The 144,179-nt window shown below is 36.9% G+C and overlaps 1 protein-coding gene across 3 annotated transcripts; it reads right to left on the bottom strand.

Annotated features, from left to right (window-relative positions):
- Positions 1 to 27,519: 27,519 nt before the first annotated feature.
- Positions 27,520 to 133,685, bottom strand: LOC120418205 (protein cortex). Of its 3 annotated transcripts, none has more exons than XM_039580512.2 (6): positions 133,457 to 133,681; positions 38,447 to 38,578; positions 37,319 to 38,168; positions 36,984 to 37,133; positions 28,171 to 28,287; positions 27,520 to 28,091 (listed from the first exon to the last, which is right to left on the bottom strand). In XM_039580512.2, exons 1-6 carry the CDS (start codon positions 133,508 to 133,510, stop codon positions 27,835 to 27,837), a joined length of 1,560 nt encoding a protein of 519 aa, XP_039436446.1. In that variant the 5' UTR covers positions 133,511 to 133,681; the 3' UTR covers positions 27,520 to 27,834. The 3 variants fall into 3 exon arrangements, with proteins under 3 accessions (XP_039436446.1, XP_039436447.1, XP_039436448.1); XM_039580513.2 differs by having other exon boundaries at positions 37,319 to 38,165; XM_039580514.2 differs by lacking the exons at positions 27,520 to 28,091; positions 28,171 to 28,287 and adding an exon at positions 36,769 to 36,883 and having other exon boundaries at positions 133,457 to 133,685.
- Positions 133,686 to 144,179: the final 10,494 nt, after the last annotated feature.

Here is a 144,179-nt window from a genome sequence, read left to right as displayed (position 1 = left end):
GGGTCATCCAAGGACTCCCTGGAATTAAGATCTGTGGGTCTACCGCCGTAATAAGCCAGAGGTCGACGGATTTTGACCCCGGGACATACCCGCATAGCTTCAGTGAGTGTGGTAGACTACTTTGCTGATGTGTTGTGATGTCCTGGGTCATCCAAGGACTCCCTGGAGTTAAGATCTGTGGGTCTACCGCCGTAACGAGCAAGAGGTCAATGGATCTTGACCCCGGGACATACCCGCATAGCCTCAGTGAGTATGGTAGACTACTTTGCGGATGTGTTGGGATGTCCTGGGTCATCCAAGGACTCCCTGGAGTTAAGATCTGTGGGTCTACCGCCGTAACAAGCCAGAGGTCGACGGATTTTGACGCTGGGGCTTACCCGCATAGCTTCAGTGAGTATGGTAGATGTTCTGGGTCATCCAAGGACTCCCTGGAGTCAATATCTGTGAGTCTACCGCCGTAACAAGCAAGAGGTCGATGGATTTTGACCCCGGGGCATACCCGCATACCTTCAGTGAGTATGGTAGATTACTTTGCTGATGTGTTGGGCTGTCTTGGATCATCCAAGAACTCCCTGGAGTTAAGATCTGATGGTCTCTCTTATCTCCGGGGAGTCCTTGGATGACCCAGAACATCTCAACACAACCGCAAAGTAGTCTATCATACTCACTGAAGCTATGCTGGCAAGTCCCAGGGTCAAAATCCGTCGACATCTTGCTCGTTACGGCGGTAGCCCACAGATCTTAACTCCAGGGAGTCCTTGGATGACCCAGGACATCCCAACACATCAGAAAAGTACTCAATGAAGCTATGCGGGTATGTCCCGGGGTCAAAAACCGTCGACCTCTTGCTTGTTACGGCGGTAGACCCACAGATCTTAACACCAGGGAGTCCTTGGATGACCCAAGACAGCCCAACACATCAGCAAAAAAGTCTACCATACTCACTGAAGCTATGCGGGTATGTCCCGAGGTCAAAATCCGTCGACCTCTGGCTTGTTACGGCGGTAGACCCTCAGATATTGACTCCAGGGAGTCCTTGGATGACCCAGGACATCCTAAAAGATCGTCAAAGTAGTCTACCATACTCACTGAAGCTATGCGGGTATGTCCTGAGGTCAAAATCCGTCGACCTCTGGCTTGTTACGGCGGTAGACCCACAGATCTTAACTCCAGGGAGTCCTTGGATATCCCAGAACATCCCAACACATCAGCAAAGTAGTCTACCATACTTACTGAAGCTATGCGGGTATGTTCCGGGGTCAAAATCCGTCGACCTCTTGCTTGTTACGGCGGTACACCCACCGGTCTTGACTCCAGGGAGTCCTTGGATGACCCACATCATCCCAATAAGTTGTTACAACAATGCACTGTAGCCTACCGCACTCACTGAAGCTGTCTGGGTAGGATCCGTTGTCAAAATTTTGAAGCTTCGACTTGTTTCTTCGGTTATCCTGTTGCACAAAACTTCCGGAAGTGTCGGATGATCTAGAACATCCCAGGTGTTCCAAAACCATGCTAAAATGTTTAAATAACATTACTGAACAAAATACAATTGATACATTTTGGAAATTTTCCAACAAATTACGAAATCACAAAGATTCTTAATTTAAGTCATATTCTCAATTTAAGTCATGGACATTCTTTTTTTAAACGATTCTCGATTTAAACACCCCCATTTCGTTGTGTAAATCAAGAATATGGTGTACCAGTAAACCGGGGTGACATTGATGTTCGGGGTTACATTGATAAGTTGGTGTTTTTTTTTTTTGCAAAATGATAGTACAACATGATTTTGCAAAATCAGAGAATTTCAATAAGTAAAGTTGGATTCTGTTTTTAAGAATAATTGTAATTTTTATTTAATTAACCCAAAATTTACATACTTTTTTTAAAGTTGGTAAACAAGTCAAACAAATATGTAATTGTTATTTTATCAAAAAAAAAAAAAAAAAAATGGGTGCCCTAACCTTCATAATCGATTTGACATATAAAACCATTTTGCTTACATTTAGGCTGTAATTTGTAAGACACAAAGTAACTATCAAAGTCACCCTGTTATTAAAATAAACAGTTTACGTAACTATATTACAAAGCTCTTCTAAATTTATTTAAAAATACATAAATAGACATTTTGTGATCCAGCCCAGTACATGTTTTAAACATATAAGCCATGATAAAATTCTTACCAGTTGAATAATATTTGAAAAAAAATCAAGTTCTATCAAAGTTATCCCGGTTTATGGCATTTAAAAAGAAATATTTTATGGCCGAAAACAGCCATATTTTTAGATTTGTTCAACGATATTTGTAAGGTTTAACATTTTTGTAGAGAAATAGTTAACATTAAGAAAATCGATAAATTGAACATATTCAATGATGATTTCAAAATTTGTTGCAACTTATTTTTGATATTTTTTGTCAGTTTCAAATATTTACAACACGAACCTTTGTTTTTTTTTTTATATTTATATACAAAATGAGGATGATGAGTTCCAAGTAAAAGATTGATATTCGAGAAATTCTCGTATATTTGACAGGGTAAGCACTCGCTCCTAACTCCATCCAATTTGATGATTTTCACTATTTAAACAACTAATTTTGCAGAACTGTTGATAGAAACTTGTTTGCTCACATCCTTTTGAGCTATTTATCACTCGATTTCAATGTGCTGATATGGCAACATTGGACGAAATTAGATGCTGTTCCCCTAACAGTTGATAATTTGACGGTAAATTTTATCAATGTTATAAAAGCGTTATCATTTTAGTTAAGTACTGATAGTGATCCTTTGTTTTTGTGAAATTTGGTGAAATTTGAATTCAAAATTACTGCAAAAGGAGGGAGTCAAGCATCAACCAAATATTTAAAAAAAATAGTGTTCAACCAAAATTGTTTATAATTTTATGAGTTATGAAACTCCAAACATGGCTAAAAGAGAGGAAATCATTTACTGATCATGTTGAAATAACACAGTCCGAGCTATCCAATCAAATTGAAAATGCTTCAAAAACATAATGGCATCTGATAAATCTCTTTAACCAACACATAAATTAACTAAAAAAATCACTACGTGGTTTAAAAAAATAAGGTAGTTTTGTTAATTATATTGCATTATAACAAAAACTGAACAATAAAAAAGTTTATAAATTATATTGAATTTAAGATAACTCCGACTCCAGCTCCGCCTCCGGGTTTATCAGAAATTTTCAACTCCGGCTCCGACTCCGACTCCGGCTCCGACTCCGACTCCAGCTCATAAAATTTAGCTGACTCCGACTCCGACTCCAGCTATTCGAGTTTTGACGACTCCGACTCCGACTCCAACTCCAGGTCCCCAAAAAGACCCGACTCCACCGACTCCGGCTCTGACTCCGACTCCGACTCCACAGCCCTGCTATCACCAATCGATTCCTTGGAATTATTCACGTAAAAATAAGTTATGTCAAAGCATTGAACATTTCAAACATTTTTAAAACTAATAAAACAACATAAAAAGGTAAATTGGACTTTTCCACGGGTTCTCACTATCACCTATCGATTTCTGAGAATTCGCTTCAGAAAGGAATCAATTATGTCCGTTTTTTGCCTCAATTTTTCCCACTGTTGCATTGCTCCACCCATACAAGTATCCAAACAATGTTGGCTGTAAAAAGGGTACGTAAATAATTGTTAATCTTTATTGTTTGAAGGAATATTCTGTTCGAGTTCGTGTAATCGGCACTATTTTTAAACTTATACTAGTTTTCCAAAAAAATTTTTTTCCTGAAATCCATATTTTAAAATTTTGATTTTTGTATGTTTTAGGGGACAAAAAAAATGCAACTATTAAGTCATAGAATAATACGGACAAAACATTTGCAGCCGATTAATATTTTTTTGAAAATAAACTAAAAAAATTTAATGTCAAATTGAATTTGCAATCAAAAAAGATTTAACAAAAAATTTATACAGTATCAATTTTGGAGAAACGGAGTTATGATAGGTTTGAGATTCTTCCGCAAAATGAAAAGCGTCTCTGTTATGCCTTCCTCACCTTGCTGAGGAAAGGCTATAAAATCACTCAAAAAACGAAATTCTTACTTTGACATCCTAGACCCACCTTCACGTATACATATCGACTAAGAATCAAATTCCGAGCAAATGTCTGTGTGTGTGTGGTGGGATGTTGATAAAAAAATTTGCACTGGATTATCTCGACATTGGCTGAACCGATTTGGACCGATTTGGTCTCATTCAATCCGTCTTGGAGTCCCATAAGTCGCAATTTAAAATTAAAAGGTTTAGTTAAGTATTAAAGTAATGCTAAAAAAAACGATTTTAGCAAAAGTCTGGAAGATTGTAAAAAGGGTGGTTTTTGTAAGAAACTCCGTCATGTTATACATTTTTAGAAAGGTATTCAAAAGACCTTTCCAACGAGTTCAAAAGATTGAAGCTCTGACATCCCTATCAAAAGTTATACGCACTTAAGTGTTATTCATGAACGTTTTAGAGGCCGGATCTCAGATAATTCGATGAGAACGTTGTCCGGATCTATCAAGCGACCTGTCGTTGGATAGGTAATCAATAGAACTTTCCAACGAGTTCAAAAGATTAATGATCTGACAACTCTATCAAAGGTTATAAGCACTTAAGTGTTTTTCATGAACTTTTTAAAGGCCGGGTCCCAGATATTTTGATGAGAACGTTGTCCGGACCTATCATGCGACCTGTCGTTGGATAGATAATCAAAAGATTGAAGATCTGACAACCCTATCAAAAGTTATAAGCACATAACTGGAGATTTTTTTTTAAATGTCCGATAAACCAAATTTCCAGTTTTTGCTTTGTGGGTGTTTTTGAAACCGCCTTGAGTCAGGGGTTTTTAAAAAACACCCAAAAAGCAAAACAAAAAATTTGGTTTATTGGACCCTTTCAAAAAAAAAAATCCAGATATGAAGATCTGAAGAATTATGAAGATCTGACTACCAAATCTGATGTCATACCAATGAATCAAGTTGATAGACCACTGAAAGGTCCGCCCTTTTGTATCTATTTTGGATAGCATTCCCTCTAAATGTGAAGAAGGCACAAACCACCTAAGGGTGGATTAAGTGACGTTTTTTCAATGTGTTCAGAAAATTTTCCAGCAATTCATCTAGAAAACATTGAAGATTGGACCTCGGGTGCTGAGATAAAGAAAAAAAAACAGAAAAAATGAGTTTCCTAAGTTTAATCCAAACAGCCCGCCATTTTCCAATGCCAATATTTCAGTAACAATTCGTCCAATTTTCAATGTAAAAAATAACTTTAAGTTGTACTGATCTTCTCTAATAAAATATTTTCAAAATTTGTGAATCGTAGCTAACATTTCAAAAGGGCCAGTATTAAATTTCAATGATATAATTTCTATAATTTAAAAAAGCGTATTTTGGTAAAAGGTAATATATAAATCATCAAAAACTGTACTATTTTCAATAATAGCCGAAGACACTAACTCGATCAGAAAATTCCATCAAAAGCAACAGATTTTCGAATATTGACTGGGGTGACAAAAAACAAATCGATCTCAGAGACATCGACCCTCTAATTTGATTCTTTAAGCAAAAAGTCGTTAAAATTGACGAAAAAAAATGTTTATTCTTAAAATTGTTAAAAACTCGTCAGGGTAAACTCGGATCGTTTTGCGGAATTTTTGTCATAAAATTTACATAAGAATCTCACACTTGGCAATGATCCGGTACATTTAACGTGACATTTTGGCGTAATTTTGAAATTTTTGCTTTTCCCCATACATTTTTCAAATTTTTTTCTTACAAAGTTGAACGATTAAAAGCGACCTCTTAGACCAAATTCATTTGGAACCCCGATCGTACAGGACTTCAAGTTTAACGCGGGGTTCCAAATTACTGTGGGCTTAACCCTTGACCGATTTGGCTCAAAATTGAACGATTTTCCAAAATTTTCATTTTTTTGTTACCCATGGACGGCCCATGCAATACACTCAACCCCCGGTGGTTGGTCACTTTTTCGTTTGACACTTTTTTAGTTTGTACCCCGTTGGTTGGTCAAAGTCAAACTAAAAAGTGACGAACTGTCACTTTTTACTCGGCGTTTACGCGCACTATCAAAACAAACGTTTGGTAGTGTGGGTGAACTCCGTGTAAAAGAGGTGTCAAACTAAAAAGTGACCCCTTTCGTTTGACAACAGTGCCAAACCATCGGGGTTTGAGTGTATTGAATTAATAATAGCGTGGGACGAATACGTATTTAAAATAAAACATAAAATAAGAAACATTTAATTGTGCTTGTGCCCTGATAATCAAATGTTTCAAATTCAGGGTTGTTTTTATTTAACTTTTGTATTTTTCAATATGAATTGTTTCAAATTTAACTAAATCATTTTGATTTCCTTTCATTGTTTTCACTGGGGGATCACATTTCAGTTCAAGATTACACAAATAAAATCAATAACAAAATCAGCCTATTCTATTAATAAATATTATTAATCGGAATTCAATTATTTCATTGAAATCACATCAGAGAAAAGAATTGCCTTTTCTGCGTTTACTTAAAATTTAGGTGATTTTTTTTCATAGAGTATGATTGAATTGTATTTTTTAAATAAATAAGCAAGCAAAGATGCATTATTAAACACATTGTTTGGTTTTTTTACAGAATAACATTTTTAATTTTATGTGATTAGAAAATTATAATCGAATGCATCATTTTGAAATTATAGACCGTTGCAGAAATTAAAATTGTTAAACACACCGTGCCCTTATGCTGCTCAGTTCAACAAAGAGATGTATTACCAATTCAACATATCGCGATGGCTATTGGTTGTTCTTGGCGTGTACGATTTGTATGTACGAACTCGAAACTTGATCGGGCCCACGATCAGCCAATATCGCTGGTACTGTGCTACTCATGTTGTGATTGGGCACAAGGATTCGAAGGATCACTGTAATTAAATCCGGTTCGTGACGCGTTTCTCGATTATCGGTAAATCGAATCAATATCAATCAACTGGCGAACTTGCGGATTAAGCTCGCTTATTTCCATTTAGTCGCAATGTGTATCATTTGATGCAACTTTGTTAAAATGCAATCAGTTGACCAGTCACCAATTGTACCAATTATACTTTAAAAGCACTTTGTTGTATTATCCCCCACAAAACATACAAACAGCCCTGGTTTGTGGTCATACTTTGTGACTTGACCATTTCCATAAACACGGAACAATCTCTTCAGTGGAAAACTAACATGCACTTTATGTGCACACGTGGAAACTATCACACAACAAAAAACATGAGCTTATTTATTGTTTCCTGTGGCTGGCGCGGTTTTTCAACCCTCGATCCCGAACTCCACACTAGTGGTGGTGGGGCCATTGTGGCCAAAAGCAAACCCCGATGTAAGGCATCAAAACTGATAATATTTATGGCACATCCCGCAGCATGGAACATCCCGAGAGGCAAAATGGTGATGTTGTGTTGTTTGACTTAGGAGGTTAGGTTTGAGCGCTTTTTTTTTGTTCAACTATCTGGTGGGGTTGTTGTTGGTAAGCCGAGGCCAATGGGTCTGAACCTGTCCGAAACCTCCGAGTGCCTCCAAGATTGTGTGAATATAGGCACTTTCCTCGCGCGCGGATAGATGGAATTTTGTACGCCGGAGAGATTATGCCGGGGAACATGTTTCAATTTATTTGCTCTGGCCGACATTGACAGAGTTGTGATTTATGAATTTGTCGGGCGGTTTTATTACAGTCAGGGCAGATTCAACCCAGGTGGAATTTGTTTGGGCGTCTATGTTTGTAAGATTCAGATTCTCTTGGCCCGGATATAGTTAATTGAGTTTATGATAGTTATTTTTATTTTTATTTTCTGTAGAAATTGTTACGATTTCAATGGTTTTGAATATCAAAAATAATGCAAAGTTTTAACATTTTTTGTTCAATGGTCCTAAACAATAATCCGCCGGCCAACAGCGAAATTATGATAAAGTATAGTTTGTATTGAATTGGTCCGGCGATTTCGAGGTTTTTGGATTAATTCAATTCTAGAGGGAGCGGCCGTGGCTGACTGGTTACGGAGTTTGCTTTCTAAGCGAATGGTCCTGGGTTCGATTCCCATCTGCTCCCAACGAGAAAGTATAGGAAATATTAATCTTGAAACTCTGAACATGAACGAAAAATCAAAGTCGCCCGAGTCGGGGTTCGATCCCCCGTCCTTTGGATTGGTAAGCAAAAATGCTAACCACTAGGCCATCACGGCTTGGTGAGCGATGCCTGGAATTAGGAATACTGTTACTATCAAACTATATACGCGCTGGGTCCTTGTCCATAGGGGGATGGCGTCGCTATTTTTAGACCACGTTTTCCACTTTTTCTCATCGAAACCGACTACTTTATCGACTTAATTTTGCTGGGCGAGATAGGACGCCGTCTATTTTTAGACGATGACTCAGCACTTTTCCACTCTTGCACCTCAAAAAACCAGGTGGCAGCACGATGTAACGCCACGTCCCTATTTGACAAGGGTTCGGAAGTTCTAAATAACGTTTGAACCCGATTGGTGCAAACGTTCTTTCAGGGCGGGGCTTGTCGATAAAAGCTGAGGGACCTCGCGCTCGGCTAGCCAGCGTAGAAATGGGTCACCGAAGCTCGGCAGAGCTAACACCTTCCAAATGCCTATGCGAGTTATTTGCATGTATAGAATGAAGATCTAAAAATACATGGAAACAACTCAATTTGTAAGAAGTGACCGCGTGGTCCCGTTTGGTTGGTTGCACACACACACACACACATTGGATTAATTCAATTCTAGAGTCTGAACCTTCTAGTGAACGATTTCTTAGCGTCCTAGATCACCAATTCAATAAAATTTAGCATGTTTATGTTTGTCCTGTATAAAAAAATCGTTTTCAGTCAAGTAATTCATTAAGCAGTTGCATATACTCTACACCTTGTTGAGCAATTAAAATAGGTGTTTCCTCGTTAAACTATGACCTTCACAGTTGAGCATTGTCCCTCACATCATCCCTCGAGCTTTCAAGCTCCAACCATAACTTCACAGAACTGCCGCCCCAAGGGTGCCAAGTTGTGACCCCCGCCTCGTGCTCACGTTTTCCGGGTCCCCCGGTCGGAGGAATTGTTTGCTCGCGAGGAAAAACATGAAAACCAATAAATTATGCAAGGCAATTTAAATGGTCCAAATTCAATTATGCGACAGCGATGAAAATTTATTGCGGTCAACTCGCTCGAGCTCGCGGTGAGATCTATGACAGTTGGAGAATAAAAGGGACTTTGAAGTTCTTCCAAGCCCTGCGGGGGTAAATGAAAAATTACTGCACTTTAAAACCCAAGTCAGCAGTCCGTTGGCAAAAGGGCGCAAATGACATTCCACGGGAGGGCGGCCACATTTGACGCCCAACCGCCCGGGTGATCCTGATTGATTGGAAACGGGCCGTTTTCGAACGTGAACTGATCACCACCATAATTCATTCCTTGGTAATCGGTTCGATGCAATTAGTGCGCTCATAAATTCTCATCAGGAGCAATTAAAAGGGATCATTTTGAAAATTTATTCATTGGATCATACAACGGAGCTCCTGGATTGTAGCAGAGAACTGATTGAGTTTTGTTGGCTATTCAGTAAATTTCAACTAGAGTAAATAGTAATTTGCCTTTCTGATGGGGGACGTCCCGTTAATGACTGTGATAAGACACATTTTCTAAATTGATAATTTCAATGATTTACGTTTAATAATATGCAAAACTGTCGTTGAATATATATTTATTGATTATAAATCATCCGAGCCGTGCAATGAATATTACAATTTTCTTGCACCAATAAATTAAAATAAAAAAAAATGTTCTAATAAAAAAAAAATCAGTCGAATGCGTGTTCTTTTCCATTTAATTTACCTAAATTACCTAATTTCATCCACAAATTTAACCCATTCAGCATAAATGGAGTTTGTCACCCTCGGCTACCGACGATCAAAACGAATTTAATTAACCAGTCTGACGAACAACTTCATCCCGTGTGAACAGAGGGAGCAATCAGAGAGCTTTCCCCCCAAACACCCTCTAGAAGCAGCTTTATGTAGCGCTGTTGGTTTCCATGTGAACTGCACTATCGTACTGAACTAGCTGAACCAGTGGAGTTGAATGGTGCTAATCAAGCGTGAACTCCGGCTGTCAGTTTGTAAATTACCTGTACGTGTACGGTTTCGGGTCCCCTCGAGGGATAACGTCTGTTTCCTGTGCGCAGTGTCAAATGTTGTGATGGGGCCTGTTAGGGTGCTGAACATGATCTACAAACCTCTCATTTTTTTTTCGTTATGAATGGCGCTGGAGTCACGTGGGAACAACAATTGCCAGGGTGTCAAACAAAATCAGACCGCGTGCTTTATTGGCAGAGAGTGAATTGGGGCCGAACTTTGCGTGACACTTTGCTTTCAAATTATGTCGTGATAGGATGAATTGGAGCCTTTCACTTTATTTACAAAAGTATGTTTTACTCTATTATTGGTCTATAAGCTTGTAAACACCGAGTCGAATTATGATATTTTTGATCAGTCCTACGTCATTTATATTAAATTCTTTGCAGGCTGACAGCGTTAAAAAAGCAAAAATTAAAAAATACGAAAATACAAAAATATAAAAATACAAAAATACAAAAATACAAAAATACAAAAATACAAAAATACAAAAATACAAAAATACAAAAATACAAAAATACAAAAATACAAAAATACAAAAATACAAAAATACAAAAATACAAAAATACAAAAATACAAAAATACAAAAATACAAAAATACAAAAATACAAAAATACAAAAATACAAAAATACAAAAATACAAAAATACAAAAATTCAAAAATACAAAAATACAAAAATACAAAAATACAAAAATACAAAAATACAAAAATACAAAAATACAAAAATACAAAAATACAAAAATACAAAAATACAAAAATACAAAAATACAAAAATACAAAAATACAAAAATACAAAAATACAAAAATACAAAAATACAAAAATACAAAAATACAAAAATACAAAAATACAAAAATACAAAAATACAAAAATACAAAAATACAAAAATACAAAAATACAAAAATACAAAAATACAAAAATACAAAAATACAAAAATACAAAAATACAAAAATACAAAAATACAAAAATACAAAAATACAAAAATACAAAAATACAAAAATACAAAAATACAAAAATACAAAAATACAAAAATACAAAAATACAAAAATACAAAAATACAAAAATACAAAAATACAAAAATACAAAAATACAAAAATACAAAAATACAAAAATACAGAGATACAAAAATACAAAAATACAAAAATACAAAAATACAAAAATACAAAAATACAAAAATACAAAAATACAAAAATACAAAAATACAAAAATACAAAAATACAAAAATACAAAAATACAAAAATACAAAAATACAAAAATACAAAAATACAAAAATACAAAAATACAAAAATACAAAAATACAAAAATACAAAAATACAAACAAAATTGTTAGACTACTATGAAATGGTTTCAATTTAAGCGTCTAAATTGCATAATCCATGTCAACATCATTAGAAACTGAATTCTGGCATTAAATCAACAAAACCGTCCATAAAGTGTGGGTGAAACCGCCCCAGAACAATAACTCCGATGGTGTACCAACATCATAAAACCATTGACCACGTGCCACACGACCAGACCTCGAGGGAAGAATCTTGTGAACAACTCCTGCCACGGAAGGGAAAGACAAACTCCGACCGACGACGTGTCGTTTTCGTTGTACACCGACGCTGAAGCGCGCCCTGCAAAGCAGATAAAGTGCCGTCCCATAAAGTTTCGTAACTCCTCAATCGCCGTGGCCCCAACAGCAGCTCCGAACGAGGATCAGCTCTGGTTTTGCTTTGAGAAGACACACGATGGATTGCGGATTGGGCAGGGGCCATTCAAACGGACAGTGCAAGTGATTTGTACCACACCACAGTCAAGAGGAAAGGGCACCGGCTATCATAAGCTGGTGCTCTAAGAATTTGGTTTCGGTTAATGGGTTGAGGTCGTTTAATCGAAAGGTTGTTTCGCCGAATGACCGTTAAATCTTGTCATGTTCCAAAGATGTTTCAATCAACACGAAATGACCATCAAGGAACCTATTCGGTGAAACGACTTTTCTGTGAAACGACCTTTCGTTTAAGAAGACCCTACCCCTTTCTGCGGATAAGGCTTCGTTGCAGACTTCTCGGAAGGATCTCGCTTCGCTGCTACCCACGGAGCGTGGCCATTAGCCGAGTGCAATAGATGAATAATGAAGTGTAAAATGCAAATAATATCGTGAAATGTTCGATATTTATGGTTTTATGGTCCATTTGAGTCAATGAGTTGCACCATCACCGCGAGACGACGTGACGTCGAAGTTGCCGTTTTCTGCTGGCCCACGAGCCCTCCGGGAGGATTAATCTGTGAGTGCTGACACGTGCATCAATAGAGAGAGTGAGTCTGAGGGCGGCCACTTTTTCCTCCGCGGTACAATTCCAGGGCAATAATAAAGAAATTATGCGCGCTGATCAATCACTGTTTGCAGCACCTGGCCAGGGCAAATCACAACACATTATGTTGTATAAAAGGGCGGCGGCATATCAATTCGTCAGGTAGGAGACCTTAAAGGTGCCGTAAAAAGAGCTATTATTGCCCAAGGAGGATAACATGGGAATAAAACGGGGGTTGCAACACGTCTTGCGGATTAATTTTACGGTTCGTGATGTGCTGAGATATTCAGCAATAATTTGAACCAGCGCAGCTGCTATTTACCAATATGTAAATGAAGAGTAGTGAACATTTAAAATTCGGCCCAGTGGCCATTTTGTAATCCTACATCCTTTCAAAACAGTTGAACTTTTCAATTATTATAAGGCAGCCCATTCTTCAAAAACGCATTTTTATCACCAAAACTCCCAAGCTCGAGAAAAAGGGGGAATTTGTATGGAAATTATCCCTTTTTCTCGAGCTTGGGAGTTTAGGTGGTAATCGTGGTAAATCTTGTTTGAATTTGCCCTTTTTTCAAAAAAACTTTTTATTTTTCTACCAAAATCAATCGGTACACGGAGAATAAAGAGTTCCCAAAATCGTGAACAAGCTTTCATGACTTCATTTTAAATTTCATGGTACGTTTTTCAAAATCGTACCATGGGATTTGAACAATTTGTTCGAGGTTCTCATTTTCATTAAAGCTTGTTCTCGATTTTGGGAACTCTTTTTTCTCCGTGTAGTACTGCATTTTTTACGATTCATGACGATTTTACAAGTTATGAAGCATACTTTCATCATCTTAGTTTTAAAATTTATCAGAATTTACCAACATCTGAACAGGTTTCTTAATTATGATAAGCATGATATAACTTAATTCTAGTAAAGCACATTCCTATAAAAAATATAAAAATGAGATATCGTAAGCGGTAGATCGGGGTTCAAATCCCCACTCGAACCAACACAACTGGTGATCTTTTCCCTTCTAGATTCGATTGCTTAGTAAAGGGAAGGTAGTGTATCGTCACAAGAGCAATTCTCTGAGATTTCGGCCATTCGTTTTTTTTTGTATTTTTTAATCCGGCTGAAACTTTTTTGGTGCCTTCGGTATGCCCAAAGAAGCCATTTTGCATCATTAGTTTGTCCATATAATTTTCCATACAAATTTGGCAGCTGTCCATACAAAGATGATATGTGAAAATTCAAAAATCTGTATCTTTTGAAGGAATTTTTTGATCGATTTGGTGTCTTCGGCAAAGTTGTAGGTATGGATATGGACTACACTGAAAAAAATGATACACGGTCAAAAAAATGGTGATTTTAATTTAACTTTTTGTCACTAAAACTTGATTTGCAAAAAAACACTATTTTTATTTTTTTATTTTTTTTATTTTTTTATATGTTTTAGAGGACATAAAATGCCAACTTTTCAGATATTTCCAGAATGGGCAAAACATCTTTGACCGAGTTATGATATTTTGGATCAATACAGATTTTTTTCAAAAAATCGAATATTGGTCGCAAAAAAATTCAACTACATTTTTCTATGTAAAATCGAATTTGCAATCAAAAAGTACTCTAGTGAATTTTTGATAAAGTGCACCGTTTTCAAGTTATAACCCTTTTTAGGTAACATTTTTGAAAATAGTCGCAGTTTTTTTTTTGTCTGCCTGTGTGGATCAATCGGACCGCGCACTGGACTCACAATCCAGAGGTCGCCGGTTCGAATCCCGGGGCGGACGCAAAAAATTCTAAGTGTAAATATAGGTATTCGGTGCCCTCTCCCCGTGCCCATACCTTCACACTTAGGAGACCCGGGAGGCGGAGTCTTGTCGCAAAAAGAACGATACACGCCTGTAGATCCGTTGACGAAACCGCAAGGTTTAAGAGGGCCACATTATAAGGTGTTACGTCGATTCCGTCCGCAGTTTTTCATTTTTTTAAATTAGTGCCCCTGTTTGCCCACCCTTGAAAAAAATATTTTTGAAAAACTGAGAAAATTCTCTACATTTTGCACTTTTGAACTTTGTTGATACGACCCATAGTTGCTGAGATATTGCCATGCAAAGGTTAAAAAACAGGAAAATTGATGTTTTCTAAGTCTTACCCAAACAACCCACCAATTTTTTTTTTAACTTCAAATTCCGTGTTTTTTTTCTTAAAGCGGCTCTTTCTCAGGTCCAATCATCAATGTCTCTTAGACAATTTTATAGCAAATTTCCTGAACTTTTCAAAAAAAAAAAAAAATATCTTTAGAAACGGTCACTCATGGTCACTATTTAAAAAAATGAAAAACTGCAAATATTTCGCTAAAATCAAACTTTCGGTGGCTATATCTTGAAAACGGAGCCCATTATTAAAAAATCTGTAAAGTACTTTTTGATTGCAAATTCAATTTTGCATTAAAAAATAATGTCAAACTTGTTTTTGCATGTAACTTAGATTTTTCCAAAAATCACTATTTTTTCGAAAATTCATAACTCGGCGGCAGATTTCTTGACCATGTTTCTCTATGGCTCAAAAGTTGCGGATTTTTGTCCCCTAGAACATATCAAAAAATCTCGAAAATCAAAAAATACGCATTTTGGGAAATTGAGTTTTAGTGTAAAAAAAGTTGATTAAAAAATCTGCAATTTTTTTTCCGTGTACCTATTTTTTTTTCTCAAAAGTCCTCAACAATACCTACAACTTTGCCGAAGACACCAAAATGATCAGAAAATTCACTCAAAAGTTACAGCTGTTTGAATATTTACATACCATTTTTGTATGGACAGCATCCAAAATTGTATGGAGACTCGTATGGATGAACCAATCACACAAAATAGTTTATTTGTTCATAGGGAAGGCCCCCACAAAGTTTGAGCCAAATCAAAAAAATACAAATAAAATCCATTTCCGGTTTTGGTAGAGAATTGCTCATTTACAAAGGGATTCAACTTCTTAGTTGTCCTATTCCAGATTTGTATTGTTTACGGCCTTTAGGCTTATTGAGCCGACTCGGTCCAAACCTGGTTCCTGCACCAAAAAGTAACTTATAAAAATAAGTTAATGAATAAATAAACAATATCGGATACAGACATTTCCAGAAAACATGCAAACTCTCATTTGAAGCGATATGCGACTGAGCGTTTCGCATCAGGCGCGACTCTCGCACGTGAACAAAAAGACCCGGCTTTTTAAGGTTATGCAAAAAATCACCCTTTTTTGTATTTTCAAAAAAAAAATCAAAGCATAACTGAAAAAATACTTCACTAAACTTAATAATTGAGAATATGGGTTTATTGGACCCCAAAGCGGTCATAATAAAGCAAACCCGACCAAAATCGATTCAGCCAGTTTAGAGTTATGTGTGTGGAAAAAAAATCATGTCTACATTCATCCCCACAGACATTTGCTCAGAAAGTGATTCTGAGTCGATATCTATACATGGAGGTATATCTAAGAGGTATATTAAGGAAGTTCACATTTCAAGTGATTTTTTAGCCTTTCCTCAATGAGGAAAGCAAAACAAAAAATAACAAATCCAAAAAAAATTCAACCAATTTTTTTTTCTTTCAGGAGTTTAGTAATTCTTTCTGTGCAACAGTTTACACAATTTTTTTATTCTCTTGAAATGTGTTTTATTGTATTTTCATTTTAAGACTTTTGCAGCTTTCAGTTCAAATACAGAATTCATTATTTAGTTTGAGTTCATTTGAAAATACTGCCCAAACTGATAAAAAGTTGCTCATGATTTAAAGATTAAAAATCGCTAATCCATATATTCATATTTCAAAATATTCAAAATATTAAACACAAAATTATCCAAAGTTTTTGTATTATTATTGCAAAGAAACCACAAAAAAATCAAATGCAAAAATTTAAAGCCTTATTTTTTTTCCTTATACCTCCTTATATATAATTATTTATTTGTTGAAATTCGATAACGTGTTTAGTAATTCAACAATGTGATTGTTTTATTTTAGTTTCAAGTTTTTCGAAGCATTCAGCTTCCATTTATTATGTGTTTTTTGATGGCTGAAAATAAAGTGCAAACTGATTAAAAAAATTGGTCATTTTTTATGTAATTAAAGATCTCTAATACTTTCTTTTAAACACTTATTATAAGTTTTACACGATTATCGGCTAATTTCTTAAAGAATGAAAAAAGCAAAAAATATCAAAGAATCTTTTTTCCAAATTTCTACTCATGTTCTTTTGTAGCTATAACCTCATAGAATTTTTTTTTCATAAGGCCGTTGCAAATATTTTATGAAGTTTATGTCCCTCGGCTCTGACAAAGTCGAGAGAAGGGGGCAAAAAAAATATATAAAAATTGAAATAACAAGCCTAGGTTTTAACATTTGGATGTTGCTTTCCAATCATTAGTTTTCAAAATATCGATGTAACGACGGATTTTTTTTTTCGCGAAAAAAAAACTTTTTGTGAGACTGTACATTGGTATTTCATGAAAATTTAAAATGTCTTAAAAGGAGTTTTAACATGGTAAATATGATTGTAAACGCAAGAAAATGCGTTTTAACTTTAATTTTCATTTTTTTGCCCCCTGATTATTCAGACCGACTTTAAAGGGGTGGGGACATGAGCTTTGAAAAATATTTGCAACGGCCTAAAATACTCATAAAACAAACAACTTTTGCAAATTTTAATATCAATATTTAAAAAAAAATTATTTTTTCTCGGCTTATTGGGAAAAGAATATAAAAACTCAAATTAAAACAAATCATTATGCCGTTTCTAAAATACCTTTGATAATGGTTTTTCAGTGAAATTTTTATTTCCCTGCTTGAGTTTGGCCTCCTTGAATTTGGTCGATTCAAAACCAAAATAGTGTTAAGTAATTTGAAAACCCAATTATTAAATAAGGAGAGGAGGCAAAATCCCTAGAATAAAGGAATATTGTACTTTTTTGCCTTTCTTACTAAAGAAAGGTATAGGTTTTACTTTAAGGCTGGACGTCATTTCCAGCTTCGTAACTATGTCGATTCAGCATGAATTTTAATCCGAAAAATCGCTAAAAAATCACACTGCATCGATTTTCGACGCTCTATCGATACACCTTGACAGAACTCGTCTATCTCGAACCCTCGAATTTTTAGAAAATAAATTCCGTGGAGGTCGAGTGATATTCGTATGTGGTAAAATTTTGCAAAATTTTGTGTCGCGCCGTTCTCAGCTCCCATAAATCCGATTTCGATTCTTCTAAATGCAGATGAAAGCTAGTGTGCTGAACCTGGGCGAGTTGCCGCGCAAATTTCGAAATGTCCATCTGTTTTCGGATGTGGCCAGACTTTTCCAGAAAATACACAGTTTTCAAATGAAAATATGGTCCATTTTTTTCATTTTCATATCTTTTATTTATCTCAAATATTGCATTTTTCGAGCTCTACAACCTCCCAAATTTTCATCCAGTTTCATAATATGGTTCTGGAGTTAGAGCCGTTTGATTAACCTACCATAAGAAAAAAATCCCTTAAAAAGGTAAAAGCCCACCTGGTGACATTCGCCAACATTTTTCATTTCTGATTTTATCCAAAATTTCTTCCTACATTCATAGCACAGACCATGAGTGAGCATCTGAAACAAATTCGACATCGATCGGCAATTCCGATCAATTTTTAGAACGATTTACTTTTTGCCTTTCTTACTAAAGAAAGGTATAGGTTATACTTTAAGGCTGGACGTCATTTCGACGTCGTCGTGCTATCTTGTCGCACCCGCCATTTTGACGTTCCGAGAAAAACGCGTTTTAATGTTTGACCTTGAATATTCAAAAACGAGAGCATGCAATGTAAACAATAACAAACACGTTTTGTTTGGCTCACCATTCTGTGCATTGTCCCAAAGTTTGGTTGAAGTTGGTTGCTGGAGTCCCGAGTTATAATTACAAATGTTTACGGTAGTCTAGCTTGTACGTGCGACAAACGCATCCTGACTTTCCTGGCCTGAAATCCCTTTGGCCTTTTGTCGCACTTACATCAATTTTCATGGAGTGACAAGATAGCACGACAAGATTGAAACTACTTTCATATGTAAAGTGACAAAAATGCACGGAGTTTTTTCGTTTTTTTTTAATATCTCAGGATTGAAATCGAATTTTGGGGATCTGTGAAGGTCAAAAGGTGAGGCATTGTGAGCTGCACAAAATGGCGTTCTTAACTCAATTTGGCCCAAAATGCACGTACGACAAGTTAGCACGATGGCGACGATTTCCAGCTTCGTAAATATGTCGATTCTGCATGAAGTTGTCAAGTTGAGCTTCGAATACTGGCGCATTTATGTTTTGGCTCGACTTATTCTCGTTTGTAGTAGCTTGTCTACCGATGTTTCCTTTAACTTGTAAGATATCGTAGCTTTTCGGTTTCTTTTGCTCTGTCCGTTTTTGCATAACTGTCCAATGTTTATGCAAAAACTTTTTTGACATAGGACATTCATCCCGCTACAAACAATTTGTTTCCCGTGTGCTCCTTAAATCGCCTTTAAGTAGGCTTCTTTTGTCGTGTCGTTTTATTTAACAGAGTTCATTGGATTCCAATAGGAGCTTTCGAAGCCTCTAAGCTTTATATCGTTTTCAAAGTTTTCAATGCTCGCGACGCCAATGGCTATCTACCTAAGGTATTGCGATTGAGTGTGTAGTGGTGCGGTTGTAAAAATATCTATCGATGTTGTGAATTGAAAGAAGTTATATTCTTTAGTAAGAAAGGCTCTATCTCACCCCTGGTGGGATTAAATCGGGTTTTATTTCATTGTGGTGGGTCTCGTGGCGCAGGGGTAGCGGCTTCGGCTGCCGATCCCGATGATGCTATGAGACGCGGGTTCGATTCCCGCCTTATCCACTCAGCTTCTATCGGATGGTGAAGTAAAACGTCGGTCCCGGTTTCTCCTGTCTCGTCAGAGGCGCTGGAGCAGAAATCCCACGTTAGAGGAAGGCCATGCCCCGGGGGGCGTAGTGCCAATAGTTTCGTTTTTTTTTCATTGTAGGTAAAATGCCCTGCTCCTGGACTATGACCTACAGCTAATTCATTCCAAGATGCCTAGAAAATTAAAACAAAACCCTCGTTGATTATGGATTGCCCTCAACAGTGAAATTACGATATCTAAACCATACTCTTATTGACGAAATTTTGTTTTCATTTTGTCTAAACCAATGTAAAATAGGTCAACAGTTTGAATTCCTTAGTCTTACTAAAAAGCAAATTGCGGCGAAATCGTGATCCCGCACATGCCTAAAAGTGTCAAAACTACACAACCTACAATATTTCCCCTGGGGGATGATGGCAGTACTTAGTAACCACTTACAAGCGTGTCGTCGGAAAACTGCCGCACGATTTTGTGTTGACAGTTTTGCGCTCCTAAACATTCCGTCCCGCCGGACATCACCTGGGAGACTTAGTTTGCAGCTCTTGGAAGACGCGCGAAAGCAACAAAATAAAAATCCGTAACATGAGATTAGTATAAATTTTCAACACGCGATAGTTTCGGTTTGGTGGTCATGGGGGAAGGGTTCCGGAGCGGGGAAGGGGTCCCGGGATGCTGGTAATTGACTGCAACACATCTCTTATTGATATTGTTATATGCTGATGTGTCGATTGGTGGTAATTGCTATGGCGTACTCAGGCTCTCTTCGGTTGGGACTCCGGGACGACGATGGTCGAGATGTTCGTGGGCGCGAAACAGCCATTTCAATTAACGGTTATTAGACAGCGCTACAATGGAATCTGTTTTGTCAGTGCACGGCGGTGTTTGGAGTGGATTCAGGGAGAAGAAGTGACATGTAAGGTGCTGCAAGTGTTTTGTACATGTGAAAGAGATCTTACTAGGTGATAGGCTTTTCTAATGGCACATGAACTTTTCCAAATAGATGCAATCTTTCTTAATTACCAGACAAGACGACAACAATAATTTTAAAAGCAATTTTTGAGTTATTGATACAAATTAATTAATTAATACTTCATTCAAACCCGGATCTAGATTATTATTGAAATTCTGATAAAGCCAATTAACTCAGAGCGATATTTCATGTCCATCAGAAATAGTTCATTATAGATTACGAATAGCTCATGCATTGACAAAATCGATAAATATCAGCTCAACTTGAGTGTCAACAGGAAAGGAATTACAAAATCACTTTCCAACAAGCGCCAGCTTTCAGGTGTACCGCAATCCGAGACAACGTTTAGCCAAGGAGATGTCTGACAGACGCGCAGACACAAAAAAGAAGGTCCAGAAGGGGAACGAGGTAGCGCGTTCAGAGGTGTCGATTTGAGACTGACATGACAACATTAAGCCACATTTGGTGCGATTAAGGCGGCTAGGTACCAGCGCAGCAGTTCCAGCCAAAGTGATCCTTCTTCACCTCAACCTCAATCCGTGGCGGGGCTACTGCTGGCGCTGGTCTCCAGGCTAAGCCAAGTGAGAGAGATGCCGAACCTGCGATATGGCGTAATCTTTTTCGCAATCGCTCGCAGTTTAAGCTCCCCGACATGTCCGGATGAATGGATTGGATGGGGATTTGGACACCTGATGGTGTTGGAAGTGGCACATTTGAACGCACACACACACACACACACACACACACCTGTTGCATTTATGTATGAGAGACCAAATGACGCCGTATTCGATCTTAAATTGTGAGAAAAGTTGTGTTCAACACCTCTTTCCAGCAGAGATTTACTATCGCAAACGATTAGGACGATTGAATGTATTGTTGGGACGTCAAAGTCGGGTCATCAATGGTGGAAATTAATTGCGTCAATCGATGAACAAGTTGGTGTGTATAACTCGAGAACGCTATTACGTAAAAATTACACTAAAAATCCCATCCCAGCGCACGCTTCACCCTAAAACAAAAAGGAAGCCTAACGAATGATTTGTAGACAGGTGTTGTTCAATTAAACGCTCTGATATCGTGATGCTACCCCGGAAACCCCTACACCCCGATCTTCCAACAAACTTTGCAAGATGTTTAAGTTGAAAAAATAAGCAAAGAGGCCCCACCAAGATTGGCGTGCGGCGTGCATTTCGTTCCGAGGCTCGGCGATAGTGCACATTGTAGAAGAACAGGTGCTTATGGCCACCGTGGGGTCTGCGGGGTAAATTCCACCTGCGGCGGTGTGAAGTTGGGGCGAGGTCATAAAAACCATTTCATTGAGCTTTGTGCTTTGCACCGAGGGGGCATCTTCGGTGGGGTGAGCGGTGAAGGGATTCTGATGTGATTACAACTCTAAACATTAGGGTTAAATGGGCCCCAACTTAGAGTTTTTTTACTTGTGTAAAACTTTGTTTATACATTTTAACTTTGATTAGCTGACATCATTAGACAAAGTTGCAGTGAAATTTATTTTCCTAAAAGAATCTCACACATGGGCAAATTTGGGCGAGACATGTGTTACCTGCCATACAAACTCCATTGTTAAAAAGCGATCACCAAACCTTAACCGATTAGGCTCACAATTGTCACAAAAATTAAATTATGCTTAATTAACTACATCTGGTGACAGATTTTGTAACAAAAAAAAGTGTTATTTTGCATCAGGCTCTGGTTTCACATTGTTACGCATAATTTTACATGAATTACTTAAAAAAGAGGTAATATTGTACCAGCCCAAATAAACTTTTTTTTGCTGTGTCTTTTGGCCGTTACAAATATTTTTTAAAGATTTAGATATAAAAGCTTTTCTGAGTTATTGCGGAAGGAAATACAATAAATTTCATTTAAAACTACATGTCTTTCGATTTCTACAGCTAAGCAACATAAAATGGCAGAGGTTTTGAAACTAATTTCAATACCTTGTTGACGAAAAATACTTTTTTTCAAAACTTTGAGTACATTAAACTGTGTGATCATAATAGTCCCTTGAACAACAAATTTCTACACAGAATATAAAGAATGATGATGATGTCGCATGTGGGATTGGTGACAGATTTTTTGTCAAAAATGTGTAATTTTAGAACAAGAACTGGTGAAGCTTTTATAAGTTTCTGTTGAATTACCGTAAAATTACAAAAAAAGAGTAATATTCAACAAACTTCAACCTTGTTTCGCTGTGTATCTCTTCAAGATGTTGACCAAGAGATCATAGAAAAATGTGATTTAATAAAAATATCAAAAAATCAAGGGAAGGTTCAGCCCATCTCGAGATATTAAAAAATTAAACTCTTATTCGTGATCAGGGACCAAAATTACCCCTTAACTCAAAGATTAATGGCCATACAAAATGTAGAACAGTGGTCTGAGGAGTGAATCTAGGAGAAATATATAAACATATGAATAAGCAAAAATCGATCATTAAAAATTATTTTATATAACAAATTTGTAAAGAAATTTCTCATCTTTAAATCGCTTTAAGGGATTGTAAAACCTTTTTGATAGTCGAAAGATATTCCGCTTTAAGGACATCCGTCTTTTATGCGAACTTCAATTGACCTTGAACCACTGGGACCATGTCTGTCACTCAAAAATCAGCCAAAATATGGTTGACTTTAAATTGGAATATCTTTTGACAATCAAAACGGATTTACAAACCCTAAAAAGTGTTTTAAAGGTGAGAAATTTCTCTACAAATTTGTTATATATATATTTTTAAGTATCAATCCACCAATAAGGCAAGATCATTTAAAAATCAGCACCAAAAATCAAAAATCTTAAAAATTTTAAATACCGAAATTTTCAGCGATAGAATATTTTCTTATTATGTAATAGATTCTGATTCAGGTCGGTAAAACACAAATTTCTATGTACGAAACTATTGGCACTACGCCCCCCGGGGCATGGCCTTCCTCTAACGTGGGATTTCTGCTCCAGCGCCTCTGACGAGACAGGAGAAACCGGGACCGACGTTTTACTTCACCATCCGATAGAAGCTCAGTGGATAAGGCGGGAATCGAACCCGCGTCTCATAGCATCATCGGGATCGGCAGCCGAAGCCGCTACCCCTGCGCCACGAGACCCACAATTTCTATGTACAAATCTCCAATGGGGTATATCGGTGTATAATATTTTGTTCCAACCACGCTGTGAAGGTTTATCTTGTCACCTTTCATGGGACCATCCATAAACCACGTGGACACTTTAGGGGGGGGGGGGTATGGCAATAATCCACGATCCATACAAAAAAGTTTATTTTTGTATGGACAATTGTCCACGGGGGGGGGGGGGGAGGGGGTAACAGAATCCCAAAAAAGTGTCCACGTGGTTTATGGATGGTCCCCATCTTACAAAGTATGAAATTTTGATTTTTTCAAATACTTTTTTCAAAAAATCATAACTCGGCAGCCAACATTTTTGACCATAGTTCTCATATCAAATTTTTTTGAAAATCATAAAAAAACGGATTTTGGGAAATTGCATTTTTGTAAAAAAAAATCCAATGTTTCTATTTTTTCTGAATAGTTCTCATAAATAACTAAAAATTGCCTTGGTGTGTTCGGCTGATTGAAAAATTCCTTCAAAAGTTACAAAGTATGAGCCAAATCAAAAAATACAAATGAAATCCAGTTCCGGTTATGGTAGAGAATGGCTCAGATAGAAATTTGTTTTTGCCTTCCTCACTGAGGTGAGGCTATAATCCTGCTCTAAAAATGGACTTTTTATTCAAAGCTCGAAGACCCACCTTCATGTGTACATATCGACTCAGAATCGAAAACTGAACAAATGTCTTTGTGTGTGTGTATGTGTGTGTGTATGTGTGTGTGTACGTGTGTGTGTATGTATGTATGTGCCCAAAATTCTCACTGAGTTTTCTCAGCACTGGCTGAACCGATTTTGACCAAACCAGTTGCAAACGACTTGGTATAAAGTCCCATACATCACTATTGAATTGTTTGAAGTTTTGATAACTAGTTCAAAAGTTATGTATAAAAATGTGTTTTCACATATATCCGGATCTCATTTATATGCATGTAAACGATGTCCGGATCCATCATCCGACCCATCGTTGGTTAGGTAATTGAGAGACCTTTCCAACAAGCTTACAACATTGAAGATCTGGCAACCCTGTCTCGAGTTATGACCATTTAAGTGATATTTATGTACTTTTTTGAAGCCGGATCTCACTTAAATGTATGTAAACGATGTTCGGATCCATCACCCGACCCATTGTTGGTTAGGTAATTGAGGGACCTTTCCAACAAGCTTACAACATTGAAGATCTGGCAGCCCTGTCTCGAGTTATGACCACTTAAGTGATATTTATGTACTTTTTTGAAGCCGGATCTCAATTAAATGTATGCAAACGATGTCCGGATCCATCACCCGACCCATCGTTGGTTAGTTAATCGAAAACCCTTTCCAACGAGTCCACAACATTGATAATCTGGCAACCCTGTTTCGAGTTATGACCACTTAAGTTATATCTGTGTTCTTATTTTTCTGGATCTAAAAAATAGCTGTGTCCAAACCACTCATATTACCCATTGTTGGTAAAAAGTGAGGAAGGCATCAACCACATAGGTGGATTAAGTCAGTTTTTTTTTTCAGCAAAGTTGTTCAGAATGGTAAGGACTACAATACTGCTGAAGAAAGTATACAGCCATTCCACTTCAAACAGAAAGTCTCCAAATCAAAAGCGCTTCGATTTGGTTGAAATTTGGAGTGGAGGTTCTTTGACCCAAATAATTAGACCCATATTTTTTTCTGTTTGGCGATTATCTGAAATAGGGTGGTCCAAAAAATGTCAATTTTCGTCATTTTTCGCAAAAAGCACATTTTTCAAAAAATCATTTCTCCGGAACGGCAGAACCAATTTTAGAGCGCCACATTAAAAAAAAAGGTTATAAGTTGATCTTTTATGAAAAAATATGTGAAGGGTTTGAAAAAGCTAGCTGAATATTTGAAAAGGTCCACATAAAATTTCATTTGCTAATTTGAAGATCTCGGGACCACATAACTGAAAATATTTTTCCCTGATTCCTTGTAATATTTTACAGACCACATCCAAAAATAGCTTACATCCATTTACACGAATCGGAGATAAATTTTTTTTTAATATAGAAACTGGATTTTTCGACGCGCCACGCGCAAAAACGGGCAAATGACGAAAACGGGTAAAAATCTACTTTTTTCACTAAAACTGCGATAACTTTAAAATTTCATTGATTGCCTACACATGTATGGGTACCAAAATTTTCGTAATTGAAAGACGCAACTTTTGGACCATCCTATTTCGAATAGGAGCACCCTAATCGCAAAACTTAAAATATGGGTCTAAGAACCTCCACTCCAAATTTGAGTCAAATCGGAGAATTTTTCCTGTTTGACGTGGAATGACTTTCAAACGCCTTGAACATAAATCAAGACAAAGGTTTTTGAACATTGTTTTACCATTTTGACATACAGTTTTAAATTAAGTTATATCCAAATCAATTTTCAATTTTTACAATATTTTATTTCACCCCGTTTTCCCTCCCACAAAAACAGAGCACCAAAGAAGGCTTTTTACCCTCTCCTCTCAACCAGCATTAAAGCGAGGAAGGCATGAGCCGGAAAATGGCGCGCAGATAAACTGAATCGGTAGGTCAATATCGTGACCCGCGGAAGGCTGCAGGCGTCCAGTACGGGGTCCATCCTTTCGCGGTCCATCCCAGCCTTGGCAAAGAGGGGTGTTTCTGCCCGGTGAGCTGTGTAAAAACATGAAAACAATTCGAAATTTTACGCTCTATCAACGGGGTGTGCAATTTTGTATGGCCAGAAAGGGGCCTTTTGTTTGGATTGGAATGTTGCTTTGAAGTGCAACAATCTTGCATGAAATTTGGGTGGCATTTTGGGAATTTGATCAAATAAATACATCAAAAACAAACAACAATAAGCAATTTACACCACCTTCGTCAAACATGCAACATAAACACAAGTTATCATAGGAGAGTGCAACTAAACCGCCTGGAGGTGGACTATTTGCATAAATGAATGTGGTGGGCCAGCGGTTGCGGCTCCCATTAAAAGTCCGAGTTTCAGGCGCTGAACTGCAGCGTGCATGCCTGGCTGGCTGGTCAGTGACAGTAGATGATTTTGATATGATTAATTCCTTCAGCTAATTCCTCATGTTTAATGCATTTATGAATCCGATGGCGGTCGGTGACGTGGGGTTAAAATGTGAATATGCAGCATAAATTGCATGCGAAAGTTGTAATGCCATTACTCTGGCTGGATGGAAATGACTAGTCTTGTGCTGGGGTGGGCTGGATCAAGATTATATCGAGGGTAGAGCAGTGAATTCATTGTTGGCTAGATGATTAATAATAACACTTAAACATTAAAGCTCACTAAAAGGTGGAAAGCCGTGAAAAAAATTTCGAATTTGAGTTCTTTTTCAATGAAACATTTCACGACTTTACCTTTTCCATTTGTCTATGCCCGTGTCATCATTCTCATCAACGGACTCAACACGCCCTAGCTCGACCTGAAACTCCTCTAAACACACGGTACAGACTTCGATATCCAACTGCAGCAGCTACAAGAAGCTGGAAACGTTAATAAAGGAGTTTGATTTGTAGGTAAAAACTATATGCAATTGTGTAAAATCTGCAGCCTTTACATCATTTGCATGTAAATTATTTTTCCTCTTTCCACCATCCATGCTCAAAGCTGCTGAGAAGTACAACAACAGTCTCTTTAGTAAGATTCGAATCCACTGCATGGAGTGCAACATCCCTCTCCAGATCGCGCGAGTGAGCGCACGTGGGTGGCTTTCAATTAGAATTTATGCTTTTAATTTAATTACCCTCGTCTGTGTTTCACATCAAACTTTCGCCACCCTTCGTGGACGAGGCTAGTCTAGTTGTGGAAAAGTTTAGTCGTCTTGGGACTGCATATATTAGGGGACGATCCTGTCCGGATGTCTTCTGGGTGGGTGCCGTACGGAACGTGGCAAGATATTCAGCGATGATGGTGACCGTTTAGCGTCACTATAGGTTGGCAGTAGGGTGGTTCAAATTTGACAAGTCGCTTTCCCTGAAAGAGCTGAAATGAGCTCGCTTTCTAAAGTATAAAATGTTGAACTTTTTAATAATCATGATAAAATAAGCTCATTACAAATTTGAACATTTTTACATAATAACCAAGTAATAATGAACACCCAAATAAAAGATATTAAAATTGAACGTAAACTAGCCAGGAACTTCCAACGATCACACTGCCATGCTTCTGGGCGGGTCATAGCTTGTAGCGTGTCATATCTCACAGAGAGAAAGAGAACACCAAACAAACAACTGGACGAGCACCTTGCCAGCAAATGGATCCCATTCCAGTTGTTGCTGCTCCCCGATGATGCCCTTTCCCATACGAAGCTCCTTAATCAACAAAGTCTAACGCATCGGTTTGTAGAGGTAGGTGTAATCGAAGACTCCTATCGGGACCTTGTTGCGATTGCGCTGCGATTGCTGTTGCTGCTGTTGTTGCTGCTGCTGCTGCTGCTGCTGTTGGTGGTGCTGCAGCTGGTGGTAGGCAACGGTCGAGGCCGTGGCCTGCGACTTACCGCTAGTGCTGCCGGGCTTGCCGGGGTTGCTGGGCGGAGTCCCGAAGAAATTCCAAATGGTCAGCGCTTCGTCGTAGCCGGCACTTGCTGAAAGTGAATGCAAACAGCACGATAGGAATCTGCCAAATATCTGTGTGTAATGTGTGTGTGTGTGTGTGGAACTTACCGAGCTGCCGACCGTCCGGGCTCCAGAAGAGATGACCTACGACGTCCTCGTGACTCACCATTACGTCCACCACGCGGTCCATCGAGGCGAGCACCAGCATGTCCGGAGCCTTGCCGTCTGTCGGGGAAATGGAAGGAAGGAAAGCGGTTGTTACAAGTCCACGGTCGGTACATTTATGGCTACAAGTTGAGATAAATCATCCATTTCGTTCGGAACGAACGGGGGCTGCGTTGGTGATACATATTGGAAATGGACTAATGTGGTTTGTGCGTTTTTTGTAAATTTTGCTGGCTGCTGTTTGCATTTGCTGCTTTCTGGCATATCGGACAATGTTTTATCGGGTCAGCTTCCGATATTGGATACCGCGTTTGAGCATGTCAGGATGTTGTTGAGTCATTTGGAAAAATAACGGGATACCGATTCTTTGCATACAAGATTGAAGGAAGTTCATTTTCTGACTTTTTTTCAAACAGCTAGAACTTTTAAATGATAAAAAGTCAAAAGTCGTCCAAAAATGTCCTGAGAAAATTATGCGTAGATCTATAGCGTTAGTTTAGGACACGACAAAAATTCCCCTCTTTATCACTAAACGATTAGGTCCGGAAATATGATATTTTTATTATTCTTATTCATTATTTGACCGAGTCTTAGCGAAGCTACACCAAAATGTCACTTTTTTCAATTTTCAATGTGATTTTTTATATGAAAAATTTCATTTTCATTATGATCTAATAATTGCAATGTGCTTTAAATGCGTTTTCTTATCTGAAATGCCAAAAATATTGACCAAATAAGGTCTGCATTGAATTAGAGAGGAGTTTTTTCATAAATCTGCTCCTTTCGTTGTCCCGTCACGAAAAGAAATGGCTGGCAAAAACTCAAATCTCAACCAAATCTTTCAGTTCAAGGAGCAAAAGATTCGTTTTTCAATTTGTGATAATGTGTAGAAGAGCAAAAGTTTAAAAAAATCAATCTGGCAAAACTGTGTCGATTTTTTTGGTGTGCCTTTTAAAATTCCAGTTTTACGATGTTGTCCCGTCACGCTACATTTTCATTTCAGGAGAAGCACAGGTATAATATTGTTCATTATGCATGTCATTTCTGTGTTGGAAAATCAATTATCTTTTCAAATATGTAATAACATTGGGGGGTTTCTTCTTTAATTGTGCCACTACAGCCAAAACGCTGTAAAAAACTTGAGAATTTTTTGAGCCGAAGAATCGGTCATTTATGAGAAATGAATCATTGCGCTAGAATTTAACCCTCTACAACAGTGTTTCTCAACCTTTTTCGTCTCATTCCCCCCCTTGGCTAATTTTCATGAACTCCATTCCCCCCTTAAATTTGGAACAAATTTCATAATTTAAGATTAAATTATTATCATAAGACTGAAGATTCAATAAAAAAAAATCTTGCAAAAGATATAAATATGCAGTTTGTGAAATAAACTTCACAATGTAGTCCAAAATTAATAAAACTTTCATTCAGAGAGATTTTTTCACATATAGTTAAAATAATCTGGATGTGAAAGAAACGTTTGAAAAGTTTATAAAAAAAGTATAATTTGAGCAAACTTAAATTAACTGGTTATATTTATGATTTTGAAAAAATATTCCAATTTAAACCGATAAGTGCAGTTCAGTAATCTTCAACATTTGTATATTTTTCATAAACCAACTGTTCCTGATTGAATTTTTTGATTAAAATGCAAATGCTTCCTTGAAAAAAATCCGAGTTTGTTTTCGTGTATGAATCTATACATAACTGACAATAATCATAATACTTTAAAAAAAAAATCAAGATGAGAGCACTCACAAAAAATGTAAAATCTACTGTTCAAAATTCAATGCAAAAACTTTCAGAATTTCTAAATTCAATTTTATTCTTCAAAGAACTGTTAAATTTTACGAGAGTATAAAAACAATCTTTTATAAATAGAACAAAAACATGAAAAAATGTGTTTACAAATACTTCTATAAGTTTTTTTTTATTTTTCTTACTCTTGCTAGTGCCTTAGTTAAAGAAATAATTGTTCCAAAATGGATAATGATGCAACACACAGCTGAAAGGAACTCCAAAACTCTGTTATGCACTTCAAAATAACTCATTGTATCATGATTATTTACCAATAAAACCGAATTGAATTGAATTGAATGTGTTTACAAACCCATTCTATTTTGTAAAAACAGCTAATGTTTGAAAAGGTATAAAAACCCAAAGGATTTTTATTTTTAAAGTTCTAATATTCTTTCCAATTCGATAGATTTATTGAATGTTCTAGACATGGGTTATTTTTGCAAGCTCGTTGTTAAAAGGCATTCCATTTCTATTGCATCCCCATTCCCCCCCAAGAATGGCCAAATTCCCCCCCCCCCCCAGGGGGAAATTCCTCACCGGTTGAGAAACACTGCTCTACAACCCAACCCCGCCTTTAGGCGGGATTTGACCTTAAAATTCACCATAGTACAAATTGTCAACCAATTCAAAAAAATCAAACCATCCACATTAACGACCCCCGGGTCTTTTGTGGTCTCAATTGCAAGTTTCTGCTCGAACCTAGGAGTCCGAAGGCTTGAATGGGGAGAGCACCCAAACCCCTTTTACTCCAAGGAACCTTCCACCCCAGTGTTTGAACTGACGACCTTCGGATTGCGAGTCCAACCGCCGCCAGCGATTCCACCGGAGTAGGTTTGGTTTGGTGTGCTGTTTGTACTTATGGCATGGAGACGACTCCTACACCTGGAATAACTTAACGGCCTAACAACCAAGGCCGGGACCGACATTTTACTTCCTCATCCGATGGAAGGTTTTTTTTTTTTTTTTTGTTGCCCAATGGGCATTGGGTTAAGTTTACTGCGACCACCTGAGAAGGCTATCTTTTGTGATGTACCCTGGTTACTGTCCATACTACAAATTACTCGTATCCATTGGATCGGAAGACGAGGGGTTATTTTGCAGACATGGTTTATCCCAATCCGGCGCAATACAGTCGATGAACTGTATGACCTTCTTGGGATGGGTGTGGTGCCATACATCGTACGGCGTAAGAAGGTGCGATCCAAAGAACCGCAGCCTTCGAGACACAAGTGCTCCGCAGAAGCAGAGTAAATGTGCCGAGCTTTCCAGCTCAGTTAAACAAAAACGACAGAGGTTGTTAGGCCAACTGCCGATTTTGTGCAGGTGATATCTGGCAGGACAATGTCCTGTTAGAAGCCCTGCGAGTATTCGTAGTTCCCTACGGTTTAAGCCAAGAAGTTTCCTGGCAATTGAAGGACTTGGAGTGATAAAAGTTTTAGCTTGTCTCAATCCTCGCATCTCGCCCCAGATTGAAGCGATTTGCAATTGTCCCCAATTAGTTATTTCTTGCTTCACGGCACATTTTGAGATTCCAAGGAACGGCTCGGGACCCACGAAGATGTTTGATGAGCCTTGTCTGGCAAGTTCATCAGCCATTTCGTTGCCTTCAATGCCGCAGTGCCCTGGGACCCAAAACAGCATCACTCTGTTATGCCGAGAAGCAAGTTCCCTTAGGGAAGCGACGCACTCCCAAACAAGTTTGGATTCGCATTTAGAGGATTTTAATGCCAATAGTGCAGCTTGGCTATCCGAGAAAATACCGATTTTTGCGTGTCTATAATTTCTCATAATACACGTCCTCGCACAGATGTGTATGGCATACACTTCTGCTTGAAAAACGGTAGGCCACTTTCCCATAGATATGGTTTCTCTGGTTCGAGGACCGAAGACTCCAGCTCCAGTAGAAGTGCCCATTTTTGAACCATCCGTAAAGAAACGAATAGTTCCTTCTGGAAGTGTAGGTCCTCTATTACTCCACATTTGGCGATTTGTTTCAATCACCTCATATGGAATGTCCATGTTGGGCAGTGTTGCGTTCCTCACGCGCTCACGCGCTCGTGAGCGCTCACTTTTCGCTCATTCGTGAGGAGGAGCGCTGCGCGAGCTAGCTCACGTTTGCCCGCGCTCACGTTTGCTCCGATTTTTTCAGCTCGCGTTTGCCCCACGCTCGCGCTCGCGCTCATTTTTCGCTCACGGAGCGCTCACTTTGGAAGTATCGCGAATCGTTTTACTTTTTGAGACAGTTTTTTTGTTTTTCAATCTTAGTTAGATTTTGTACTTAAGGCGCAGCATGTCAGTGGAAACAAAGGAAGGGTATGAGCGCGTGAACAAAAAGGACTGTAATCCTTAGAAAAACTTAAAAAACAATGAAATAATTCAAGAAGATTTATGCTGGGGTAAGTTTGATTCTATGTTATATGCTTGGTTGATTAAAATATAAAATTAAACTTTTTATGTACCTAAACAGTTTGTTGGCTACCATTCCAGCGTGCGGATCAGAATGAGCAACCATTAAACAAAAGTCATACCATTTGATAAATCGTTCAGTGCTTGGAAACGGATGATCATTTTTATTAAGTTAATCTTTCTCATTCTAGAAAATAGGGTAAAATTGTTGAAACATTTATCTTTTTACAAAAAGCCTCCAAATTGCTAGTGTTTGAAATAACCCATTTGAATGAAATAATATAAATTGTCATTGTTACGTTTTAGCACATAAAGGGTGGTTACTCTTCCGTCAAGAAAATTATATCTAACACTTCCGCTACCAAGCCTCTGAAAATATTCAATTACAGATTCAATTAATGATTTTTTGAATGTGGACATTCTCTAAAATGATCCGAATATGAGGGATGATTATTACTTTTATAAAGCTCAGTGCTGTTTTTAATAAAGGTTCAATAAAACAAATTTTATTTTTTTGGTGTTTTTAAAACCACCTTGAGTCAAAACTCCGGATTCTAACAACTTAAAATAAACATTTGTCAATTAATTCAATTTTTTATACATATCAGTGCATCTCTTCACGTCAATGATTTTTCACATTAAGAATGAGTTAGCTCTTTGTTAGCACACTCAAGAGTAAATCATTCTACCCCTTGGCTAATTCTGAATTTAAATAGAACGTATATTTGGGTTCGCCGACTACATCCATTTTATTGCTTACTTTTGTTTGTTTGACCACTTTCTTGTTTGTTTTTGCTGCCTGTGCTGAGATAGTTCTAGAAACTTCGTTTCAAACAGGCAGATGCTTCAACAGGGAAAAACAACTACCTACTTTGGCTCACCAGCTCACGTGAGCGCAAAACGCTCCGGTGAGCGTGAGCGAGCACGAGCTACCTGATAAAAACTCACGCTCCAGCTGGAGCGAGCACGCTTTCCGTGAGCGCTCGCTCATTCGCAACCCTGATGTTGGGCCTCACCTCCATGCAGTCCGAGACTGAAGTTGCAAGGGGGGAAATGTCAAAAGCCTTCACGATCCGCGAGTGACCCGTTCCATCTCCTTCCACCCAGTTGTTACACCGTTGTAGTCGTAGAGCGCCAAGCGCTGCCTCCTGCTTCACATGTAAATGTAAAGGCAGAATGCATAGCATGGCTTCCATGGCCGCGGTAGGGGTTGTTTTCATTGCACTCGTTACAGAGAGACATGCCAGTCGTTGGAGCTTGGTCAGCTTCGACTGACATGTCTTCTGTTCAGTCTTCGGCCACCAAACGGTTGACGCATAGGTTACCCTAGGTCGAGCGATGGTGGTGTAAGACCAGAATGCAAGTTTCGGTTTAAGGCCCCAGGTTTTGCCGAGCATTTTGTTGCACGCCCAGATAGCAGTAGTTGCCTTCTTTACCGCATAGTCCAGATGTGCATTCCAGTTCAGCTTTTTGTCAAGGATTACTCCTAAATATTTGACCTCAGAACTGAAGGTCATTTGGGTTCCTTTCAAGGTAGGCGGCCTAAGGTCGTGTTTCCTCCTGTTAGTAAACGGGATTATCACGGTTTTGTTGAGGTTTATTGTCAGCCCTTCCTGCTCACACCACGACATGGTGCAGTTTAGAGCTGACTGTAGACGGTCCGATAACGTTCCGTCGTACTTCCCCCGGATGATTAAGACTACGTCGTCAGCATATCCAATGACTTCGTAGCCGAGTAGTGTAAGTTTTCTTAGAAGACTATCTACCACAAGCAGCCAAAGCAAAGGAGAGAGTACTCCCCCTTGCGGACAGCCTTTGGCTGCTGTTATTGTGATAGATGTGTCTCCTAGCGATGCTGAAATCTCTCTGCTCGTAAGCATAGCATGAATCCAGCTCGCAGTTGTTCCATCGACGTTCCTCGACCGGAGCGCTTCATTGATGGCTGTGTACGAAGTGTTATCGAAGGCACCCTGAATATCAAGAAAAGCACAAAGTGCAGATTCTTTATATTTCAGTGCGTTCTCGATACGTGACACTAGCGTGTGTAGGGCAGTTTCGGTCGATTTGCCCGCTTGGTATGCATATTGGTGCTTATGCAAAGGGAAGTCCTTCAAGAACTCCGCCCGGATGTGGTTATCCGTGATTTTCTCCATAAGCTTGAGCAGCGTCACTGTCAGACTTGGAAGGTTGCAGCAGATGGGAATCGAACCCAGAATCATCCGCTTACAAAGCGGACAGCGTAACCATTCGGCCACGCACTGCCACCTTTCAACCAATTTAGGATTTTCAAAAAGCATTGGAAAGAAGAACTGTTTAAAAAAAACTCTTTAAGAAAATTTGGAATTTTGACTTGTTTTATGTAAATTTGACAATGTAGGTATTTTTTTCTGGGATCAACTCTGGCAGTGTTTTTTACTGACCTTTTTCTTAATTTATTTTCTTTATGAGTATGCAGTAATTTTTGTATTGTCCCAGATTATGTCTTTACGCATTTTCGAACAATTTAAATGATAACGGTTTCATTCTACAGTAAAAAATGTGAAAAACAAGCCAAAAATTAAAAAAAGGTGGCTTTACAGCATGCAAAAACTTCATAGGTTGTAAATAAGTTACGAAAATTGCTTTCTGTATAAATGATCGTCACGTCACCAACATCGTCAGCACAGCCGGCAGCAGTTATCCAAACTGCGAACAAAGCTAAACTTCGTTTACCTCTCCACGGTTAAAGCAAGTAGCTCGATTAATGAACAATAAGCAAAACATCAGTACCTCATAGGGAAATCTAAATTCAATATTCTAAAATAATTTTCAAAATTTTATAAAACAAGTGAGTGTTTGTGAGGGAATACAAAATCAACATTTTGAAAATCATATAAATAACTCACATGTCCAGACAAAAAAAAAACAAAATTCAAAATTTATTTTTTAGTATGTGTGCGTGTAAAAAAAAATTTCAAAAATTAAGGAGGATTTTTTTTTTCATTTAATCGAGTGTGTTTGAAATTGTTATGAGGAAACATTACAATGAAATAATAGTTTGTTTGTGGTAGCTTATTACAAGTTTCAATTTGTAATTAAGAGTTACACAATTGTAACAAACGAAAATGTTATTAAGGATCACGTAATCGTTAATTACAAATATATGTAACTCTGATTTACAAAACAGCACAAACTATAATGTTTCAAACATTACCAAAGAAGCTTATATGAAGTTGATACGGACGATCCTTTCTTGGTGAGGGAGCAGCTACGGAAATTGCTTTCTGAAAAATTGATCAACGCCACCAATACCGTCAGCATAGCCGACAACAGTTATCCAAACTGCAAGCAATGCTAAACTTCGTTTACCTCGCCGCGATTAAAGCAAGCAGCTCGATTATTGCTCAATAAGCAAAACCTCAGTACCTCATGTGTGAGGTGAGATTACAATAAACTCAGAACGTTTTAGACAGTCAAACTCAACGCTTTGGCATAATTAATTTAGAGAAATCCACCATTTAATCATGGAAGTTCTAGAACTAGTTCTAGAAAATTTCAGTCTATATCACTAAACTTTTAATTTAGGAAATAAGAATTACTGAAATGTGTGATATAGTGATATGATTTTTGGGAAATATAAAAAGTATTAAATTTTGTTTGCATTTCAATCACAATCGAATATTTAAATATTTTTTGTCATTTTTTTCGGGAAATTTTCCGATTAATTTGACTTGCCAGAAAGAAGAGAAATTTACAAAATGACGTAGAAAATTTTACCAATTGTTTAAAGCTCTTGACATTGTTTTTTCCAGAATGACATCAATTTGATTGCGTGGTTGTTTTTCAAATTATAGAAAAATAGTTCTACACTTCAAAAATAAAAATTATAACCATTGAACTATGGCTAGTACAATCGATAATTATTTAAGTTTTGTTAATAATTAAATTGTGCTATTGTATTGCTGCGTTGTTACATTGTTCTACATGATCCCAGCCCGGCTCTCCAATCAATCTAATTAATAATTACATTTTCTTCCCCGGTAGCTCTCGCGGTATGATCGTTGCTGACGGACGGGAACGATCCAGAACCGTGATCTCGTCCAACTAGTTTCGTTCACCCTTCGCCGCGTTTTCATTTATTGCTCCCAACATTGATTGTGCGCGCGCCCCCTTAATCAGATCAAAACCAACATCATCGCCGGGCGCCGGGTCTGTATATGTTGTGTAGCAATCAAAGACGTAATGCATTTTTAATTCATTTACAACCCGAGTGCAAGCCCGAATGGAAAAGGGCGTTTAGCAATTACAGTAAAATAATTAACATTAACGCACTGATTATACGGTGTGTGTGTTCGTGTACTCCAAATCAATCCATAATATTGTAATTATGAGGTCCGGTTGACGATCACTGGCCACAAGGCGGCGCGTAGCTTATCGTTCCTGATCAAACAAATTCCACACTCACACACAACTGATAGCGGGTTAGGGTGGTGCAGACAGGTAGTGATCGGATAAGGGGGGGTTGACATGGGAAGAGCGTTTAATTTTAATCACCGTTAATTAGTACTTACTAGGATACGAGAAGGAAACCACGAGCTCGCCGGAAACCTTGTTGAACGAGACGGCCGTAATCATGCAGTCCGCGTTGCGCCGCCGATGGAACGCGAGCACGTTGCGGCTGGGCACGTGAAACAGGGCGATCGTAACGGGTTCCAAATCGGCTAATAAAGTTAAGGTCGTTTAGTATCGGGGTGCTCGCGATAGCGCGGCAGGGCGATGGAGGGGTCATCCGTAGAGTACGAACTAAGGTGAAGTAATAAGAAACTATCAAAAGGAACAAGTTTTGCCTCGTTGTTTATGGATGACCCCTCCGCAAAACAAGTCCCGCGCGTAGAATCAATCTTACCGATAATGATCTCGTCTTCGCGCCACGGGTGCCAATCGAACAGGGCCACGTCCTGGACGGTGATCCAAACCGTCAGCGGACTCAGCTGGCAGTTGTTCCAGGCCCAGATGTACAGATGGCCGGACTCATCCGACGAGGCCAGATACTTGGAGCCGGGTGAGAACTTGAGCGCCGAGATGCGCGAGTTGTGCGTCCGCGTTTCGTCGTTCTGGTTCAGGTGCTCAAAGTCGGCCACGCGAACGATTATGATCTGGCCGTTGCCGAGGCCACACGCCAAATACTGCCCGGTGCAGTCCCACGCCAAACAGCTGATGTCCGTGTCCAAGTAGTGAAAGATCTTCATCTTAGATACATTCGCCTTCGCATTCGGGTAAAAATTCTCCATCAGTCGCAGAACCGGACAAGAAATTGTAAACTTGGCCACCACCAAAACGTCCCCGGCCGGGTTGAACGCCACCGCCGTCGTGTTCAACGCACAAAATCCGGTAGTGACCTCCGTGTTCGGTGTCCAAATGACCAACTTCTTGCTGAAAATCGCCGCAATCTGTCCCTTCGCGGACCAATCGATGATGTTCGTGTACTCCATCTTAATCCGGGGCAGATCATGAACCGACTCCACAAACGCCAACGGCTTCGCCCGCGGCCAGCAGCTCCAGTCCAACTTTTGCAGGTTCTTCCAGCTCGGTTCCAGCACCGTCTCCAGCGGGCGCTTAATCTCCAGCTGGTGGCACCGCCGTTGATTGGTGGCGTCGTGAAAGCTCAGGATCTTGTCCACGTCCGGGCGCAGCTGGAACACGTCGTTGAAGACCGCCGCGAACGAGTGGGACTTCCAGTAGCCCTTCCGATCCTTCTGAAAGCAAATCAACGGCTGCCATTACGCAGTTTGTGGTTGTGTTGGGGAAAAGAGAGATGGGTGGGTTGAGAAAAGCAAGTCTCTAGGAAATTGATTTTGCGAAATATCTACTATTTATTAAAAAAAAGTTGTGTAAATAGTTTCTTTTCAGAGAGAATCGCTCCCCTTCGGACAAATCCCAGAAGCTCGCACGTGGCCACTGGTGCAGCCAGTGGCGGCTCGGACTATAGAAAAGGCAAGTGCAGGTCAGGGCGGTGCGGGGGGTCAACCATTACCATACGCATCAGATCGGTGTCTCTATCGGCTTTGCATTCCGCCCTGAAACGGCTCGAACTGGTTTGGGCATAGCGGCGCGGGATGAAGCGATCGCCGTACCGATTCGGAACGAAATCCACCGGTTTCAGAATCTGCAAATAGAAGAAAAAGAGGGAGGGGAGGGAAGGGGTGAATAAAAGAGAAATCTGACGATGAATCAGCGGGGACCACAGGACGATTGTTTCTGTTATTTTGCCTGCGCAGCCCCCATAATGTGGTGGCCTCGCGCAACCGTCGATAACCTTAAAAGCTACCGCGGCAACACGATAACATTGTGTTTTACGAGGCCTAAATGCTACTTAAAATGTCAGGGACCTATTAAGGGAAAAGAAGTTTCTATTAAGTGCCGATAACATGCAATTGTGCACGTAATTACGCGGCTCAGCCAGGGGGCGCACCCCTCGTCATGCGCCTCTCGGATCATGCGCCTCAAGAAGTTGAAGAAAGAAAAAGAAAATCCGCTGGCACTGTTGTTGCTTCCAGGTTTTGTTTTTGCCGTTAGATTTATTACGCCACATGTGCCTCGGATTGGACGGACCTATGGCGCTGATAATGGCCCCAGCAGCAGCAGCAGCAGCCTGAAAAAGGCAATTTAATTACCGCGCGCATCAGCAGGTCGCGTCCAGGGTGGTGGCTAAGTAAGTGAGCTTTGAAGGGTGGGACTAGGGAGCTTTTTGATAACACCGCGGCAATCTGGTCCAGGATTGTTTGTCTTTGCTAAAAGAGGTACCGCCCATGGACGTAGAAAAGGATAAGGAACGAGTAAGTGAGTTCCGGTTGAAATTAGTAGTGGAGTAGCAGCAGCAGCAGCAGTATTTCTTTCCAAGGTTTCAAGGTTTGGTTTTATTTCCATCCAATTTGATGAAGAAACTTCAAAAATCTATGATTTAATTTCCGTTCTGGCTTAAGTTCTGGTCGTTAAACTCACTAAAAATGATTTCACTTCGTCTTCTTGGAGCCTGTTGTCTTTGTTTGCAGAATTAACACTTCTTTTAGTTTATAGTATTCAGTCGATTCGTTGCACTCCAAGTTTTCGGTTTATTTCTTCAAAAAGAACCTTCTGTTACCAAAGGGTAAGTGAAAATAGAAATAGTTGCAAGAGACTCCAAATCACTATAGATCTCTTTTTTTAACTTCGACTCTTTGTTGTCGATTTGTTTTACCATGAAATGTTGCAAAAATCGTCAGGGAGGAGCGGCCGTGGCTGACTGGTTACGGGGTTCGCTTTCTAAGCGAATGGTCCTGGGTTCGATTCCCATCTGCTCCCAACGAGAAAGTATCGGAAATATTAATCTTGAAACTCTGAACATGAACGAAAAATCAAAGTCGCCCGAGTCGGGGTTCGATCCCCCGTCCTTTGGATTGGTAAGCAAAAATGCTAACCACTAGGCCATCGCGACTTGGTGAGCTATGACTGGAATTAGGAATACTGTTACTATCAAACTATATACGCGCTGGGTCCTTGTCCATTTGACAAGGGTTCGGAAGTTCTAAATAACGTTTGAACCCGATTGGTGCAAACGTTCTTCAGGGCGGGGCTTGTCGATAAAAGCTGAGGGACCTCGCGCTCAGCTAGCCAGCGTAGAAATGGGTCACCGAAGCTCGGCAGAGCTAACACCTTCCAAATGCCTATGCGAGTTATTTGCATGTATATAATGTAGATCTAAAAATACATGGAAACAACTCAATTTGTAAGAAGCGACCGCGTGGTCCCGTTTGGTTGGTTGCACACACACACACACAAATGTTGCCAAAATCGTCAGGATTTTTTTTACGATTTTGAACAAAAATGTTGTCGATTTTGAAAACATTTACAGCGAAATCGAAAAAAAAAATGAATTAATTTTGGAAACAATTCGATGTTTACAAATTCAACAACATAAAGTTAGCTGATTTGCTTACAGGATTTCTATCCGTCCACATTGAGAAGAGAATATCTGATCGATTAGATGTCTTCGGCAAAGGCGACTTTTGGGCAAATGTGAAGAATGGTGAGAAATCTGGCATTGGAGTAATGACTTTTTGAAAAAAGTATAATCAAAAATGATAAGATTAAAAAGCCACATTTTATAAGCAAAAATACCTACCATGCAAAAAATATTTTCTGAAAACTGCGGAATTTTTCCTTTTTAGATATTCTTAATATGGTGCTGGTTGCTGAGATACAGCCTAGCTTGACAGTATAAAATTTGGCTAAAACTAAGTTTCTTTCAGTGTCATCTAATTAACCCCTTATTTTCGCTTTAATATTTGAAATTAAATTCGATTTTTTTTATCAAGAGTAACCTCTTAAAAGAGCTGAAATCATTCGCTTCCTTTCGCTCGGAGATGATGATTGAAGCGGATTGCAGACTGGATGATTGTCTAAGACCAAGTGGCCTAGGAATCCCACCTAAACCAGATTCTCGCCACCGTGGCAGCCGTCTATTGCCAGCTGCTCTAATCTCCACCTCGCACCAGGGACAATGAAAGGGATTCGGAAGACGGGAAGTGTTGATGCTCCACTTTTTTAACAGTATAAGGGAAAATCTCCACGTTTAGTTTGTTTAGTTTTGAAATTCAACTTGCATTCTACTTGTATTCGCGTCCGACTTTTGGATTCAACATTATCAGTGTATGTTCTAAGTCCTCATTAAGCTACCAATGCTCCACGGTAAAGTGGAAAGTATTTTGCTTGCCAATCCAAACAACAGGGAATCGAACACTGCCGTGAGCTTCATTTTTTTCCGCTAATTCCTAATTCAATAAGGTTAGCACTTTCTCGTTGGAAACCGATGGGAATCGAACCCGGAACCATTCGCTTATAAAGCGATTATTTTTACCATTTAGCCACGACCGCTCCCTTTTGAAAGAGCTAAAAACGTAGATTATAAACATTTATTGGGCTGGTTCTACTAAATTCAAAATAATTTTATTCAAACAAATACAAATAAGTAATTCTCCACCAACTCACACAGCAGTTGCCCCGGCCCCTCCTCGATTTGCGTGAAACTATGTCCTAAGGGATATCTTTTGTCCCTGATCACGAATCCGAGGTCCGTTTTTTGATACCTCTTGACGGAGGGGCAGTACGACCCCTTCAATTTTTGAACATGCGAAAAAAGAGGTGTTTTTCAATCATTTGCAGCCTGAAACGGTGATGAGATAGAAATTTGGTGTCAAAGGAACTTTTATGTAAAATTATACGCCCGATTTGATGGCGTACTCAGAATTCCGGAAAAACGTATTTTTCATCGAAAAAACACCAATTATTTTTAAAAACTCTGCCATTTTCCGTTACTCGACTGTACAACATTTTGGAACATCATTTTAAGTCATTTTAAGGGAAATTTAATTTACTTTTCGAATCTACATTGACCCAGAAGGGTCATTCTTTCATTTACAACAAAAATTTTCATTTTAAAATTTCGTGTTTTATCTAACATTAAAGGGTTATTTTTTGGAGTGTAACAATGTTGTACAAAGTTGTACCCAGAAAAAAAATCGTGGTAATATTACATCTGGGAAGGGGTACATCTTTTATGTCAGAAAAAAAGGTGTAATTTTACCTCTGGAAATGTGTAATTTTACCAGTTTTCTGGTGTAATGTCATTTTTTCAGTCTAAAATGAGGTAAAATTACATCATAAAAGAAGTAATATTCAACCTTCCAAAATTACAGCTTCCAAATTTACATTATTTTTTTCTGTGTAGAACAGACAATTACAAAAAAATGATTTACAAACATAAGTGGTTAACTTATAAACATCACGAGTTATCGCGATTTTACGATTTTTTTTTGAAAAAGTTGCTTTTTGCGTTTCTCTTTGTTTCGTCGTCCGTGTCTGTCGCGGGTGACCATCAACGGTCATGATCAATGACGACCAACTTTTTCAAAACTTTTTTTTTTCGTAAAATCACGATAACTCGTGATGTTTATCAGCAAACCCCTTATGTTTTTATATCAATTTTTTTTATAATTGACTGCTCTACAACTTTGTACAACAATGTTACACTCTAAAAAATTACCCTGCAAAGTTAGAAAAAACACGAAATTTAAAAATGAAAATTTTTGTTCTAAACGAAAAAATGATCCTTCTAGGTCAATGTGGACTCGAAAAGTACATTAAATTTCCCATAAAATGACATGTTCCAAAAAATTTTACAATCGAGTAACGGAAAATGGTAGATTTTTTATTTTTTTTTTTTTTCGATGAAAAATACATTTTTCCGGAATTCTGAGTACGCCATCAAATCGGGCGTCTAATTTTACATAAAAGTCCCTTTAACACCAAATTTCTATCTCATCACCGTTTCAGGCTGCAAATGATTGAAAAACACCTCTTTTTTCGCATGTTCAAAAATGGAAGGGGTCGTACCTCCCCTCCGTCACGATGTATCAAAAAACGGACCTCGGGTTCGTGATCAGGAGCAAAAGTTACCCCTAAAGACAAAGTTTCACGCATATCGAATAGGGGTTAGGGCAACTTTTTCCGATTTCGTGTGAGTTGGTAGAGAATTACCCATATAAAAAAAATCGAAAAAATACGTATTTTGAGAATTTAACTTCTGGATGTTAAATGTCAAAAAAATGACTTTTTTCTGAAAAAACCTAATCATAACATGATCATCATTTAACTTTATCGAATACACAATCCGAAAATCCAAAAATTAAATTTTCGCTTATTCTCATGTCCATTTTGAATGAATCGCCCCGAAATTTGATTGAGCCTTGCATAGAAAACTTATAATGCAAAATGGTTTCTTTTGAAATATTGTTCCAGTTCTGGTTTGAAATGTGTATATATTATTAAGTTTTACTTTGGAAATGTAGCATTTTTATACATATTTTTTTCTCAGGATATGTTCAATTCAATGGTTGTGTTTTAAGACTTTGTCTGAAAAAGTGTAAAAAGCAATCATGTTTCATATTAAATAATTCAAAAGCTAATACAAAATCAACCCTGGAATCACTAAACCATCACCAAATGGGCTCAAATTTTCAAGGCTTTTGGAGACATAAAAGAAGGTAAGTCCGTTTGAATCGCTTTTTTCGTATATTCGTGAACCACGCTTATGAAGGAAGTATCATTCAAATTAAGATAAAATACAAAGGAAAGTCGATTTGCGAAAACGTACAAAAGTCCAGACTCGATTATCCGAAGGCCTCGAAAAAATTTCAAAAACTTTTTTTCGTTGTCTAATTTTTGATTGTTGAGCTTAGGTTTGACCCTTAAACTACGCTAAAATGATTTAGAATTTTTAAATGGCGGCCAAAATGGCGGTGATGCAATTTTAAAAATTGCATTTTATTTTTTAATAAGCAACCAGCTCAAATTTGACTAAAATGGGGTCGTAGAAATTTTATGTTAAAAACATTAAAATGAAAAATTACGAGAACAAATTTGTTTTGTTCGTGATTCGATTATCCGAAGTCCCATACAAACATTTGGATAATCGATACTTCGGATAATCGAGGCTTCGGATAATCGAGTCTGGACTGTACTCGAAATATCGTATACTCGAAATATCGTATATCTGTTGCATTGAGTTGTTGAACTTTTTTTATGTTTTTATGAGGAACCCTCATTACAGTTGTTGCACAACATTTTCATTTCCTGTAATCATTTTAACAAATCTCAAATCATCAAAAAAACAAAAATAGTTTACTTTTCTCAAACTCTCACCTCATTCAAATCTCCCCCATCAATATCACTCACTTAATTTCACAGCGCACTCATTCTCCCTTCAACCAGATGGGGGCACTCTCTTTCTCCCACAGCATCCAGCCCAACTTCACCACCCGCAGTAATCAAATTACCGCCAGAGACTCCAGCAGCAGAGGGCGCACACTCCATAAGCGTGCCACCAACCCAACTCCAACTGTTTTCAACCCGTTTCTTGCCATTCTTTCGAACCAACGTCGCGTGCCTTGAGTTCCACTCCACTCTCTGGCATCTCACAGCATCCAACAGCTGTTCCGTCGTCGTCGTTGTCGTCCTCTTCGCCCTCATACCTTAGTCAGGCTGAGGTCATTCGCGTGTTTGGTTCATTGATCCTGGCCACGGCTAGTACGTTCCTGGTTGAGCTGGCACTAGTTCCGATCGTGGCGTTCGCGGAGAGTGAGTGATCTTCGCGCCCATAGGAAAAAAAGAGGGCTGATCTAGTTTCTATTGCTCTGCAGCTTTTGTGGGGTGAGCTAGGCGCGATCGGAGCGCGCTGAATTCCAATCAATAAGGACGGAGGGGGACTCTCGCGAAGTCGTGCGCGCTCTCGCGCGCTGGAGTCGCTCGGATATTGGAGGGGTCAGTTACGACCCCGGAGTTCCCTAACGGACGACATCGCTGCGCGAGGTTGATAGTTTTGCACATGCTGCCGCAGCTTCCACTTGGTAATTGTTCGCGGTCGTGGATTAGGCCAACTCGGGCACGCATGAACTAGAACACCTCGACGGGTTCCCGTGGACACTCCGCGGAGAGGTTGCAGTCGGCTGCAGTCCGGTGCATGCGGTTAGTAAATGTGCAGTGTTTGAAGAAAGCGGTTCAGCGTTAGGAGGTTTGCTTCGCGAATAACTAGTTCGAAGTCGAGCGTTTGCGGTAATCTCGAGAGTGACTGAGTTGATGGGTCTTGAAGCGGATGCGCCGTGGTAATCAAATCATGTGTACCTCACACCGGTGAAGAGTTAAAACGCGACGCAATCTACACCACCGGAAACTACCGTCAGACGACCTAAGTGACCGACAGGATGTGTGTCTCGCCGAGATAAGTCGTACAAGTGTGTTTGAGTAAATAAAAACAAGATCTTTTCAGTGTGCGTTGTTTCAAGAGGTGCCGCGCAAGTGAATAGCATATCAGTTCGGGATTTCCTGGGGATTGAGCCGCGCGCCAAATCGCTAGTCCCCCAAAAACCAGATCGTCGAGGTGTTCGACGAAACATTGTGCGCAGCGATTCGGACGACAGATGATATCAATCAAAACGTATGGTTAAAGGAGAAAAATGCAAAACCGGACCAGAGCTGGGTCCGCGATGGCGAAGGAAGTTTTTGATCGGAACGGGTTGGCCCGGTTGAGGCGGCGGTCATCGTGGGTTGTCTCGGGTGAGTTTTCAGAGCAAATCTGTCTGTCCAGTTAGTCGCTGAACTCTTTTGGGGAGGTGTCCTGCTGGTTGTGATCAATCACTGCAACACTGGCCGGGTTGAACGACCAATTCGTCATAGATTGTTGGGGTTCGGGAGATTTGGACACACAACATTGTGTTGGTCTGGACTGACTTGCGCTATCGCGGGAATTTCATCTCTGAAGCGAAGGCGATTGGGCGGTGCCGGCTGGGACGATTATTGATTGGAAAGTGGTTTTAGAGAGCACACACACAGTGCATTGTAATAAATTTGGTTTTGGTTAGTGGGAAGAACAGTTATGACAAGAGTTATGATGGATATTAAATTTTTGGATGGATTGAAAGCATATCAAATAAATATGCTGAAATAACGCTATTGTGCAGTTTTATAAAGTGCTGAAATTTTTTCAAATAATTTGCTTCTTATTTCAAAACACCCCTTTTCTGAAGTTTCAAAAAACAAATTTATTATTATTATTTTTTTGACTGTTGCAAATGTATTCCAAGGTTTTTGATACCCCTTTCTTAATCCTCTACTGCCCAATTTTTTAAATATTTTTTTGTTCCGTGAAAACCTTAACTTTTCTTTAAGTTTTTCTTACTTTTTCCTGTATTTTTATGTGCATTTATCTTGTAAATCTTGTAAATCTTTTTTTCTGATAGTATTTGGCCAATTCGAAAGCCTTCAATCATTTATTATCTTTGGACATCTTTCATATTTTGCAGTATTTTTTTATATTTTTGTTTTCACAAAATAACTTAGAAATTCGGCCGAAGCTGAACCTTGAAAACAGCCACTTTTCAAAACATTGGCATAGTCACATTTACTAAGTCAAATCATCAAGCCCGTAACATTGTTATTTTTTTTAGGTTTTTTTATGCTTTTCAATTAAACAAAATTTGTGGGAAATTGGTTATTGATTTTTTTTCTCAAAATAAAATTCATGAAAAAATATTTAAATTTTAAATTAAATAGATGGTATACAAGATTAACTTATCTAAACTAAAAAGCTGTGAGAAAGCATAACACCGTAATTTTTTTCTATGTTATTTTAATGAGGGATTATAACGTAACTCATTTATTTATTTTTATACTATCTGCCTCCCCCTACGTGAACACATTTTCGGCAACCCCAACAAAACATCTTTTAAAGGATTAGCATATAAAAAAAATTAACCACGTTGGCTCCGTTTGCGCCAAAACAAAAATCCCAAAATTTTCCTATATTATGTTAGTAGAATTTTTGGTAAAAAAAAAATACTTAAGTCTTAAGCGCAGGTTGACAAATTTTATTTTCAATTTCCCAGCTTTTCAAGAACTTAAAATAATAGGCATTTTTTATCTAGGGTACGTTATCCATTAGTGGACCCCTTTCCTATAGTGGACCCTCTGAAGGGTTTTTGATGAAAAATTCAATAAAATCACAATTTCAAGCGTGTTGTTGCCTGCAAATCTTTTATTTGGCATGTTCAGCATCATTTAAATCAATGTTGACTGATATTGAATTGTCCTTTTCACCAAAATAAGTGTTTTGAGTTCGACATCTGAAATCAGCCATGGCCACTAGCATTTTCACAACAAAACTGCATTTTTATTTTATGATTGAATTAACTATTAAATCACTTTTTGACTGATTATTTGACTTCAGCAAGTCGAAATAATGCAAGTTTAAAGAACATTAATAAAATAAAGCGAAGAACTGATCATTTTCGAGCAAAAATTAGGGGGTCCAATATAGGATAACAAAAATCCAAACTTTTCCAAAAGTGGACCCCTGTTAATTAAACCTTCAAAGATGAAGAAAACTGTGTATTTAAGCAAAAGTTTCTCTTAAATATACAATAAATGCTTGGTGTTATCAACCTAAACGCATATTTTTTCAATTATGAATATAAATATAGCTGTTTCATGTTGAAAGTACCAAAAATGCTGAAGCCGTAAAAAAATATAATTAATCAAAACTACAGTCAATTGTACTAAACTGAAGCATCGTAATTGCAGTTTGAAATGATATTTTATAATAATAAATCAAGAACAACACATTTTTTTAAATAAACATGCGTGGTTTTATGAGCAACTGTAAACAAATCTATTGTTTAGTTTCGGTCAAACATTTATGTAATTAATTTGAAAAAATGTGCATCAAAATTACTTTTTTTATTATTTTATGTTTACAAAGATTTTTGAAACGTTTTCTCTGATCTTTTTCGGAAATAAATGTTTTTAAACGTCTGTTAGGTTTTGTTTATGATGAAAAGTGAGCAAAATCCATCTTTTATTCATTATAGGGTAATTCTCTACCAACTCACACGAAATCGGGAAAAGTTGCCCCGACCCCTCTTCGATTTGCGTGAAACTTTGTCCTAAGGGGTAACTTTTGTCCCTGATCACGAATCCGAGGTCCGTTTTTTGATATCTCGTGACGGAGGGGCGGTACGACCCCTTCCATTTTTGAACATGCGAAAAAAGAGGTGTTTTTCAACAATTTGCAGCCTGAAACGGTGATGAGATAGAAATTTGGTGTCAAAGGGACTTTTATGTAAAATTAGACGCCCGATTTGATGGCGTACTCAGAATTCCGAAAAAACGTATTTTTCATCGAAAAAAACACTAAAAAAGTTTTAAAAATTCTCCCATTTTCCGTTACTCGACTGTAAAAAATTTTGGAACATGTCATTTTATGGGAAATTTAATGTACTTTTCGAATCTACATTGTCCCAGAAGGGTCATTTTTTCATTTAGAACAAAATTTTTCATTTTAAAATTTCGTGTTTTTTCTAACTTTGCAGGGTTATTTTTTAGAGTGTAACAATGTTCTACAAAGTTGTAGAGCAGACAATTACAAAAATTTTGATGTATAGACATAAGGGGTTTGCTTATAAACATCACGAGTTATCGCGATTTTACGAAAAAAAGTTTTGAAAAAGTTAATTTTTGCGTTTCTCTTTGTTTCGTCGTCCGTGTCTGTCGCGGGTGACCATGAATGGCCATGATCGATGACGACCAACTTTTTCAAAACTTTTTTTCGTAAAATCGCGATAACTCGTGATGGTTATAAGCAAACCGCTTATGTCTATATATCAAAATTTTTGCAATTGTCTGCTCTACAACTTTGTGGAACATTGTTACACTCTAAAAAATAACCCTGCAAAGTTAGAAAAAACACGAAATTTTAAAATGAAAAATTTTGTTCTAAATGAAAAAATGACCCTTCTGGGACAATGTAGATTCGAAAAGTACATTAAATTTCCCATAAAATGACATGTTCCAAAACTTTTTACAGTCGAGTAACGGAAAATGGGAGAATTTTTAAAACTTTTTTAGTGTTTTTTTCGATAAAAAATACGTTTATTCGGAATTCTGAGTACGCCATCAAATCGGGCGTCTAATTTTACACAAAAGTCCCTTTGACACCAAATTTCTATCTCATCACCGTTTCAGGCTGCAAATTATTGAAAAACACCTCTTTTTTCACATGTTCAAAAATGGAAGGGGTCGTACCGCCCCTCCGTCACGAGATATCAAAAAACGGACCTCGGATTCGTGATCAGGGACAAAAGTTACCCCTTAGGACAAAGTTTCACGCAAATCGAAGAGGGGTCGGGGCAACTGCTGTGTGAGTTGGCGGAGAATTACCCTATATCTATCATTATACCTACACCATGCATCAAAACATCAAATATCGGTTAAATTTGATATAAAAATAACAGTTTGCCTATAGTGGACCCGGGTCCACAATCGGATTATGAATCCGGGTCTACTAAAGGAAAAGGGGGTCCATAACAGGCAAAAAAAACTTTTTTTTCAAATGGCTATTTTTCTGCTCAAAAATAAATAAACTGATAAAACAAATAGTCAAAATTGTTCAAAAGACTTCAATTTTCATTGTTTTGTACAAAGGGTTATGAAAAAGTGCTTAAAATATTGAAAATTTGTGAAAAATGCGCTTCGGCTCTACTAGGGGGTCCACTAATGGTTAAAATACCCTAAAAGGGATGCAAATGCAAAAAAAAAGTTTTGCGATTTTAAGCTAAGAACGAAAAATGTATGGACTTTATTTGATGTTGAATTTTTCCGATAAGGCCGTTGCAAATATTTTTTGAAGTTTATGTCCCTCGGCTCTGACGAAAGCCGAGGGCGGACAAAAAAATAAAACAATATAAAAATTGAAATTACAAGCCTAGGTTTCAACATTTCGATGGAAAAATGCATTTATTACAGGCGTACAGTTGCTTTCCAATCATTAGTTTTCAAAATATAGGTATTGACGGTTTTTTTTTTTTGCAAAAAAAAAAACTTTTCGTGGGACTGTACATTGGTATTTCATGAAAAATCAAAATGTTTTCAAAGGAGTTCAAACATGCTAAACGCGGGAAATGCATTTTAACTGGTTTTCAGTTGATTAAACTTTATTTTCTACGAAATTTTTTTTTACCCCTGATTATTCAGGCCAATTTTGAAGGGGGGGGGGGGGGGGGTAATAGTAATTAACCCATGCTCACAAAAAGTTTAAGCGAACTCACTCAAACGTATGGAACATATGGAAAATTATTTGAAATATATAAAAGAATTAAGTCAAAATCAAACCATCCACATTAACGACCCCCGGGTCTTTTGTGGTCTCTATTGCAAGTTTCTGCTCGAACCTAGGAGTCCGAAGGCTTGAATGGGGAGAGCACCCAAACCTTTTTCTACTCCAAGGAACCTTCCACCCCAGTGTTTGAACTGACGACCTTCGGATTGCGAGTCCAACCGCCGCCAGCGTTTCCACCGGAGTAGGCTTGGTTTGGTGTGTTGTTTGTACTTATGGCATGGAGACAACTCCTACACCTGGAATGACTTAACGGCCTAACAACCAAGGCCGGGACCGACATTTTACTTCCTCATCCGATGGAAGGTTGCAGCAGATGGGAATCGAACCCAGAATCATCCGCTTACAAAGCGGACAGCGTAACCATTCGGCCACGCACTGCCACCTAAAAAAGTTTTAAAAATTCTCCCATTTTCCGTTACTCGACTGTAAAAAATATTGGAACATGTCATTTTATGGGAAATTTAATGTACTTTTCGAATCTACATTGACCCAGAAGGGTAATTTTTTCATTTAGAACAAAATTTTTCAATTTATAATTTCGTGTTTTTTCTAACTTTGCAGGGTTATTTTTTAGAGTGTAACAATGTTCTACAAAGTTGTAGAGACAATTACAAAATTTTGGATATATAGACATAAGGGTGTTTATAAGCACGAGTTATCGCGATTTTACGAAAAAAAGTTTTGGAAAAGTTACTTTTTGCGTTTCTCTTTGTTTCGTCGTCCGTGTCTGTCGCGGGTGACCATGAACGGCCATGATCAACGACGACCAACTTTTTCAAAACTTTTTTTCGTAAAATCGAGATGACTCGTGATGTTTATAAGCAAACCCCTTATGTCTATATATCAAAATTTTTGTTATGTCTGCTCTTCAATTTTGTAGAACATTGTGACACTCTAAAAATAATCACACGAAATTTTAAAATGAAAAATTTTGTTCTAAATGAAAAAATGACCCTTCTGGGTCAATGTAGATTCGAAAAGTACATTAAATTTCCCATAAAATAACATGTTCCAACATTTTTTACAGTCGAGTAACGGAAAATGGGAGAATTTTTAAAACTTTTTTAGTGTTTTTTTCGATGAAAAATACGTTTTTTTCGGAATTCTGAGTACGCCATCAAATCGGGCGTCTAATTTTACATAAAAGTCCCTTTGACACCAAATTTCTATCTCATCACCGTTTCAGGCTGCAAATTATTGAAAAACACCTCTTTTTTCGCATGTTCAAAAATGGAAGGGGTCGTACCGCCCCTCCGTCACGAGATATCAAAAAACCGACCTCGGATTCGTGATCAGGGACAAAAGTTACCCCTTAGGACAAAGTTTCACGCAAATCGAAGAGGGGTCGGGGCAACTGCTGTGTGAGTCTAACCTTTTGTCAAAACTATCACAATAGTCTTAAAAATATTAAGAATATCTGTCTTTATCATCCAATCTTTATTACGACTTGTAATGTTTTAAATAACTTCAAAAAGTTTAAAATAGTGAAAAAAACCTTAAATTTTAAGTTAGTTTCTAAAAATAAATTGAAATTGAAAAAAATGAAAATTGTACAAACAAAAAAATAATTCAAGAGAAACCACACATTCCCGTCTTTTCCCGATTTTTTAGCGGATTTTGGCGAATTTCCGACTTGTTGCGATTTTTCCAATTTCCCGAGGCTGGTTAAGCGTCATCCACAAAACGACGCTAAAGTGCTAACTAGCCGTACGTCGCTTTTTGACGTTCCGAGAAAAACGCGTTTTAATGTTTGACCTTGGATAAACAAAATCGAGAGCACGCAATGTAAACAATAACAAACACGTGTTGTTTGGTTGATCATTCTGTGCATCTTCCTGAAGTTTGGTTCGATTTGGTTGCTAGAGTTTCTAGTTATAATTAGAAATGTTTACGGTAGTCGACCTCATTCCTGTGTCAACCGTGTTCTGACCTGAAACCCCTTTGCCCTTTGTCGCACTTACATCAATTTTCAAGCTGTGTCAAGATAGCACGACCAGATTGAAACTTCTTTCATATGAAAAGTGTCAAAAATTCATGGAGTTTTTTTTTTTGTTTTTATTGAATATCTCAGGAATGAAATCGAATTTTGGGGATCTGTGAAGATCAAAAGGTGAGGCATTAGCACGATAGCGACGAAATGATGTATTTTTCCGTGCATTTCAGACTTTCCTCGTAGCATTTTTCTCATGGCATTTTTCCCAAATTGAACGTTACATTTTTCGAATATCTAACAAACATAAATTTTATAAAAGCATTTTCAGCTTGTGATTTTTTTTTATTATTAATTTTTTCAACTAGACATTGTTGTCCAAAAAAATACTTTGCTTTTTGCATCTGTCTTTTAACTTGATTGAAATATATCTAGATGTATCGTGAAAACAACCATGGAAAATTTCAGTTGAAATATTAAATTATATAGATATTTTTTACAACCACCTGCAAAGCCACACAAAAACCGTCAAAAGCCAAAAGCCATCAAATCAAACCAGGACAACGACTTTTGAAAGTTGAACAATAAAACAAGTGCACTTCTCGGCCAGCATCTTTGACTACCAATTTCACCTTTCTTCCCAAGCCGGTGTTGTTCCTCAAAAGTCCATAAAATCGTTGCTCAATTGCTCACCCCGGCACAATGACCAATCGACTGTTCTTTTTTCGGCATCCATCGGAAGCCACACAAAAAAAACGTGGCTTTCAACCGTGAAATTAATATCCGATTTGCGATAAATGCTGCTGGCTTCGGTGACGGCATGGCCAGAAAAACACTGTCCGTCGATCGTGCCCTCGGGCTGGTTTGCAAGCTGAGGTTTCCACGGACGGTGGCCAGCGAACATAAAATTTGAGGAAAAGAGTTTAAAAATATGAAGTAGGAGCATTAAAGTGAGGAAAACGGTGAAATGGTCTGTTTTTATGTCCTGATCATGGGAGAAAGAGAGAGCTTTGCAGTTTTAGTGCACTTTTTATTAAGAACGAAATGACGGTTTATGCGGTGACATCACCGATGGGGGCCTTTGGTTATGACTTTTTAATGATATTATCTATTACGAATGGCTTGTAAAAAACTGTCTGTTGCCCGCCGGCTCAGTGTGTGGTTTGCATCTACTCGTTGGCAATATTATAATGATACGGCAGATTTTTTTACGGTGAAAAGCACCTGTCGATGTTTTTATTAGGTATCTAACTCATATATTTAAAAACAATATTTTAATGCGGTCATTTGAACTAGTTTCCATCGTCTATGTCTAAACATATAAGTATCATACATACAAAATCATAAACTCTTACGACCATTTAGTTACTAATAAAATATCCTTTCTTAAATTTTACATATTTAGCCAAGCCATGCCCAATAAATCATCAATACGTATAGTTTCCAGTGATAAAAATATAACAAAATATTAATATGATTTTGCATTGCAAACTACACATTTTTGGTAAAATAAAAATTTAATAATATCTCATCGAAGTGCAAGTGAATTCATACAAACTTCAAATACAACTTTATTACAATATTTTTGTCTGGTCCAGAACAAACTTCCATAAGCAAATACCACAACCGCTAAACTGCTATAACCGTTGGTGGTCACCTCATTTCCCGTTTGTGAGTACAGCTGTTACCTTGCCAATCAATGCTTCAAGCAAAATTACCATAATTTCCAGAACATCAGAGCTATTCAACTAAACTGGGCAAATTAGAGCAAACAACATCCACTAAGTTGTCCAAGTCCACAAGAGTTGAAAAACGTCTTCGAGTCCTTATTTCTTCAAACAAATGCCCCACACCAGCCAACCCTCTGCGGTGGCACGAGCTAATATTTTTAATAGCTCCATGATGCCCAGATAATAACTTAATTACAGCCGAGAATGGTATCACTTTACATGCATCAATCAACCGTAAAAACGGGGGCCCCCTACTAAAAGACGTTGACCATCAGTCAGAGAGCAGTCAGCCAGTGGCAGTCAACTGGAATGGAATGGCCCCGGGCGGGTCGAGTCCGACGTTGGATGAGGGTGGCCACGGGCGCTCAAAACGGGAGGAAGGCGCATAAAAACAAACACACGAAACAAAAAACAACAACAACAAACAAGTCGCAAGTGATCTCGGAAATGTGATCTCGAGAGCTCAGACACCTGTGTGCGGCGACCTGGGCAGGTTGAAACCGGAGACGAGAAACAGTTTTCCGAAAGGAAGATAAATAATTGTGGATCCAACATCGAGAAAAAAAAACTGTGAAGAGCTTTGGCCCAGTCCCTCAGGGATGGCGGAATTGCAGAGGAAGTCGCGAATGATCGAAAAATTGTTGGCATTTTTATCGACGGGCTGAGCTTTTTAATTGGGAGTCCGAATAATATCTTCATTTGACGATGGTGCTGCTGCTGTTGCACAGGAAGATCGCGATCCGCGCTGAACCAATTAGTGCCGATTGGCGAATATCTTCAATATCATCGGTATCGACGAGGAATTACAATGTTTGGCTGGATTGTGGAATTCCAGCGATGAATGATGGCAGGGATGTTAAAGTTAGGGTTGAATTGTGAGAAATAATAAATAAATATTGTCAGCTCTGAAAAAAAGTGAAATGCGGTAGTCACATTTTTTGGATTAAACTAATTTTAAAGAGCTTTTCGAAAAATGGATGCAACGATTTTTCATCTACATACAAGTCCTGTGAGTATGTCTAATACCGAAAAAAGCTTTTTAAGAAAAAGAAAAAAATATAGAATAGAAAATTTCGGAATTTTTTACATACATACGGGTCATTCCAGGTCAACTGAGTACACTTTTGGACTCGACCTACACCGATTTGGACCAAACATGGAGGGAACGTTCATCTTTCGATAGTTAACAGAAATCCCAAGTTTGGTGCTGATTCCCTCTATTTTTGGCACCGCCCTCTTTTTTGACGATTTTCTTAACAACTTTTTTTTCTTTTAATCAAAACATTGCAAATATTTGTGCAAAAGACTTTCTTAAGGTTGCATTTTATTGAAAATTACCCTAGGAATTCTATAAAATCAAAAAATTTACCCTTAAATGCCCACTAATATTATAATTTAACGTTTAAAATATTAAAATTCAATTTTGACCAATTCCTAACATTTTCATTTGTTTTATTTTGTCACCATCGTGTTCCCCGGACAATTTTACATAATAATCGATGTAGACCTCAAACTAAAATGAACTATTGGCGAGATACAGCGATTTTACTGAAAAAAAGTTTGATTTTGCGCTGCACTCTGTCCTATGAATTCAAATCCGAAATAAGTTTCTCACATACAAAAAACGAATTATGCGGGATTCATCCCTTTTTGTTGAAAAGTACACCATGTACTTCCGAGTGCTGCGTAACATCAAACTTTTTTCAGTAAAATCGCTGTATCTTATCAATAGTTCATGGGTAATTCTCTACCAACTCACACGAAATCGGGAAAAGTTGCCCCGACCCCTCTTCGATTTGCGTGAAACTTTGTCCTAAGGGGTAACTTTTGTCCCTGATCACGAATCCGAGGTCCGTTTTTTGATATCTCGTGACGGAGGGGCGGTACGACCCCTTCCATTTTTGAACATGCGAAAAAAGAGGTGTTTTTCAACAATTTGCAGCCTGAAACGGTGATGAGATAGAAATTTGGTGTCAAAGGGACTTTTATGTAAAATTAGACGCCCGATTTGATGGCGTACTCAGAATTCCGAAAAAACGTATTTTTCATCGAAAAAAACACTAAAAAAGTTTTAAAAATTCTCCCATTTTCCGTTACTCGACTGTAAAAAATTTTGGAACATGTCATTTTATGGGAAATTTAATGTACTTTTCGAATCTACATTGTCCCAGAAGGGTCATTTTTTCATTTAGAACAAAATTTTTCATTTTAAAATTTCGTGTTTTTTCTAACTTTGCAGGGTTATTTTTTAGAGTGTAACAATGTTCTACAAAGTTGTAGAGCAGACAATTACAAAAATTTTGATGTATAGACATAAGGGGTTTGCTTGTAAACATCACGAGTTATCACGATTTTACGAAAAAAAGTTTTGAAAAAGTTACTTTTTGCGTTTCTCTTTGTTTCGTCGTCCGTGTCTGTCGCGGGTGACCATGAATGGCCATGATCGATGACGACCAACTTTTTCAAAACTTTTTTTCGTAAAATCGCGATAACTCGTGATGGTTATAAGCAAACCCCTTATGTCTATATATCAAAATTTTTGCAATTGTCTGCTCTACAACTTTGTGGAACATTGTTACACTCTAAAAAATAACCCTGCAAAGTTAGAAAAAACACGAAATTTTAAAATGAAAAATTTTGTTCTAAATGAAAAAATGACCCTTCTGGGACAATGTAGATTCGAAAAGTACATTAAATTTCCCATAAAATGACATGTTCCAAAATTTTTTACAGTCGAGTAACGGAAAATGGGAGAATTTTTAAAACTTTTTTAGTGTTTTTTTCGATAAAAAATACGTTTATTCGGAATTCTGAGTACGCCATCAAATCGGGCGTCTAATTTTACACAAAAGTCCCTTTGACACCAAATTTCTATCTCATCACCGTTTCAGGCTGCAAATTATTGAAAAACACCTCTTTTTTCACATGTTCAAAAATGGAAGGGGTCGTACCGCCCCTCCGTCACGAGATATCAAAAAACGGACCTCGGATTCGTGATCAGGGACAAAAGTTACCCCTTAGGACAAAGTTTCACGCAAATCGAAGAGGGGTCGGGGCAACTGCTGTGTGAGTTGGCGGAGAATTACCCTCATTTAAGTTTGAGATCTACATTGATTATTATGTAAAATTGTCCGGGAAACACGAATAAAACAAATAAAAATATAAGCAATTGGTCCAAACTGAATTTTAATACTTAGAACGTTTAAATATAATACTAGTGGGTTAACATATTATTTAAATCGAATTCCTGAAACAATTTTCTATAAAATGCAACCTGTAGAGGGCTGTGCCAAAAATAGAGGGATGGTCCAATCAACACTAAACTTGGGATTTCTGTTAACTATCGATAGATAAACGTTCCCTCCAAGTTGGGTCCAAATCGGTGTAGGTCTAGTCCAAAAGTGTACTCAGTTGACCTGGAATTACCCATACATATAATAAACTCTAAATTTCTAAATCCCTCATCGATCACACGGGATATGTTCCCAAAAAACTCACATTCAAGGGCATAAAACAAGCAAACATCATATCTTTCTCTATAATTGTTGAATCTTCCTAGTCCCAGCTTAGACTGTAGGATAAAACTCTCTTCAAGTACTCTTCCAAACTCCTGAAGAAGTTTTGAAGAGAATTTTATCCTACCGCGATCAAAACTGCTATGCTGTAGCTATCTTGAAGAGTTCTTGTAGAACTCCTGGAAAAAAATGTTACTTGAGATGATATGATAAATAATTTCACTCATAATAAACAAAAAACATTCTGCAAGATTTTTACTGATGAGTTGTAACTACAGTAGAATCTCTCGTTATCGATATTGAAGGGACCGTCGAGATCGGGTGGTATCAAATTATAGAACGAAAAATCAAAGCAATCTTTTTAAAAGAACTGAAGAAATATGTGAACAGCTGTAGCAATATTGATATCAAGCAGATCGACAGCTAGAGAGTCCACTGTAATATGACTATTTTTGAATAAAAAAAGCTCAGAGGTAAATCAAATTTTGCAACTAAACTATAATATAGGGCTCTGTTTTTGAATGTAGCCACCTAATGGATTATTTGAACTAAAAAAAATCAGTTTTCTAGTAATAAAAACTGTGTTCGCGAGTGTACATTTCCAAAAAAAATGATTTCGAAAATTTCAGAATATTTCTTATAAATTTGGCTAGAAAAGCATTGCACATTGGTCCAGATCGCAAAATTAAGAGGAAAATGAATTTTCCGAAAAATTGTGAAGGTTTGGTGTCTTCAGAATAGTTAGAATAGGAGAAAGAGCAACTTTTGGTTTAGTTGAGAATTATTGTGATTCATTATTAGGCTGATTTTGAAAATCTAGCGTCTTTTAGAAAGTTGTTGGCCTTGCCAATCCAAGCCACTTTGTCGAAGACATCAAGATTTTATCTCGTAATATACGCCTTCCAATTTTCAAAAAAACTTATTTAAAAAAAAGATAAAAATATTTTTTTTGTTTTTCATACAAAAAATCGTCAGTTTTAGATTTTTGTATTTTTTTAAATAGCAAAATTTTAAAATCGGGCTTCGTCATGCACACGAAATATGTCTTGAGAATCATTACCCCGAACTTCAGTCAATTTGGTCTATCCCATCTCAAGATGTCGTGGCACCCGTAAATCAACTGGGTGTTTCGAGAGAAATGCTCATAAATTTTAACAGTTTACTTTGAGCATGGCAAAATTCTGAGCTTAAATCGTCTCTAACTCAGTTATATCATGAAATATCTTCATGAAACATTCAGGAGTGATTGAAAATAATATGCGATGCATTTTTAAAAAGGCTTATTATTTATATGAATAAAATATTTAATCTAACAAGATAAAATCAATCACACCAGCCTTGCAAACCCTGTGCTCCTCCATCACCAAAACCCCGAATGAAGATGCTCGTTAGCCAGTGCCAGTGGTGGATCAGGTTCTACCACCAAACTACCTCTCGGCACCGACGACGCTGTTGATATGTTGCCGAAGCTGTTGATGAGGTGACTCCGGACCACTTTTTCCCGGAGCCCCATCATCATCATCCCGGGCCAAAGCCCAGCCAGCAGCAGCGTCAAGAGGGACGTGTGGGTAATTAGAGGTTGTGAAGAAATGCGTGCGTTGCCTAATTAGCAGCATTTAATCATGTTTCCCAACCCTTGGGGTATTCTCCTCCGTCCGCCCCGCTGCCCCTTAAGAAATTTACTTTACTTAAGGAGATGCCACCGGTGATAGTTTGTTTAAGAAATCGAATGAAAGTATTTTAATCAACAAGTCAGTTGATCTACAATTAGTTTTATTTGAAAAATAAAAAGATTCTCAAAAGGAACAACTCAAAAATAATTATTGCTAAAAAAAGATAGAAACTGATTTTGCAGAGAATTACACTTTACTTCAAAAACCTGATAATCAAGCTGATCATCGCGCATCGCTTTTATTTATTCAAGGTGAAGAATTCGAGGCATTTTCACTTCTCATCAACGTTTTTTGCACCGGATCATCGTTGCCCCAAAGGAATGCCGTCTGATTTACACAAAATGATACCTGCTGCATCTCGCTCTCTTTCTAGTGACAGCAATTAAAATTCAATCAACGCGGATCATTTGGCGACGCACGCACGTGTGCGAGGATAAACGATTCGAATCTAATTCATCATCTGCAGTTACGCGTAGCGCAGCGTGGGCTGAGACAAATTTGCACGAAATTACGCGTGAGCGCTGGCACGCGCTCATGGCCGTGTCCACGTGCGCGTGTGTCGCTGGAAATTAACACTCAATTTGTTGGCTGACTGACTAGGCTTGGCTTTAGTCGTGACAATGATTTTCGTTAGGCTGGTAGAAATGACGTTTACTTTTGCACAAGCTTTTTTTTTTTTGCTTATCGAACATTGACGCCAGACAAATTTTGAATAACGTCATGATTCGAATTCCCGGACGCTTCGAAACCCGGACACTTCAACTTGCTTTATTAATTATTTGGATATAAGTTCGCATTATGAATGTCACAACTGTGTTATTTGATGAATTCTTACATCAACTTTCATTTAAAGTTTGTTTGAACGCTGTAGTTAATGCCAACACAATAAAATAAAATAAAATGATAAGTTTACCAAAAATGCGAAACACAAATTTATGTTTGTACAACACAGCACAACAAAAAAATTGTTAGAAAATACATATTTTGTATTTTTTTTTTTTCGCATAAAAACTTTTCGTGGGACTGTACATTGGTATTTAATGCAAATTTAAAATGTTTTCAAAAGAGTTCAAACATGCTGAATATGAGAGCAGGAACGAAAAATCAAAGCATGCTATATGAAGGAACTGAAAAATGTTTCGAAAAAGGAAGTTTTATCGAGGCATCGACAATCGGCAATCAGAGAGTCGGCTTATCCTGAAAAAGTCTAAAATATGTTCAGACATAATTTCTTAAAATTATATTTAGATGTAAAATCTAATTTGCAAAATCCACACTTTTTTTATCAAGATCCCGGTTTGTAAGCTTAAATCAACCATGCTCACGATGCTCATGCTCAAGAACCCGGTTTGTAAGCTTAAAGCATATTGAGGTTAAATTTTTCAAAAAAAAGTTAAGTTTTTTGCAATGCCAAAATACTTCAGGCCGTTGCAAATATTTGTCAAAGTTTATGCCGCCCCTCATCCAAAATTGGGTCGAAAACAATTTGAAATGCATTTTCCTGCGTTTGAAAACATGTTTGGCATGTTTGGATTCGTTTGAAAATATTTGGAATTTTTGTGAAATTCCAATGCTCAGAACGCAAAAAGTTTTTCTTCGCGATATTTTTTAATACTTAGATATTCTGAAAATTTATGATTGCAAATTGTGCGTCCTTCACGGGAATTCCCGGAACGAATTTCCTGAGATTTTACCAAAACCGGGAATTCCCGAATCCCGGATATTTTTTTAAATTTTGTCCCGAAAATCCCCGAAATTGAAAAAAAATACAATTTTTGGTCAGGAAATTCAAATTTAGTTGTGGACATAGATGAACAGATAAATCGTAGAAATCGATACGAAATTTAAAGCATTACCATTTATATACGGCATATATCAGCATTAATTTGGCTTATTGTGGAAATGTCTGCTGTAAATAGGGATGTTTAAAGATAGGACGTATCGCAAGATAGCACACAAGCGACGAATTGTTAATTTTAGTTTACAGATCCACAAAATTCCTAGCGCTTTAAATATTTCTTTTAAATTTCATTTATGAAAAAAAATGTATTGAATTATCCTATTTTTATTACTTCAAACTTGGAGAAATATATCATACTTAATTATTTTTTCATCAAAATCCGGCATCTGGAGCAAATGAGCATGAGCATGAGCAGCATGAGCATGGTTGACTGCCAATGAGCTGCTACTCCGTTATTGACAGATCAGCTGAAGTTAAACAATGAATCAAAAATGACCAGTGGGAGCCAACCATCCGTTCACTGTTTAACCCCTGAAGACCCCGACTTTATTAGTCAATACCGGCGCCCTCCCAAGAAGCCTGCAGTTCAACGAAAGGGAGGAATGTTAGTCCGATAGTTGAAGTTGCAGACTCATCAAGCACACAGTTTTTCGCTATATACTTGTTGATACCGCTTGAGACCGTTGAATCCACAGCATCTCCTTCAAGCATCACGTGATTAATTTTTTTTTTGGGTTAGTGGGATAAGGTATTGGCTTTTCGATGCCTCCCGAGCTACGACGCTATGGGGAGGACTTTCATAACAGACCCGTCGGCGAGCCTTCCGAGCAACGATGCTATGGGAAGGTCTTTCTGGTTAACACACAATATCACTCACACACAGTTATTTTGCTCCACTATTAACTCAACGATCCAAATTGTCAGTGCGTCTTTCGTTCATTATATAGAATTGGCTTTTTCACCGCAAAAAAAATTAAACCTTATTCGAAAAATTTAAACACAATCCACCCGACGCCGTACCTTCCGATCAACGATGATATAGGAAGGGCTTTGAAAATCACAAAAGAAATCACTTTTCATTCCGCATATTTTTATGACCACGCGCTCCCTTTGCCAATTATGCACTCTCAAAATCCGGCATCTGGAGCAAATCAGGATAAAAACAACAAATAAATACAGCTGATTTCGTAAACCCGGGTGACTTTAATAGGATTTTTTTCAATTTGTTTTTGGAATATTTCTCAACAGGTAAGGATTTTCTCAAGATTCCTATATTTAAAACATGTGATGGGGTAAGTTACACAAAGTCCATGCACTATTTTTTTAAAACGGTTTTTTTTTCAATAATGCTTAGAAAAATAGTTACGTTAAAAATTCTTAGTTTAAATTCTAGAGTGACTTTGATCATTATAGTATTTCTTGCTAAAATCAGATTTAAAGTATTCAAACTTTATTTGTACGTTTAATGTATCATCAGTTAAGTAGCTGATGTAGTTTTTAAGAAAAAATCAATGTTTATATTTAGTTAACTAAGTTCATAAACTTTTTAACAAAATACATTTCAATTTAAGGTAAAATTGTTGAAAGTCAGAATTTTTCCTGAAATTTGTCAAAACTAGTTTTGTTTATAAAATTATCGATGCCATATTTTATACTGAATTCGAAGCACGAGTCACGAAGTTTTCACATTTTATATGAAATGTGTTCAACTGAAATTGCCTATAAATTTGGAGATTTTTTTAAATTGTGTTTCAAAAACACATTTGATTTATTATTTACAAAATTATTTAACCTTCTCCTAGTTAAAAACTACCCAAAGAATCCGAAAATGCATTCCGTTTTCCGATTCAAATTCATGTTCATTGAGAAAATCATGACACTTTGAGAAGTTTAAAATTATGACTTTCATCAAAATTTTCTTAACTATAGTTAAATAACTTTTTAGACTTCTCAAAATTCTATGAAAAGTATTTCTTGAGGTACTTTGAACATTTCTCTACCACGGTTAGTATGATTCTAAACCATTCCGTACGTATTTTAATTGTACTCTTCATTTTGCGGAAAAATCGCAATACCTATCAAAGTTACCCCGTTTTACGGTGCACCGATTTCCAAATTTATTGCTCCGAAATCTCCTGTACCTATTCGGACTGTAGTCCCGATTATCCCCAGTTGGCGGTAGTGACTGAAAGATGATTTTTAAAATCTGTTTTAAACATTTGAAAAACATAAAACTTTAAACTTATCCTAAATGTCCTATTGTCTGGTATAATCTTATTTTTTTTCGTTTCTTTATTTTTAGACAGCTTCAAAGATTTTTTAGGCTTTCGTGGTCATGCCATATAAAAAAAATTCAGGAATATATATTATAAGAAACTTATATACTTTGAAACAAATGGATTCAAAATTGCGGTTCATTTAAAATCCAAGGCACATCAAAGAACAAATAAAAATTCAAAAATATTTTAAACTTTCTAAAACTGCTCTCCTTGTTTCGATTTAAGTGAGATGATCACCAGTTAACAGTATTGAGATAATTCTATGATTTTAAACTTGAAAACATAACAAATACAATAAAAACAGAGATTTCAAGATGTTTCAAAAATTTTGCGAGATTTATAAAATATTTTTTCCAGTGTCCCGGGAAATTCAAAACCCGGGAAAATTGGACGCTCTTAATGCAAAACAACTGGACTGGTGTTAATACAAATGTTTCTTCCATATGTTACAGTCATGGGTTACGATTTCAATTATTTGTTTTATCATTATCTTGTTTTGTGCTTCCGAAAAAAATACAAAACTCCTAATTTCACGATATATCTTTAAAGTAATTAAGGGAAAATATCTCAAATTGCAACAGGCATGACTCACTGCTGCCAAAATATTCTTCAAAATTATTTGTAACATCTTTCGCATGTTTTCTAACCAGTATAAATTTCAAAAAATAATGAAAATGAGTCATGTTTTTGTTTCCCCTCTTTCGAAATGTTCAAACAAAAATCTGGCTGCAACACAAATAAATTTTGCTGGTTTTTAAACTAACTTGTACGATAATATTGAAAACCTCAGTACAGACTTGATTATCAAAAAGGACTTGGAAAAATTTCATTGTATGCAGTCGAATAGGATTATATAAATTTGCAAAACTGTATATGACCCAATCGTACCCCAGACCCAATGTCACCTTTAATGAAATGGATTAGAGGAAAACCACCGCACTCGATTTCTCTGACAAATTTAAACATCTGTACCATTTTTGATCCAACTCGGTTAAGGATTGAGGTCGCTGTAGAACGTTAAAGCTGGTGAAAAAAATCTTTTTAAATCGTTCATAACTTTTTAAGATCAACTCGTATCACTTTGTGCACCAAGAATTTTTAGAATTTCCCAATGTTTCTCATAATCCTACGAAACACTCAAAGTACATCCACTTCTAACCACCCTTTAGCTACCAAAAGCTGTGGTGGTCAAGGCATAGAACATTCTGATGGTTGAAATCTAATATTTATAAAGTATTTATTTAATCGTTGCAAAACAACTTTATTAAATCTCAAACCAGAAGCATTTATTTGCAATAGATCATTTTTTTTTTGTTTTTTTTTTAATTAAATTTACCCATTTTCCAGTCATCCCGTGAATGCGTGATTTACGGCGGTCGATAAAAAGGACCATATAATAGAAAATCCGTGACGCGACGGTGGAACGCGTCGCCGTCGCCGTCGCCGCCGCACCACCATGTGTTCCCGTTTAAGGAGCTGTGAATAAATCATTGCACCAATAAATCAAAGAGTCTCTCTTGCTGGGGTCCGCACCATTATAATGCACTTTGCACTGCGTTACCGCAACTTCAGCCGAAGCCCTCCTCGCAGCTGTTGGCATTAGAGTCGTGCGCCCACGGGGCAAAACGGGTCCCCGCCACAAGTGTAAGTGACTTATGAGAAACCATGGATGTCCATTTGGACCACTGGAGAGAGAGAGAGAGAGAGTCCCCCGAAGGCAATAGACACGGGTGCCGTAATGAGTGAATATTGAACAAATAGAGAATAGAACTTGGCAGCTCATAAATCGAGCGCTTTGTTACTTTTATTTAAATTAATTATAATTAATTGGCCCCGTGGGTACTGCGGGCTCGGGATTCGTGTCGAGCCTTAGCTGGGGCCTTACGAATAGACCACCCAGTGAAGTTGGCACAGTCCCTGTCGGCAAAGAAGAAATCAGTTGGTATGTTAGAGAAATTAAGAGTTGTGGTGATTTAGACCTTTTCTGGAGGTTGGAGTAGAGTAAACTTGGACATGATAAATTACTCATTGAATTTGCTGAAGTGCAATTAGCTTACTGTTTGTACGTGTCGTGTTGGGAAATCCGCTTAATCGTGCAATAATCGATCTTTAATCATGTCTACTAAATTAGATAAATCACAGTTAAATGATGAATAAAATTTTCTCTATTAGCATGATTGCTGCAGGCAATTATCAAAGAGTATAATCACATCCACTATAGCTTGATAGCTCTTATTACTCTCACTTTTTTCAATCCTTCTCCTATCTACGCAACCACGTGAGTGTGTAACTTTAAAATTTTCTGACCAACAAGACCAAAGGACTATGCTAATATCTAACATTCAAGTTTAAAGTTTAATATTGATCAACCAGCCTTAAAAGCTTCTACTCTCAACTATGTCATAAAGTAAATATTTGCGCCCACTAACAATCCCGCCCTACTCCCTCATTGGCAGCCACTGCTCTTCAAAGCCAATTCCACGCCACGTAGTGTGTTGTGGTGCCCTCTCATTAGCACTAGCGCGTTCAGCCACCGCCGACAGCTTGGAAAAGCTGTAAACACCCTCTTCTGTCAGCTTTGGGAGAATTTTCTACACCTATTAGCGAATTCCAGTTCCCGGGCCCTGTCCGTGTCCGTGTCTGCTGAAAAGCTCGCCTTCAAAAACGCCAACCAGCAGCAGCCCCCGTTGAGGCTGACTTGGACCCCGGGACTAGAGCTATGGTTGTTCGGTGACGGGGGGGAGCGGGAGGGTTGCAACAAGTGAATCATGTTTGTTGCGAGTGGGCAGTTTTTGCTTTATCTCTCGTGTTTGATCGGAGTGCGATCCCATATGTTCGTTACGGTGAGGTAGAAAGGGTGAAGGATTGGGATTTTGAGTGCAAACAGAGCTATCCTCGTAACCCTGGAAGGACTATTTCTGGAGTTTTTTTTTTTTTTTTTTTGAAAAGGTTCAATCAACCTAATTTTCAGATTTTGCTTTTTGGGTGATTTTTAATACCCCTGACTCATGGCGGTTTCAAAAACACCCAAAAAGCAAAAACTGGAAATTTTGTTTATTGGACCTTTTAAAGAAAAAATTCCAGATTTAATTTTTTTAATTAGAGTAATTTCGATCTTGTCAATTTGAAAGTTTCATTTTTTTTAAATTGAACAAAAATTTACACTTGCATAAATTGATGATTTGGTAACTCTGTCACATTAAAGCGCAATTATTATTTATTGATCTTCACGTGACCTGCTGCTATTTTATTTGATTGATTCTTGAAACACATTGTGACTCTAATTATTTTGTTCAAAAAATTGTTTGTACTTTTTTTCTAATTTATGTGTTTAAAGTTATACTACTTCATTATTGTTTTCAGAAATTTCAAAAGTATCGTGGTGCTTTGACATTAAAAAAAGATCAATTGAGCAATTCTCTTCGACCATTTTTATTTTTTGTATTTTTTTTTATTTGACTTAATTTTGTGGGGGGCCTTCCCTATTAACAAAGAAGCTAAGTTGTAGGTATTGATGAGGACCAAGCCGAAAAAATAGGTACACAGAAAAAAGTCAACTTTAGTAATCGTGGATTCACGATTACGAATGTGAGAACCACGAAGAAATTTATTCATGAGTATGGTGCATTTGGACTATAAACGTGAATATATTCCTTCGTGGTTCTCGCATTCGTGAATTTAATTCACTATTTTGAGAATTGATTTTTTTCCGTGTATACGAAAAAACTGGTGATTTTCAATTTAGGCCGTTGCAAATATTTTTCAAAGTTAATGTCCCCCCCCCCCCCCGGCCCTCCAAAATTGGTCTTCAAATATATTTGCATCGGCCTTACTTTTTTCCACAATAAAAATTTCCCAATACCCATATTTTTTTTATTTTTGAGTTTTCATATGTTTCAGAGGACAAATTCAAAAGTATGGGAAAAAAATTACCAACGAGTTATGATTGTTTTTAAATGGTTATTTCTGTAAAAAAAATATCTGGTACTTTTATTTTGTTTACCTAATTTAATATGCAAAATCGAATTTGCGTTCGATAAGTACCTCTGTTTTGTTGAGATACAGCGGGAAAACCTATGAAACCATGGGCGTAATATTCAATGTTTGGCTCTTTTAAAATGTTAGTCTTGATTTAAAAATTTTAAAAATATTTTTTTCGAAAAGATCGGTAAATTTCACGAATGTTTCATGTATTAACATTGATAATCGGACCATTCGTTGCTGAGATATCGTCATTCGAAAATGGTGGGTAATTTTGGTGAGATTAAGAAAATTTTCGTGATTCTTTTTCTTAAAGCGGCTCTATCTCAGCAACCCGAGGTCCAATCTTTAATGTCTCTTAGACAATTTTATAGCAAATTTTCTGAACTACTCAAAAAAAATATTTTTAGAAATAGTTACTTATGGTCACTATTTTTAAAAATTGAAAAACTGCAAATATTTCGCTAAAATCAAACTTTCGGTGGCTATATCTTAAAAACGGAGCCCTTTATCAAAAAATCTGTAAAGTACTTTTCGATTGCAAATTCAATTTTGCATTAAAATATAATGTCAAACTTGTTTTTTGCGTAAAACAGGGGCGCTCAAAGTTTTTGGAGGCCGGGCCGAATTTGAAGCTTAAATGAGCTTGCGGGCCGAATTTACAAAAAAAAAGTTATTGAACGAACTTAATTACGTTATTTTAATTTAAAAGATTTAATTTCTGTTATTTAAAAAAAATCAAATCAAAATAATAGAAAACGACAAATGAACGGTTTTCTATCGGTATTGTTGATTTTATTATTTCATGTTTTTGAAAAAAAGTTTTTAGCTGAATGTACTTGTGCTTTCAAATAAAATAAATAAAGTTTTTTTTTATATTTTATATTATATTTTTATTTTATTTTTTATAATTTTTTATATTTTTATTTTTTATATTACATTTTTTATATTATATTTAGAATATGGTGACATTACCTGTTGAATGATTCATCTAAAGGCGTAATTTTATCTATAAGTTAAGTGTGGCTTATGGAAAATCGTTGAGAGCCAGAATTTCAACATTTCAACGAAAAAAAAATGTTATAAAATGTTTTATGCTTCCGTATAGTTGAACTGCAATCATAATTTAAAAAAAAAGATTCGACTAAAAAATAGCTAAAAAACATTTATTTCCATCCAAAATTCGCTAAAATTCAAATTATTTTAAATAAACCCAAACATGCTCAAATGATTCTAAATGCAAAGGAATGCATATTTAATTGATTTCAGCTGATTGCACTGAAATTTCATTTTTTTTTTTAGTTTTTAAGTTTTTTGAAAATATATTTTTGCGCCTGGTTTTTCGAGCCAATTTTTTAATAATGGTGGAGGGGTTGGTTGATCGACGAAAGCTTTGTAAAATATTTACAACAAACTTGATCTCCCGATTTCCACATTTTGTCTGCCTGAATCAGTTGGTAGTCAATCAGATTCGTTATCTATCTGTAATGAGTTCGAATCCCGAAGGAAGTGCAATGTAAGTTTGAGGGTCAGTTCATAAAAGGGTCATTAAGACATGCAAATTAATAAAGAAAACTTTTATTTTTGCAACTATTACAGAATTCAACTTAAGTCAAACTTGAACTTTTTTTGAATATTTCTGAAATGTTTGATGAAAGTTTTGACGATATTTACTAGTTTCACTCACATTGAAACGTGTAAAATTGTTTTAATTATAAAATATTTTGAACAAATTATTTGTATCCTAAAGTGGGGATCAATATAATGATAAATCATGTTTTTTTATTAACAAAAAAATTTAATGAGTGCTTCCTATCGACCGGATCACAAATTATAGGTTAGGTTTTCGGCTTTTCGGTCTTGGCGGGAAAATTCGAAACAACGCTTATTTTCTCGTATCCCAAGACCGAAAGCCGAAAACCTAACCTATAAAAAAAATTAAAGAGATTAGCATAAAAAAGTTTAAAATAAACATTATTTTTGAAAAAAAAAGTATAAAATTACATGTGGTCAACGGGCCATTTTACATGATCATTCAAAATGGGTCCGCGGGCCACAAAATATCACCTCGCGGGCCACGTTTGGCCCGCGGTCCATACTTTGGTCACCCCTGGCGTAAAACTTCGATTTTTTTCCAAAAATCACTGCTTTTTTCAAAAATTCATAACTCGGCGGTAGATTTTTTGACCATGTTTCTCTATGGCTCAAAAGTTGCGGATTTTTGTCCCCTAAAACATATAACCTCATCAACCTCATTATAAAATTATATTTTGGAAAATCTTGATCTGCCAAATGTAAACATTCGGGTTTTCCTGTTTACTATTTCTTTAATGAATATGTACAATTGATCTTAGAAGGGAAAGAAAACGAGTTTAAACTGTTGTTTTTAATCGTTTTTTTTTATCATATTGCAATAATCCCGATACTAGGAAATTATACATTAACTTTTTTACATCACAACAATCTAATAACAATTCATTGATTCTATTGAAAAATCACTCAGTGCGAATTAAGATTCGTAGACATTTTAACCTACAGTTTTGAGTTCTTAAAAGCTCAAGAAACGATTTTGTATTTGCAGATTCAGGAAAAAATAAAAGGTTTCATAGTTTGTGAAAATGACGAGGCTACTAAATAACGTTTAATTGAATAAGTATGAATTAATTGCAATTGAATTCATTAAAAAGAAACACATTTATTACTTTTCTTTATACATTATTGGCACTAATGGCATAGTTGAAAAAACTCCCGGGTCCCGGGAATTCCCGGGAAATTGCTAAATTCAACTCTCGATTCCCGGGAAATTGAAAATCTCGAGAATCGTCACCCTCTACTAAGATGCTTTAAATGATCACCTTAGCCAGAGAAAAATAAACAAGAAATAAGAAATGTGATAGTGAAGATGTCAAAAAAGACAGATGAGAGTTTAAAACAATAAAAATATGTTACTGAAAATCATTGTTAAAAATCATGAATATTTGTTTCCAAAAAGCTTTGATTCGCTTCTCGGAAGCCTATTCGGTGGCAGAAAGGTCATCATAATGATCTCAACATGAAAAGTTCCTAGATGCAACAAAAAACTTGAGCACAAAGTTAGCATCAAAACAGTTGCAATTGCCAAAATTAATACAAAATATTTTTTAAATTAATTACTTGCCCCATTCCAGGGTTAACGAAAGTCAGTCTGGCAATGCACAAAATTGGGTTTGGTATATGAAATCTCGCTTTCATGTCACAGCTTCTTTAGCTGAAAATTTGCAGTGGTCAGATTGTGGCGGTAGACAAACTGCAAGGGTGGATCTTTAAACTGAAATGTTCTTTTTTTTTTCAAAAATTCCGAAGCACTATATCTACACGAATATTTGACCTTTGAATATTTTTTTAAAAGTAAAATGTGGTTTCAATTAGTTGAACATCCCTATCCATCAACTGCAACGTCGCATACTGCTGCCGTTCGCTTCCTGACGGGATTTGCAAACACGCGAATCTGCCTCCAGGAGGTTCAGCTGGCACAACAAAACCGAAGACAGCCAACAACAACAACAACGGCAGGCTCACACAGAGTTCCGGCAACCGTGCTGCAACAACGTGTAAGAAAAAAGCGTGCGCGGGCGTCACTGCATGTAATATAGATCAAAATTCAAATGAGATTATGTTCGATGAATTAATGAAAAAAAGAGCTGAGCTGCAACTTGCAAACTTGGCATGCCAGTCCTAGCGGCAGTACGTGCGCGATGAGATGAGGTGGTTCGTCGTCGTCGTCGGCCGTTGAAGTCTTTTGCCGTTCTTCAGGCAGGCAGGGGCCATCCATCGATCGGAGGAACGCTGCGCGCGCCGGGAGGAGACGCGAAAAACGTTAGCATTTATAACTATTTAGTGCTATTTTAGTGCCAGACCAGACTGTGAGCTGTGCTTTTGAGAGAAGCGGAGAAAGATGTGGTAGTCCCGATAATGCTATTAGCAGTCTGTCGGGCGCGGGCAGACAGATAGCGATTTAGCATATTTATGGTCAATTACATCTGCGCCTCCAAATTGAATGGAAACATGAAATGTTTTGAAATTGAATTTAATAATGCTCTCTCTCTCGGTGTGTCTGAGGGGAGTCATGCTGTGCAATGGAGAGCTTTTGTTATCAAGATGCAGGTCGTTTTATGGGAGAAAAATGCGACGTGCAAAACATTAAGGTGTCTAGACGATAGAGCAGTATACAGTGCAACTAAAACAGTAGGTTTAATCTTCCATAGAGCTAAGAATAATGGATTCGCTTAAAATTTATAAAAATGTTTAAATATCATCATACTTTGCGCCAGTTGTGACTGATTAAGGCTAAACGAAATCAACATTAGTGTCCTTTAACATTTACTCAAATCTTAAAATAATTGTTCTCGTCCACATCCACTCAAAGACCGGTGGCACAACTTTAATTTAAAAATAAATTTAACCTCAAACAAGTCTATAAAAATGATTAACTCTGCGTAATAAAGTAGCACACTTACGAACAGTGTGTAGCACAGTAGTTTCACACGTATAAAATGTTCTATAATTACAGGGTGGCCCATAATCGAAAAGCATCCAACTGGTTACCGTGATAAATTGAGTGCTAATTTACGGCGACGCGCTTTAGAGCTCTTGTCAACCGGCTGCTGCTGCTGCGTTGATTTTCGACGAAATGATCTCAACCTACCGGTTGGGGATGATTTATCAGCTGTGGGAATAATTAATCTGCGAGGAAAATGAGCCCATGATTAAAGTTAAATTGGTGTCGTTGAGCTGGGTGGTGCTGTGACACTATTTTAATGACGACATAAAAGTAATTAAATCGAGGTCTTCAAGGTTTTTTCGAGAACACGTTTTAAAATGAAGCCAGTAACGTCATAATTCGAAATCCGGACACTTAGTAGCATATCATTTGTGTTATAACTGGCAAAAAATCATGCAATAAGTTGGAAATGTAGAAATATCATCAGGATGTAGTATAAACAGTCAGTTTCAAGAGAAAGCATGCAAAATATGTCTTCTCTAACCATAATTTTAAAATTAAGGTGACTTGTTATGCTTCGAACTCCAGACACTGATAAAAGCTGATTCAAAATCCGGACACTTTTGTTTCGAATTCCGGACACTCGATTTTGCTTATAAATCGCACAAATTTGGACTGAAATGTTAGTGAATGGCATTATTTAGGTCTTAAATGAGCTGTTAACATCAAAACAATCTATATTTCATACAGAAATTTGCTAGAATTTTGGGAAATCACAACCATAAATTTCTGCTTTGCCTTCGCGGTGCTTCAGATGCCTATGAAATATTTCGGTGAAATGTTTCACATTTTTGGTAAACTTATAATTTTATTTCATTTGATTGTTTTTTAATTGACTACAGTGTTCAATCAATCTTTAAATAAGAGTTGATGTTAGAATTTATCGAATAACACAGTTTTAAAGTTCCTAATGCGAACTTAAATCTAAATAATTATAATTGATAAAACAAGATTAGGTGTCCGGGTTTCGGAGCGTCCGGAAATTCGAATCATGACGTTATCTCTTTCTAAGTTTTTGGTCTGTCACAAAATTGAGACAAAATCGAATAAACATATAATAATATCTAATGAAAAAAGCTGCTAAAAAAACAAAATTACACTAGCCTTAATAGGCCAGTATAATAAATAACAATTTCAAGCTCAAATGTGCAACAGCCATTTTGTGTCATTGGTTCAGTCTCCAAACATCAGGCAGCTGTCCATACCAAAATGGTTCTTAAATATTTAAAATAAATTGTATATTGATGTCAAGAGAAAATTCTTTTTAAAAATCTGTATGGATTTTCAAAATCCATCAATAAGTTGTTGAGACGGAGCCTTGTCTAGATCATAAAAAAATAAAAATAAGGTTTTTCTAAGCGTCATCCAATTATATTTTGCTTAAAAGAGACGTTAGCTCGGCATTTGGCAACCATTCGTCAGAATGTCAATGTTGAAAAACAAAACAGTTGTGAAATTTTTTGATCTTTCTAAAAATAAATATAAAAAAAGTTGACTTTATAGCTGTCGGCCACCATTGCTAGAACCAACCACTAGTGTCTTCATTTTTAACTAAAAGGACTTCGCCGCCCTGGACTCTTAAGTGTATGAAAGTTTGGCACGGAGCGACGGCGCCGAATACCCATATTTAAACAAAGAATTTTAGAGCGCCCGCCGCGGGATTCGAACCGGTGACCTCTGGATTGTGAGTCCAGTGCGCGGTCCGATTGATCCACACGGCGGGATGAAAAAATAAACTTATGTTTAAAAAGGCTCTTAATATGGAATTATCAGCCGTTTTAAATATCAAACTAAATCTTTTAATTTTGAAAATATTTATTTTCGAAAGTTCTGAAAAATTAGCTCATGTTTCGTTTTTAGAATTGAAAATCTGACGAATGGTTGTCGAGCAATCGTCTTCGAAAAAAAAGGTCAATTTGAATGAATCATCTTAAGTCTAATTAAAAAAATATTTTTCTCAAGAGCAACTTAATTAGGCAATCGTTGTTTTTTATTGATGGACAAAGACTTTTAAAAATAAATAAAAATACTTCGATATCTATCAAAAATTAGGCTTAACATTGCTATTACTTGAAAATTATGCATATTTAAAAATAATATGTACTTTTCTTTTGAAAATTTAATATTACAACGCAACAGCAATAGTTTCCGGGATATCGTCAGTTGAAAATGTCTTGCTAAATAGGTGACATTAAGAAAAACTCATTTGATCAATTCCAGTTCAAATACGGAATTTTTCTGGTACTTTTATAACCGACTCTCTCCGATTTCAATAAAAAAAATATACATTTTAGCTTAGGCCTATATAAGCCATTTTTGTGTATATGGAGCCAACTGTACTTGAAAGTGACATTTGAGAATGGCGTAAGGTATTTAAATATTTTTGTATTTTGTAAATTAAAAATTACTGTAACTCAAAGCCGTTGCCAGGGTTGCGAATGAGCGAGCGCTCACGGAAGGAGTGCTCGCTCCAGCTGGAGCGTGAGTTTTTATCAGGTAGCTCGTGCTCGCTCACGATCACCGGAGCGTTTTGCGCTCACGTGAGCTGGTGAGCAAAAGTAGGTAGTTGTTTTTCCCTGTTGAAGCATCTGCCTGTTTGAAACGAAGTTTCTAGAACTATCTCAGCACAGGCAGCAATAACAAACAAGAAAGTGGTCAAACAAACAAAAGTAAGCAATGAAAAGGATTTAGTCGGCGAACCGAAATATACGTTCTATTTTAAATTCAGAATTAGCCAAGGGGTAGAATGATTCACTCTTGAGTGAGCTAACAAAGAGCTAACCCATTCTTAATGTAAAATTCATTGACGTGAAATGACGCACTGATATGTACAAAAAATTGAATTAATTGACAAATTATGTTTATTTTAAGTTTTTAGAATCCGGACTCAAGGTGGTTTTGAAAACAAAAAAAAAACAAAAAAATAAAATTTGTTTTATTGGAACTTCAAAAAAACCAGCAGTAAACTTTATTAAAGTTATAATCATCCCTCATATTCAAAACATTTTAGAGAATGTCCATATTCCAAAAATCATTTATTTTAATATTTTCAGAGGCTTGGTAGCGGAAGTGTTAAATATAATTTACTTGGGGAAGAACCACCCTTTATGTGGTAAAACAAAACAATGACAATTTATATTATTTCATTCAAATGGGTTGTTTCAAACATTAGCAATTTGGAGGCTGTTTGTGTTTCAACAATTTTACCCTATTTTCTAGAATGAGAAAGAGATAGATTAACATTATTAAAAATGATCAGCCGTTTCAAAGCACTGGTCGATTTATTAAACGGAATGTCCTTTTTTAATGGTTGCTCATTCTGACCCGCACGCTGGAAAGGTAGTCAACAAACTGTTCAGGTACATAAAACAGTTTAATGTTATATTTTAATCTTCCAAGCACATAACATTGCCTCGAACATACAACAGCATAAATCTTCTTGAATTAATTCATTGTTTTACGCGCTCATACCCATCCCCCAGCAATTGTCTCTGCTTATCTTAACTATTATTAAGGTAATGCCGATTAATTCGAAAATATTTATATTTTCAACTCTGACTGTAGGTCTCCAATATGATTTGACCCTTGCGAATCCAATTTGTTATTCAAAAACATAAGTTCCTAAGTGATGTTTCCACTGATATGCTGCGCCTTAAGCAAAAAATCTAACTAGGATTGAAAAACAAAAACTTTCTCAAAAACGAAAAATGATTCAATTCACGTTACTTCCAAAGTGAGCGCTCCGTGAGCGAAAAATGAGCGCGAGCGCGAGCGTGGGGCAAACGCGAGCTGAAAAATCGGAGCAAACGTGAGCGTGGGCAAACGTGAGCTAGCTCGCGCAGCGCTCCTCCTCACGAATGAGCGGAAAATGAGCGCTCACGAGCGCGTGAGATCGTGAGGATCGCAACACTGGCCGTTGCATTGTATCAACATATGGTTAAAGACAAACTTGTAGGAAATTGGACGGGCTTTCTAAAAAAAAACACACACAAAAGAAAAATAAACACCCCTTCCATGAGATTTTTCAATTTATTGGTTTAAAAGTTAAATTTGAAGGTTATGACACGATTTTTTTCGTTCAAAATTTTTGAGGAAATAGTCTTAAATGTTACAAAAAGACTCACGAAAAAAACAGGATAACATGTCTCTCTCAAAAAAATTAAAAAATCATTTACTTAAACTGTTTTTTTTAAAGTAGTCTAAACGCAAAAAAATCAAAAACCGATAGTGGGATTCGATTCCTTAGACAATTTTACATAAAAGTCTTCATATCGACCATTGTCCTATGTCCAATCCTTGTGAAGATACAGTGGTTGAAAAAAGTGTTTTTTTGTGAAAATCGACGAAAATGGCCAATTTTCGGACCACTTAAACACGGCGTAGATCACCCTGATAGCCAAACAAAAAATACGGGTCTAATTATTTTGGCAAGCAACCCCAAGAAAAATGTTGAACCAAATCGAAGTACTTTTATTTTTTATATTCTTTAACTTTCATATGGAACTGCTGTAAAATGAAATCATCGTTTGTTTCGAATGTTTCGCTTGAAAGACTTCAATGCTTCCGAAGGAAGCCGCTTGCGACGAACCGCTCCGTTCAATCCAACCACCCAAACGAAGCCATCTGATTGATGACGTCCGTATCAAATTCGCGCACTTAAACCGAACCTGAACGGTCGTGGCCAATACCGACCTTCCTCCCCTCTCCCCCCCAGGAGTGGTGAAGCAAGTACCGACAGTACAACAGAACAACCGCGCGCCGAACGAATGCTCCGGCAATGTAATTAGGCGTTAAAACATCAATTCTTGTCAAACATTGTGCAAACCACACTGCCGACTGCCGGTTTGCTGCCGTTGTTCGAGATCTGGTTCAGAAGTGCCCGCAAAAGTGTGGCCACGGCTCCACGGAAAACATGTTCATTTATGCACTGAAAACATCTAATTATTCATTTATGCAAATCCGATTTTTCTGTTCGCATTCCGCACGCTCGGCTTCGAGCTCCGTTCCTTAACTCTGTCCCACTTCACCCCTTGGGGGGCCACCCCCTTTAGCCTCTATTAGGAGGGGCCAACATACGTCTTACTCGACGTCGTGTCTGAAATGCCTACGCGGGCGCGCGCGCGACTTTTCGTTCCGCGGTCAATTGTATCCGATTCGCCGCCACGGTTTGCCGTTTCCTCAGGTGTGTGTGTGTGTGTGTGTCCAAATGAACCTCCCAGCATCTCAGCGTTATGCTGGGCTTCGTTCTGTTTCGTTCGGGCTCATATGCATAAATCAGTTTAATTAATTTGTGCTACATGCAGAATGAACATTTTCCTTCATTTTACTGCACTTATTTCTAATTTTCAGCATTTATCATTGTGCACGATTTTCATTTGCGGCCCAGCACTTTTTCGGTTTGACCATGGACGGTGATGAAGAGTTTCTCGGAAGGAATTAATTATTCTTATACCGGAATCACAGCTGAGACTTATATTTTAAAAGGAATACTAAAATCTGTAATGCTTTTCTTTAAATATTTTTTCGCAGAAAATAATAAATGTCACTTTACACGTTGAAATTAAACGGATGAGGATTTCAATTTCAGGAATTCACTACAGTTAAACTTACGAAATATGTATTTTTATTTTACAACCCAAGTAACATTTTTTTCCAGGAGTTCTACAAGAGCTCTTCAAGATAGCTACAGCATAGCAGTTTGGACCGCGGTAGGATAAAATTCTCTTCAAAACTTCTTCAGGAGTTTGGAAGAGTACATGAAGAGAGTTTTATCCTACCGCGGTCCAAACTGCTATGCTGTAGCTATCTTGAAGAACTCCTGGAAAAAATGTTACTTGGGAAATATTTTGATGTTCAAAGGGACTCAAAAAGATTGTTTACACTTTAATTTAGGATGGTGCAAAAAATGGTACCGGAGCCATGATTATTTTTCAGAAAAAAAAGTTGATTCCTAAAAAATATCTTCAAAATAAATACACAATTAAAAAAATATATATAAAAGAAAAAAATAAATTCATTTTCCACAAAATTGTAAAGTTATCTTTTGACCTTTGGTGTTTTCAGAAGAGTTGTTGCAAATGGGAAAAGACAACTTTTAGTTTTGTTGAAAATTAGGGTGATTTCGAGAATTGAACTTTACAGGAATATTTTTCAGTTTTTTTTCTGTCTTTTAGAAAGTTGTCAGGCTTGCCAATCCAAGCGACTTTGTAGAAAACACCAATATTTTTTCTCACAATCTAGAAGGCCTACGACCAAATTTAGAGAAAGCATCTGAGAATACCTTCAAATAATCAGTTTTTTGCACGTAGCAATTCAGGGTTAAGTTTTAGAGAAAAGTTATGCTGAGGTACCTTTAATGCTCTAAAAACAAAAACATTGTTTTTTGCCAAGTCTATTTGGGCATAAGGGCCAAAAGTTACAGCCAATTTAAGGTAAAAAAATATGTCTAATCTAATCTAATCTAATCAGACCCTAGCGCAGCCAATCTTTCGAAGGGATCCTGGAGAGTGCCTTAGGTTAGATGACGCCTAGCGCTCTTCTTGTCATTTATTAACATTTGTAGTGCGCCATTGCATCGAAATGCATTGAAACATCACAAGCGTTAAAGCGGCCAGGCCTACTGCGTAAAGCCGTATCGCAGAGATGACTCGTAATTGGGTTGAGTTTGAGCACAGTGTTCGAGCAACAACACAATTCTGAATCGACAGGGGAGGAAGAAGCGTTGGGACACACCACCATACGCTCCGAGATTTGGTTGTATTCGTTGGAAGCACCATGCTAAGAAGGTTTGGTACTCCGGGACCCTCTGGGATGGGACATTGTATTTCCACGAATGCCCTGGACACTATTTGCCGTGGTTATAGCGCCACAACTCGCTCTCTGTAACAGTATTCCTAATTCCAGTCCACGCCCACCAAGTCGTCATGGCCTAGTGGTTAGCATTTTTGCTTACCAATCCAAAGGACGGGGGATCGAACCCCACCTCGAGTGGCTTTGATTTTTCGTTCATGTTCATCATTTCAAATTTCTATGTTCTTAATTTTCTCGTTGGGAGCAGATGGGAATCGAACCCAGAACCATTCGCTTACAAAGCGAACACCGTAACCAGTCAGCCACGGCCGCTCCTCAGCCAATTTAAGGTAAAATATATGTAAATAAAAACTTAAATATCTCAAAAAGGCCAAATCTTAAGCGCCAGGATAAATTCGAAGGGGGAGATTTAGTACATCAAACCCTGAAAAAGATTAGGGGAATTTTTCTTTAAACTAGAGAAATTTTCATTTGAAAATGTACGACACGAATGCCATTGCAATGGTAAAGTGTCTTTAATAAAACTAATAATAATAATTTGAAATGTATAAATTTCATGGGAAAATTGAATGGGACCACCCTAACGGAATTTGGAAATTGTCCAACTTTATGTTTTTCCATGTAATTTTGCCCGCTGAATCAGAATCTGCAATCAGAATTGAGCCAAAGAGTCAAAATATAGATTTTTTTTGTCATGTTTCAAGTTTTAATGATAAAAATAAAGATATCATTGTTTGAAAAAATATAGTTTTTTTGGAAGAAAAAAAATCTAAAATATGGTCAAACAAAAACACAAAAGCCATGTTTGGAGACAAAATAAAATTGGCAATCGAACGCAAACATGTTAAGTTTTTTTTAATTAAAGAAAATTCTTGATGGATTATAAGATTTTCTACAATAACATGCTTTCAAAAAGCTGAGAAATGGCCTCCAAAATTTAAAGATGGTAAAAAAGGTTTTATTTTCTCAGTGTCAACTAATTGTCCTCAATTTTTAATTGCGTATCTCGGAAACTATAAGATCGATTTTCAATGTTAAAAAAAGAACTATTGTGATTTGTTTTAACTTTATTCAATAAAAAATTTGAAGTATTGGAATCAAGATTAACTTTTTGAATGTGCTAAAAATACTTATTTTTAACAAACTAAAATAAAAAGTTATAGGATTTTTTCTGAGTATCACGATAACATTTTTTGCTGTGGCGTAAAGTATTCATAAATCACAAAAAAACTGAACAATTTTTCAAAAATATCCATAAAAGCTTATAACTTGGAAACGAAGCCATTTATAATAAAAAGTTAAGGCATGTTTTCCAAACATCAACATTCTGATGGCAGATTTTGCACCATCCTAAACTCTAGCACAAAAAACCTTTTTGAGTTTCAAAACGTAGCAAACAATCTTAAGCCGTTGCAAGGGATTTTCAAAGTAAAATTGCCTCGCCTACTCTTCAATATTGGCTCAATAAATAGAGGGGAAATACCTCAAGAAATTTTTTTTTATGAAAATAATCAATCAATCTGAACTGAATGCAATATGAAATGCATTTTTTTGCGTTAATAATCATTTTGCGCTTGATTGTTTCAAATTATAATGCTTTTTTTTGCAATTTCGATGTACAATCATGCAAAACGTTTTTATTTCTTGCAAAAAAAAGAAAATAGTTTTGCACGAGTGCTGTTTCTTTCATAAAAATGTGTTCAATCTGCACAAATCATTTCGAATAATTTTACCGAATATAAATGAAATGGTGTATTGGTTCAAAGATTGTGTCGAGTTATTTTGGATTGAAAGTTTGATTTTGTGATTTATGAAATATTGTTTGACAATATTTTCGATTTTTTCTAAAAACGACAACCCGAGCAGACGGAAATAACTTGGGAAGGTCAGTTTTTGATATTGTGAGAAGATCGAAATATGTTATTGGGATGATCGGATTAGTTTTTAAAATAACAAAAATCAATAACAAAGATTTGTTCGAAGAATAACTTAAAGTGTTATTATGTTGTTATTGCAATAACAAACCAATAACACAGAAGGAATCATGAAGGAATAACAAGGTTTGTTATTTTGTGCGGAGAGGTGGATCAGCATAATAACAAAAAATGTTATTGAACTGGTATGTCTCCATAACAAAAAAAGTTATTGTTTTGGTTTATTTGTAATTTGCAAATAAACCTGCAGTTGCCATAACTCCTCAGTACTAGTCAGGGCTGCAGAGTCGGGTACCTCCAAGCGACTTTGAATCCATACTTTGAAGAAAACTCCGACTCTGGATGCAGGATATAACGTCAACGATGACTTCAGCTCTCTAAAAATACCCGACTTCACAGTTGCTGAAAATTTGCTGAATCCGATGCAGTCTCCGAGGTCTCACTCCAGCTCGAACTTCAACGTCAGCTCCGACTTCCTGGCTCTGTGAAAATAATAACAGTTTTTGTTATTCACACATCAAAAATTCTCAATAAATAAATCAATTCCGTTAGGGAATATAACAAAATTAAAAAAAAAAAATGAACTCTCAAATGTTAATTTTATCGGATTAATTTTAGCTTGAAACCCCATTTCATGGTGAAATAAATGACCCCGATAAAATTGGTCAAAATTATTTCATAGTTCTAGCCAATTTAGGAAAATCCTTTAGGGGGTATATCAAATAATTAAAAAAAATCAACTTTCAAAATTTCAACTTTTTAGAATAATTTAAGCTTAAGGACCTCATTTCATGGCCAAAATAATGACCCCGACGAAATTGGTCAAAATTATCCCATAGTTCTAACCAACTTTAGCAAAGTCCCTTAGGGGATATATCAAATATTTAAAAAAAATCAACTTCCAAAATTTCAACTTTTTAGAATAATTTCAGCTTAAGGACCCCATTTCATGGCCAAAATAACCCAGTCACGACGTTCTAGCAGGATTCTAGCAGAGTTCTCACAGAGCTGAATATTCTTACAGCATTCTAGCAGAAACGTTCCACCGTTCTAGCAGGATTCTGGCAGAACCAGCTCTGCTAGAATATTTCGTGACTGGGAATGACCCTGACGAAATTGGACTAAATTATCCCATAGTTCTAACCAACTTTAGCAAAGTCCCTTAGGGGGTATATCAAATAATTAAAAAAAAATTAAGTTCCGAAATTTCAACTTTTCAGAATAATATTACCTTAAGGACCCCATTTCATGGCCAAAATAATGACCCCGACGAAATTGGTCAATATTATCCCATAGTTCTAGCCAATTTTTGCAAAGTCCCTTAGGGGGTATATCAAATAATTTAAAAAATCAACTTTCAAAATTTCAACTATTTAGAATAATTTCAGTTTAAGGACTCCATTTCATGGCCAAAATAATGACCCTGACGAAATTGGTCTAAATTATCCCATAGTTCTAACCAACTTTAGCAAAGTCCCTTAGGGGATATATCAAATATTTAAAAAAAATCAACTTCCAAAATTTCAACTTTTTAGAATAATTTCAGCTTAAGGACCCCATTTCATGGCCAAAATAACCCAGTCACGACGTTCTAGCAGGATTCTAGCAGAGTTCTCACAGAGCTGAATATTCTTACAGCATTCTAGCAGAAACGTTCCACCGTTCTAGCAGGATTCTGGCAGAACCAGCTCTGCTAGAATATTTCGTGACTGGGAATGACCCTGACGAAATTGGACTAAATTATCCCATAGTTCTAACCAACTTTAGCAAAGTCCCTTAGGGGGTATATCAAATAATTAAAAAAAATCAACTTCCAAAATTTCAACTTTTCAGAATAATTTTACCTTAAGGACCCAATTTCATGGCCAAAATAATGACCCCGACGAAATTAGACAAAATTATCCCAAAGATCTAAACATATTTATCAAAAGAAAAAATAATAACAGATTGTGTTATGGACACTTAGAAACTTTTCCATTTGTGCGATTTATGGTAATTTTATTTCTAAGTCAGTATACCGAACGAATAACAAATTTTGTTATTAGGAGAGTTTTTGAAATGTATAACATTTCCTCTTATTAGCGTGTTATTAAACATTTTCAATATAATATCACTTCAATACCAAATTTTGTTATTTTATCAGAAACTGTTATTATTTTTTCTTCTTGAAGTTGAACTTCAGCATAAAATAATAACACTTTTCGTTATTTTAACAGCATTTGTTATTGAAATATTATTAATTTTGTTATTACCGTCTGCCCGGGAACATCCAAAACTCAAGCAACTATCTAATAAAGCACATAAAAAATCGAAATTATTTTTAAAGTGGTAAAAAGCCAAATAAATTATCCAGATTTTATTCCTTGCTCTTATTCTTTTCGAAAAATCATAATCTACAACTTTTTCGAATACACCAAATCGATCAGAAAATCCCTTCTCAAGATCACTGACGGTACCTGGGAGAAGCCTGGTGGGGCCCGTGTCCCCCTTTGGCAGGAATTTGTTCTAGATTTTTCAGAGGGGTCGTTCACAAACACCGTAATCAAAAAAATCCAATGCGTGTGCCCCCTTTTCTGTCAGAGCCTGGTCACGCTACTGCTCAAGATACAGCTTTTCGAACATTCGCATGCCTATTTTGTATGACCAGCCCTCAAAATGAATGGAGACTTGTAAGGATGGTAATGCACAGACTAAGCTTTAGCTAAATCAAGGAACAAAATTAAAAATCTCGAAAAAATTGAGAATTTTTTGATTTTTTACTCCATTACACATAAAACAAGAAACAATATTTTCACCCAACCTTAAACTCAAAAAAGTGAAAAAAAAACTGTGATTTTTGTCTAAAAATAATCCAGAAAGCAAACAAAGAACCACTCTATCGCCTCATAGATACTCCTCTGCCACAGAAAAAAAAGATTTAGTGTATGATTCGGTCAATATACAATAAATAAAATATATTGCCAATGCGGTGCAAAAACGCCATTACAGCGAGTCTTACCATCCATTGCGCCAGTGCCTCGGTCCAGGTGAAAATTACTTGTGACCACATAGAGTGAACTCCCAGCGCCCGAGCGTCAAGAAACGCGGAGGCGGATTGCAGCAGCAAAAAATCCTAAAACATTTCCATGTTTCAAGAGCGACTTCTCCAAACAACCCGTCCACCAACGACGGCGACGACATCAAACCGAAAAGAAGATTATAGTAAGGAGCACAAAAATACCGACATGCTGCTGCTGCTGCTGTTTCGGCCGTTGAAGTCCCCGGTGTTGGGGCCAACTGGCGTCGAGCGACCCACAAAACTATTCCGAGTGCATGTAAATATTTCAATTTCTGCGATTTTCGTTCGCAGATAGCACCAAATTACATGTTTTGAGCACCTCCAGAGCTTTTTAATTATATGAAATTAAATTAATCGAAGCAACGAGTTTCAACGACGCTCGACAACGCCGGGGTGTGCCGTACTCCGTGTCCAGGCCACGATCCGGAACCGTCTAGTTGACTGTGGACAGCCTCCGCGGACGGGTGCAGCGGCATTTGCATACCGCAAGAACCTCGGTTATGTCACAAGCCCGCAAGCTCCCTGGTACGGTAGTCTCGTGCCGAGCTGGTTTGAAGGATGGCGCTGAGATCTTGGCAAAGGGTTCATTGACTGAGCACGTGCTGGGATGTTGAGCAGCTGGGAGCACCGTGATCGATTGGATTCTACTTGCATTATATTTGTCTCAACTTCCTACAATTGTATAAAAAATCTTTTTTTTTTTGGATTGGTGTTATCAAAAAGTTACTTTTTGCAATTCCGCTGTGAAACTGTCAACCTTTCCTGTCCTTCTGATGAAATGAAACGGCCTACTTTTTCCTACCAAAAATAACAGAATCGAATAGCAACACTTTTCAGCACTTGTTTCGAAAAGTGAAACTTTTCAACATTTTTTTTTATTTAAACGATTTATTGGAAAAATACATGAAAATTTTACCTAAAATTTCACTCAATGAGTGTTTTTCGGAATTGCAAAAAATATTGTATGGAACTCGTTGCAAAACTTGATTTTTTCAACACTCGTCGTATTTATCCAACTCGGTGAACCTCGTTGGATAAATATACGACTCGTGCTGAAAAAATCCTCTTTTTGCAACTTGTTGCATAAACTACTATTTTGCAATTCCGTCGTGAAACTACTCACTTTTCCTGTCATTCTTGAACGACGAAATAGCCTACTTTTCTGTACCAAAAATAACAGAATCGAATAGCAACACTTTTCAAAATAAATGATGAAAAGTTCTACTTTTCAGCACTCAAATGGGTGCTGAAAAGTTGAACTTTTCAGCACTTGTTTCGATAAGTAACACTTTTCAACATTTTTTTTATTTAAGCGATTTATTGACAAAATACATGGAAATATGACTTAAAATTTCACTCAGTGTGTATTTTTTGGAATTGCAAAAAATGTTGTATGGAACTCGTTGCAAAACTTGATTTTTTCAGCACTCTTCGTATTAATTCAACTCGGTGAACCTCGTTGGATAAATGTACGACTCGTGCTGAAAAAATCCTCTTTTGCAACTTGTTGCATAAACTACTATTCTCACATGAATTTGCTTTTCTCGTTGGTATATCAGATGTAGTCAAATGAGCAGAAATCCATCCAATTTTTTCACAACCTCTAATCAGAAACCTCAAACGATTTCTGCGCTCTACGAAAGTGATTGTCTAATCTACTTTAGGTCGCTCAACACCGTTGCTGACCCAAATGACCATCAAACAAGTGTTTTCACCCGCCCCTCGACGACGACGACACTTCAATCAAACACACACTTTTGGGCACCCATCAAAGCCACTTTTACTAGGCTCATTTACTTAGTTCGCTAGACTAATGAAGTGAGGTGCTAATTAAGCACCGCTCGTTGACAAGTTGATACACTTCATCATTTCCATTTTTTCACCAGCATCCCGTCACTTCCATAAGAGGGTGCTTGAGACCTTCGAGGGGTGTTCACAGGTAGGGGGAACAGTAATTAATACATGTTCCATTCAAACGACTTCCATTTTTGGTCATTCCCCCAGTCATCAGTCCCCCGCGGAAATTGGAGATGGCACCAGGCACCCGAGCACGTGGGCACGCGAAGGAATTTGAATTGACCGCTTCCAGGAATTGCAAATTAATTTGAAAATTCTCCCAACTGTATTTACGGAGGCACTTTGCGCCACGAGGCCAACCAAGATGATGATACAGGTGGGGGACCCATGTTTGGGCTGATGGCGTGTGTGGACCATTTCAAGCCGCCGCCACCACCAACAACGCGATTATGTTGGCGATGTTTCGACGGCCCCGGTGCGACGAAAAAGGAAAACTATTTAATTAACATAACTACCGTGTTCAATGGAAATACATACGGACTAAGCGAACTTGGGCACGCACCTGAAGGAAATGGTAGAGTGGATGAAGTGTGTTATAAGGGCAATGCTAATTCTAAGGGAAATGATATCCTTGAGGGTAAGTTTCCTATCAAACATGGAGAAATTTTGAAGGTTGAAGAAGTGGGAGGATCAAATTATAACTTCACGGCTTTTAAAAGGCTATAGTTTAGCATAATAAAGTTGTTCAAATCAGGCAAATTAAATGGATCCATAACCTGACAAAAACACGATTATGTCCTTTACTTAGCCTCTAATAATCCATGAAGTCATCTGGAAAGGATCCGTTGTCAAAATCTTGAAATTTCAACATGTTTTTTGGTTACTTTGGCTTCTTACTTAAAGTTCTCAGAACTTTCGGAAACAATGTGTACCAAACCTACGGCCTTCCTGCGGTTCTGTGCTACCTGTTGTAGCAAGGTTTTCAAGTTGCTTTAAGTTTATGCAAAATTTGCAATGTATACTAGAACAAATTTTTAAACACAATACTGATAAAGTGATCTCACTACGCTTTTTGGCAAAATTTTCCCAAGTTTTTGTTTAATTGCATTTGAAGAATCTCTGTCACCAAGCGGTTCATGAAAAGGAAATAGTTGCTAGGAATCTCTATGAACCAGCCATTTACACAAGTTGTAAAATTGTTATTTCGGAAATTAAAATGAATTTAATTGAATACTGATAAAGACATTGCAAAGTTTTTTGAATCGTTTTTCATTCCTTATTAAAATCTTGAGAGTGATTTATTTTACAAAATCATAATTTATAAATAGCTTTGAAAATCTTTATATTTGCACATAAATGTTATATCAAAAAACTGCTGAACAAAATCAAATTTTAAGACACTTAGATATATAACTCATGGTTTTGTAAGTTTTCAAGTATGTTGTACGATTGGCTATCAATTATGGTTTGTTTACAAGATTATAAGGTGCAGTTAAAAAAAACAGTGTTATGTACATTTACATACATATTTCCGAATAACAGTTTCTTTTTTTAGACACATAGAGATAAAAAATATGTATTGGATAAAGCATAACTTAAGTTTATATAAATAAAAAATTGATCAACACACCTAAAATAAAATTACTGTATTTTCCACAAAAAACAATCAATGAAGCACAGTCTAGGTCCAATCAATGTAAGATTTTGAAAAAAAATCGTGCATTAGTTAGCGTAAAATTATAAACATGATTTACCATAATGAAATTATTTTTGAATTTTTTTTTGAAAAATGTTTGAAGTGGAGATTTTCAAACATTTGGGTAGTTTTCGAGCAATTCCAACAAAAATATTAGAAAAATGATTTTTCGAGAGGTCATTTTTGGCCAAAAACGTACCTCAACTTTAGACAGCTGCCAAAATAGTAGAATTTGTTCTAGGAACGAGATTTTTTCAGCGAAGTCTTCTTAAGATGTCCCCTACACAACCCTTTAAACAGAATTCAGTTTCATTGAGAAGAATCTGAGAAATGGTAAAATCCGTAAAAAATCACTTTGACCCAATCTCACCCCCCAGACCCAATGTCACCCCACTGACGGTATTTTCAATGTTTTAAATATTATTTTAACAAGTGTTAATAATGAAATATTTAATTTTGACAAGACATGCATTCGCTCATTGCCTAAGAGACCATGAAGATTTAACCTCCAGTTGTTGAATAACAGCGGAAAAAGAAGAAGAACCAAGAAAATTGTAGTGTCTTCAGTCTCATCCGAACAAGTTTCTATTTTTTAGTACCAATATCTCGAAAACTAATGGTAATACCGGATCCGTGGCTTAATGGTTACGGCTTCTGCCTCACAAGTAGAAGGTTCATGGATCAAATCCCGGCCGGTACCTTTGAAATTTGGAATGAGGAATTTGAACTATGAATATGAACAAAAACGAAAATGAATCAGGTGGGATTCGAACTCACACCTCTGGATTGGTGGTCCGGGACGCTAAGTAGTCGGCCATCAGAAGGCTTACACTGTAACATTGAATTGGTCCGTAGTGTTGAAACATGTTATCTTCTCATATTAAATACGCGCTGATCCCTGATTTGCCTGACGGGATTGGAAGTCTAAATATAGATCGAGTTTCCTTCAGATGCTTGCTTCTATGTTTAGGCGGGGCCGAACAATGCACAGCGACCTCGGAATTGGACCGCAAGGAGCTCTGTCATTCTGAAACGGGTCGTTGGAAGCAGCGCGAGGGCTATCACCACCTAATACCCGGGACTGAGATAAGTTGTATCAGCATTCGGCATATACAAAAAAAAAGTCTGATACAAATTATACTTTCCCATAATTTCGCTACCGGTTAGCGGGTATTGGATTGGACCACACACACACACACACACACACACACACACACAATATCTCGAAAACTAATGATCCTACTTTCATTGTTAAAAAAAGCATTTGTAAAGTTTTCTGATCTTTTCAAAAAGAATATTTTCAAAACTTTGGAATCAATTCTAATATTTCAAAAGGGCGTGATATTAAATATTTACCTTTTAAAATGTTAGCCTTAATTCAAAATATAAAATACTTTTTTAAAGGACCAGACAACTTTTAAAATATTATATTGAATTTTCACAAAAAGCTTTTTTTTAATTCATAGCTCGACGGCAAAAACGGTTTTTGTCCCCTAAAATATATCAAAAAAATAAAAAAAAATAAAAAAATGAATTCATGGATTTTTTTTTGTATTGTAGCCAAATAAAATGACAATTACATTTAAAATCAGAGGCTCGGCCTGAAACTTCAAACACGAACAAAAGCAGCGAACCGAAGATTGGCAATGACGTTTTGGAATTTTGACACATGGCTGAAGTTGAGAATTTTGCAACTTATTTTAATTTATGCTAAATTTCAAAATTTAAACACGAATCAACAGCGAATCGATGTGAAAACTAAAGATACACTAAAGGCACGATGATTTGATGTGCAATCTTGATCAGAATCGCGATAAAAGAGGTTTAAATTGAAAAAATAATAATAAAACAAATTCTAGTCTAGAACTTAACGAAATTTTGTTTGTTTTGTAAGACTTAATGCACAGAAAAAAATCAATTCTCGAAACCGTGAAGTCAGTTCACGATTATGAGAACCACGAAGGAATATATTCACGTTTATAGTGCAAATGCACCATACTCATGAATAAATTCCTTCGTGGATCTCATAATCGTGAACTTAATTCACGATTACGGGAATTGATTTTTTTCTGTGTGTTATTGCACAATGGTTATAGATTTAATTAGAAAAAAGTAAATTGTTCAGTTCGTCCACAAACAATCTCATGTTTGTAAACAAACGACGCCATATTGCCAATGTTGTTCGGTAGCTCATATCAGGCCATCGCCGCACTATGGGGTATTTCCATAGAAGCGAGCGGCCAAAAATATTTTTTCACTTTTTTGTGACTTTTTTGTGTTGTTTGTACTTATTATCATGTAAACAAATGAAATTTGATATTTTTCAAAAAAAAAAGTTAAATTTTCGATTTTTTTCGATTTTTTTATACATTTGAGCCCACATGCATTGAAATGGTGAATTTGAATATCCTTGCTCTGTCTGTTTGATGCACGGAATGGCGGCTTATGCTTTGTTATAGTTTTCGTTTACTTTCAATCCCCCTCCCCTTCCTCTTGACTCAAAATCTACCTCTCTTTGACCCCCCCCCCCCCCTCCCCCCTCACCAAACAAATTAAAAAAAATTACGATGTTTTAGGATTTTCTGGAACATTGTACCATCACAGAAGGGGAGGAAACAAAGGAATGTTTATGAAAATGCAATTAATTTGATTATTAAAAATTTATTGACCAACACTTAATAAATATTACATGACTAGATATATCTCAATGCACTTCATCTGTCAAAAATCTAATCTTCGTCCACAACATCTTCTTCAAAATCTTCGTCAACTTCATCAACAGCATCCATAAGATCATTCATTATGTTAGAACTTGTATCACTTTCAGAATCCTCGAAAACCATGAAACTTCTAACAACTGTTGGGTATGAAGAGCAAACTTTCTTGGTATGTTTTTTGCTTACCCACATTGAACTTAAATATGGGTCCGACTCATGCAATGCCCTTAAAAATACATCCATTAAATTTGCTTCTCGTGATCTTTTTCTAGCAAAATGCGAACGAAATAATTTCAAATGTTTGTGTTGACATTCAGCGGCTTCTTCTGCCAAAACACCAAGAGGAGCAGGAGAATGAAGAATTATATCACCTGCATGAGCAAGCACTTTATGCAGAGTTGCAGGAATTTTATACCATTCGTAGTGTTCTAAATAGAACCTATATGTATCTTTGCAATATTCATCAAATATTTCAGGATTAATGGCTTCTTGGCAGTTGATCGCTATCAAAATATTACGAAATCTCTCGATCAACTCTTTTTCAATGCCCAATACACTGCTTAAAAGTTCCGGGTTAGAAAATGCTTTCCTACAAATGTTTCCGGTAGTACTCGTACCTTTACCGCCTGATCTTGGTTGATCAGCTCTAAATCCAAATGCCTTGTACATAGGTGTTTCTAATTTTATTAAACATACCTAAGTACCAACAAAGTCATGAATATCAAATCAATTCCAAAACATACATAGCAGGTACGTCATTTCTGCCTCCGCAGGTAAATATTGTGATTTTAACCAAGCGTATGCGCGAAATCATTAATTTTCCTGCATGAATCAAAATGTTCAAAATGGCATAACTCAAAAAGTGCACATAAGTGCACTTTGAAATTTGGAGACAAGTTAGGACATGGTTCAAATTTTAAGCTTCAGATCGCACAAATGCACACAAAAAAGTACTCCATTAACAAAGTTGAAAAAAACTAAATTTTGAACAAAAATCCATCTTTTTTGATTTTTATTATTTTTTTTAGCCTGTAAAAGTGTGTTTTGTAAAATTTTATTGAAAAGTTGAATCAATTACCTTTCTGAATATATATAATGATGCAGGAAAAAATACATAAACAGCTACACAGTATAACTATGAAAAATAATCATTTTTTGTCAAAAAACATGTTTTTTCTTACCATTTTTGCCTTTGAAGGTCTGCAATTCAGTGAATTTTGAACCTACAACTTTCAAACTCCGGATTTTTCTTAGTTAGAATGTTTATTTTCGAAAAAAAATACCAAAAAAATAATTAGAGTATGTCGGTTTTTCGATTTATGGCCGCCTGAAACCCCATAGTGCGCCGCACTATGGGCCATCTCCATACAAACAGGCGGCCAAATTATTTTTTTGCTTTTTAAATGTTTTTTTGGTGCAAATTTAGGTAATTGTATGGTATTGAAATGATATACGTCGATTTTTATGACTTTTCATGTTTTTCAATAGTTGATTGTTTATAATAAATAGTCTTTTCATACATTTGCAAGTGAAACAGAATTGCATATATATTATATTGCAAGTTTATATTATTAAATTATGGATAAGCTCCCACCCCACTTTAAGGACACAACCCCTCCCTCCTCTTTCTTTCACCCCCCCCCCCCCCTCTCCTCCTCCCCACCAACAAATTTTTGTTAAGCGTAATAAATTCATTTAAAGTCAAATATTTATTATTTCCTGTTGTGTGTTTCTTTTTGTGAGTCCATGCCGTATAACTTTTTTCGGTATCAAACTGAGATTCTCCAGTTTCGCTTGAGAAACTTCGGTACGAATACCTTATTTTGACTAAGGTACTCAATTTTAAATGTAGGCAACAGAAAATTCCAATAAAGTCATTTCGAACTTTTTGAAACCAGGTATTGATTTTTGAAGCGACGATGCCCACGAAGTAGGTAGCAAAGCAAGTGAAATAAACGGGCGCATATGTAGATTGCAGCAAATTTTGATAAAACGTAAATGTTCAAAATGGCATATCTCCGAAAACGCAAAAAATCGCAGGCTGGAAATTTCAGCAATGTTAGATTATAATCCAATCTTTCAAGTGATCTTAGTTTCATGTTTAGCATCGGTTAGCAAAAAAAGTACTCGATTAACAAACACAAAAAAATATGATTTGTCAAAAAATGCTCCAGTTATTCGATGAAAACTTCAGTTTTTGGTTTGGAAACAACATTTTATCTATTAATAGTTTCAAAGCTTATCTCATTACCTTTCCAACGATGTATATTTGTCCTAATAAAACATTTAAAATGGCTGAGCTATGTTAAAATTAAACAATCAGCCTTTTTTACGAAAAACGCTTGTTTTTTACTCCATTTTTTGACTTTCAGCTTGCGTATCTCCGTAATGAACAAACTTAGAGCTTTGAAAATTTGGATTTTTCTTAGTTAGAATGTTTACTTTCGAAAAAAAATACCAAAAAATATTTGGAGAAGGTCACTTTTTTGAAACTTGGCCACCCAATGTACCATAGTGCGCCGGGGCCCTGTTTGAAATATAAAAAAATGTTCCTTTGTTCCGTATATTTTTTCTGAATAGTCCTCATCGATTCTAACAACTTTGCCGAAAAAACCAAACCAATGACACAAAATATCTTGCATGGTGATAGAAAAGGCCCCCAAATAGTTTGAGCCAAATCAAGCAATACAAAAAAATGCACAAAATCGGGCAATTCGTACAGATTTGTTCATTTAAATTTGCATTTAAATTTACAATTAAAAATTAATTTTACTCCTGTTGTTGTTAATTCAATTATTTCTGACAGCTTTAACCTTCTTGGTCATTCACTGTCTTTGTATCACCAAATAAAGTTGCATACCTGGAGCGAACAAAAATGTTTAAACATCAGTAAGAAAAAAAAGTGTTCCGAATCTGTGGAACAATGGATTTCTTCAAACAAATAAAATTAAAAGTTAAATTTTAGTCGCTCTATCCATGAATCGAAAGATCACATTGATCACTTGTATAGGCAAACCAATGATGCAAAATGGCTTCTCTGGGCAAAGGACATCCTCCTCTGTTTTTTGGAGCCAACATCGAAGGGGGGAAGGGGAGATATGAGCTTTGAACAATATTTGTAACGGCCTTAGTAGATATTCAGGTTCGTGAGCAATTTTGTACAGCTCAATAGAAAACTTATTTAACTCTATCTTATATTATATATCTATCTCTAAATTTATAGAAAAATAATTATTTAGTTTTTATTCAGTATCGCTTCAGTGGGTCTCGTGGCGCAGGGGTAGCGGCTTCGGCTGCCGATCCCGATGATGCTATGAGACGCGGGTTCGATTCCCGCCTTATCCACTGAGCTTCTATCGGATGGTGAAGTAAAACGTCGGTCCCGGTTTCTCCTGTCTCGTCAGAGGCGCTGGAGCAGAAATCCCACGTTAGAGGAAGGCCATGCCCCGGGGGGCGTAGTGCCAATAGTTTCGTTTTTCAGTATCGCTTGCCACACAGTGTTCTCTATTTATTTTATCATTTTTCAGTCAGCTAAATTCACAACGATTAGCCAAACTAGATGCACTTCTATAGATGACCTTTTCCGCTGATGTTCCACCATTTCCTCGGAAATGCCCATCATAAAATCTAATGCAACACTAAAGTTATGATCAGCCGCAACCATTGGGGCGCAATCTTATAATGAATGCAGTTTAAGATTCCATCAACTGCTTCAGCACAATGTCCAAGCACTACTTCTAACCCTAGGAACTGAATGCAACTCAACGGGAGGAGGGGGTTGCACTTATGCTGCTCTCAGCAGTTCATAGTGCCGCGGACGAGAAGCTTCGCGGTCTGAGTTACGACTATGATGTCGATATATCTATACTGGTATGGTTTAATTGTGTGAGTCTACCGTATGTTCAACTCCCCATCCTAACCCCCACTTTTAGATTCAAGAAGGGGTTGATCACACTCTGCGCGGAATTCATTTATCCGGCCCAAACGAAAGCTCGCCCCCCGATTGGTCGAGGGCGTGGTTTAATACACCATAAACTAGCTATTATCGCGCGGTCGTAATTATTTTCATCCACCGCAAACTGCACACACCACACGCTGAACCCCGAGAGAAAACTCATACGTTGGCCTACTGTTGTTTTAGTTGGTTTTTGTTTCGACGGGTGGTGGTGAGTTGTTTGGTCTCACTTCTGTTTATTATGTTTTTCCTCCACCCTCCTTCATTTGTTTCGCATTTTAATTACACCTCCCCCGGGCTTTGCAAGTGCTTTGCGAACAAGTGCTAATTATTACCCTATGTTGTGTTGAGCAAACCGTGAAAAGGTGGACAGAGTCAACTTGGACTTTCATGTAAGGTACAATAGCAGAAGATAGTACAATGCTTTATATTTGTTTTATATTTTTTATAAGTGTAACTTACAAAAAAAACCTTAGTTTGATCATGTTTTTTATAATCTAGCAGTTCCTTCAAACCCAATTCAGATCACAAACCCCAAAGACAAAGCATAAATCATTTCGTAATGCTCAACCTTAACCATCACGCTTGATCTTTCCGGACAACTTAACCGTCAACAAGCGGGCTTATCTTTCACTGTAACGACGTAACCTACCACAACAGAGGGGTGCCTAATCTTGAGGAGAAATTCGTGACCATCCATCCTAATCCAAAGGCTTTGGACCACGCAGAGCTGCCACTGCTCCCAAGCGGTGAATATCTCGCCGAGTGGGGTTAATTAATTGAATTCTTAGATCAGCCTAATTCCCCACTTCTGACAAGTGCTGTTACCGCAGCTGCCCGGGGTCTTGGGACTTTGACTTTGGTATCGCTACTCTAGCCCAACCTGTTTGAAACTGTTGGAGTGGTCACGACCTAGGCGGTTCATCCATTTGAAGTCGGGTGAAGTTGATAAAAATGTTCAACATGCAGTCAAGTGGCTGTCTTGACTTTGCTCTGTTAGGGTTATTTAGTTTATCGCGCGGTATCGTTAGTGATAACTTTGGTTTAAAAACTAATTAATCATTTTGTTTTCCTTTTTTGCTTTTTAGATTGATGGTGAAATCCAACTGCAACCTATTTCAATGCTTAATTATGGTAAGTCTTGTCTCAACGTCTCAAAAACTTTTACGAAAAACCACAAATGCATTAAAAATGCACCTCCCCAAGTCACAGCTCTGCACTCCCCGTTTCGATACAACATAATTTATCATCACCCGGGAGAAGCGAGAGAGCAGATAGCTGCTTCTGATTCTCGACAAAAACCAACATTCCATCGATCGCATCGTGTGCCTACTGAATCACTGAATGCACGCGGGATGGGCTCGAGCGATACTTATCCCCCCCGCTGGCAGACGATTGACGGGTTATGATTTATGTCATCTTTGCCATGTCCCATGTACGGAGTGTGATTTGAAGCGTTGACGCGAGGGAAGCAAAAAAAAAGCTTGAAGAAACTGAATGGGAAGTTCTGTTAACAAAAAAACGGTGAAAAGGTATTCCTTTCTTGGGCAGCAGAAAGATATGAGTTGAGTTTTTGTTTGTTTGGTAATGTAAAGGGAGGGGATTTTGAAATTTCTTACAGGTGATTATGGTTTTGTAAAAAAGATGTAGAAAGAAAATTTGTTTTGAATTAAAATAACGCAAAACTTAGAGATTGTGCTAACTTGAAAGCAAATTAAATCACATTAAAAAAAATTGGAAATTTGGATTGGAAGTTTGGTTTGTTTCATGCAACTTTGCCAATTTTTAAACCTATAACTTTTTAGTCGTCTCAATTTTAACGATGGTATGGAAGAAAATGTGAAAATCACAAAAAAAAGTAAAAACATGAAAAAAACAAAGAAAGCAAAAGGTAATATTATGAGGGTGTAGAACGAGTCGAATACTACCATAGACGAACATAAATTAAACAAGATAATTGCATATCAAAATGTTTTAAACAAAGAAAAATTTTAAACAAGAAAAAGTCAATTAACGTATTACGTAGAGCTAATTTTGCTTAGATTGTTCCGTATCAAAAATACACTAGAATTCCTTTAAACATATTGAAGAGCTCCATTTTCAGCTCGTTTGTTCAAAATTTGTATTGTGACTTTAAACGTGAAATGGCATTCATTGAAAAATATTTTTTGAATACAATTTCAACTTTTTATATTTATTTTAACATCAAAGGTGTGTTATCCACTATTTTACTTCAAATTTTACATTTAAATTTTGAGCATTCTGGAGCTTTGTAGAAAACCTCAACGTTTTCAAACATCTTTTGAAATGAATCGCAAAAATGGCCGATGTGCTCAAAAATTTACACTTCTTAGCAAATGCTTTTACGATACATATTTATGGGAAATCTTGTGCACTTTTTTTGTTTGAACATGCCTCAAAAATCTTAAAATAGTTTCCTGGAAATAAACATTCAACAATAAAAAAAGTTGATAACTTCAGATAAGCCTAAAGCATATCGAATAAGTTCAATGTTTTGCCTTCCTTTCTGCTCTAAAATTGAACTTTTTATTTAAAGCCCGAAAACCCACCTTGATGTACCATATCAACTCAGAATCGAAAATTGAACAAATGTCTGTGTGTATGTGTGTGTATATATGTGTGTATGTGTGTGTATGTGTGTGTATGCGTGTATGTATGTGTGTGTATGTGTGTGTGTATGTTACCAATAATGACACTCAGTTTTCTCAGCACTGGCTAAACCGATTTTGACCAAACCAGTCGCATTCGACTTGGTTTAGGGTCCCATACGGTGCTATTGAATTGTTTGAATTTTCGATAAGTAGTTCAAAAGTTATGTATAAAAATGTGTTTTCACACATTTTCGGAAGTTGAATAAATGGCAGTAAACTGAACCAAACATCATAATGTTATACATCGTTAGTTAGGTAATCGAAAGACCTTTCCAATGAGTCCAAAACATTGAAGATCTGGCAACCCTGTCTCAAGCTATGACCACTTATGATGCCACTTATGAGCCCTTGAGTGACATGTGTGTTTCTGTATTCCGGAACTTAACGAAATTAGACGAAATTTGTGTCCAAACCCATCATATCACATACCACCCATTGTTGGAAAAGAACGAGGAAGGCAGCAACCACATAGTCTAATCTAATCGAACACAAGCGCAGCCAGTCCGAAGAAAGCATCCGGGAAGAACTTATGGTTAGATTACGCCTCAAGTTCTTTCTTGTCATTATTAATGATTGCAGTACTTTCGAGAACCCCCGAAGTGTATTACACTCATTAAAGCGGCCCGGCCTACTGCGTTGCATTAACCGCATGAGACAGATTCTATGAACGGATCCCACATTTCATAGAACCAACAGGGGAAGAAGAAGAAGCCGGGGACATACCGTACCAACCGGTTCGAGTTATTTATAGATTATAATGGTGTGTGGTGTGTAGGGGAACCGTTGGGGAAGGGATTGTTGTATTATATAGTAAATGACCTTGTGACATTATTTCACCACTACGGATTAATTCACTCAAGGGGTGTCAACCCCTCGGTGGCCGAGTGGCTAGAGCATCTGGCTACCAATCCAAAGGTGTGAGTTCGAATCCCACCGGATTCCATGCGTTTTTTGTTCATATTCAAAGTTCAGTTATAGTCGAATAATTTCAAGGAGACCGGTCGGGAATCGGAACCTTCCGCTTATGAGGCGGGAGCCGTAGCCATTAAGCCACGGGCCGGTCTAGGAAGGCAGCAACCACATAGGTGGATTAAGTCAGTTTTTTTTAATCAATGTAATCAAAATTATTGGCAAAGCCTGTATGCTTAATGCTAGGTAAAATAATAATAAAAATTCATAGAAATAAAATGAGGACTCACCGATTTTTGTAGATATGATTTTACCAAATGAAATTTTGAATTTCTTTTGAATTTCAGTTTGCATTTTTGGTGAAAATTCTAAACAATTTTTTTGAACAAGTATGAACTGTGGGATTGCTTTTAAATTTCAACTAATGAACCTTTGCATTTTTTTTAAAGCGTGTCAAATTTCCAAAAAGTTTGTCTTTGATCTCTTTTTGACAAGATATTACCGCTTCAACTTACAGCAATTTTCAAATAAATCGAACTTTATCCTGATTTCCTTCTCTAATGATATTCTAGAATGTAGCTTTCGTCATATACCGCAAACCGGAGTGACTTTGATAGGTTTGACTTTAACTATAATTCAGAAAATGTTGATGGATTAAGTGTCATGATTTTTTTCAATGAAAATTATTTCGAATGGAAAAACGGAATGCATTTTGGGATTTTTTGGACAATTTTACACTATGAGAAGTTAAAATTAGTTTGGTATTAATAAATATTATGTGTTTTTGAATAATTATTTCAAAAAGTCCCCAAATTTATTGTAATTTGTAGTAGAACAAATTTAATATAAAAAGTGAAACGTCTGATTCGTGTTTAAGTAATATTAGTGTAATAATTTTATAATCCGAACTAATTTTAACGAATTTTAAGCAAATTTGGACTTTTTAAAAATTTACTTAAAATTTATCTATATTATGTTAAAATGCTTATAAACTAAGTAAGCTAAATAGAAACATTTTTTTTTTTCTAAAAACTATATCAGCAACCTAGGCGATGGTACATCTGAAGTAAAAATAAAATTGGAACGCTTTAAAAACAAAGCATGCATCGGCACTAAGAGCTCATGGATCATGGCCGTTTACGGTCACCCGCGACAGACACGAACGACAGAACAAAGAGAAACGAAAAAAGTAACTTTTACACTTTTTTTTCGCAAAATCACGACAACTCGTGATTGTTATAAGCAATTATACAATTATGATTATACATATATGACATTTTTTGTTATTGTCTGTTCTACAACTTTGTAGAACATTGTTACACTCTTAAAAACAACCCTTTTAAGTTACAAGAACATGATTTTTTTTTGTTCTAAATGAAAAAAATGATGTTTTGAGTTAATGCAGATTCGTAAAGTACATTAAATTCCTTTAAAATGACATGTTCCAAAAAATACATATTTTTGGTATTTTGAGTACGCCATCAAATCGGGCGTCTAATTTTACATAATAGTAGTTTATGCAACAAGTTGCAAAAGGAGGATTTTTTCAGCACGAGTCGTACATTTATCCAACGTGGTTCACCGAGTTACATAAATACGAAGAGTGCTGAAAAAATCAAGTTTTGCAACGAGTTCCATACAACATTTTTTGCAATTCCGAAAAACACCCATTGAGTGAAATTTTATGTCAAATTTTCATGTATTTTGTCAATAAATCGTTTAAATAAAAAAAAAATGTTGAAAAGTGTTACTTTTCGAAACAAGTGCTGAAAATTTCAACTTTTCAGCACCCATTTCAGTGCTGAAAAGTAGAACTTTTCAGCATTTATTTTGAAAAGTGTTGATATTCGATTCTGTTATTTTTGGTACAAAAAAGTAGGCTATTTCGTCGTTCAAGAATGACAGGAAAAGTAAGTAGTTTCACGACGGAATTGCAAAAAAGTCTTTTTGATACCAAATGTCCATCTCATCACTTTTCCAGGCTGCTAATTAATGAAAAACATGTCTTTTTTCGCATGTTCACAAATGGGAGGGGCCGTACTGCCCTCCTTCACGAGATATCGAAAAACGTACCTCGGATTCATAATTAGGGATAAAAGTTACCGCTTAGGACAAAGTTTCGCGCAAATAAAAGAGGGATCAGGGCAATGGCTTTGTGAGTTGGCGTAGAATGACCCAAAAAGCAAAGCAATCCACTTTAACGACCCCGGGTCTTTTGTGGTCTCTGTTGCAAGTTTCTGCTCATTTCTAGGCGTCCGAAGGTTATGTGTGGTGAGTCACCCAAAATCTCTTTTACGCAAATGGGCCGACGTTTTACTTCCCCATCCGATAGAAGGCCAGGAGGATAAGGCGGGAATTGAACCCGCGCCCCATAGCAACTTAGGGATCGGCAGCCGGACATAAAAGATGTACCCCTTCCCAGATGTAATATTACCATGATTTTTTTGTTCTGTGTTGATGATAACTTAAATAACGCTTAATATTAATTTACATGCTGCTAATTTATATCCTCTTGGAAAAATAATAGCAAATAAGCCCTTTGGAAAGGTTTTTATGCTTATAGCTCTCGATTCATAAGTACCTAAGAATTTCATTATTATCTCAACAATGATCCCACAAATTGAAAGTGGTATCGATGCTGTTGTTTGCGCATAAATTTTCCATACACTTTGAAGATTTGGAAAAAAAATCCAATGGATTGCTGGAATAACTTTTAAAGGATTGAATAAAACTTACTTGCTCAAGATTTGTAGAATATCCAATTCTCGTAGAAAATCGGTTTCAATTTCACTTCAGACCACAGTTCCACCAGAAATCAATGCAAGCTCACCTCGAAACCTCCTCATCTTGCTACCCATTCTCCGGCTCCAATCGCGTGTGATTGATGATTTGCTGAAGCCTAGTGGTGCTGGTGGTATCCGGCCATCCGGCTAATTAGGAATATCTTTAACTCTCTGTCACCCATATTTTACCACTTCGGACAGCGTGATCGCGACCAGATTACTGATACGTCCCCGCGCAGCACCACTGTGCTGGAGGGAGAATTGATTGAATTCATAACGTTATTATATTGTACTGAAGCTGTGCAGTTGGTTCGATGGCTCATAAATATTGAACGACAAAAAAGAATAAATGCTTACTTTTACACTTGGGACATCATCGCTGGCCAACATTCCGATAAGGTGAGCGCTGGGAAATCCACGGGCTGTTGGCGTGGTCCAATTCACACGGGAACTCGCGTTCCGTATCGGATGAGTTGGGCTCAATCGGTATTGTGTGCAATTGCTCAAATTTAGCAAACCAAATTGGTGCGAGTTCCGTGGGATTTGCCTCTAAGGGGGCCATCGTATTAAATTTCACCGTACTTTGCAGGTATCACGATGGCGGCTAGCTACAAAGCTACAACAACTTGGCGAGATCCGATTGGACAACCCTGTACAGAAAAATGATCTACATGCAAAACATGTGTGCTTATCGCGGTCGAGGATCACATTTCCGACCTGTAAATCATACACCTTCTTCCTTTTGGACCAGCTGGCTGGTTCGAGTCTGCTCGCTCTACGCTAGACCATCGCGATGCATTCCAACCACCCACCACAATTGCACCTAAACGGTCATAAATTATGTAATTTTGCTCCTAATCGCATTAATAGGACCAGTTTGGAGAATTTCCTCCCATTCCCTCCCGGATGGTCGCAGTGACCAACTCCGTGATCACTTTATTCAGACACCGCAACGAGGGTTTTACTTTCTGATCGGAAACTGGAAAAATTGGCGCGATGTATCGCGCGTTTTGGTAAAATGGGACATCAATTACCGTCGGGCAAGTGCGCATTAGGGTGATACGAAAACCATTGGAAGAAAGACTTCAACGCTCCACAGCAATTTTTAATTTTTATCCAATTTAGATCATATTTGACAAAGATAAGTTTTGCCATTAAGTGTCCTACAGTTGTAAAAAAAATCATTTATGTTGTCACCCTAGTGCGCATGCGTGTGATTTTCTTGCGAACCGCATTGGGTGAATCAAAATTGTTTTCTTGCTATGCTTTTTGGACGAATGGGAGCCGGGTGAAAAGTGGACATAATTTTAACGATTGGTAGTAACTTTTATAGGACTGGTTTTCATTGCGCTTGCGCATTCTGTGGCGAATGACGATGATGTCAGCAAATTTGAGTGTATTCGAGAAGTACAATGAACACCTTTTTTGGGTGTTTTGAATACCTCTTACTTAAGGAAGTTTCGAAAACTTTCAAAAAACAGGAACAAAAAAATGCAAGTAGCAACTCCACGTTAGTACCATCAATCCGATAATCCCACGCTTCATTGATCAAGTCCCCGAAACAGGTCCCGCGCCTGTCCAAGTCGGTCTCGGTCAATGAATCGATCAAGTGCACTGCGGCAGCAGCAATATTGGTTTTAACTTTAATTAGTTATGACATATCCATTTACCGGTTTTTCCCTCCGGTATTCGCGGCTAAAGCTGTAGTAGCTACAGTGTAATAATTCAACCATCTCCGGCAGGTTGGCCGCCACTACTGTCTGGGCAACCTGCCAGCAGAACATGAATGGAGCACTCCATCACATGGTGTACGTCTGCTTTCCCATCCCATGGCGCGTAACTTTGCTCAAATTGCGCGTACAGATCCTTGTAAATATCCTACTCACACGCTGCGGGTTTCCACCACCAGCTCCACGAGTTCAAGTCTTGGTCAGGCCCGGTAGCCCATCAATTTTTGCCTCCTGCCCCAGCAGCAGCGTGCGCGCGACAACTTCAGTGATAATCGTCGATTTATAGCAACTGGTTTTATTTTATTTCTTATAAATCCAGCCTTTTCGCTCCACTTTTGCGCGCACTCTCGCAGTTGTATACAGCTGATTGAACATCATAAATTCAGATGCTTAAATTTATTTATTACATTGTAGAAGCTACGCTTCTCGCTTTCCGCGATTTCCAGTTTCCGCAGGAAAGCTACGCTGCTGGAGTAACTTCTCCAACCCCCCCTGCATCCATCGAAGAAGTGCGATAATAATCACCTATTGAAATGTCATTTCTTAATAATACCATGGTCCGGAGTTTGCCATCTGGACCACAAGAAACGTGGCCCCCTGAAAAGCACTCAGACCAACTTGGACTCTAGGAGACTCTTGGAGGAGACTGATTCAACCAGGAATCTCAACGAAACAACGCCCACGGATTTTCGAGCGGGTAGGGATTTTTTGCACCAGGGCAAAATATTGCTCTTATTAGCGGAACATACAGATTATTTGGTGCGTGCGACCGACGATCGACCGGCTTCATTTATCCTCGGAAACTGGAAGTGCGAACAAAATATGGTGCCAGTTTGACCGGTATGCTGCGGAGTCCGGTCACGGTGGGACAATGGTCTTGAGAGGGAGACTTTGGGAGATTTTTTTTATTGACTATAATTTCAGTTCGTTTTATGAATTACTTAAGATTTGTTTTACCTAAACTATCCAAAATGCATTTTCCTGCATTGATAATCATATTTAGCATATAGGTAATTCTCCGCCAACTCACACAGCAGTTGCCCCGACCCCTCTTCGATTTGCGTGAAACATTGTGAAACATAAGGGGTAACTTTTATCCCTGATCACGAAATCGAGGTCCGTTTTTTGATATCTCGTGACGGAGGGGCGGTACGACCCCTTCCATTTTTGAACATGCGAAAAAAGAGGTGTTTTTCAATAATTTGCAGCCTGAAACGGTGATGAGATAGAAATTTGGTATCATAGAGACTTTTATGTAAAATTAGTCACCCGATTTGATGGCGTACTTACTACACTCTAAAAAATAACCCTGCAAAGTTAGAAAAAACGCGAAATTTTAAAATGAAAAAAATGTTCTGAATAAAAAAATGACCCTTGTGGGTCAATGTAGATTCGAAAAGTACATTAAATTTCCCATAAAATGGCATGTTCCACCTCCGTGTACGCACGAGAGCAAGCAGCAGTCAAGTGCTCTGTGCTCTACCGTTTTTTCGAAATTTTTCGCCGTAGTTGATAGTGATTACCCGCGAGTTTGCTTCTCCAGCATGCCAAAGGCCGGCCGTGGCCGTGGCAGTTCGAGTGCGGCCTCGAAAAACCCGCGAAGTTCGTCTACCGGCCGTGTGCAAAAAGGTAAACAAACAAACGCCGTGTCGGCCGCCATCGCGCAGGGGAGCGTGAGCGCAGATGGAATCGACAAAAAGTATCTACATCCCGGATACGTTCCGAGATCACCAGTGCGAACCCGTTCCGGTACTTCCGGTGCCACGACCAGTGGCACATCAACATCCGCCAACATCCCCATCAGGAACGAGTTCCAGATGCTGAGTGACGACGAAGAAAACAACAACACCGACGGTAGCAGCACTACCGACGACGACGACGATGACGGGCGTGCACGGAAGAAAGTGTCGACACCAAAAAAGAACAATTCTCCAAAGGAACGTAGACCACCTCCAATTTTTGTTTTGGACACGTTGGCGGACGATGTTGACGAGTTGCTGGAAGGCCTCGGATATTGTCTGAAAATCGGTAAGTCGTCAGTGCAAGTTTACACATTTGACGAAAAGAACTTCGACCTGGTTGTGGAGAAATTGAAGCGTCAAAACTTCAAGTTTTACACATTCGACCCCGTGCAGAAGACTGCCGTTAAGGTCGTTTTGCAGGGGTACCAAGACCGCCCGATCTCCGACCTAAAGAAGGACCTCTCGGGTGCTGGAATAACGCCGCGTGACATAAAAGTGCTCTCGCGGAAGACTACAGTCACAGGTACACACACACTGTACCTGTTGTACTTCGACCGCGGCACCGTCAAAATTCAAGACCTGCGGCGAACTAAGGCGTTGGACGGGTTTTGGGTAAACTGGCGGTTCTACTCAAAGAACCCGTCGGACGCAGCACAATGCCACCGTTGCCAGAAATTCGGCCACGGCTCGCGGAACTGCAACCTCCCGCCCCGCTGTGTGAAGTGCGGTGAATCACACCTCTCTGAGGCGTGTGCACTGCCGTGCAAAGCGGACTTGGGGGACAAGGCAGAGCAAACGAAGGCGCGCATCAAGTGCGCCAACTGCGGAGGTAACCATACCAGCAACTACCGTGGATGCAGCGCACGGAAAAACTACCTCGAGGAGCAGGAAAAGAGGAAGAAGAAAGCAGCAGCGTCCCACCCTCCTCAACGAAGTACGAGCGAAACCGTGCCGGCAGCTGGTCATCGTACGGTTCCAGCGGACAACTCAGCGTTCCCTCCTGGATGGGGGCGATCGTTCGCCAGCGTGGTCGCTGCCGGCAGTGGCAATACGGCCCAGCAAGAAGTTACCGGAGAAGATCTCTTTACCCTGCCAGAGTTCTTTGCTCTCGCAGGGGAGATGATGACGCGGTTTCGGACCTGCCGTAACAAGGCGGAACAATTCCTGGCCCTTGGGGAGCTGATGATCAAGCACATCTATAAAGGATAAAAAACTGTGATCTAGTTTTAAGCTTTTTCTATTTCTATCCCCTTTCCCTTGCAATTTTAGTAAGTTTTTTTTTTATTTTTTTCTTACTCTTGGTGACACCTTTATTTACAAGCAATAATTGTTCCAAAATGGATTATGATGTAACACACAGCTGTAAGGAACTCCAAAACTCTGTTATGTACCTCAAAAGAACTTATTGTATCTTGATTATTCACCAATAAAACCGAATTGAATTGAATTGAAATGGCATGTTCCAAAAAATTTTACAGTCGAGTAACGGAAAATGGGAGAATTTTTAAAATTTTTTAGTGTTTTTTTCGATGAAAAATACGTTTTTTCGGAATTCTGAGTACGCCATCAAATCGGGCGTCTAATTTTACATAAAAGTTCCTTTGACACCAATTTTCTATCTCATCACCGTTTCAGGCTGCAAATTATTGAAAAACACCTCTTTTTTCGCATGTTCATAAATGGAAGGGGTCGTACCGCCCCTCCGTCACGAGATATCAAAAAACTGACCTCGGATTCGTGATCAGGTACAAAAGTTACCCCTTCGGACAAAGTTTCACGCAAATTGAAGAGGGGTCGGGGCAACTTTTCCCGATTTCGTGTGAGTTGATAGAGAATTACCCATATTTGAACTAGTTTAAAAATGATTAGATTTTTAAAAAATTAATTCCGATGTACTGCAACGCAACAACCTTTTTCTCGATACAAAAATATGGAATCGTCAGTACTTAGAACCTCTGAAACTAACTATTGCAAAACAACTGGACAGGTTGTAATGACTTTTAAAAACACTTCATTCAAATGTTGAAATCACGACTTGTAATTTCAATTTTTAAGCTTTTTAAATGTTTTGCCCCGAAGAGTCGAGGGACATAAGCTCCAAAAAATATTAACAACGGCCTAAACAAAAAACTGTACATTTTTAAGGCTAAATTTCATCCCTGGTTCATAAATGCTATGTCATTTTTTGACAAAAAAGGTGAAATATACCCATTTTTTGCTCACTAAGCTTTCCGAGCAAATCCCATCACTTTTGCATTTTTCCGCTATCGAAGCATGGTCACAAAAATTAGTAGGTATGCAAAAAAAGTATCTCGAGAAGAAAATTTCTGATGAAGTGTCTCCAGCAAAGTTGAAGGTTATTATTTGAAATGTTTAGGAAGAAATGGATACACAAAAAAATAAACCTGATTTTTTACTGAACTTTTCATATTAAATGCATAATCCCCTAAAATTTGCAAGACTATTTGATAAGTTTCTTGAAGACTAAAAAGGGCATCAAAGTGCACCGTTTTCAAGTTGAATAGAATAGGTGGAAGAAGGGGGGGGGGGGTGAATATAAAAAAAAATGTTGTGGTTTACAAATGAGCAATTCCAGCTCAAATCAGGATTTTTTCTGGTACTTTTGTACCCGACCCTCTCCGATTTCAATGGAACTTTGTAGACATGTTATCCTAGTCCTATATGAGCCATTTTTGTGTATATGACGCCAATAGTACTCGAAAATAACATTTGAGGAGGGCGTAAGGTATTTAAATGTTTTTGTATTTTGTAATTACTGTTTCTCGAAGCCGTTGCGTCGTATCAAAAAGTGGTCAAAGACAAACATGTAGGAAATTGAACGGGCTTTCTGAAAAAATACACTGAAACAAAAATACACGCCACATCTATGAGTTTTTTTTTATTTTTAAGTCTTAAACTTAAATTTAAAGGTGATGTCACGATTTTTTTTCGTTCCAAATTTTTGAGGACATTCTTTTGATTTATATCGTTTTTATATTTACGTAAGCAAATTTACTATTCTGGTTTTTACCACACTGAAAAAATATTCTATTTTCATAATAAGCAATGCAATTAAGCTTATATCTGTAAGCCCTTACATCCAAATATTTTACAATCTTAAATGATTGGACTGGTTGCTTGGATGTAGCGTCTTAAAGTTTCAAATTTGTGAAAAATGTTTTTTTTTCAGTATCACTTAATCTACCTTCATTTTTCTAGAATCGATATGAGTTCATAATTGACAAAGGGAGCGCGTGGTCGTAAAAATATTCGGAGTGAAAAGTGATTTTTTTTTTTGCGTGTGCCTTTTGTTTCGCATTTTTGTCGTGTATTGTGTGCTGCGAGGAGATTTGAAATTTGCTCGCGTTATCTAAATTGTAGAAACAGTAAAATATACTGATAAGTCCAGCCCATAGCACTAATGCTCGGTTGGCACGCGTTCGATTAAAAAAACTTTCTAAATCATCACTAGTTTATCTTTCCGCAGCCGGCTGCCTAAGATTTAAAAATTTCAACCGATAAACAAAATGCTCATGGTCACATCACTGCCACTCGTGAATCCTGACCTCATACCCATCTACTAACCCCCTCAAAACTCATGTGATACTTTGTCGGAGAAGCAGTCGATTGGGCGGTCTCTATCACTCAAGTATCGGACTAACATTCCCATCCACTTCCCCGTGACTCTACCACTGGTCGTGGCCGGCGCCGGTATTGATCAGCATGATAGGGGCCTTTGAGAAGTTGCGAAGCGAGGAAAGATAGCACCCACTCATCTTCCACGGCTCGTGGATGTAACTTCTGGAGGTCCTGGTCAATAACGGAGTAGCAACTGCGGGTGGGCACCTATGCTTATGCTTATGCTTATGCTTCATTTTTCTAGAATCGATATTTCGGAAACTTTTTGTTCGCTATTTAATGTCAAAAAATGTTACTTATATGTAACTTATGTAAAAAATTCTGCGAATTTAAAAACAAAAAAAGACAGTTATTTTATCAGTTATCTATTTTTTAACCAAATGAATCGAAACAGGGGGTATCTCCTAAGATTAAAAAAATATAGAGGGACAGGGGGTAATATGCACCCCCCTAAGGGAATACTGTGATTTCTCAACCATAACAGCATTTCTGTGAAAGAATTTCGTTAGATGTTCATAAACAACTGTTATTCAACGTCATCCAAGTAAAAAAAAGTCTTTTAAAAAACCTCAAAATTGTCTAAAAATAACAGATTTCTAAAAATATGTTTTATTCATTTTAAACAACCATGCGAGGCAATATTCATGCAACATTGGGGCGAAATGCACCACAACAACGGGGCAAAATGCACCGGTTAAAAGCAGTTTTCACTAGTAACCACTAGATGGTACTTCTGTTTTTACAAAGGAGTATCAAAATGGTGCATTTTGCTCCAGCCACGCTTATTGCTAAAAATTTAATTAAAAATGCGTTTTTAAAGTCCAATTGGCATTCATAAGCTAAACGACATGTAACATCTAGTGTTGAGTTGCAAAAAAGAGCGAAGGATGTCGATTGAAATTTTTGCCCTTTGAGGTTATGTATGCGAATTCTGTTTTGTTAAATTCCAGCGTTCAAAACAACTTTTGAGCAAAAATTCGAGCTGTACCTATTGTTAAATTTTGATTCTCTATCATTTTAAACAATATGTTTTTTCAAAATTATTTTTTTTCAAAATCTTTTTTATTGCGTTAATTTATAGAGGGCAAAAAGTTTACACTCGTACTACTTGAATTTTTTTTTCAAAAAATGTTCTAAGAGCTGTAAATTCAATTTTAAGTTTGCGTTCCTATATAACTGAACAGCGAAAATTTGAATCGTCATTCTTCGATGCTTTGCGCCATCTTTCGGAAATATTGAGCTTTTAATCGCGAATAAGAATGAGATAAAAACACAATATTTTGAAATTTTGCAAATAACTCAAGCTGTTTTCATACTACGAAGCTCCAATTTTTCCAGCACTCTTTTGCAATGTTTAGCTTCCAATTCCCATGATTTTTCCCCAGGAAAACGTTTCCTAACAACCCGGGGGTGCATATTACCCCCTCTTCCCCTATATTTTTTCTTATCACCCTTTTCTACAACCATCAATTATCATCTCAACTTTTGCTTACTTTCACCTCTTAAGTTAGTTGATTCATAAAAGGAATGAACAAAAAAAACTAACAAAAACTAAAAATCAAAACAGTTTTTCTTTTTGCTTTTTTATGAAGATCACAAAATAATGGTGAATGTTACATTCTGGACTTCTTTCGTCGCCTTACATTTCCATTGCTTGTGTGCTGTTTTGTGACAACGTCTATTTAGAAAATCGACGGAGAAAATCTTTTTTAAAGTTGCATGGCAAATATTTTCAAAACTATGAATGATGAAGTCAAACCTTTTGAAGCAATTAGTTCGTATTCTTTTGCTGAACACACGCTCATTTTTTTTCAAAATTATTGGGATCAAATATCACAACGATTTTCCAAACAGAAATCCCACTATTCAAACATGCATTCAAAGTGCCATCGCTTGTTTGTCGCCTCAAACTCGCTCTCGTTGTAAACACCCTCTAAACCGGCAAAACCTTATAATAGCGCAGAAAGTGTTCTCCATAACCAACCGTAACGGTGGCCACCTCTTCGAAAACAGCCATTCTCACTCTCCCAGAGGTGTCGACCTGTCGAAGTGAGGACGTCGTAAATTATATTCCTCGACCAGGCTGAACGAATTGGCAAACTCCAAGTTTTCCCCCCTAGACACATGAATTATCACTTGTTCTACGCGCGCGCGCGTTGCCGCGTTTGCCGGGACTTGTTGGATGTTCAGCTTTGTGTTCGTGAACTTATTACAGCGGCGGTGTGTAATTAGTGCGCCCGCGCGCCAACCACGACAACGAGTTGACTGTTGGGTGCTCCGTTTTGGGAGGTAGCGCCAACGAAGCCCCCGAAGGCACGGCCGAAGACAGAATGGGCCCGTGGGCCTTTGGCGGTGCCTGCGTAGGTCTTGGGTAGTTTGCGAATGTGTCAAAACTACTTAGGACGAGCGTCCAGTGGAATGGGGAGGAAAACTGTCGCCAAGGCTAATGCTTTGAAGGCGGGGAATTTTTGATGCTCTTGCAGGTTGGCAATACATGGTGTCGAATCAACCTAAATTTAGAATGATTTTCCTAAGTTTATTTTTAATCCCGAGTAGGTGGAACTGCAGGGATAACTGAAAAAGTTCAAATTCTGTTATTGTCAGGTGGACAGAACTTGTTTGGAAAATAACTCATTCGATAACAGAGAAAAAAATGTTCTCAACAACTCAATTTGGTATTGGTAAGATATGTTTTTAGCGCTAGGTAATAACTGATTTTGATACTGGTTTCTTATTATTAGCTAATCATATAATTTCAATATTGTGGCTTGATCCCAAATAAATAATACACATTTTCAAATGCTGAATAAAATCAGAAAACATTGCACAGTGTGAAAAATCGAGGCAAAAAACGGACTAAATTGATGCAAATCAATAAAAACTTTCAACCAAGACTTTTCTTATGTAAAAAATTCCGAGGAATCGATTGTTTACTGTTTTTATTAGTTTCAAATATGTTGCTGAAATGCTCAAAGCGTTGACTCAACTTTTTCTTCTCTCTTCTCTCTCGATCGAAATTATATAAAGGTACATTTTGATGCTTCTCACTATCATCAATCGATTCCTCTGAATTTTCCACTTAAGAAAGAGTTTTGTCAAAGTACTGAACATTTCAGCTAGATTTGCGAAACTAAGAAAAATTGAAAAAATAGGGTAAATCGACCATAAGGTTCTGGAAGGCAACAATCGGCCATTTGGCGGCCATATTTGTTTTAGAAAAATATTCAAATCTTAATTCAGAATGATTCAATCAAAAAACAGTTATCTTTGTGTTGTTTGTAGAAGCATTTTACAAATGGTGATTTTTTTTTTTATTTCAATTAACTATTTCTGGACCCTAAATTCAGAACCATCATTGACAGCCAGTGCCCCAAAAGTGAAGGACACCATCTACCATTTTAAGGAGGGTTCTCACTATCACCAATCGATTCCTAGGAATTTTTCACTTAAGAAAAAGTTGTCAAAATATTGAACATTTCAGCAATATATTTAAAACTAATAAAACAGCAAAAAAAATAGGGTAAATCGGCCTTAAACGGACCTTGCGCAAATTTCCGCAGATTCTCACCATCACCAATCGATTCCTCGGGTTTTTTTCACATAAGAAAAGTTGTGGTTGAAAGTTCTAATTGACCGGCATCAATAAAGTCCGTTTTTTGCCTCGATTTTTCCCACTTCCCACGCATTGGCTGATGGCTCACAAATTTTGTTCAATATTTGAAAAAAAAAAAACAAAATTTAGCATAATATCCAAGTGAACAAAATAACCAAAATTTTTTAATGTTCTAGCGATAAAAAGTATTAAAATATTTCATTATGCACAACATTTTCGATCATACTGTTGGATTCTGTTGATTATTGATATACCAATAATTGAAGGATTATTCCAAGATTATTACAAGAATCAAATTTAATTTTTTTCAATTTTAAATCAAGGTTTGGTACAAATACCACGCATCATGATCAAAATAATGTCCAAAACAAAACTAGACAAAATTTCCTCATAGTTCTGGCCATATTTAGCAAAATAAAAATGAATAATAGATTGGGTTATGGGCACTTTGAAATTTTTTGAACAAATTGTTGATTACCTTAGGGGGGTATATCAATAATTTGAAAAATCAACTTTCAAATTTTTCACTTTCCAAAAAAGAGAAAAAAGGAAATTGGAGGGCTTTCTGAAAAAAAAAAACTAACTTAATCCACCTATGTGGTTGATGCCTTCCTCACTTTTTACCAACAATGGGTAATATGAGTGGTTTGGACAAATATTTCAGCTATTTTTTTAGGTCCAGAAAATAAGTACAAAGATATAACTTAAGTTGCCATAACTCGAGACAAGGTTGCCAGATTTTCAATTATATGGACTCGTTGGAAAGGTCTCTTGATTGACTAACCATGGGTCGAATGATGGTTCCGGACATCGTTTTCATACATTTAAATGAGATCCGGCTTCAAAAAAGTACCTAAATATCACTTAAGTGGTCATAACTCGAGGCAGGGTAGCCACATCTACGATGTTGTGGACTCTTTGGAAAGGTCTCTCGATTATCTAACCAACGATGGGTCGGATGATGGATCCGGGCATCGTTTACATGCATTTAAGTGAGATCCGGCTTCAAAAAAGTACATAAATATCACTTAAGTGGTCATAACTCGAGACAGGGTTGCCAGATTTTCAATTATGTGGACTCGTTGAAAAGGTCTTTTGATTACCTAACCAACGATGGGTCGGATGATGGTTCCGGACATCGTTTACATACATTTAAGTGAGATCCGGCTTCAAAAAAGTACATAAATATCACTTAAGTAGTCATAACTTGAGACAGGGTTGCCAGATCTTCGATGTTTTGGACTCGTTGGAAAGGTCTATTGATAAACTAATCAACGGTAGGTCGGATGATGGATCCGGACATCGTTTACATGCATTTATGTGAGATCCGGCTTCAAAAAAGTACATAAATATCACTTAAGTGGTCATAACTCGAGACAGGGTTGCCAGATCTTCAATTATGTGGACTCGTTGGAAAGGTCTCTCGATTACCCAACCAATGATGGGTCGGATGATGGATCCGGACATCGTTTACATGGATTTAAGTGAGATCCGGCTTCAAAAAAGTACATAAATACCACTTAAGTGGTCATAACTCGAGACAGGGTTGCCAGATCTTCGGTGTTGTGGACTCGTTGGAAAGGTCTCTTGATTACCTAACCAACGATGGGTCGGATGATGGATCCGGACATCGTTCACATATATTTAAGTAAGATCCGGCTTCAAAAAAGTACATTAATATCACTTAAGTGGTCATAACTCGAGACAGGGTTGCCAGATTTTCAATTATGTGGACTCGTTGAAAAGATCATTTGATTACCTAACCAACGATGGGTCGGATGATGGTTCCGGACATCGTTTACATACATTTAAGTGAGATCCGGCTTCAAAAAAGTACATAAATATCACTTAAGTGGTCATAGCTTGAGACAGGGTTGTCAGATCTTCGATGTTTTGGACTCGTTGGAAAGGTCTATTGATAAACTAATCAACGGTAGGTCGGATGATGGATCCGGACATCGTTTACATGCATTTAAGTGAGATCCGGCTTCAAAAAAGTACATAAATATCACTTAAGTGGTCATAACTCGAGACAGGGTTGCCAGATCTTCAATTATGTGGACTCGTTGGAAAGGTCTATTGATAAACTAATCAACGGTAGGTCGGATGATGGATCCGGACATCGTTTACATGCATTTATGTGAGATCCGGCTTCAAAAAAGTACATAAATACCACTTAAGTGGTCATAACTCGAGACAGGGTTGCCAGATCTTCGGTGTTGTGAACTCGTTGGAAAGGTCTCTTGATTACCTAACCAACGATGGGTCGGATGATGGATGCGGACATCGTTTACATGCATTTAAGTGAGATCTGGCTTCAAAAAAGTACATAAATATCATTTAAGTGGTCATAACTCGAGACAGGGTTACCAGATCTTCGATGTTGTGGACTTGTTGGAAAGGTATTTTGATTACCTATCCAACGATGGGTTGGATGATGGATCCGGACATCGTTTACGTGCATATAATTGAGATCCGGATATATTTGAAAACACATTTTTATACATAACTTTTGAACTACTTATCGAAACTTCAAACAATTCTATAGCGATGTATGGGACCCTAAACCAAGTCGAATGCAACTGGTTCGATCAAAATCGGTTCAGCCAGTGCTGAGAAAACTTGGCAAGATTTTTGAACACATACATACATACACACACACACACATACACACACACAGACATTTGTTCAGTTTTCGATTCTGAGTCGATGTGTATATATGAAGGTGGGTCTTCGAGCTTTTAATAAAAAGTTCATTTTTAGAGCAGGATTATAGCCTTACCTCAGTGAGGAAGGCAAAATACACTGAAACAAAAATACACGCCACATCTATGAGATTTTTTTACTTTTGAGTCTAAAACTTAATGGTGATGTCACGATTTTTTTTCGTTCAAAACTTTTGAGGGAATAGCCCAAAATATAACCAAAAGACTCATAGATGTGAGGTGTATATTTGTTTCAGTGCATTTTTTTTTTCAGAAAGCCCGTCCAATTTCCTACAAGTTTGTCTTTGACCACTTTTTGATACCACAAAACGGTTTCGAGATACAGTTATTTTTAAATTACAAAATACAAAAATATTTAAATACCTTACACCCTTCTCAAATGTTTTTTTCGAGTACTATTGGCTCCATGTACACAAAAATTGCTTATTTAGGCCTAGGATAACATGTCTACAAAGTTTCATTGGAATCGGAGAGGGTCGGGTACAAAAGTACCAGAAAAAACCAGATTTGAGCTAGAATTGCTCGATAAAAACAATAACAAATTAGGTTATGACTGAAATCAAATCAAATCAAATTATTCGCTCTATAGCATTGCCTTGGCGTTCTCGATTGCGAGATTCCTACTCGAAACTAGGTGTTCGAAGGCTTGATTGTTGAGGCAATTGCAGAGCTCTTTTTACACCTTAGCTTCCATCCACCCCGGGATTCGAACTGACGACCTTTGGATTGTTAGTCCAACTGCCTACCAGCGACTCCACCGAGGCAGGACCCAGGGAGACGACTCCTACATCTGGACTGAGCTAACGACCTAACCTTTTTTGGGTTAGTCCGGGACCAACATTTACTTCCCTTCCGACGGAAGGCGTGATCAGACAAATCTCGTCTCGAAAATTGCCACCGGGACCGTCTGGGATCGAACCCAGGCCGACTGGGTGAGAGGCAATCACGCTTACCCCTACACCACGGTCCCGGCTGATGACTGATGAATGTTTTTTAAATGTTGGAGTATCCATATTACATAATTTGAGTTGTTATTGTCTTACTCTCACATAAGATCTGTTCAATAACAATGCTTAGACTAAATGTTGAGAATGTTATTATTTTTTTCTTCTCAGGGATGTTATTAACTTTTTCTTCTTATTACCGATGATCATGACGTTCTGATAACAAAATTAGATATTTTAACAGGACTTGTTATTGATATGACCTCCATTTTGTTATTCCCACCTGCCCGGGATGTTTACCAGTAAAATATTTGTATTTGAAATGAATTTTCAAGCTAAATTTGTTTGATAATAAAAAAAAGTAGAACCCAAAATGTAAGACTTTGAGCAACTCTCACGAAACGGGAAATGGATTTCCGGTCCCATTTTTTACTGTTTTCTACAAAAAGGACACCATGTAACAGCTGCAGTCAACAAAATGAGAGGTCAACATCGTGATACTCCTCATAAATATCGTTTGGTAGAGCCTATTTTCGAATACCTTTCACGGTGGAGAGCCTCCATCGTTGGTGTGATAAATTTAATTGCGTGCAATTGCACCCATAAATATCCCTCGCCAAGCCAAGAAGTGCCAAAGGCGTGAACGCATTCCAACGCACGAGACCATCTCGAAACAACAACCGATCTGGCCAACGGAACTCTAGAATTTCAATACCCACGGTCCCCGGCCAATTGAACAATAACTTAATACGGCCTCTAAATATCTGCCAACGGTTGTGGTGCAGAAATGTCCTCGCAACCGAAGACCGCAGTGCACCCCTCGAGGGAATTTCGCTCTCCCGCGCTTATCAAGATCTTGGCGCGCGCGACTTCGTTAGGCGGGAAGGCCTGCCAATAATGGACCGTTTAATGGGGGATGCTCTGGGGACATCGTTTATGCATCGCTACAGCATCGTATTTGGAGCTGCTGCCTTAAGGTTCAGGTTGGTTGCGACGGTGTGGTGAATGCGTGAAAAAGTGAATTGAACCCGTTTTTGGAAAGTGTGTTCGTCGGCCGACATGCGAGATCGAGATGATGAACTGATATGAACGGTGGGGTTCACCCGCAATTATGTCACATGGTTGACACATTTCAGTTGCGGTGTAAAAACTGGGATCGTGTAAGTTTTATGTGCGATCAAACTTTAGTGTTGTATAGGACCATTTCATATTGATCAAAAGCATTTCTAGCAATTGTCTGAGATTTCGGAAAAAATTGTGATATTTCACAAAAAAAAATCCTAAAAAGGAAACAACTAAATTTTTCACTTAATTTTTAATGAAAAATAAAATTTGAAATTGAAAACTATTTAATGAAATGTCGTATCATAGTTGTTAGTCTAGTATGAAAACCAATTAAAATTTCTCAATTTCAAGCTGAAATGTACTCTCAACAAGCTTCAAATTCCAACCCCAACCCTGCTAGCAACCACGACCAGCAGCTGATTTTCGCACCAGGTCACACGAATGTGTGTACTTCCAGAAGACGGGCCAGCAACGCGGAGAGGGGCCACGGCCATTTTCAGCACCGGCAATTGGCATGTAAGATGTTATAATTTACAGCCGCATTGAATCGTGTTAACACCGTACGAATGTATGATGCGACGCCACCTCCCGAGGCACTTTACAGCTGATCGTGACACATTCAAAGGACGGCCCCTGGCGAATCGTGAGCGCGCGTAAACACGTTCAAAGCTGCAAGGAAAACACGCGCCGAAAGCTGCGAGCGCTGGAGCACAAAACAGTAGTAAATTTAAAATTGATTTTCAATTCGAACATAAATTTACGAGCCGGGGTGGTTAGCATAGAAGAAAGGGCGGAAAAGCATGCAGAAGCTGTGCCGCGCAAAGTTTTTTTTCCGAGGGGTTTCGAATCGGTACAGTCACGGAGGTCAACAGGAAGTAAGGTAACTGAGTGGGATAATGAGCTTGCCATTTTAATGCAAAATTTAACAAATTTTCTGACAATTTAGTGCGCTTCTTTTTTTCATCTTCATCTTTTTAACGCGATACCACAAGAAAAAGATAGTAGCTAGTTAACTGCTACAATACTTCTGAAACTCAATGTTTGATTTTATTTGTATTTTTAACTTGAAATGAGGTAAAAGAAGAGGAGGAGAAATTTTTCATAGTGAGCATTTTAAAACAAATAATAAAAATATTACAACCAAAAAAAAATTATATATTGGGCCTTTGCATATAATTTTTCTTGTTTATTTATGGGATTTTTATTTATTTATATTTATTAGATTTTTCATTTCAAATCCATTGAAATGATAAAACGCTATACTAAATAAAATATATTTTCTTAAATGGTTTAAGAAGTATCACAGAGTGCAGTTCTCTACAATTTCGGAAAAACAGATTTTAAATTATTTACAAAAACTCTAATTTGACAAACTCAACACCCTCGACTTTTTCATTCTTATTTGATATGTTTTACACAGCAAAAAAAAGTAGCAATCTAGCTCCGTGTAAAAGGCCTGGGTGTAAAATAAATTTTGAATTATTTATTGAAATTCTATGTAATGTCACACTCTGAAATATGTAAATGAAACCTACTTGACCGAAATGTCAAGCTCATATATGCGTTCATCCTTTTCATTCTTCAATGCTCTGATGGCTGAGCGGGCTGAAGACAGTCTTTACTATAGGTGCTGGGTTTGAATCCAATCGGTTGCAACTTTTTTTTGTGTTTACAAAAATTTTACGTGTCTCTTTTGACGAAGGTGATGTACATGCTTTTGCATGCGATTTAACCATCGGATTTTTTTTCATGTAGTAGACAAAAATTGGCATTTTGAAGCTATAAGGTAGGACGAACGTTTTTATTTCTGGCCAATTTTTAATTTTTTGAAAAAATAGTGTTTTTTTGAATGTACCGAAAATGCACACAACAAAAAATAAAAAAAAATCATTTTTAAACGTAGAATTTAATTCTGAATCGAAAAATACTTCTGTAAAATTTCAATAAAGTGCAACGTTTTTAAGTTATAGCCATTTTTAAGCTACATTATTCAAAAAAAATGTTGTTCTATACTTTTCTTTCACACAATTCGATATGACATATATTTGACATTTTTCATTACATTCTTAACGTTGTTACTATTGCTTATGTTTCCCACTTTCAACAAAAAAAATCATGATAATCATATTATGAAGAAAAAATTAAATTATTCTCAAAACAATGTAAGTGTAACTATGCAATTTAAGTTTGTATGAGATATCGGATAATCGAATAAAGAACAAAAAAACTTTTTTTGGGGTTATTTTTATTTTGCAAACCCATTTTAGTCAAATTTCTGATTTTGATTGCCTGTTTACTTATAAATTACCTTTTTTCAATATTTAATCACCACCATTTTTGCCACCATTTTAGATTTCAAAATTCTTAATCGCTTTAGGGTAGCTCAGCTCGACAGTCAAAAAAAAACATAAACATTTTTTTCGTGATTCGATTATCCGAAGTGAAATGTTTCCAAAGCCTTCGGATAATCGAGTCTGGACTGTATTTCAAAATATCATACGAAATTTCTACGAACAATCACATACACAAGAAAAAGTACAAGAAATACCATTATTTTAACTTTTTAATTCAGATTTATTTGACGATTTCGGAAACATTCCACATAAAATTTCCGGATTTAAAGCTGTAATTCATGATCAAAGTGCTGATAGGCCGATAATAGAAATAGGCTTAAAAAGGGTATAGTTCCCCTACTTACAGTATTTCTATCCGTAAAGTGTGCTAAGTGAGTTGAAAATATTAAGAAAGCAAAATAGGCTGATAATAGGAAAAATATTAGCATAATATTTGTTTTTTTTTATCATGAAAAAGCCTATAAAAAATATACGAAAGGTGGGGATATGACGCCTATTCTCTTGTTATACAACTTAGGCCGATGCAAAAAAAAAATCAAAGTTATTGTCCCTCGGCTCTGCCATGGTCGAGGGAGGGGGAGGGGGGCTTAAAATAAAAAAAAAATAAAAATATTGAAATAACAAGCCACAGTTTAAACAATTGCATGGAAAAGTATTTTAAAATGCATTTTACACTAGTTCAGTTGTTTTGCAATCGTTAATTTTCAAAAGTTGTAAGATTTGACGAAAACGAATATTTTAGCGAAAAAAAAAAAACATTTTGTGATAATAAACATCGACAATTTTCAAAATTCAAATCATTTTTAATCAACCCAAACATGCTAAAATGGATTCTAAACGCAGGGGAACGCATTTTAAATTGATTTCAACTGATTGCAGTTAAAACTCCTTTGAAATTTTGAAGTTTTTCGAAAAAAATTGTACCAGCCTTAATTGATAAAAATTTCCCTAATACCTAATAGTATTGTAACTTGCATATCAAATAAGTCACTTTGAGCCACTTTAAAAAAAACGTTACTAAATCCACCCTTAGGTGGTTAGTGCCTTCCTCACATTCATAAAGTGAATACACTACACAGCCTCACAAACATGTATAAATAACACTTAATTTTATCAAAATATCTGAGATTCGGTTTCAAAATAGTGCACAGCAAAAAATTCGTAGTAAAATCGCATGAAAAAGCATGCACATCACTAAATATTACACACTGCATGTACAATTTTTGCAAACACAAAAAAAATGCGACCGACGGGATTCAAACCTAGCACCAACTGTAAGGACTGGCGCCTTAGCCCGCTCGGCCATCAGACCGATGAAGAAAGGAAAGGATAAACGCATATACGAGCTTGACATTTCGGTCAAGTAGGTTTCCCGTACTGATGGGCTACATATTTCAGGGTTTAAAATCACATAAAATTGCATAAAATAATGCAATCTTTATTTTACACCCAGGCCTTTTACACGCAGCTGGATTACTACTTTTTTAGCTGTGTGTGTAAGGAACACTTATCTGCCCACCATTGAAAAAACGGCTAATATCCACTTTTGGCAAAAACGAGATATTAGCACCAGGTGGTAGAGGATGTTCCAACGCATCTTCTGGAACTTGAATTTCACTGAAATAGTGTTTAGACTTGGCTGCCGATGCGAAAAACCAAACGGCTAATATGCCACTCTTATGGGAAATTGCCTTGACGGAGATTTTGTGACAAACACTAAAACGCGTTTTTCTCGGAATACTTGATTTGGCACAATAGCCGAATTTTCAATTATGGGCAGTTAAGTGCTCATAACTTTTGTTAGGGTTGTCAAATCTTCAATGTTTTGGACTCCTTAGAAAGGTATTTTTAATTTGCTTACAAAAATCACTTTTTTTACAATCTTCCGGCCTTAAGTCAAAATCGTTTTTTAAGCATGACTTTTGAATTACTTTTCTAAACTTCATAATATTAACTAGGGCCTTGCGGGACCCCAAGACAGATCCAATGAGACCAAAACGGTCCAAATCGGTACAGTGCACGGACTTACAGACATACACACGCACAGACATTTGTGCAGAATTTGATTCTCGAATAAAGAAGTTCATTTTTCGAGTGATTTTATAGCCTTTCCTCATTGAGGTGAGGAAGGCAAAAATTAGATAAATGAGCAAAAGTTGCCTTTAATTACTAGCTTAACGTAATATTCATCATATTCTAAAAGTGTTAGGTATATTTACTGTTTTAAGTCCATTTCAGAGCATATTACTAGAAGAATTCACATTGATGTATAAATATTAGCAGTTACTAAAACAAATATTAGGTCTTCATGATTTTTTCTCTTAGTTCGTGAAAAAAATATTGGCCGTCTTTCCCTCATTTTTATTTTAGATATTATTAAAAACTGAAATAAAAATCTTTTTGAATTTGTCAATTCCGATCAATTCTATGAAAATGTAGTTCATGAAAAGCCTGTAGTTGGTTGGAGGTTAAAACATATTTATTACATTTATTTGATTTAGTTGATTTTATATTAATTTTCCCTTAGTGTTGCCACTTTTCCACCCATCTCTCCTATCAACTATCTCTTGCACGGCTCAAATTACTTCTTAGATCACCGAATACGTAGCAATTCTTCGCGAAAAGCTCAATGGTACCATCATCATCACCACCATCAGCCAAAGGCCGTGGCGCGCGAACATGGCCATATTTTGTGTTTATTGGATTTCTATGTTCTGCATCCATCCCTGGGGAATTACGCTCACGCTCATAATTAACGATGCACAAGGCGTACGCTGCCGACGTGTGCAATGTTATGCTCTTCACACACTTTTTAACTAGACCCGTAGATGCTGATCTTGTAGCAGAAGAGAGATGGTGAAGAGCGTTGGAATGTCTCAGTTTGTTAAACATTGTCTCACATTTTTTTTTTTTTTTTGAAGGCTCTTTCAACAAAAAAATTTTTTTTGTACCCAATAATCGATATTATTTACATTTCGAAGTATAGATTTTGATTAAATAAAAAAAATAATGATACAAGTATTCATAGGTGCGTCTAAACCTCAAATCGCTGAAATAGATGTTGCCAAGTCAGCCAATTTCCTAGCAACATCTTGACCACCTTCTACACAACCTTCAAGCGACCAGCGGGAAAATGTAAATATTTAGATGTAATACGTAATGGGTGATGTTTCTTCCCGGCAAGCCTGCTTGAAGACCATGCTCTCCGCGTAGTTTCTTATACCATTCAGTGGCATCGATATGATCCACACCCACAGAACTTCACAGCTGCTGCAGCAAAAACCGTCTAATCCTAACCAAACATCTCCTAGGAGGCGAGCAGACTCCGTTAAAACATATTTTCTCACTTTAAATGGAGCCCCGTAGTGATTTATTGGAGTCCGTCTAATAGACGTGTCGGTCAAACTTGAAAGGGCGGACCCCTCTCCGGACCGGAGAGGTCGCTGGACGGACAAGCGAAACGCCAAAAGTGCAGATACACTCAGTTGATAAATTTCTAGATAGCATTTGGCACTACACCCAAAACTGGCAGCGCTAGTCCGAGAGAATGATGGTCTCGAGTCGAGCTATAGCAATTTTATGGAACCTTATTTAAAAAAAAAATCGATTTAATCTCATCCAAACGTAATGGACATTTTGGTCTAAAATCGAAAGTTGATTTGGGTCATTCTCCGCCAACTCATACGGAATCGGAATAGTTGAAACTTTGCTTCAAGAAGTAATTTTGATCCTTGATCACGAATCCGAGGTCATTTTCAGATAGATGGTACGACGACGACCCCTTCCATTTTTATGGATTTTTTTGTAAGTAACGTTTCTAAATGATATAAATGACATTTTATGTTAAAGGGACTTTGATGTAAAATAAAATGATTGATTTTATTTAATTTCTTAAAAAAAATATTTTTGAAATGATCTGTCTGTCAAAAATCGAGAGACATGTCATTTAATGGAAATTTTTTGTGTACGTTTTGAATCAGCAATAACCCAGAGAAGTCATTTTTCATTTGTAAACAAAATCAACTCGCACACTTCTACTCCATTGAGTGTACCTTAAAAATTTTCTTAGCTTAAACATGAGTTCATGTACGCCACCACCACCACACGGTCGGTAAATAAAATTGTTGATGGTAGTTCACGATCCCCAATTAGTTTCGAAGAGCTGAGGCAATTTATCTTCGCGTGGTTTTCGCGGTCTCAACGACTAGTGCTGTTAAAACCACCACATTTTCCCCAACAGCTTTATAGTGTTGTTGTTCGCGAAAATAAAAGGGTGTAACGCACTACTCGAACATAGCCTAACCCGCCAAGGATGAGGTTCAGCCTCGCGTAGCATAACCTGGCGGAGGTGGAGGTCCCTCTAATGAACGAGTGCTGTTACACCGTCGACCGGAGATTTAACAAGCATAACATACGGGGAGAGGGTAGGGGGAAGTTGATGGTGTCGACTCGAGTCAACATTCTTCAACACTTTACATTGATGGGCCATTGTTTTAGGACGGGGTGGCCACTGGGTTTTAGCAAACACCTTTCTTGAAACCCCGGCCGGAGAGGACCAGCCATGATCTGGATCAGCTTGGTCGTCCGTATGTTCGAAGATTGTGTGGGGCACGTAGGGTTAATTGAACACTTTGGTTTTCGCGTGTGTTTGCGAAAAAAGGGTCAAGCAAAATTTGTTGCGGCTAATCGATTTACACTGCTCGATATTGGAAGTGTGCTGGTGAGATAGTGCAGACCGCAAGTATTGCTTGTGGTGAGAGCCGGAACGAATGTGAGTAAATATGATTTTTGTAACGTAATCTAGATCTTACGGTTTAGATACGGTTGTTGAAGGGAGGTTGAAACAGGAATGTAAGCGAAAGTGGTGGAGCTGGAATTTGGGTATTTTAAATCGTGACTTTTATTGAAATAAGTTTAATGTTCATACTTTTTTTTGTTCTCAACTATAGTTCTTATTTTAATATCATCCGGCGACACATGTTTTTTTTATTATTAAATGTTTGTTTTTATATATATTCTTACGGATTATCTCATTTACTTATTGCAGGCCTTGATGCAGATTAAAATCAGGATGGAGCAAAAAATAAGGTGAAAATGGAAATGCATATCCAGACAACCAAAATCCACTTAAAAATTAAAATACCTCTGAAACTCCATAAATTTTTATATTTTCTAATGTTTAAACTACGTACAATATGCGAATTAATCATTATTTGTGCTTTTATTGTACAAATCAAAATTTGTCCATACAATTCCTATGTCCAAAAAAACTTCTTTGAATCAAAAAGTTTTCCCATACAAGTGTCTGCATAATTTTGAAAACATGTCTATCAAAGTTGTATGTAACTACAATATTCTTTTTATATAACCCTTCTACAGCCTAACCCCGTCTCTAGCCGGGCTTTCACCTTAAAAATCCATTTTTCGGCCAATTTATGATCTTTAAAAAGCATTGGAAAGAAGAACTTTAGAAATTTATGAAAATTTTAGGGAAGAAGTTTAATTTTTTTATGTGCCTATGCCAATATTTTTAAAAATGCCCTTTTTTTAGGGGTTTATTTTGATTGTGTTTTTAACAAACATTCCTATATTTCCAGTAAAAAAAAGTATGCAGTAATTTTGTAGTGTCCCAGACTATGTCTCTAGGCATTTTTACAATTTATAGCAGGAAATGTGAAAAACAAGCAAAAATTGAAAAGGTAACTGTAAAACCGTGAAAAAATTAGATAGGCAAAATGTAATTATATAAGGTGGTAAAATAAACCAAATACTATCAAAAAAAACATAAACCAAATAAGATAAATGCAAATTAAAATACTAGAAATGAAACAAGAAAAACATAAAACAAGAGAAGAAAAGTTTTTTGTGAAACAAAAGTTGCTCAAAATAACCTCCTAAACACGGGGAAAATTAAAAATTTCGAAAAAAAATTGGGCAGTAGAGGGTTAAGAATCAATTTACAGGATTTTGTCTTAGATTTTCTTTAAATATCATGTTCAAAATAGTTTCATAACTCCGAATAGATTGCTGATTCCACAATTGAATTGAAAAGTAATGATATTTGTGATGTTTTCTACTGAATGCAAAATGATTTTTAAAAACAAATGTTCTACATTTGCTCAAAAGATTTCTTTTTCCTTTACCCTTTGAAGCCCAATCGATTCCCAAATATAATAATTCACCAAAAGTTATTTTCTCAACCAAATTCTTCAAAAAACTAAAAAAAAACAATCAAAACGCCAAATTATGGATTTTCATTTCAGCAAAATAGATAGCTTTGAAATACTTTATGCTTCTCAGTAATCATCACTTTTGCAGAAATAAAATTTATCGAATTTCAGCGAAACAAAGTTGGTGTGAAGGATGACGTGTTTTATCTAGCTTGGCAGATGCTTTTTAGAAGTTAAATTTTTAAGAATTTGAGGATGTTTTTGACAAACATCCTCTGTATTTGAAGTTAAAATATGTGTGCAGTGTTTATTTTTCTTGCTTTAACTATGATTGTTTATTATTTGTTGAATTTAGTTAGAATATTTTTGAATGATTTTTAAATATCAAAAAAATAATATAAACAAGCAGAATAATGAAAAACATACACCAAGAAAATAAAAACAATTCCAACTTTTTTGCATGTTAAGGAAATTAGGTGTTAAAGAAGAAAAACATTTATAAAAACAGCTCACATAAAAAGGTGATTTAATATTAAAAATATGAAGTATTGTTAAGGCCAATATAAATATTAATAAGAGTCTATCACCCTTCAAATATGACTCTGTAAAATCATGGGCAAAACATAATATATAACAGAAAATAAAAATTTTCATTAAAACAAATTAATAATCAATAGTAAACTTATTTGAATACATTCAAAAATGTGATTTTTTTTATTTTCTATGATTTTCCGTGATTTTTTTTTATTTGGATCAAATCCCTATGACCAAAAAAGCAATTTTGTGTCATTAATTTGCTCATACAAGGCTACATACAATGTTGTTACGAAAATCTGTATATTTTTGAGCAATTTCATGATCGATTTGGTAGCTCGGGAAAAGTTGTAGGAATTGATGAAGACTTTTCAGAGAAAACGGCTCACGGAAAATAGTAGTTTATGCAACAAGTTGCAAAAATAGGATTTTTTCAGCACGAGTCGTACATTTATCCAACGAGGTTCACCGAGTTGGATAAATACGAAGAGTGCTGAAAAAATCATGTTTTGCAACGAGTTCCATACGGGTAATTCTCTACCAACTCACACGAAATCGGGAAAAGTTGCCCCGACCCCTCTTCGATTTGCGTGAAACTTTGTCCTAAGGGGTAACTTTTGTCCCTGATCACGAATCCGAGGTCCGTTTTTTGATATCTCGTGACGGAGGGGCGGTACGACCCCTTCCATTTTTGAACATGCGAAAAAAGAGGTGTTTTTCAATAATTTTCGATGAAAAATACGTTTTTTTCGGAATTCTGAGTACGCCATCAAATCGGGCGTCTAATTTTACATAAAAGTCCCTTTGACATCAAATTTCTATCTCATCACCGTTTCAGGCTGCAAATTATTGAAAAACACCTCTTTTTTCGCATGTTCAAAAATGGAAGGAGTCGTTCCGCCCCTCCGTCACGATGTATCAAAAAACGGACCTCGGATTCGTGATTCGTGGACAAAAGTTACCCCATAGGACAAAGTTTCACGCAAATCGAAGAGGGGTCGGAGCAACTGCTGTGTGAGTTGGCGGAGAATTACCCATACATTTTTTTTCCAATTCCAAAAAACAAACACCGAGTGAAATTTAAAGTCAAATTTTCATGTATTTTGTCAATAAGTCGTTTGAATAAAAAAAAATGTTGAAAAGTGTTACTTTTCAAAACAAGTGCTGAAAAGTTCAACTTTTCAGCACCCATTTGAGTGCTGAAAAGTAGAACTTTTCAGCATTTATTTTGAAAAGTGTTGCTATTCGATTCTGTTATTTTTGGTATAAAAAAGTAGACTATTTCGTCGTTCAAGAATGACAGGAAAAGTGGGTAGTTTCACGACGGAATTGCAAAAATGTTTTTTTTTTGCGATTTTAAACTTCATCATCCCGGTACGAGAATCGAACTCCCGACCTCTGGATTGGAAGTCCAGCACGCCGTTAGTCGAAACCCATCCCCTACCGGTCAGTATTCCCAGTGAGCAGATTTACTCTTTGAAGGGACCTGACTATGCCGAGCCAGACAGGAATCGAACCCATCACCTTCCGCTTACAAGGCGAAACCCGTAACCTCACGGCCACGGAAGCTCGTCAAAAAAAATTTTGCCGCTGACTTATGATTTTAGAACGTTTCAGAAAATTTTCTATAAATTTGTCTAAACATTGAAAACTGGAACTCTGGTTACTGAAATTTAGCGGATAAAAGATAAAAAACAGGAAAAAATAAGTTTTCTTTTTCTTAACATAACAGGCAACCATATTTTGATGCCAATGTCTCAGCAACTAATGGTCCAATTATAATATTAACATAAAACTTATTAGACATTTATTTTATTCTAAAAAAAAACATTTGGATTGTTTAAAAAATATAATAAATATTTAGGGCCTTTTTTTTTACTTTTCAAATGTTAGTTATAAATTTGTTTTTTTTTTACGAAAACTGGCTGATTTGTTTAAAAAGTGTGATGATCAATTTACGATGATATTTTTTTTATAAGGTGGCAATTCCAGTTTTAGCACCTTCGCCATTTGATTTTTTTTACGTTTAATAAATATTATTTTTGTGCTAAAACCGTCCCTCAAATTGGTACCCCATCAGCCCTTTGAAATCTACAGCCCATACTACGGCGAGCACGCGAAAGCCCCCTTCGGAGATGTCACATTAATTTTATCGTATGTGTTCTTATAAATTGAAACGTTCCGTAATTTATTGATTATTATTTTCACAGCAGCCAGCCAGCCAGCCCAGCCTCACGGTCTGTGCGAGACTGTGCAACATTGCCCCCAACATACCACAATGGCGGCGATGACCCACCCGGGGGCCAGACTCCGGGCACGAATCATCCCCCCGTGGAGAATGCCGCTGACTCGGGAGAATGTGTCATTACCGGCTGTGATTTTGTTTAAAGTGCACAGACGAAAATTTGGAAATTTTGTTTTGATTTTTGAAATTTTTCTCAATTTATTTATACTTATTTAATAAAAAAATAAAAAATAAACTTTTAGTAGTTTCCAATAATTGCTTACAGTGCAAATGATCCCCCTGTGGTAACATTAAAGCCTAAGCCTTAACACCACAGACAATGCGACATAATGATGTGCGGAAAAATGCAACCTTCCCGCGCGGAAGATATTCATTCGCGCGGCAGGAATTCCCCTTGGTCCTGGAGAGTGAACTCTATTGAAACGTCTTAATAATATCATAAACTAGTGCAGAATGTGCGGAAAATGGATGGTGTTTGTGTTGTGTGGCACATTTTTTTTCTTTTTTGCTTGAAACCTTAGGGAATTGACCGCAGAAGTGTTGCCAACAGCAGTGTGGCACACGGCGCGGGCTGTCAAAGTGAAATGTTTTCAATGGGGGCATTATTAGATGCTGGTGGCGCGCGGCTTCAAAGGGTGAAGAATTGAGTTCGTTAAAATTGATTCAATTTATGAGCTGACCGAAGGAATATGCCATCAACGACATGGACTGTGGTCACTAGCATTGTTGATGTTCTATTGTGAAAAAGAGATGTTTTTTTTATTATTTGGAGTTGAAATATTTAATTCAAGAAGGTTTCAAAAGTGGTGAGTCATTTTGAAGTTGGAAACCCCTTAAAACGATGAATAGTTTTTATATGTTTTTGCTGAAAATTCATTTTATTTTATATTTTTTATTATTTTAGCAATTTGTATTTAAAAAACCACTGATATTTTGTTAGTTTGTAAGAAATAAACGGTAAAAATGTTTTTTCAGGGATAAAGAACTTTCACAAAGGTTTTTTTTTATACTAAAAATTCAATCAAAAGTTTCCAAATTATCGACGATTAGAAAATGAGCAGATTGGGTAGCACTTAAAAATATGCAGACTAGCATGCCCAAAATATGGTACTTTTTCAAAACCTCCACAAGCTGAACATTGATCCTTTAGCTATTTGAACAATTTTATTCGATTTCGTTGCAAATGTTTTCAATCCCGAAAACATAGTATTGTTTCCAAAATCTGAAAAAAAAATTTACGGTATTGGGAACATTTAGATATTTAAAAATTCGACACAATAGAGCTACCGGAATGTTTACAGAATACATGATTCTTCCTTTTTTTCATTCATTATTAAACCATACCTCAGCAACCAAATGTTGGATATACAATGTCAAAAAAGTGAACATTTTCTCAGATATGAACACAGCACTATTTTTATAATTGCAAATAGACATTTTCTGCAAAAAAAGTGTACTTAATCTAAATTTCACAAAAAATATATACCGATTGAAAATTAAATTTGACACCCAAAAACATCCAAAAATATAACAATGAAAAATCTATTTTTTTCAAAAATGCATGCTCTATAGCTTAAAAGTTGCCACTTTTGGTTTCATCAAAAGGGGTTAAGTTAACCAAAATCGAGTAAGGCCGTTGCAAATATTTTTTGAAGTTTACGTCCCTCGCCAAGGTCAAGGGGGGGGGGGGGGGGAGAAAATAGAAATAAAATAACAAGCCATGGTACTCACATTTTAATGAAAAAGAGTTTTAAAATGCATTTTACACCTGCCTAGTTGTATTGCAATCATTAGTTTTCAAAATATCTATATATTGACGAACTTTATTTTTCAGCCAAAAAAAAAAACCTTTTGGCTTACTGTGCAACGGTATTTCGCAAAAAAAAACACAATATTTTTGGTCGATCCTAGACATGCTAAATGGGTAATTCTCCGCCAACTCACACAGCAGTTGCCCCGACCCCTCTTCGATTTGCGTGAAACTTTGTCCTAAGGGGTAACTTTTGTCCCTGATCACGAATCCGAGGTCCGTTTTTTGATATCTCGTGACGGAGGGGCGGTACGACCCCTTCCATTTTTGAACATGCGAAAAAAGAGGTGTTTTTCAATAATTTGCAGCCTGAAACGGTGATGAGATAGAAATTTGGTGTCAAAGGGACTTTTATGTAAAATTAGACGCCCGATTTGATGGCGTACTCAGAATTCCGAAAAAACGTATTTTTCATCGAAAAAAACACTGAAAAAGTTTTAAAAATTCTCCCATTTTCCGTTACTCGACTGTAAAAAATTTTGGAACATGTCATTTTATGGGAAATTTAATGTACTTTTCGAATCTACATTGTCCCAGAAGGGTCATTTTTTCATTTAGAACAAAATTTTTCATTTTAAAATTTCGTGTTTTTTCTAACTTTGCAGGGTTATTTTTTAGAGTGTAACAATGTTCTACAAAGTTGTAGAGCAGACAATTACAAAATTTTTGATATATATACATAAGGGGTTTGCTTTAAACATCACAAGTTATCACGATTTTTCGAAAAAAAGTTTTAAAAAAGTTGGTCGTCATCGATCATGGCCGTTCATGGTCACCCGCGACAGACACGGACGACGAAACAAAGAGAAACGCAAAAAGTAACTTTTTCAAAACTTTTTTTCGTAAAATCGCGATAACTTGTGATGTTTATAAGCAAACCCCTTATGTCTATATATCAAAATTTTTGTAATTGTCTGCTCTACAACTTTGTACAACATTGTTACACTCTAAAAAACAACCCTGCAAAGTTAGAAAAAACATGAAATTTTAAAATAAAAATTTTTGTTCTAAATGAAAAAATGACCCTTCTGGGACAATGTAGATTCGAAAAGTACATTAAATTTCCCATAAAATGACATGTTCCAAAATTTTTTACAGTCGAGTAACGGAAAATGGGAGAATTTTTAAAACTTTTTTAGTGTTTTTTTCGATGAAAAATACGTTTTTTCGGAATTCTGAGTACGCCATCAAATCGGGCGTCTAATTTTACATAAAAGTCCCTTTGACACCAAATTTCTATCTCATCACCGTTTCAGGCTGCAAATTATTGAAAAACACCTCTTTTTTCGCATGTTCAAAAATGGAAGGGGTCGTACCGCCCCTCCGTCACGAGATATCAAAAAACGGACCTCGAATTCGTGATCAGGGACAAAAGTTACCCCTTAGGACAAAGTTTCACGCAAATCGAAGAGGGGTCGGGGCAACTTTTCCCGATTTCGTGTGAGTTGGTAGAGAATTACCCAAATATGATTTTCAACGCAGGAAAATACATTTCAATTTGTTTTCAGTTAATAAGACTTCTATTTTCATTTAAATTTGGATGTTTTTAAGAAAAAAAATTTGGCCCCTGATTTTTTGGTTCGTTTTTTTGAAAGCCCCCCCCCCCCCCCCCTCTTTCAAAAAAGTTCAAAAAAGCTCCAAAAAATCAGGGGGCAAATTTTTTTTCCAAAAACATCCAAATTTTAATGAAAATAGAAGTCTTATCAACTGAAAACAAATTGGAATGTGTTTTCCGACAAAAACTTTTAAAAATATTGGCAATGACCTTATTGTGGCGGAATCAAAAATCATGGACATTTTTTTCTTTCAAAAAATCATTTTTATCATCACTTGGCCAAAATTAAATTGTCCCTTAATGCAAACCTTGGCCAGAGTCGAGGGACATAGGAATAAAATAGCCCTTGGGCTTTTAAATTTTATCAAAATATGAAATCACTTACATCGAGCTTTTGTTGAAAAAAGAACAAAAAACAAGACATACTGATTTTCGAATATTTCGACTTGTTTGGAGAAACCAATGACGCAAATTGGATGGAGAATGTTTTATCCAAATCAAATAAAACTTTCAGTATTTAATCACAGGTCAATGAAAGAGAATGGTTTTTGGATTCACCCTTCCAAATAACAGTATTAATAAACTTTTCACGTCGACATCTAGGTTTTTTTTGGAAATGGTTTAGCAAACTTTTTTATGTTTTTTTTTTTTAGTTTTTGAATACCCTTGACTCAAGGCGGTTTTAAAACTCTCAAAATAATGATTTTACGTACGCTTTGCTGTAAATTTTCATCAAACTGCTTTTAAATTTGGTTGTTTAATGACGTTCAAATTTAATTGAGTAATTATGTAACATTCGGAGTAGAAAGTGTGAAAGAAAGTTTGAAAATGCTTGATAACATAGATGTGAAGTTGCTGACTTACCTCCATTTATCCTAGGACCAGTTAAGTAAAGTTTTGTTTTTATTCATGTTGCTTTCTGATTTTATTTGTTGCCAAAACAGTCGAATTGCATTTCAATTCTTCCCTCGATGCAACAATGTTTTAGTAATTTGCCAGTTTGTCCGCAAATGGCATCGATCATGGGGTTGGGAAATAACCCACAACAAACTAGCACCTTCAGGGAGCCCACTCATTTGTTTTCAAGTCCTTTCAAAGTCGCACTCCAAGCCGCCGCCGCCACCGGTGTCCTCCGGGTACGATTCAATAGTCGATTACCGGCCCCGTGTGTATTGTATTGGCAAATTGTTCAATTGCGCGCGGCAGCGAAATCAAAACACCATTAAATGGACTTGGAACCCCCCTCAAACGTTTCTTATGAGCTGGGCGATGAAAAATTGAGACCCCTCCAGGGCCAGAGTCCTAGCCAAACCACGCCGGGCCAAACAAGTTCATTTAGGACGCAATAAAATAAATAGCATCAAAATTAAGCAACATTTTTCACGGCGGCTCTCGAACCATAAGGCAAAATTAATGCTTTTATGATGTGCCGAGGTGCACAAACAGTCCCCCCCGACCGTTCCCTTAACCCAGCCATAACAGTCTCTAATGTCTTACTCAGTGAGCCTGAAGTAATACGAGGATCGGTTACACAGGGGGCGAATAAAAAATGGCTTGTAGGGTCATAACGGCTCAAGTGACGGTAAAAAGACACAAAATCGAACCTCTCCAATTAACAATAACATGAGTGGACCTCGCGGGCAAATTGGCCCGTGCTGATGCTGATTAGCGAAATTGGCCGTAGTTTGTAGAATGTTGCACTTGGGAATGGAAGGAAAACTTTTGTTAATAAATCGTCACTGTTGTGCTTACTTGTCGCACGTGAATTTTGAGCCAAATTGAGTTAGGAACGTCATTTTGTGCAGCTCACAATGTCTCACCTTTTGACCTTCACAGATCCCTACAATTCAAATTCAATCCTTAGATATTCAATTAAAACCGAAAAAACTTCATGCATTGTTCTCACTCGTCATATGGCAGAAGTTTCAATCATGTAGGGCTATCTTAACACACCCTAAAAATTGATGTAAGTGTGACAACTGACCAAAGGGATTTCACATCAGAACGCGTTTGACACATCAACCAAATTCAACCAAACTTCAGGACAATGTACAGAATGGTCAACCAAACAAAACGTGTTTGATTTGTTTACATTGCGGGCTCTATTTTAATGTTTAATAAATTTTTAAAACGGAAATATATAAATTTTAACATAATATCTGATTTGAAAAGAAGATTTTTACAAAGCAAATGGAATCAAAATTATTTTGTTTGTCCCGAAGTTGATCTTTTAGGGATTTTCGGCTCATAGCACAGCTCATGAATTTCAAATAAACTTTTCGCCATGGAAACATTTGGAGAAACCACGTCAAATGCTGACATCACCCGCTTTATGCTACCCTTTTACAACCTAATCACATTACACCAAGTTATCTAAACACGAATTTACAGCCTTGTAGACACGTAACTCGAGATCACCTCTTTCAACCAACCAATCCAAACAGCAGTTCCAACCACTCTAAATTGCCCTCCGTAAAAATATGTCCACACTCCTAATGCCTTATACTGTGACTAACGATTTATTTAGTAATAATGCGCAAACTCCTTGCAATTCCCACTTTACGACCATTTCCTGAACGACCTCAGCAAACAACGACCATAAACCACCGACTCCTTGATTGCCGCCGCCGTTGCCGCGCGTCCAATTGTCAGCAGTGTTGCCAACTCACAGCATGAGCCGGCAACCCTGACGAGAGTCGGCTGCGGCGCGGGCATAAATTCCGCGGTGATTTATGGCAATCATATTTCGTTTGCAATCACCGCCAATATCTCGTGGAAGGTGAACGAAAAATAATTTGAAGATTTTATACAAATGATTTTCTCTACTATTTATTGTAGCCCCGAGGGACGATTATTGTTATGAATGTTCAAAGTTTTCGACTTCTTCTTTTTTCTTTTTAGCTGGATGTTTCCTCAGGGAGCTTTAAATTGCAGTTCGGCATTAGTAAACGACTTCAAACAACCGCAGTGTGGCCATTTCGGAACCGCTGATTAGTGTCCAGAATCAGCCACGCCAGATGGAGTGCCCCCTGGAGGTAATAACAGTCCCCTAACTTTTGACACTTGATCGTAGGAGTCTACGCTGGAGTCGCCGACGCCGCTTGCTATGTAATTTTTCAATCGAAGTGGGATTTTGTGGACCAGAAGATTTCCTGCATTTGATACTAGCTACTGGCCTACTAAGTCCCAACTTGTTTGGAAATTGAACAACAGATAGCAAGCCAACTCAGGGGTAACGTCAGCTTCAAGAATGGTTATCAGTAAGATCATCAACAAGACCTTTGACACCATGCACTGAGTTGGGATTTTCGAGTGACATTAACGTTCCCAAGTTCTGGCGGACGGAGAACACTTTCTCCGTTTTGCACTTCGTAATGCCCTTGGAAATCCCAAAATGTTGCATGCCACAACGTTTAACTGCTGAACCACTAACCTTGTGCACCTCGTTGATGCGGCAGTTTTCGCGCTTTCGGACCCGGAACTCCATCGTGGACTCACTAATTGGATGCACTTTAGCACGACACGGTAAGGCACTGTTTCGTGAACATGTGCGCAACACTGAATTATTAAAACCACAATAAAAATATTACTTAACAACACAAAATACACGAAACCCATTTACACCACTTGAACTAGTTGAAAGCAACGACTGAAGTGTGGTCAATGTCACAACAAATAAGATAAAACAATAGATAAAGTAAAACACTAGGGTGGTTATAAAAAAGCAGACAAAAATTAAAGAAGATGTGACAAGTTAATCTGTAGGCCGGCTACGAAGTTATGGTAAAGTATAATTTGTACCTTGAGATTAACTTTGTTTTTTTTTTATGTCAAAATCTGACTTTTTGCAGTTTTCAAATACTTGAAATAATGGTAATGGAAGACATCAATAATATTCAGAGAAAATAGATATGAAATGAAATAAAGAGAAATGCTTTGTTAAAAACTAATCCTATCTTTGCAATATGTAATTTCTCTAGCCAAGCTATCATTTCAATCCCAAGATAAAGTTATAAAATTATACTGCCTCTTATCCACATTCCGCATCTATCCTGGTCTGAACCTGCTCTTTATAATCCCACTAGATAAACTTATAACGAAGCAGAAGCAGAAGCCAAAGCAGAAACAAAAGACTGCAATTTATATGCAAATTGTCCATCCGTTTTACAACGGTAAGCTCGCCCAAATGGGACACCGCACTCTAGCTCCGGACTGGACTGAAATCGGATCGCTGCTGATGGATCGAGATGGATAGATGTCAGCCTGATGCCGATCTACGCTACATTAGCCTGTCCCATTTTGAGGTCATGTCGAGGAATTTCAGGTGCTCACTTCTTAAATGATAGATTATGATGTTAGGAACAATGTTTTCTTAGACAAGAAAAAATAATAAAATACTTTCTCGCACCCCCTAGTCGATTTACTGAAAAAAGTCACTTTTTTGAACAAATTTTCTAAAATCGCTTGGAATCAATACAAAAACTGTTTCGATCAGGTGTGTATTATCTTCAAACGATAGGTTTTTGTCCATAGATTAAGATGCACTATCAATATTGGACCAAAATTTAAGTTTTTGGACTCTCCCAGGCGGATTTGTGTCGAAAAAATCGATTTTTTTCGAATTTTTTTTCAGAAATGTTCATTTAATTTAGGGTAGCCTATTTTTCCCAGTAAAACCAAAACATGCAGCTTGTAGGAAATTTAATGGCGAACATTTTTCCCTCTGAGAAAATGCAATTTCGACACTCCAGAGCCGAGATATTTGAGTTTTAGTGAGGAAAAAAGTGCCAATTTTCAAAATTTCTCAGAATTCAGAAGCAAGGCCTACTAATTACACGATGTAGCAAGCATATGTCTCAAAGGTCAGGGTATGCTTTTTATAGTAATTTTGGCCACTAAATCCGAATCTGAAATCAAATTTCATGTAAACAGTGATGTTTTGGAGCTACACCCTTTTGGAATGTTATTTGCGTGTTTAAGAGGCAGTTTTTGTAAATATTGCTCGGTTTGTTCTAGAGGTCGTATCGAGGTGCTCCGATTTCGATGAAACTTTCAGCGTTTGTTTGTCTATACATGAGATGAACTCATGCCAAATATGAGCCCTCTACGACAAAGGGAAGTGGGGTAAAACGGGCATTGAAGTTTGAATTTTCCGAGGATTTCGAATATGACAAAAGTGAGACTAAAAAGTGCCGCTATGGATGCCTACAGGACAATAACAAACGTTGTGAAATGTTTGTTATAGAAAAATCGAAAAACTATGAGATAAACTGCGATTGGCCAAAAAGTTATTACCGTAGGCTTATAGTCCATGAAATTCCCAAACTTTTGAACTAAAAGAGTATGGGTGTTGGAGTCTGTTGCAAAAAGATATTGAGGTTTAAAAAAAAACCATTTTAACAGTAATTTGCAAAGCTATGAGAAAAAGTTAAACCAATCCTGGATGTCTATGGCTCATTTTGAAGTGCTTCAATAGACCTTTCGAATGCATCTAAGAGAGTTGGAATTGATGGAGTTTTACTAAAATGCGAGCAATTTTAAGATTTTTTATGTTTTTTGGACCTCAAACTTCAATGCCCGTTTTACCCCACTTCCCTTTGTCGTAGAGGGCTCATATTTGGCATGAGTTCATCTCATGTATAGACAAACAAACGCTGAAAGTTTCATCGAAATCGGAGCACCTCGATACGACCTCTAGAACAAACCGAGCAATATTTACAAAAACTGCCTCTTAAACACGCAAATAACATTCCAAAAGGGTGTAGCTCCAAAACATCACTGTTTACATGAAATTTGATTTCAGATTCGGATTTAGTGGCCAAAATTACTATAAAAAGCATACCCTGACCTTTGAGACATATGCTTGCTACATCGTGTAATTAGTAGGCCTTGCTTCTGAATTCTGAGAAATTTTGAAAATTGGCACTTTTTTCCTCACTAAAACTCAAATATCTCGGCTCTGGAGTGTCGAAATTGCATTTTCTCAGAGGGAAAAATGTTCGCCATTAAATTTCCTACAAGCTGCATGTATTGGTTTTACTGGGAAAAATAGGCTACCCTAAATTAAATGAACATTTCTGAAAAAAAATTCGAAAAAAATCGATTTTTTCGACACAAATCCGCCTGGGAGAGTCCGAAAACTTAAATTTTGGTCCAATATTGATAGTGCATCTTAATCTATGGACAAAAACCTATCGTTTGAAGATAATACACACCTGATCGAAACAGTTTTTGTACTGATTCCAAGCGATTTTAGAAAATTTGTTCAAAAAAGTGACTTTTTTCAGTAAATCGACTAGGGGGTGCGAGAAAGTATTTTATTATTTTTTCTTGTCTAAGAAAACATTGTTCCTAACATCATAATCTATCATTTAAGAAGTGAGCACCTGAAATTCCTCGACATGACCTCAAAATGGGACAGGCTAACGCTACATACATACGAAACGCACACAAGCATCAATGCCGCACAACTATAACAAATTAGCCAATCGACTGTGAGGTAGGTACCTAATAGAGTTGACAGATTGACCGCGGCAGATAATCGATTCTGTGCCGAATGGTAGGTGAGCTTGAGGTTCGGCGGGCAAATGTAAAAAAAAATGTAATAAAAAAATTGATTGCCCAATGATAGATTTTAACAAAACATCAACCATCAAATATGATTTTTTTTTATTATTTGCTTCAGTTGTAATTTGAATTCAATGAAAAAATAAGAGCGATTATCAAACTTTTCTATATTTGAAGTCTAACTTTTATCATGTATTTTCAAATCTACAAAATAACAAAATTACAAAAACGTCCACTAGTTTTTTAAATTAAATCAACGAGAAGCTCCAGACAACATTGCCATTTTTTTTTTACAGTCGAGATCCATACAATGCCAACATTCTAACATGTGCAATTTTTACATCCTTAGCTGTTCAAATATCGACTTCTAATTAAACATAATTTTAGTAAAAAATTGATCCACAATTATCAAAGAATATAATTTTGACAGAAGTTCATTTTTTCACTGTACATATTTTAGTAAAACATATCTCCGGAGCATAGGGCTCGACCAGTTTTTCATTATAAACTAATACTTAAAATGATTTGCAAAAATATATAGGCAAATTTTTTGTCAAAATTTTTGTTATATTATTATGCGAATCGATTTCTCCAATGAAATCATGCAAAATGATCATTTGATATTTTTGTAGCAAAATTTGGGAACAAAACGTAAGGATAACAAATGTTTTTTTTTCTCACTTTTAGTTCTCAAGTTTAGGAATGCGTGACTTAAAATAAGTTTTTAACTTTATGTGTCTTGACAAATAAATAAAAATCAGTACTAATAATAATTTCAATAATGTTTATATGTTGTATTTTATTTTGATTCCTTTCAAGGTGGGATTTGGGGGTGAAGAGAAAGAACGCGTAACGTGATTTTCGAATGATCCCACTTTGTTTACATGAAAAAAGTAGGAGGTGGTTCAAGCACAAGCGTGACTTTTTTTCTTGCACTTAAATAATTTGTTTTGAAACCTGTTGTGTGCATTTTTTTTGTTTTTGGTTCAGTTTGAAGCGTTTTGCCCGAGGTTTTGCCAGTTTCTGCACATATACCAATTGAGGTCGAGGTTTCTTCCGGTTTTCGGGAGACACAGAACTGCGTGACTGGAGTTTTGTAAAGACGGTTCGGATCAAAATTTATGCGAGAGCTCTCGGAAGTTTAGTGCAAATTTCGAGACAACATCTAGAAAAATAACGTTTTGTACAAGAATACAGTGCCGTGCTCTCTGTTCGAGCGGAATTAATTATTGAAGACGGCCTCCAGATTGGCACTGACAAGGGAATTGGATAGCAGAAACCACAACCCTCACAAAATTTACATCCCTAACAAAAAATCACAAAACCAAACATGCTTTTTACAATAATTTCTCTAATGATTGATTACAATACTTGCTGCTTCTGGCGAACAGTAAAATGGTTCCACTTTGACAGCTCAGAAACGGTTCCGCTTTTCAGCCCCTCTATTCATCCCCCAGGGTGTGATAAATCATACAAAAATAAATAAAAGATCTATTTTTCGATTGATAAAGTCCTCGTTGTATTTTAATGTTTGAATATGTTTTTTGATATCATAAAACCATGAAACTAGTACAAAAAAACTTGATTTAAATTTTCAAAGATTGTTTAAAAAATAATCAAGAAAAATATTATTAAAAAAAAAGAATCCAACAAAAATTACCTGAAAATAACAAAATAAGAGAATAAAAAAAGTCGACACATATAAAAGGTCGATTCAATCTTTCTCATTTACCAAAACAAAACTGAAACAAAATCATACTTCAACAATAAAAACCAGTGAAAAATACAAAAAACTCAAAAGGTGAATGTTAAAAATCAACAGGAAAATGTTTAATAAGGGACCATCCATAAACAATGTGGACACTTTATGGAAATCTGAGCCCCCCTTCTAAAGTGTCCACTTGATTTATGGTTTGCATAAACGTTTGAACGATGATTTAAAAAAACGCCCAATTGATTAGTAACAGAGTTTCATTAAAAAAAACTATTTTCGTTTGCTTAACTAAGTCCATACACTTGGAAAATCACAAATCACGATAACTCGTGACGTTTATTAGCAAACCCCTTATGTTTACATATCATAATTTTTATAACTATCTGCTCTAAAACTTCATAGAACATTGTTACACTCTAAAAAAATAACCTTGCAAAGTTAGAAAAAACACGAAATTTAAAATGAAAATTTTCGCTCTAAATGAAAAAAATGACCTTGATCTTGTTCAATGTAGATTCGAAAAGTACATTAAATTTTCCTCAAAATGACAAGTTAAAAAAATTACAGTCGAGTAACGGAAAATGGCAGAGTTTTTAAAACTTTTTCAGTGTTTTTTTTTTTTGATGAAAAATACGTGTTTTGGATTTCTGAGTACGCCATCAAATCGGGCGTCCCTTCGACATCAAATTTCTATCTCATCACCGTTTCAGGCTGTAAATTATTTAAAAACACGTATTTTTTTGCATGTTCAAAAATGGAAGGGGTCGTACCGCCACTCCGTCACGAGATATCGAAAAACGCATATTGCTGATTTATAAATTTTAAATCAAATAAAGCCTATTTATTTATTATTTATCTTATAACAAATTATGAATTTTGGACTACAAATTAAAATTTTTTTTCTGAAAATGTATTTATAGTTTGCATTTTTTTCATGGCAGCATAAATGCAATAGGGGAAAGTGGGGCAAGTGTAACAAGCTAAGGAAATGCTCGTTATAACCCATTCAAAAGTTTAAAAATCTGTCGGATTTTATTATAATCATCTTATTCTAGGTCTTGACGAAGACTTTGTTAGAACTAGTTTAAAAAAATTCCTGTTTTAAAAATGTAAAAAATTGATTTTAATTTTTTTTATTTTCTGAATTCTACTCAACTAGCGGGGCAAGACGAACAACCCGTTGGGGCAAGAGGAACAATGCATGAAAAAACATGTTAATTTACTAACAATTGAACTGTTATCACTTAGATACATCACATTAGAATGTATTTGAAAGGTTTCTTCCATTTTTAGATTGAATAATAATATTTTAATTCAAATTTTATCGTTTTAAAGAAAAAAAATATTCCTCGGATGATAAATAGTAAATTTTTATAATATCACTATATTTTGTATGGACAACTTTTTTAACAATTGTTTATCAGTTTTTAAGTTCTTTCATGTATTTATTTCCCTATAAAATATGTTGTTGCAGCAATTCGTATTTTTTTCCATACTAAAAATCCATATGGTACACTTGCCCCACCTGAACAAAGTTTTTTAAAAGCTCTCAATAAAAATAATCAAAAGTTAAATCATACTTTGTAATAGGTGCATGTCATTGGTAGGGACACTACTGATCTAGGAAAAATAGCATTTTGATAAAAAGAGCCTTAAAACGAACCCCAAGCCTTATTTGGTACTTTCCAAATATTATAAGAAAACAATGGTTTTGAAAAAAACTTCATGAAATCTTATGCCCCGTGGCGTTTACGTCGTTTTGGCGGTTATGTGGTAGTAGAATCAGCTGATTGCATGGCTAGCAACAATTCCGCATACTGGAAATAATCAAAATTTTAAAAATTACGGCCGTACGAGCGATTGTTCCTCTTGCCCCATATGGTCGTCTTGCCCCACCTTCCCCTATTGTACAAGCATTTAGTCTCATTTTTTGTTTAGAAAATACTTCAAAAAGATTGAAAAATATGTAATCCAAAACATAGTCCTATACGATTACAAAAAATTGTGAAATATTTCTGTAATTTTGTAACAATTACTATAATCCTGGAGTTTTTTTAAAAGGTCCAATAAACCTTATTTCCAGTTTTTGGGTGTTTTTGAAACCACCTTAAGTCAGGGGTATTAAAAAACACCCAAAAAGCAAAAACTGAAAATTTGGTTTATTGAACCTTTTCAAAAAAAAAAACTGTAGAATTGAAGTTTTCATTAAAAAAAAAAAGTGAAATTGATTTTAAATTTTTAAGTCCATTGCATAACGCTAATTTAGCATTTTAAATCAAATAAAGACTATTTCTCTGGTTAGTTTGCAATAAGTCCAAACAGCCATCGTATCCTCCGAAATGTAATTTTATCTGTTTTGTGTGAAGAACTGAACAAAAAACTTTTTCGTTTACAACTGGCGCTTAGGACCTTTTGAAAAGTAAACCGAGATTTAATATACTAACAAATAAGGAAGTTTGGTCCACAATGTTTTTTTATAGAAGCGTTAGTTCTATGTTAAACAAACCATTTCGTGTGTTTTTTTGTTTAGGAAATTTCGAAAATCAGGTTTGCAATTTTAAAATTTATGTTTCGGGACAATCCATAAACCACGTGGGCACTTTCTTGGGAATCTGTTACCCCCCCCCCCCCCCCTCTTTTACTTTTATGTATGGATCGTTGACAATCACCAAACCCGACAAAGGTTACCAGATCATAATTTTAAAAATCTGGCAAAGTATCAATAAAAAATCTGGAAAAATCTGGCAGACGAATATCTAACAGTTTTGAATGGTGAAGGGGAAGGAATATTTGGATTGATTTGTAGAATTTAGATGGTTTGACTGATTTTATGGCCACACAATTGATGAATTTCTTTTAGATAAACACATGCAGTTTTTTTCGATCTTCATTTTAATCAAAAAGTTGTTCAAAATGGCCATAATGTGAAAAATCTGGCAAAATCTGTCCATATGTGCAACAGAGAAAGATGACACTTTATTCTGGCTGACACTTGAAAAATCTGGCATTCTCGGATTTATCTGGCAACCTGGCAACTTTGCTAAAGTGTACTCGTGGTTTATGGATGGTCCCTTCTCTGAACTCAAATATTTCCTCTTAAATACTCCAAAAAGATCGGGAAACATATAATTCAAAACATAGTCTTATATGATTACAGAATAATGTTTAAATATTTCTTTGCTTTTGTAATAGGGAAGGTCAGTTCAGCTTAAAGCAATCTAGAGGACACATTCAAGATAAGCGCTTTAAAATTAGTCAAACACAAGTTGAACTCGAGTGATTTATTGCATAATGCATGAAATTCAGAAACACAAAATTAAATACTTATAAAATTATTTTTTGTCCGATGCCAATACAATTTTATGACGAGGAATAACGGATAATTAAATCTAGAGTCAACTAAATTACTGTAGGGCAGAGAATAACCACAAAGTTAAAAAAAAATCTTGGTAATATTACATCTGGGAAGGGGTACATCTTTAACGTCAGAAAAATCGATGCCAACATTTCAAAAAGCATCATGTACAAGCCATGCGTTTTGAGAAAAACGCATTTGAATGTTGAGCATTCATTTTCAATTACCATTTTTATATAAAAGCAAAATAAGATGTTCTATTGATAACAAACGATGAAAAACGTTGCTTTTATTGATACTTGATCATCCAAATTCAAGAAAACATTATTTCCGTAATTTTATTTGAGAAAAACAAACATAACTTCTTTTGAAATCACCAACGTCGATATCACCCTGCTGTCACTGAGGGGGGCGCTTTGTTATGATTCGTTTTTCTTCGCCGAATGTACATGGCGCTTTTTTCGTGTTGCTTTTTTTCGTCACGAGGTTTATGTAGCCTTTTGTTTGACAGATTGACAGGGCTATATAAACAGGGACTGCTGATGGCAGAGATTTTGTTTATGTTACTTTATTTAAAATCATGATAAAACAGACTTTACTGAAGTAACTTTTGCTCATTTTTGGTGGAGAGGTAGCTTATTAGAAGTACTTTCAGAATATACAATAACCCAGAAAGTGTCAAAATGTACATGATGCCTTTTGAAATGTTACCGTCGAAATGTGTAATTTTACCTCAGATAATGTGTAATTTTATCACTTTTCTGGTATTTTGCCACTTTTCAGTCTAAATTGAGGTAAAATTACTACAAAAGAGAGGTAATATTCAACCTTCCCCAATTACACTATTTTGTGCCGTGCAAGAATGCTGCCAGAAATACATTAATTAACATCAACAGCAATAATTTAATTCTAAGGTTTTTAAAAATAAATAAATATTTAAACAAAGTATATTTACTTATACAAAAAATAACTCAAATCAAGAATTTAGAAAAAAAATAAATTGATAAAATGTTAAAATAATTAAAAGCCAATTCCTCATTTTTGTTAACACTGGAACGCCCAACGCCTGTCCAACTTACACGGACGCCCAAGCCTCCCAAAAAAGTTGGAACGGTAACTTCAACTCGCTGGTTCTCGGGCATTACTCAACCAATCGGGACGATTCTTGTTTCCAGTGATTTGTAAGGATGTCTAGATGATCCTTAAATTTTGCAGAACTTGATTTGAACAAATCTGTAATTTCTGCGACCGAAAACATCGTTCCACCTTTTTTAAAAACGACCGCCTCCGCGGAATTTTTGGCGATTTTTTTTTTTACACGCGGAAAAAAAAGTTGGAACGATGTTTTTGATCGCAAAAATTACAAATTTGATCAAATTAAGTTCTGCAAAATTCTAGAATTATCTAGACATCCTAACAAATCACTGGAAAGAAGAATCATCTTGATTGGTTGAGTTATGCCCGAGAACTATTGAGTTGAAGTTACCGTTCCAACTTTTTTGGAGCCTTGGGCGTTGGAATGTTAACAAACTTCCCCACGTCTTCAAAACCCCGTCGAAGATTTGCTGTGCGACCGTGTCACACTTGGCCCCGGTGTCAATAAAATTATTATAATTTTAATTGATTTTATAGTGCCCCCAGCAGCGTTGCTGCCGCGGGTACACTTTCTTGCCTTCGGGTGTTGGTGGCGGCGGCATTCCACCTGACTTGGTGGCAGTTAACTAGGGAAATCTTGGCCCCGAGTCTCGGCGCGTCTATAAATTCTGTATGCACCGCGTGAGACCGCGAGATAAGCGAAAATAGCTTCATTTATTATGTAGATAATTGAGCGTTTAATCAATTGCGCCCCTCTGTATAGATCGAGAGTCCGGTTGTCGCCGGGGTGTCACCACATACGAAAATTGGCCCCAGATTGGCCACGTAGGTATCGCTGAAATTGATCGAAGAAAAATTGCTTTAATTTGTAGAAACGATTTCATGATTTTTTTTCGCTAGAAAGCAAGTGGCACTCCAGATTCTGGCCACTTTCCCCTTGCGGGGTCCAAGTCCTAGTTAAGGTGGCCACCGGCCACACACCCGCAGCTATCGGGGACACCAGGGCTTATCAGCGGCAGCAATTAATTGGACGTGTAACGGCGATTTCTGGGCGGTTCTTGACCGCTGCGCGGTGGGAAAATGAAAAAGCCATGACGACGACGACGACGCACCTGGTCTCCGGGTGGCAATTTGTTGCTGATATGGCCGGGGAGAAATCGATCGAGGAGCTTCCGGCTTATCTGCGACGACGACGATGGCGGCCGAGGTGGCAACAGGATGGAGAAGGTGACATTAATCGGTGTCTCGATCTGCCGGCCAATTGGTTGATGGGAATGTGCGGTTTTTTATTAAGGAGGTCGGATTTTGATGACGGAGTCTGCGCACTGCACACGTACGTAACGAGCTTAATGGAGGGTTTGGGAGGGCCAGGAAGGGTGACCACCATCGCCGATCTGCAATCTAATTGGAATAATGTGCTCGAGA

This window comes from Culex pipiens, chromosome 2, assembly GCF_016801865.2.
Source record: "Culex pipiens pallens isolate TS chromosome 2, TS_CPP_V2, whole genome shotgun sequence".
Classification (NCBI taxonomy): domain Eukaryota; kingdom Metazoa; phylum Arthropoda; class Insecta; order Diptera; family Culicidae; genus Culex; species Culex pipiens.
This window is presented reverse-complemented; position numbering and strand designations above follow the sequence as displayed.

Bases quoted from the DNA above. Each gene is read 5' to 3' on its own strand.
- LOC120418205 (XM_039580512.2), bottom strand. From the start codon at position 133,510: ATGGAGTTCCGGGTCCGAAAGCGCGAAAACTGCCGCATCAACGAGGTG. The intron at 37,134-37,318 runs GTAAGATTGATT...TAACTTTATTAG, and splicing joins CGAAGACGAGATCATTATCG to CCGATTTGGAACCCGTTACG. The intron at 28,092-28,170 runs GTAAGTTCCACA...ATTCACTTTCAG, and splicing joins CCCGGACGGTCGGCAGCTCG to CAAGTGCCGGCTACGACGAA.